The 144,179-nt window shown below is 39.9% G+C and overlaps 5 protein-coding genes and 1 pseudogene across 6 annotated transcripts; 2 read left to right on the top strand and 4 right to left on the bottom strand.

The window, feature by feature from the left end:
* The first annotated feature begins 2,109 nt into the window (after positions 1–2,109).
* LOC125879023 (NACHT, LRR and PYD domains-containing protein 12-like) lies at positions 2,110–17,298 on the top strand. 2 transcript variants are annotated; one of them, XM_049560602.1, is made up of 10 exons: positions 2,110–2,340; positions 7,681–7,966; positions 8,060–8,152; positions 9,493–11,362; positions 12,982–13,155; positions 13,357–13,530; positions 14,318–14,491; positions 15,300–15,473; positions 15,591–15,637; positions 16,592–17,298. In XM_049560602.1, the coding sequence occupies exons 2-10, from the start codon at positions 7,687–7,689 to the stop codon at positions 17,170–17,172; spliced, it is 3,567 nt and encodes a 1,188-aa protein (XP_049416559.1). In that variant the 5' UTR covers positions 2,110–2,340; positions 7,681–7,686; the 3' UTR covers positions 17,173–17,298. The 2 variants fall into 2 exon arrangements, with proteins under 2 accessions (XP_049416559.1, XP_049416560.1); XM_049560603.1 differs by lacking the exon at positions 2,110–2,340 and having other exon boundaries at positions 5,636–7,966.
* Positions 12,573–12,740, bottom strand: LOC125880208 (U2 spliceosomal RNA; annotated as a pseudogene).
* A 975-nt stretch (positions 17,299–18,273) lies between the features above and the next one.
* On the bottom strand, positions 18,274–30,770 carry ube2z (ubiquitin-conjugating enzyme E2Z). The gene is made up of 7 exons (XM_049560604.1): positions 29,855–30,770; positions 29,187–29,259; positions 27,046–27,233; positions 26,746–26,857; positions 25,839–25,951; positions 24,688–24,778; positions 18,274–21,803 (listed from the first exon to the last, which is right to left on the bottom strand). Exons 1-7 carry the CDS (start codon positions 30,307–30,309, stop codon positions 21,621–21,623), a joined length of 1,215 nt encoding a protein of 404 aa, XP_049416561.1. The 5' UTR covers positions 30,310–30,770; the 3' UTR covers positions 18,274–21,620.
* Positions 30,771–32,523: 1,753 nt separating this feature from the next.
* atp5mc1 (ATP synthase membrane subunit c locus 1) lies at positions 32,524–41,734 on the bottom strand. The gene is made up of 5 exons (XM_049561887.1): positions 41,640–41,734; positions 40,078–40,125; positions 39,184–39,264; positions 36,393–36,571; positions 32,524–32,955 (listed from the first exon to the last, which is right to left on the bottom strand). Exons 2-5 carry the CDS (start codon positions 40,114–40,116, stop codon positions 32,841–32,843), a joined length of 414 nt encoding a protein of 137 aa, XP_049417844.1. The 5' UTR covers positions 40,117–40,125; positions 41,640–41,734; the 3' UTR covers positions 32,524–32,840.
* Positions 41,735–84,134: 42,400 nt separating this feature from the next.
* On the bottom strand, positions 84,135–92,648 carry eve1 (even-skipped-like1). The gene is made up of 3 exons (XM_049561209.1): positions 92,550–92,648; positions 90,552–90,793; positions 84,135–85,842 (listed from the first exon to the last, which is right to left on the bottom strand). The coding sequence occupies exons 1-3, from the start codon at positions 92,551–92,553 to the stop codon at positions 85,357–85,359; spliced, it is 732 nt and encodes a 243-aa protein (XP_049417166.1). The 5' UTR covers positions 92,554–92,648; the 3' UTR covers positions 84,135–85,356.
* A 27,825-nt stretch (positions 92,649–120,473) lies between these two features.
* hoxb13a (homeobox B13a) lies at positions 120,474–122,665 on the top strand. The gene is made up of 2 exons (XM_049561208.1): positions 120,474–121,188; positions 122,205–122,665. The coding sequence occupies exons 1-2, from the start codon at positions 120,474–120,476 to the stop codon at positions 122,450–122,452; spliced, it is 963 nt and encodes a 320-aa protein (XP_049417165.1). The 3' UTR covers positions 122,453–122,665.
* Positions 122,666–144,179: the final 21,514 nt, after the last annotated feature.

Raw genomic sequence — 144,179 nt, forward strand, 5'->3', positions numbered from 1 at the left:
GTCGATCACAGCAAGAGTTCTTGGACACTGGATGTGGATGTAATCTTTTGGTGAGCTGCTTTAGCTGTCAAAGACAAGAGAGATCTTCTGAGAGTGACTGCCAAGACACTACACATAGCTCAGGTAACTGTTGGCAATCTTCTGCTAAGGCTGACCTTGTCAGCCATGGCTACTTGACCATGTAAAGAAGCCATCTGCCATCAGGCACCAGATTGGAGCAAGGTTGGTCAGTAATGTCAAGCAGATTGGTGAAGTCTTTCAGACTGGTCTTGGAAAAGCCTGCCTAGCTGGCCTGGTTCGTTGATGAACAAGGCCAAGGGGAAGGGAGTAAGTTCATACTCTGCTTGTCTCGACTGTCATATCCTGTTGGGCAAAGACTGTCAGTCACTTGAACAACTTGAGTGAGTTTAAGTGATTATTTCTGTCATTGACCTGTCACAAATTTTTTCTGAGCAATGACAGGGCCTGTACTTTGAACTTCACCTCCATGGTCTATGTCACTGACCATCCACCCAGCTTTATCTGCATCTCCCTCCCTCCCAGCTGCTCTCGTAAAGTTGACTGCATCATCTGCGGTGCTCTTGAATCCTGCTGAGGACACAAGCAACTGCTTGTCTCCATTGTGGTTGAAGAGGTTGTTCTCCTCAAACCATTTGTGTGCAAGTTTAACAAGGTCTTTGTGGAGTGGTCCATGTTTCCTGAGACCTTCTTTCATGTGCTAGTTGACAATGGTGCAGTGGTTGAGATTCTGCACCCAGCACTTGTGGCCCAAATCACTATTTCTCATCCTCCCTCTGCTCAACTCACCCTCTGACTTGGCCAACTTTATCAATGTTTGCTTGACATACGTATATTATATTATTCATCTGTGCATATTATCAGTGTTGTAACATGAAATGTTTCCAGTTGTAAAAGAAATGTAGATAATAGAGTGGTGACTATTGTTATTTGATATGTGTGGAGTGTATTGTTTCAGTCTATAATCCACACAATGGTTTGAGCATATCTGGCACCTGCTACTCCAAATTCACTCACTCATTGCGAATGCCAACCAACTACAACAGTTACCAGTAAACAAACAAACAAGTACTTGCCGTGACAAATAAATAAATAGATAAACCCATGAAGCTACTTTTTAATTTACATGCACCCAGTCATATTTATTTCACCAAAAAAAGGCAGTTGCGATGAGTGGGGAAAAGTGGCCGTGGCCCTTTTTCCACCAAGGAGTGGATTTAGTGTAAAACAAATGCTTGCAATCAATTAAGTATCCTGAAAAACCCGTAGTTAGACCCCTCTCAAGCTACTTAAGGCAGAGGTAATTTTCACAGATAAGGTTCTAGGTACCCCAAATTTCAGCAGCTGTCACAGATTTTCCTATGGGAGTTGAATTTAAATCTTTTTATATGTGTTATTAGATACCTTTACAAACACATTGGTGAAGATTTTTCTGGTAAGGAATTTATTCACAGATTGGCCAAATATCTGATAATATTCCCTGACTTTGACACACTTTTACTGCATATGCACAAGCCTGTGGGAGTGCATGTGTTTCTCCTGTCTTAACAGCTGTGAGCATTTCCCACTAATGTAGGCCTTTTTTTTTTTTTTTTAAGAAAGTATCAAGAGCAATCCGAGATGACCGGTGACCTTGTGACAGTGCTTTGTTTAAAAATATTGTGTCAGGTCTTTGAATCGAGTACAAGTGCACCACATCTTAAATTTTATACTATACTTTTCCAACAGAGGAAAGTGCACGTCAGTGACAATACATCTCTTTGTGGACAATGATCACAGGATGGTTTGTTTTCTCTAGATCCCACCATCAGGACTGAAGGGGAAACTACACTCTAGACACAGCTCTCCATCTAGTGGACAAAGAGTAAAACTAAACTTTGTCATCTGTGTTGTTCTCTGAGCTCAGCCTCTCAGGCAAAACTTCCTGCTGTCTACTGCTGCCAGCGAGAACATAATAAATAATGATAAATACTAAATAAATACTTAAGATAGCAGATGGTTAAGTTTAGGGTTTAGATCATTACAGTGCTGCCTGAAAATCAGACTAAAAGGCTGGTTTACAGGGCAGAACTTATAGGGAGCATGCAAGGAAATGTTGCCTGGGAGGCTTCACTCAGGGCACCAATACCCTCAATCAGTTCACCTCAAACTTGTGCTTGGTCTTTCTCACACTGTCAACTCTGAACTTCTGGAGTGAAGATTTGAGGATGTGACAGCAGAATCAGATTACATGAATACAGACACAGAGGACTGAGGCACAATCAGCAATGTTTCTTGAGCATTTCATCTCCAGATGAAGAATGAAAATCTCTTCAAATTGATGTGAGTTGTTCATGTTTAATGAGCTAAATATTGCTATTTATTCTACAGTTATACATAAGAATGACTTCAAGGGCAGGTGTATATCTGAATATTCATTTTTTAAGTAGTGGTTTTGGGGTCTAGAACCTTCTTTGAATCCCTTTTGCATGTTACTCTCAGTGTTACAAGAATGAGACAGACAAGTTGCCACATGTCACAGTATTGCTAGGATGTGGGAAAATCCTCCTATTAAACATTCAGGCTTTATTTAATTTCAGAACCTCAGTGCAAAGTCAGATGTGAGTGTAGACTTAAGGTAATACATAAGCAAACACAAATGTCGATAGTTAACAGTAGAAATACATCTTGAGAGTAAAAACATGTTTAAGGCTGTATGAGACAATGTGAAATCTATTTATGTAGATTTTTTAGTTCAAACTCTGTGAAAAAAGTGGGTGTAGTTCCCTTCAATTTACTTCCCTAAATGTAAATTCTGTCATAAAACTAAGCAGGAACTAACACCTCTAAGGAACATACCAGAGACTGTGTTCCTTATTTCATGCAAACCCAACAAAAGGGCTACCCCAATCCGGGGTTCAAACTCAATCTTCAGTCTTATGTCAGAATCCAGGATTACCTCAAGGTTTTTGACCTGATACTTGGTATGAAGAACTAATGACCACAGGTGTAGGGACAGTGGCTCTCTCTGGGCTTTTGTCCCAAATATTATGATGTCAGTCTCGTTGTCATCAACCTGAAGGAAGTTGTGAGACATCCGTACAAAATGTCATATAAACAATCCATTAATCTATCAATGGGGCTGAAATCATCTAGGGATACTCAGATGTATAGTTGGGTGTCATCAGCATAGCTATGAAGCTAAAAAGGAGGGCACCTAAAAACAACCTTGATGGACCCTACAGGTTGTGTCTGATTCCTCTGAGGAGAAGTCGCCAAGAGAGACAAAGAACTCCCAGCCAGCCAGGTACCTATTTACCTGTTCTGAAACAACTTTTTCTAAAATCTTCCCTAAGAATGGGAGATTTGAAATGGGTCAGTAGTTGCTAAAACTGTAATGTTTTTGAGAATTGGTCTAACCATGCAAGTCTTTAAAGCACTCGAAAGAAGGGGCCTTTGGACAAAGAGTGGTTAAAGCAGCTGTGCGGATCTTTACATTTTTGTTGATTATAGTGCCCCCTTTGGTCGAAGCGGTATGAGACCCACAGCCTGGTACCATAAAATTCCGACTGTAGCCGGCATTCGGCTTCATTTGTAAAATCTCGACTGCAACCAGCAATTACTGCATGCATTTGTTTTGACATCGAAAGTACAACCAAGTCCTTATAGATACATCTGGTAAAACTGTTATGTGTTCAGCAATGCCCGTTGCGTACCGCTTACTCGAAGAACACTCTCTGTAAACACAGCTCTTCTTCTTCTCTCAATTTATTGGCGGATCACAAACAATTTCTAGGTGCATACCACCACCTACTGTACAAGAGTGTGCAATGTGTCCGAAATCATTCCCTACTCCCTGCTACATGTCATTTAGCCTGTTTCTTAAATCCTACTCGTAAACACGGCTCCTTCTTCTTCTGTGGTTTAATGGCTGCGGGCCGCTGCGGGCGTGCAGAATAACTTCCGCCTCTGGGTGCTGTATTCTGGTTTGCTGACTTCCGCTGTGTCCAACCCGACCGAGGCTATGCTAAATAGCCATATAGAGAAAGGCTTTTTTGTCGCTGTTGGGTTCAAATAAATATGCAGATCTTCGGGGGGGGGTGATACGAACTAGGGAGAGTTTTATAAATAGTAAAAAGTTCCACACAGCTGCTTTAACAATGCTTAATAAATCCTCTGACAGTTAAAAACAGGTTTAAAGTATGGGGTCAAGGGAGCACAAAGAAGGTTTTAACTCAGAGACCTGTTTTCTTTTTCTTGTCTTAAGAGTATTTTTGGGGCTTTTTGCTTCTAATTGATAGGACAGTACTTAGTGTGAGGGCACAAAGGGCTTGAGGCTGGAATGGAACCAATGGCAGCTACAGTAATGACAGAGACCCCTTTTCAAATCACCTCTATATTCACCAGAGTAAAAGACTGAATACTCCCAAACCTTATACTTTTTAACGCCGGTCATGTGCAAGTGCCACTGGGTTCCAATTGACGTCACTTCTTCATACAACAAATCTCATCACTGAGTTATGATATGACTCATACTCAATTTCTTCATGTAAATATGAAGAAATTGTAGAGGACTGACATAAACTTATGTATTTATTCCAATTTTGCAGTATCAAAAAATGTTCCAATAACAAGTTGTTTTCAGTCAGTTAGTGTAAGTTTTTTAACTATGCTTTAATGCATTATAGCATGCATTACATTTACAATGTTAATTGGTGAAATTAATTTGCTTTTTATTATGCTGTATCAAACGGCTTCATGTCAATACATTTTTAAGGCACATATTTTAATATTGACTCGTGAATGCCTAATAATTTATGGACTTTGCTCACATTAGTAGTGACATTTGTAAATTTTGCAACATTGTCACAAAATCTTCTAAAACATATTATTTTCTTGATTAGAAGCATGTTACAACAGTTTTTAAAAACAGGGAAAAAATCTACATCAATATCAATGTGTACATTTCAGAGGATTAAAAATCTTTTGATGCCCACTGTGCCATTGTTTTCCTATGGAAGCTGATGTCGGGGTCGTCTTCGGCATTGCGCTGTGGGCCAAAAGTTCAATTTTGTTGAACTTAGACCCCTTTTGACGCTGACCTTTCCGTGTAGAGCCAATGATTTTACAGTAGAACCCAGACGGGGGGTGGAGCAAAGATGGGGCACGGAAAAATTTAAAGACCCGACTGCAAGATGGAGGAGGGCTCAGCGTTGGGTCAAGCCAACAGCGAGCACTGCAGCGTCAGCAAATCAGCAATCATTTGTAAGCGCCTTTATGATTTTGCAACATTGGAACAAAGCCCTCCAAATCATGTTCTTTTCTTTCTTTTTCTTTTCCTGAAGCAAGACACGACAGTTGAGACCATAGTCTTAAAAGGGTAACCAGCTTTGTATCATAACAATCTGAGTATTATGTGTAAATGAACTAGTTGTACTAGTTGTTTGCATTATTGTTTGCTGTACCAAAGTATTACAGAACCAACCCAACAAACCTGATGGTTGGGGTTCCCAGTAGCTCAGTGGGTAGAGCGGGAGTACAGAGGCAATGTCCTTGCCGCAGCAGCCATGGGTTTGATTTTAGCCCTTTGCTGAATGTCATCCCCCTTCACACTTAATACTGTCCTATTGATTAAAGGCAAAGGCCCAAATATCATTTAGTGGTAGTGAAAAATACACATGTATATTTGTTCAATGTCTCTGTGTTCACTGTGGTAGTTGGCTGACATTTCATATATTTGAAATGTGTTTGTGGTCCGCTTTCTGCTATGTAGTGTCCAACATTGCAAACTCAACTTTTTGACTGTTATGAGTAAACCATCCAGGTACTTTACAGCGCACTGCATTTTGCCATATTTTTATAAATTTATGATATTGTCTAGATACCAGATGCAGAGATGGTGTCTGTTCATTCCAATGCAGTTTCATCTGGTGCATATAAAAAGTTTCTAGCTTCCAGGTTTACCTCTGTGGAATTCGGCACACTGAATATATGCAGCAGTGTTTCTCCCGCTGGCCTCACCTGCAAGTTCCACAAAAACTATAGCATGTAGGCGGGCTTTTCAAGCATGGGAATTCTTGTTCAAAATTGCCAGTAACCTCCTTTTCCATTCTTTCGCGTACACTGATGTTACGTTCTACTTGTGCATTATCTACCATTGTGTTGGTGGTGCAAACAATTGGTGGCTATTGGTGTTAAGATCGCCAAGATCGATTGCTAATCACTGTGGAATATTGCTGTTTTCTTTGGTGACAGTGCATAACTATGAAATGGTGTAGTGCAGGAGCTGCTGAACCCTTGTTTCATGAAAAATCAAGATGGGGGCTCCAAATTTTCATTTTTCATTTTTTTTGAGACAGTTGTGCTAAAAATTATCTGCTAAATGAGCCCCTTTTAGGGCAAACAATCATAAGTGAGGAAAAATAGGAGCATGTTATGGTTTGGCACAGTTTACAATACATTGAAATTCACTTAACTTGTGTAAAACAGGCCTAACTATAACATAGTCTTAATGTTTTGCACAATCTACATTTATAGGTCAGTTGAATCATTTTATTGCTCCATGCTTTCTATTTCTTTGGTTTTAAAACAAAGCTTCTAACAAACAGAGAGATCACTTATGGCACTTAACACAATGATGATTTTTAGCTGCAATGTGCAAAGTTTATTTTATCTACGCAGTGATAGCTGACAGTGTGGCTGATTCCATCACTGCAGCTTAGAATAACATGAGGAATCTGTATGATGATAACTGTAAATAAAAATGAAAGAAAAAATAACACTTGGCTCCTGTGATTATAAATGCAGCGTTTCAGTCAGATAAAGTCAGCAGAAACAGTCTTGCATTACTCTATGTGTTTTTATGTGACATAGTAGTTCCTTAACTGAATAACTTTCACTGTAGAGCAGGCATCAGGAGTGTCTATATGGTAAACATAAATGTTTATGAATTCAACTGGTGGCCTTAATTAATTTTTTCATGATTCAACCCAACATCACCAGGCAATCTGTACTGACAATTCTTCAGTCCACAAAGCCCCAACTTCTGTTTATAGCAAGCTACAGCACTCGGCCACCAGAAAATACAGTCACTTTCTGTCCAGGCAGTGCTCTAACACTGTTCCAAATTAGTCTGCACTGACTTTGAAAGAGACACAGAATAAGTAAGAGATATATAAGAAGTTACCACTGTGACATTTCCACTTGCCTCCATGCTGCTTTCTACTGTTTACTAACCTCTTTTCCAGCCTGTCGGTGACATTAAACTTGACACACTAGTAAAAAAACACACACACACACACGTGCACGTGCACGTGCACACACGCACACACACACACAGAAAGGCATACGGTCTACTGGCAAGGGGAAAGAAGTCTATCGCCTATTTTTAGCAGGTTTTCCCATGTTTCTGTGATTTTTATAATAGATGGGACAAAACATTCCAGTGTTTCGTTGCTTAAAATAAAGAGAAGAATAATATTTCCACTTGACAATGCTACAACCAAAGAAAAGTCAGCAAGTTCTTGAGCAAAATAAAATCCCTGGAAGTCCCTGGCAGCCGACCTTTCACCTTTGACTAAATGACAGTCATGACCCACACATTTAAAACATTGCAGTCCAATGCCAGCAATTCTCTTTTGAACATCTTGTTGTTGGAGGTAAAAACATCCTTTGATTTCCCAGGAACCAATGATGACGACAGTTACAGAGCTGCTGTTGGAAACACTGGATGATCTGGGAGAGGATGAGCTAAAGATCTTTAAGTGGTTCCTGCAGCAGGCTGAAATCCTGGAAGATTTCCCTGCCATCCCAAGGAGCCGTCTGGAAAAGGCTGACAAGCTGGACACACTGGACCTGATAGTGCAGACCTACAATGAACAGTCTGTGGAGGTGACCAAGAAAGTGTTGACAAAGATCAACAGGAATGACCTGGTGCAAAATTTGTCCAATGTCAGCTTGAGACCCAAACGTAAGTCATCAATGATATGATGACTCATCATATCTGTAATGTGACAAAAATGAAGTCCTGGTTTGTATGAACTGAATCTCTTATGTCTCTCAGAAATTGTGCATGATGTTGGAGGAATTTTGGAGAGCAGCGGTGCACCTTCTGCCTCTCTTCCTTCCCCTCATACCAACAGCAGTCAGACTGAAGGTAAAGTTTCTCTCAGTTTCCCTCTCTGGCTGTCCTTTTCATCAACCTGCTTGTTTTGTTGATCTCAAAGCCATATAAGTTTAATTAAACCCTTTGTTTTACTTTATATTATCCACCCTGGCGTTGTTGCGGCTCTGTGGCAACATTTTACCACAGTAATTGTAGTGTTTGCATGCCACAAGTTAAGGGTCGTAAGTGTATGATTGTTGAGTTGGGATGCACTGAATAACTTGAGTGGACATTATAAAAATATTTCCATGAAAAAGTTAAAGTTAACAAATGAAAACAACCTATCGTTAACTACACAGCACTCACTGAGTGTATCCTCACATCGGCTGCACAATTTTCAATTTGTCATTTTAATGCAAGACAATGTTTAGAATTTTTTAACTTGCATCTGACTCTGGATCTACACATGTTTAAGTTAAAGACATTAACGATTCTGGAAATATACTCTTTATCTTTCCAAGAGTTGGATGAGAAGGTCAAGGCCACTTTCATGTCTTTGTGTTAAATAGGGAGCTAGAGAGAGAAGTGATTAGATTGGTACAGTGAAAATGGTAGGTGTATTTTTGAACTTGGGCCAAAACCAAGTAAGCTGCTACCCCCTGCTTGTAGTCTTTATGCTAAGCTAGGCTTAATTCAGCAGTAAATTAGCGGCTGTGTGCATTAGCTGGTAATGTACTGCTGACTAATTGCTCACAACTTGCACCAATGGCTGACACTGCTCCAGTGAGTGTGTTTTTGCTGGGTAGCAAAACATCCTGGCGCAGACTATTTACTGGAGTTTGGAGGGGGTTTTTTTTAGCCTTTACAAAACCAAGTTAAAGGAATGGATTAAACTGTGTGTTGTTCTAGTGTGAGCTGCAAACATTAGCTTGTCTGGCACTAATTATATCTTATCTAAAGTAGTAACCTTGCATTATTTCCAAAGGCAAAGGGCAAAGCTAACTCCATTATTTTGTGGGGTTACATGTTAGAAAAATACCTGTCCAGGACTGGAACATTCATCTTGTGGGAGCCAAGATGCTACTAAATCAAAGTTACATTAGCAGTCCTTTTTGATCCTTTGTTGCCTGTTACCCACCTACCTGGCCTACTGCCTAATTTAGACTCTTGCCTTTTGCCTGCTTCCAGCCTGATCAAGTCTGCCTTCCTTTGTTTGCCTGCCTGTATGTCTATTGATACTCTTGCTATGATAAACCACTGAATTCACACTGCTGCCTCAACTGTCTGCATTTGGGTCCTTCCCTTGTTGCCACTCTCCCTAACTCATGTGACAGAATCTGTTCACAGACTGATAACTTTGTTTTTAACCCATGTTAATTTGATCTGCACAGATCTGCTGGAACCAGACCCTGACCCTTCAGAGCTCATTGCATTAAACAGATGCACACTCCAATCACACCTCCAGAACAGGTTTATGTGTGCACAAGAAGGGTGGACTGAAAGGATGGATAAAAAACACCTAGCTGACGTCTACATAGAGCTCTACATCACAAATGGGAGTGGTGTAAACATCAACAGGCAGCATGAGGTCAGGCATATTGAGATGGCATCAAGAGAACCAGGGGCAACAGAGCAACCAATCCAACCCAGTGATATCTTTACACACCCCTCTGGGAAAAACACACCTGTAAGAACAGTGCTGACCAGTGGGATTGCAGGAATTGGCAAAACGTTCCTTGTACACAAATTCATCCTGGACTGGGCTGAAGGAAGAGCCAATCAAGATGTGCATCTCACATTCCCCTTCACTTTCCGCCAGCTGAATTTACTCAAGGGCAGAAGGTTTCGTTTTGCTGAGCTCATTCACAAATGTATCAGGGAAACCAAAGACATCAGTGAGGAGGATCTTAATGACATTTTCGCTAAACTCCAGGCTTCAGGAAACACCAACTATGACAAGAGTAAATTCAAACTTCTTTTTGTGCTTGATGGACTGGATGAAAGCCGATTTCAGTTCGACTTCACTGCTGACATAAATGCCACTATTGATGTGACACAGGCAGTTAGAGTAGATGCCCTGTTGACTAGCCTCATCAAGGGGGACCTGCTACCTTCTGCTCGCCTCTGGATAACCACACGACCAGCAGCAGCTAGCCAAATCCCTCTTGACTTCATTGACATAATGACAGAGGTGAGAGGGTTCACTGATGCACAGAAGGAAGAGTACTTCAGGAGGAGATTCAGAGATGAGGAGCTTTGTGGCAGAATCCTCTCCCACATCAAGACATCACGAAGCCTCCACATCATGTGCCACATCCCGGTCTTCTGCTGGATTACTGCTACAGTTCTGGAGGACATCTTGAAAATGAGTGACAAAGAAGAGCTGCCCAAAACCCTGACTGAGTTGTACATAGAATTCTTGTTGTTTCAGATCAGACAGACAAAAGAGAAGTATGGCACAGAGAAGAGCATTGAGTATATTCAGTTGCTAGCAAAACTTGCTTTTCTCCAACTGGAAAAGGGGAACCTGATCTTCTACGAAAAAGATCTCAAAGAGAGTGGCATTGACTTCAACAAAGCCTCTGTGTACTCAGGAGTGTTCACGCAGATCTTTAAAAAGGAGCACCGCTGGAAGAAGGACAAAGAGGAGGATAAGATGTTCAGCTTTGTCCATCTTAGTATTCAAGAGTTCTTGGCTGCTGTTTATGTGGTACAGTCACTCATTAACAAAAACAAAAATGTAATGGTGCAACAACAGCTCAAGTTAAAAAGTGTCCAGATGCTTTTTAAGAAACCCTCTATGGCAGAGGTCCAAAGAATGGCTATTAACAAGGCCTTAAAGAGTCCAGATGGACATCTGGACTTGTTCCTCCGCTTCCTCCTGGGTCTCTCCCTAGAAACCAGCCAGATTAGCTTACAGGGCCTCCTGAAACAGACAATAAGCACGTCAAAGGACAATCAGAAAACAGTGCAGTACATCAAGGAAAAGATCCGTGAGAATCCGTCTCCAGAGAGATGCATTAACCTTTTCCACTGTCTGAATGAGCTCAATGATCATTCCCTAGTGGAGGAGATCCAGCAGTACTTGAGTTCAGGAAGTCTCTCCACAGCCAAAGTTTCTCCTGCTCAGTGGTCAGCTCTAGTCTTCATTTTGCTGTCATCAGGAAAAGACCTGGATGTGTTTGACCTCAGGAAGTACTCTGCTTCAGAGGAAGGTCTCCTGCGGCTGCTCCCCGTCGTCAAGAAATCGAATGTATTCTTGTAGGTGCATAGACATTATATCTAACTTTATGAAATGAGTGATTTTCCTAATTCATTTGATCTCTTTTTAAGCCTGTAAAGTCTAAATGCAATAATAATATGCCATTACAGTACTGACTGAGTCACAGTTCATCTTGTCAGGTAATAGACCTTTTCACATCAGACATTTTGACTTGACGTAGCAGGAAAAGTACAGGTGAAAAACATTTCATTAACAATGGCTCAGTTCCATCAGGTGTCTCAATAAGCTACCAGCTTTGTATAAAAACAATGTGGGTAGTATGTGCAAATGAACTGTGGTAAACTTCCCTCCATCTGACCGGTGACCTAGACCCTCCCTGCTCCCCCCAGCAAAAATGATGCAAAACTCATCATCTGGCAGAGTTTTGCGGGCTCTCCTGGGCTGTCGCTTGAAAAACAGGCTGTACTTCACATGTAAAGCAACATATCGAGGAGCATTTATTGGTCTGGTGCAGCACAGTGCATTTTGGTAGTTGTAGGTTTTCTACCTCTTGAGCAAAAGCGATTGCCACAGCCCTGTTTCCTCTGTTTTCTCTGGTCACACAACTTGAATTTCAAAAGTACTGTGTCTTGCAACTGCATTGACAGCTTATTATGAAAAGACCATCTTTCCAGCTGTGAAATGCTTCCTTATTAACATTTGTAGTCTGATATGGCATACAAATTTGACCAATTTTTAGCAACAGTAACAAGCTAAGATGCTGTTAACTAGGAAGTACTCGTTTAAGGACATGGGGACTTTATTATCATTTATCATGTTATCATGTTAATTATTATATTATCTCAGCATTTTACACAGGGCAATTAGGTGTGACAGACTGTTCCTCAGATAAAAAGTGCATTCCTAGCTTTGAGTATGGAGCAAGGAAATTAGAGTTACAAAATAAAGAGATTACAAGGCTTTTAGATGTGTTGCATTATTTGGCTTTATAATTTGGCTTTTGCGCAGCCTTGTTCAGGCATTGAAATAAACAGTTTTGAGCAGTTTTAGACTTGAACAGTAACTGCCTAATATATATATGTATATATATATATATATATATATATATATATATATACTTTATTAATTTCAATTTTTAAAATTTTTTTCACTCTTTTTGTCATTAACACACAAGTTCGAAAGACACACACATGCACAAACAGGACCTTGGTCGGGCGCCCCTTGCTCAAGGGCACCTCGGCAGTGCCCAGGAGGTGAACTGACACCTCTCCTGGAGTGGGCGGAGCAAGCCCCTTGTCCATCTCCCTGTTCCAAAAATCAATTTAATATATGGTCCCCGGGTAGGGAACGTATCAGATATTGAACTTATAAGAACAGATACTACACTTGATCTTAGCCAAAAGGCTGAGAAGCGGTTCTGGGTCTACCCCTGGGCCTCCTACCAATGAGTTGAACACATCTAACAGGAGGCACCATTGAGGAGCATACCAAACAACGGCTCATGTCTCAGGAGCGTATGACAGTGAACAAGCATGCACAGTCCCAGCTTTCATTTACACCTGTGCTCTTCCTGCTGTGACATGACAAGATGTCTGCAGTGAAAAAGGTCTATCATTGTTTGTGGCTAACGTTATGTTTCTCACTGATTCTTCTTTAGAGTAAGTGGCTGCAACCTCTCAGAGAGAAGCTGTGAAGCTCTGGTCTCAGTTCTCAGCTCCCAGTCCTCCAGTCTAAGGGAGCTGGACCTGAGCAACAACAACCTGCAGGATTCAGGAGTGGAGCTGCTTTCTTCGGGACTGGAGAGTCCACACTGTGTACTGGAAACTCTCAGGTCAGATCACCTCGATTTTATAATTGAATGAATGAATAACCATTTGTAATTTGTAATTCACTCGTCTCCTTTGTGATGATGTCTTAGCATAATTTTACGTAAAGTAAGAGATATGTATGTAATTGTGTGTCTGCCCATATTGGTATAGCGGTTTGAAGCTAATCTTATTTTAAGCCAATTTTGTTTCTGATTCCTATTCAGACTGAGTGGCTGTAAGCTGTCCTGGAGAAGCTGTAAAGCTCTGGCTTCAGTTCTCAGCTCCCAGTTCTCCAGTCTGAGAGAGCTAGACCTGAGTAACAATGACCTGCAGGATTCAGGAGTGGAGCTGCTCTCAACCGGATTGATGAGTCCATGTTGTAAACTGGAAAGAGTCAGGTTAACATTCATGAAACTGCACATTTTAACAGTGAGAGTTGAATGAGTTTGGAAATATTAAAATATATTATAAGGCAAGAGGGTAAAGGAGGAATGTAAGGTAGCTGATTTAAAGGTGATGAAATCTAGTTTCACATTAGGGCATCAATGTGAACTAATCAATATGATAATCCCATAGTCTTTGTATAATTATTTGGTGATCAGCATCTAGCAATACCAGCCAGAGGTGATAGCAGCAGGACATAAAGGCTAGGGAGGGTTTATAATTATGTTTTCTACTGACAGTTCATTTTTATCTGACACAGTATAATTAGAGAAAAATGTGTTAAGACTTAACTGTACATTTTGGGATTCTCTCTCGGATTATGTATTGATATGCATATTATAAAACAGGAGAAAAAAGACAAAAAACTTTTGTTAAAAATGTTTTTTTGCCATGGTGGCATGGTATGTCACCTGAGCATAAGTTAGCTCGTCTCTGTGGCAGTCCACAAGAACTATCTGGATACATTTTAGCTCACTATTTTGCAATCATCGACCAATAGGACACAAAGGTAAACATTAACAAAATATCAACCAACACTGTCTAAAGGTACAAGCAGTGAAGCTTGGTAAATTTTGTATCCCAACTTATTTAAATGAGAATTATCAAATGGGTGTGCTATTTAGAGGTAGAGTTAAGCGATCAGGACACTACAGCATGACTGAGTTTTTTATATGTATATGAACTATTTTGTTATGTTTTTCAGATTTTTCAAATTTGTCTTTTTTGTTCAAATTTCTTTAGGTTGAATGTGTGTAAGCTGTCAGAGAGAAGCTGTGCAGCTCTGGCCTCAGATCTCAGGTCCCAGTCCTCCAGTCTGAGAGAACTGGACCTCAGTAACAATGACCTGCAGGATTCAGGAGTGAAGCTCCTTTCTACTGGACTAGAGAGTCCACACTGTGTACTGGAAACTCTCAGGTCAGGAATCCTCACTGACTGTTTGATTATTTAAATCTTGCTTTATATGAAGCTATATATCAGGGAATACACCTACTTTCTTAGCGACATTCCGCATATTATCAAAATAGCTTTTATGTTTGTTGTCTCCAGTGTTGGGGTTGTCAGTGGTTTACCATTAATTGGTTAACCACCAAGAATGTTTTTGACTGGTTACTCATGTAGTTCTATAGGTTGATTTTGCCACTCTTTAGTTTACTGCACTACCATCTGGATGTGGTGGGAGATAATTAGCCAGTAGTGCCACTCATTCAATGATTACAGCTAGTTACGCCGTCTGGACCCAAAAGTATTACTATGGTGACATTGTGCCTACTCTCTACTCTCCCCCAGGTCGCCCCAGTGAGTAAACCCTCTTTAGCATTGTTTTTAGCTCTGTTAGTACCGTTAGCATTGTCAGTGCGGCAAGTGGTGCTAACATATTTAGTGCTAATGGAGTTTGTGGCGCTTAAGCTCACTGACTCAATGGAGCACCCAAGTAAAGGGAAAGGCCTCCTGTATATGATGGCATTTGTTGGTATTCTACATCCAGATGACATTGGCATGAGACATCTTGACATTAAATTTTGCTTACTCAACAACACAATTTAAAACCAACAAAATGTCAGTGTCAGCTGTCGTCAGTATTCTCCATCAACTGATGCTGGCATTAAATGTTGTCCATGACATTGTGGGCGACCCTATGTCACAGCCAAAACTCAGCCAAATATCAACCTCAAAGATGTTGGTGACCAGCTGGGTTGACTGTGGTCGTTTCTTGTGTGTGTAGGCTGTCAGGTTGCCTGGTCACAGAGGACGGCTGTGTTTCTTTGGCCTCAGCTCTGAGCTCCAACCCATCCCATCTGAGAGAGCTGGACCTGAGCTACAATCATCCAGGAGACTCAGGAGTGCAGCTGTTGTCTGCTAGACTGGATGATCCACAGTGGAGACTGGAGACTCTCAGGTACAGCTTTTAAAAAACACATTTTCTCAGTCAGACTGATAAGTATTGTCTCATATTCAGCAAGCTTATGACTGATATTGCCTGTAAAAAGAAAATATGTTGTGTTTATTTCTCCAGTGTGGATCATATTGGAGCGTGCTGGTTGAAATCTGGTCTGAGGAAATGTAAGTGTGTATTCAGTTTGTCTTAAAAGGAAATGACAGAATCTTTTCATAATAAGTCTTCTGCATTCGATAATGGAGTTTTGTGTGAATGCTATCCTATGATACCTTTGGGAAGCAGGGCTTGGATCTGTTAGGGCTGTTGTTTTTTATTTAAAGTTTGAATGTGGGGAAATAAAATGGAACATTTTATCAGTACCAGTGGGAATAAAACCTAATGCAGACATTAGCAGTGAAGAGAGTTGGCATTTAACAGAATGATACATGAAATAAACACCCATGTATAATGTTATAAATATAGCAATATATTATGTTGTAATGTTATAATTGGTATTTACACTATGTCAAATCAGATTCTATGGTGATTTTATAATTAAAATTTGTTGTGAGGTGGACAAAATATCACCTTTTAATCATATACTGTAATAATACCACCACATTTTTTAAAGACTACTATATAAATCAACACACAAACAACATACATACCCCATAAACATTACTAAGCAAGGTAGCTGGTAATTATTTCAGCTTCACTTACATTGTATTACTTTGTGCAGGTGTTTGTATTTTTTATGTTTGACCTCTTTTTATACAAACTGCGAGCAGTGCGGCACCAACATGACTCATTTTCATAGCTGTTCTTCCTTCACTAAATCCTTTTGTAATCAAGTTCTGTAAGATCTGAGCTAATGACTCAAACAAAATATTTTGTTATTTGCAAATTAGAAATTCTGATGAAACCACACTGTTATCCTGCTAACTCCTACTGACCATCTCATTTCATCTGTCTATCTGTCTGTCTGTCTATCTATACAGTACATCCATCCATGTGTCCATTGTTTGTCTATCTATCTAACAGAAAAAAACAGTTTAGTCTCGACACCAAAGATGGAAAAATCATGGATAAAGATCAGGCTGTTTAACACCTTTGCAATTGTTTCCTTTTCTCCCCATCAGATGCCTGTGAAGTCACCCTGGACCCAAACACAGCAAACAAATACCTCTCGTTGTCTGAGGACAACAGAACAGTGACACTGGTAAGAAAGATGCAGTCGTATCCTTACCACCCAGAGAGATTCCGCCACTGGAAGCAGCTGCTGTGCACAAGTGGTCTGACTGGCCGCTGTTACTGGGAGGTGGAGAGAAAAGGGTGGGTGTCTGTGGGAGTGACTTACAGAGGAATCGGAAGGAGGGGGCAAGGTGCCGACTGCTGCATTGGTCTCAATGACACGTCTTGGAGCTTGTGCTGCTCTCGGGACCGTTACTCTGCCTTCAACAATAACAGAATGACAGCCATAAGTACAACCAACTCTGTTTCTGACAGAGTAGCAGTGTATCTGGACTGGCCTGCTGGTACTCTGTCCTTCTACAGAGTCTCCTCTGACACATTGATCCACCTCCACACATTCCACTGCACATTCACTGAACCCCTCTATCCTGCGTTTGGGTTTGAGTATCTGATTAGGTTTGACTCCACAGTGTCTCTGTGTCAAGTGAGGGAGGGAGAGTTGCCTCCTGGAGACAAACACTACTGCTGAAACAGGACACAAGATCACACACACTAAAGACTTGTTTCTTTGGATTTTCATGTCACAATACAAAACACAGTGTCAGTGTCCTAATGTACTCTGCATGGAGACAAATAAACAGTGGCTGTTCTCATATACACACTTCTTCTTCTTCTTCGTCTGTGGTGCCAACTCCAGCTTTCCTGTAACAACAGTTGTCACTCAAGATACAAGGAGCTCTGTGTGGGTGTGATCGCACTGAAAGGGACCAATCATGAGATGCCCTGTATCTCCCCTTGGATCCCACCCTAACTGTCATAAGTCATAAAAAGTGCAAAAGGAGAGTGGACATTGGTCAGGCCATCAAAAACATGACTCTACATACCCCTTTTACACCAACATGGAAATGGTTCTTTTGCAGCTCCCACACCTAATTTTGAAATGTTCAGAGCATTTTTTTCCTTGACCTAAAGGGTGAACTGGGACGACATTAGTAGGTGTGTCATATTCTACAGGTTGGAAAGAAAGGATGAGAAGGCACTAATCGAGAGACTGAGTGTGCAGTGGTCTCATTAACAATTGGTCTATTTGGGGGTAAAAATAAATAACATACAATACCAGAACAAAGGTTTGCAGGTAATCAATGTAATCTGTGGTTTTGCCACTACTGTCACAGAGTTATACTGTTTACTTCTGTGGTGCATTGTGCAACGCACTTCTTTGATGACATCCTTCATTACACTGGCTCTACGCATAACTGGTGGAAGTGCGGGGAGGTTCATTAGTTAGAACCGAGATTAGAAAAAAACAGTTCAAGAACCAGAGCTACACTGATGGAAAAAAGTGTTGCTTAAAGATAAATAGATATCCAATACTAGACAAGAATATAATCTGAAAAGTTTTTTTTAATATAAACGTATTTTTTTAGTATTAGGTGAACTATAATTATTTCATCTATTGTTCAGCTTTTAAAAGTTGAGAGAAATACAATGAAGTAGCTGTGGATAAATACATTATAAAACTAATAACTAGGGTCCAAAAAACTTGCACCGTCTGTCTAGTTTTAGTGCTCTATACAAATATCAGCCCCTTGCGCCGACATCCACAACGAAAAAAGACAATAGTCACAAGTATCAGGACTGAACAACATTTTATTCTGTACTTTTCCAGAACGTCTGTACATTACCAACATTTTGTAGACCTGGAACATGATCACTTGAGGCAGTGATCCAGTCTTTATAGAGCCACTGAAGAACCCTGCTTTAAGCACAACACAACACAACCAAACAAGGATATGATCTCTTCACTTCCATTTCAGGAAGTGCTGCAATCAACATTTTGGCAATCACATATAATCTGCGAGGAGCTGATTCTCATATAACCATTCTATAACATAATAAAAAGGAATGCCCTATATTAGTAATCCCATTTGAATCTTAAGCAACCTAACTTCTGCTCCTCTCTCCGTCAACATGGCTGTAGAGACACTGGAGGACAATGGAAGGCAGAAAGGAAATGCAACAAGCCCTAAAGTCATTCATTAGTCTGACCTCTTGTCTCACCATGATGACAAGTTTCTTGAAAAGAGTATAAGATGGGTAGTATGCCGAAATTTAAGAGTCTGTATTTGGGTTTAAAGAAGCAGTACATTTTTGGCAATGTACTTATTTCCTTTGTGGCGAAGCGTTTAATGTAGAGATTGATCTGTACTTGCATATCAGGTAAATATGTGGCTAAAGACAGCAGCTGGTTAGTTATCACACAGAAAACAGCTAGTCTGGCTCTGTCCAAAAGTAACAAAACAAAAGTCCACCCACCACCACCTCTAATACTCACTCAATAAAATGTCACATCTTGTTTGTTAATCTGCAAAAACGACAAAGTTTTAAAGAGTTTTATGGTTGGTTATATACGGGACTATTTCTTGCCTTATAATCTCCATGTAAAATGTCAAAAAAGTTAATTTTACACTTTGGTTTTGCCCAGATTAAACAGAGGACATTTAATAGTTAATTAGTGAGCTTTTGAGTATGTGGATATCATTACATTTAGACAGACAGGCTAGCTGTACCCAATTTCTAGTCTTTATGCTAACTGGCTGCGGCTTCATATTTACCAAACAGACATGAGTGTGACATCAATCTGATCCAACTCTCGGCAATGCTCACATTCTGTATTAACTCTGGAAGTGTTACTGGTGGTGCTGGTTACTCAGTATTATCATTCCTCCTCTCCATACTGGCTGTGAAGAGATCCCTTCCTGTTCTTTGCAAAAACTTATTACAAAGAACAGGAAGGGATCTCTTCACAGCCAGTATGGAGAGAAGAGATCCCTTCCTGTTCTTTGCAAAAACTTATTACAAAGTGGGTATCTTCCGATATTAAGTATTATTAGTACAAAATTTCACTTTCCACAGACGTTTCCAGCATGGAATCCCTCCACTAACTCGAATGTGTCCTGATAGTCACAAAGCGGGCACAAAAACAGTAATTAATCTATGTCTGACGACCAGAACAAACACAGCCACTTGATTTGTGTAACTCACATGGCTGAACTGAAATGAAGGCTGTAGATTTAGTCCCGTTTCTTATAGCTGACTGAGTTGGGCTAGAAACAGATCTTTTCACAGCCAGTACAAACAGGTGGAATAACACATTCAACATACATGAAGGCATGTGAGTATTTAGCAAGACTTGGATAGAAATCTATCTGAAGCTATCCTTTTGGAGTGTTTCTCCACTCATAAAACCCTACAAACTCTGCTCTCTTCTCTTCTGTCCTTGATAACACCCACCACTGTGATCACACTGCAAGCAATGTTGTCAACAAGTACATTTGTTTCTTGTGTCGCTGACGAGTGAATCTTTCTGGGGTGTTCCTGAACAAAACATACTGTTTAAAAAGTGCTGGCTAATCAGATTTCTTCACTGCCTTACTTCCCCTATTAATTTGAGTTTGTAACATTGAACCCAAATCTGTGGCAAGCCTGCCATCTAGTGGTGAAAAGTATGCACCCAAAATGACAACTTCGTTAAGAACAGGGTTTATCAGTTTCTTTTTAACAAAAGCTACTTAGTCAGCAAAGTGTCAAAGAATTAAATTAAATTAAAGAAACCAATACCAAACCAGTGAAACCATGACTGATTGATCTGCCTTCTGTGTGTACCTCTGTAGAGGTGCAACCAAAGCCTTAAGTTGGGCCCCTCATACAGACACAACAGTGTGACTGAGTTACTTGCAGTGTGAACACATGGAAAGACGCCTTTGCTTGCCTCCATTAGTTTCCCCAAGCCTGGGTGGATCTAGCTAAAGCACAGGATAGTTTGGTTTACATTTCGATGGGTTAATCAGAAGAGCCTGCAACCCGAAGAACAGCAGGGTCTCCAAATAAACAACCTACACACTGTAAATAAGCGTTAGTTCCAGCACGACAATGAGAAAATACCATAACAAAGGGTACAAAGGTAGATGTCAATGAAAGTGACACTTCTCTAACGGCTTCTTATCTGGTAAACAGATTTACTGTCAATTCAACAGCACTATTTAAACTGAAAGCTAAGCAGAACTTTTTGTACAATACACAGGAATCACTGTATTCAGACTTGAGAGCTGCTGATGTTTGATGTGGCCTGGTTATAGAGGTGGCTGAGGTTCAGTCTGAAAGAGCTGTGGCGTGGCTTTACCATGGGCAGAGGAGACAAGACCTGCAAAGCCTCGACATTTTCTCCAACTACCTTCTGTTTGTTAAAGGTCTGTCATAGCTTCCTGCCCTCTTGAATCCAAAGAAGAATAGTGCTACTTTAATGAAGGACCATCATCTTTCAATGCTCCAGCTAACTCAGGCTAATCACCCCGACTTTCACAGTAGAAGGTCCATTCGTCTGGCCCAAACCTGTCTCAACTTTGAAGCCAAACTGAGCTCCAGGCCTTTTCCTTGACGATCCCAATTAGACAGTCTTTCCTTGGTAAGGAGTATAAAACTGACTGGCTTTGTTTGGGCTTGTAGGTCAAAGCAGAACTGCCACCTTAGAATGCTGCAATATCTGCATATATGTTTTCAAAGATTTGAGCCATAAAACTAATCTTTTATATCCACAATCAACAATGGCTGGTTAATCTCAAAATCTATCAGGCATTTTGGGAGCTGACAAGTTTTAGAATCAAACAGGACACCAAAATCGCAGCTGGTTAGCTACGAAAGTAGCACAAATACAATGCTCTGGGCCAGATTCGCCAGCATTTGTCTAGCAGATGGTGTTCACTTTTCATTTTCAAGAGAGCACTACCAATTCTTCCCTCTCGGAAACATCCATTCAACAGAAGCTTGATTCCAAACCTAAACCCTGGACTCACTAAACTTTGACGTAGGTGTGGCATCCTCTTCAGTGACGTTGTTCCTCCACTGCAAGCAAAACAAAAAAAGGTCCCTTTGTCTGTAGTTCTTGGACTGGCTCTGAGTCCAGTACTGTTCAGGGAGTCAGGGCTGGGAGCTGCCCTGGCTGTCAGGGTCTGTCCCAGAGGAGCTGGTGTCTGAGTCTGAATCGTCATCGTTGTGGTCGTCCTCTGCCAAGTTTTTCTCACGTATTCGCCTGTGGGTGGCGCTGAGGCGAGCCAGCAGGCCCTGGTAGTCGAAGCGACCACGTTTCTCGCCAAATGGGTCCTGGGTAGAGTGACAGATAAATATACAGAAGAGAGTCAAGTTTGGGCATGTTTAGTATATCATTCAGAAATAAAGTTTGTCATGTTGTGTGTGTGTGTGTGTGTGTGTGTGTGTGCTGTCCTGATGAGTTCACTACAGTAGGGGTGTAACATATGCCTACCATCTGTATCTTTTTATATCAGGAAAAGATTTATAATTGTTTTCTGTGTTGAAGGGCAACTTCTGTATTTTTCAACCTCCAATGTTTTTGTGTCTAATTGATTAAACTAAAACCACCATACTCCATTTAAAGGCTTCTGTGTTTTAATTTTTACCAGTATTAACTGTTTTTTATTGCCAACCGGAGAACAGGTTGTTAACGTGACATAAAAACAGACTCTCAGTGGTTTTCTCGGTTGCCTCTAGCTGCCTGTGGGCTGACTTCTATGTAAAAGGACTCTGACCAAACTTTCCAGGAAAATCCAAAGGATGTGATGCTATGCATGTTCTCAAGTGCCTTGCCTCTCTTCAGCTGCACAACAGTGCTACCAGTGTGTATCACTAGCAAAAGCTAAGAAATGGAGTCTGCTATCTTCAACAAATGACTGACATCCACCATAACACAGAGTCCACACAGTGCACTGTAGCAACTTAAATTCAGCCAGAGAAAGACCAAGCACCTGAACGGGATTCTGATCCTGGACCGGCCTCAAGACCACGTTGTCGGATCAGCATGCATTATTGTTGCCATTACAAGGATTAGACCCCTTGCTTTCACTGGCCACCAGCCTACTGGGAATCCCAGGGCTGGGGTTTGTGCTGGCTGAATCAGGTTGCCACAAGGGTTAAGGTCCGAGCTGCTGTCCGTTCTCCTCCTGAGGAAGTAGTGTCCTTTTCGTGGGGAGTGAGGTGGAGGGTCCGCGGGCTGTGCTAGCTTGCTAATTCTGATCTCATTTTTGGTCCGATAAAAAGTAAAACCATAAAATTCAGTGTGTATCATAATTTCAGTGCCCCTTGGTTCAGAATAGATATCCTACTGTTAAAGAAATCACTGACGTGAAATATATTATGATATTGTGGTTTTAGCAAGCTAATGTTAGCTTGCCTGCTAACGCAGATGAAAGGTCATTTTATTCATCCAGACTCCAGTGCTGATCTGGCTGGTAAATTGGCTATGCAAATTACTTTATCAGCTAATGTTATAACGCAACCAACGCCAGAATAATGCAGCATAGCTTAGTCACAACTAGCTGGCTACATGGCTTGCTTGCTCACTAACATTATTGCAAGCAAAAAACTTTTTAAATGAGACAGTGAGAATGATAGTTGGCTACCTTGCCAAATGACTTTCCCAGCTAACGTGATACTAACTGATGTGTTATGACAAACGACATTGATTTAGCCCACAATACGAGATGCAACAGTACAAAGCATCTTCCTCTAGCCAAGGGTGATGCAGAAGCGGCCAATCAGCTTACTGTCATCTGAGGTAATGTTAGCCAGCTAGTTGTAACTTAGCTACTTACACTACGTGGATCTGTGGTTGGTTGCTTCATTACATGAGTTTATTAAGTAAAACAGTAAGGTACTTTGTATCACGGAACCAATGATCCATTGGTAGATAGTAACGTTATTCTGAACATGACTCAATTTTTTTCCAGCATACTATCAACATGATGCTGTTCAGTTTCATGTTTGTCACTGCTTTGGCTGATGCCCAGATGCTTGCGCTAGGCTACGGATTGTGACCACAGGAGCGCGGGCAACAGGATGCTGACTGCAGTTCACTTAACGGCCTCAGAGAGAGGTATCTCGAATAAGACAGAAAATGAAAATTACATGCAGACCCTATAAATAATCAGTGATTTTATCATTATAAAACACGCTTCATTTAAAGTCGACAGAAACAAAGTTTTACCCAGTTGATGGTGATTTTGAGGCAGTTTCTGGTTAAACAAAAAGGGTTGTACTCTTTGAGGTTGACCTCTGTAGAGATACATTCCATGTCAGACACTTAGAATACCAATCTAAACCTGTCAGTGGCAAAGAATAAGCACTTTTAGAGGACATAAATTGTGTTGATGTCCATATAAAGCTTAATGAAGCATTAGTTGTATGTGATGGCCGCACTAGATGGCACTCTTGGTTTAATGAAAAGGGCTCAAGGAACAGCAATTCAGTGTGCTTTTAACCCCTTGTTGAACAGAGAGTCCTATTCTGTGGGTTCAGAAAATAAAGAAAATGGTTTACAAAGCTTCATTTAGGCATCACAAGTAAATTGATGGTGCAAAACAACCCTAAGTGGTTACACTGCAGCCTGTTTCACTGCAGTCTGCTCTGTATCATCCAAGTGGCCCTTCATATTACGTTGCCCCTTAGGTAGCTCCCAGTCTCCGAGAGGTTGGTGAGCCTTGCTCTTGTGGTTGATATAAGTTAACCATGGTGCTACTGTACATTCAACATTGGGTTTGATTTTTTGTTTCCTGATATGTTAGAATATGCAAGTCTTTTGTAATAAGGAGAGAGCATTTTTAAAATCCAACATTTCAGTGCTGTAATTTTTTTAAAGACAATTATGGATCCAACGCTTCTGAACTGTATTGGCTCAGAATGGATCACGATTGTCAAAGGGTGTGCCCAGACTTGATTGCTTTGACTCCTACTGTTAGTATAAAACAGACACTGTGGCAGACAACAATGAATGCCAACGTTGATAACTTAAACTCTAACATATATGCATTATTTCCATCTCTATGGTATGTATATTGGTAAATCTTTGCATTATAAATATTAATTTCCCAGGACTTCTTTACATTGTCATCAAACATATAGTGACATTAATCTACTCATAGAAAGTTACAAATGTAGATGTATATGGATCAAAATTAATGAGAAATATAATCACCTGCATGTTCTGTCCCTGTAGATGCAGTCTCTCTTTGCAGACACCCTCGTAGAAATCGTAATATTCTAGGAAGGACTTTTCCATCACACTCCTAAAGACACACATGCATACACCAATAAGTTGATAGAAGAGAGGTGAGGAAAGTGGATTAAAGGGACAGTTCTGATTTTCTGAAGTGGGGTTGTATGGTGTACTATTGATAGTCAGTGTGTTACATACAGTAGATGTCAGTCAGCACGCCCCCAGTTTGGAGAGGCAGGCTGGAGTCCTGCATGGAAGCTAAGCAAAGTCCTGCTGTGGATGGGGGTCAGCAACAAAACATATTTAGTCTCCTAAAAAAGTCCCACTTAAAATAATCAATAACAGTTTACGTGTATGCTATATTGAGAGTATTTTCACTGCTTTATCTTTCCGTCAGACAGCCCATTTAAGGGGGTAGCTGTTAACGGCTTCAGTTGCCCATCTATGCTCCAGTTAAAGCCACCATACTGCATTGAGAAAAGCAGTAATTTAAGCTTGCTGAACAGAGGAGCTGCTGGTCTGCCACTGCTTTGATCAGTCAGTTAGTTAGTGTTTTGCGTGACTTTGGTGAATCTGAACTAACCCTTTTAAACGCAGAAGTTACACAATTACACATACAAACAAACAAACTGATTGAAACAGCGGCAGACCAGCTGCTGCTGTGCTCAGAGATGTTTAATCACAGTTTTTCTCAGAGGAGTCTGGCTTTGAAGAGAGCGCTATAACAGCTTCATTTTCCCATTCGAAATCACTGTCTGACATTAAGGTAAGACAGTGAAATTACTCTCAATATGGCATACACTTGAGCTGATAATGATTATTTTGGATGGGACTTTTTTAGGTAGCTAAAATACATTTTGTTGTCAACCCCTCTGTAGCATCAGATTGCTTAGCTTCCCTGTCAGTCTCCAGCCTGCTTCTTCAAACTGGGGGGCGTGCTGACCGACATCTACTTTTTGTTTTATACTGTCTATGGATAAGTACCCCATACAACTCCACTTCAAAAATTTTAACTGTCCCTTTAAGGAAATGAAAAGGGCAGGTTAGAAGCAGAGAGAGAATAGATGTTGGTAGATGGAAAAGAATAAGAAGGAAAGTGAAGATTAGTTGGACAGTGATGTTGGTCTCACCATAGTGCTTCAGGACAGGGGACTTTGCCCTCCAGCATGTCACACACAGCCACTCTCATGGTTTCATGTCGAATACACTCGTTGTAGTTCTTACTGTCGCCTGGGTGGCGCTCCTGAAAGACACACAGACAGATCGTAACCTTACATAGATATTTAAATACAGTGCATTTAAGACAAACAGAAGATAACTTGCAATCTGTACTAAGACTGTGAACTAGCTGTGAAATTGCTGGTATCAGCCTGCACATACAGTGGTTACGGTAACATCATTACCATTTTTGGAAAGTTTTCTCCCCCTTTTCATAGGTAAGCAACTAAATTGCCAATCCCTAAAAACTTCCCTTAAACCCTTAGGAAACTTAAAGGGATAGTTCACCCCCAATTCAAAAATACATATTTTTCCTCTTACCTATAGTGCTCTTTTGTAAATCCAGATATTTTTTTATGTCAGTTGCTGAGTGTTGGAGATATCAGCCGTAGAGATGTCTGCGTTCTCTTCAACATAATGGAACTAGATGGCAGCTTTTGGTGCTCAAAGTGCCAAAAAAATACATTTGAAAAACTCAACAGCATGTCTCTTTCCAGAGCTAATGTCCAGGTAACTCAAGATAATCCACAGACCTTGTTGAGAGCAGTTTGAGAGCACAACTATTTTCTTTCTACCGAACTACACCTGCAAACTGTATCGTTGTGCAGAGGGAAGCGTGCATCTACTGCTAGCTCACCTAGCACCACTGACCTAGCTAATGTTACAGCTCAGGCGAGGAGGATGCCATTAATGTTTACACCTTGTGTTGTCACGAGCATGGGCCCCTTGTTCATGTGTAGATGCACGCTTCATTCTGCATGGTGATACAAGGTGCGGTTTACCCACACCCACACACACCCACACACCCACACACACTACCTGTTCAAAGCCAGGTTCATTGTGATAAGGGTTCTCCGTCATCAGAGACTGGATGGAGATGAGGACAGATGAGATACTCTGGGCTGGGCTCCATGCTGGGCCTGTCCATGTCCTACACACACACACACACACACACACACACACACACACACACACACAGAGCTTATAGCACCATCCATATAGTAGTTTACAGTGTTTTTACTCTGCTCTTGAGACAGAAACATGTGTGTATGACCAATCATCCTTAATGGATTTCTGTGAAGACAAATGAAACCATGACAGTAATAAACCTCTACTCACCCCAGGATACTGAGGCAGACCTTGCCGTTGCGGTAAAAGTTGGGGTTGAAGCGAACAGTGTTGTGTCCAGTGGTGATGAGCTTGACTCGGGGTGGGTGAATGGGGTAGTCTGGGGGGCAGCGGAACAGGAAGAGGAAGAAGCCACCCTCGTACGGTGTGTCGAACGGCCCTGTGATCAGGGCATGGATCTGCAGGAAATGAAAAAGTGTGGGAAAAGGAGATGGTTCAGAGAGATCACAACAGGTGTACAAAGGGAGAAAGGGGTGCTGTGGATGAACAAATCAGAGAGCAGAAAATCTGACCCAGAAAACAACTGACAATGTCTACATCAGACCCGCTGTGAGGAAGATATGTACAAATGATGGAATATTGTGTATCAGTGATTCCATGACCTAGAAACTTCACTCCTTTCTCCCTGTGTGTTAATGGTGGTTTCCAGTCTGGTTTCAACTCAAGTTGAACTGGAAACCCCGTGTCATAGTGTGATACATGCTGGAAAACACTCCTGTCCAACATGCACACAATATTACGACATGAAAACAAATATTTAGTTAAAATTGTGGGTAGAACCTGCATTTAGTATAACTGAAATAAATCACAATCTTATTTATGGGGGCTTTACCACCCAACCCTAATCCATTTTGTAATAAACCAGAATCATCCTTTAGTTAATCGCTAGATATGGCAATCCCTTTAACACTGTAACTATAACATTTGGAAAAGCAACACCACCAGATCAGTATATACGCCATTTTGCTGTGGCTGGCTTTGCAGATGTGGTGCGTATCCTATGGCCCCAACTGCTTACAGAATAAAATGAAGCATTGATCAAAGTGGTCAAAGAAACCATTTACTTTGTCATGCCATGCATCTTAGCCCAGACAGGACAGCTATCGGATATCAAAACAATCTAAGTGTATATGCACCTAAGTGTATTTAAGCAAGTGTACATGTGTAAGTAACCACAGTATCTATGTCCTGTGATCACAGCAGCTTAACTTGCACTAAAAAAAAAAGCAGTTGTTCTCCTTGTCTCACTTAACAGGTAGAAAGCAGCTTCAACAATTTTAAAACATAGAGTCATACAGAAGGTGAACCAAGCTGTTGTAGTGTTTATCTGATCCCTGATTAGGCTTGCCACGGTCGTCTGTGTTACATGGTGTTTGTGCATACACCGATTACACTACCTACCCACGGCCGCCCCCATTTAGTTCATTTCTGCATATCAGTGTCCATACTCATCAAAGAAGAATTAACTAATCGTTAAGATACTGAGCATGACATCAACATCTAGTAAGTTGACAGACGCTACAATTGTAAACTGAAAGTATCTGCTCCGTACAGCAGCAGATACGCAGCACAGAGCTTTGTCAGAAGTGAGCCAGGACCTTATGCACAAGGCGTGCTACCAGAGTGACTATGACCCGAATGTTGGAGGAAGAACAGTCATCCTTGGGTAGAGAGTGAGCCTTATGAAAGACGGGGAAGATGAAGAGGTGGAGGGAGCCACCGCCAAGCCACAGCCCAACAAAAAATGAAAAACTTAAGACATTTAATTAAAAGGAAAAGCAGACGCCACCACAGTCACACCAACTGTTCCTGTTGTGATTTGTTCAAAGTGAGCGTACGACCTAAAGATCCAACATTGAAGATCTACAGATAGTGAGCATCATTGACAAATATCTTTCCTTGTAAACTGTCTGATGTGATCAGTAACATTGGTGTTGTCACGAGTGAAGTAACTGATGGGAAAAGTTCCTCACCGAGGCATCCCTATCCCTGATCAGGCCAACCGCTGAATAATATGTATGACTACGGGAGCAGTGTGAGTGAGAGCCTGTGAAGGCAACTGTAAATTGTTGTCTCATATATAGTCCATAAATGCAATTTATCCATGTGTTTGTGTTAGTTCATGGCTGCCTGTTTTTGTATGTAGCTGTAACCAAACAGCTTCAAGTGTATTATCACCATTTGGACTGGAATAGAACAGACTCTGACTCACATGTAGGGAAAACCAAGCTGCATTACAATATGTTATAGGATCTGGAGACGCATATATATATGGCTAAGTGTATTAAATGTCATCTAGATTTTATATGGATATGATGAGTAAATGGTGTCACAGCTTTCCTATCGTTTACCTTCGTCATGTCTTGAGGATCAGGGACAACAAACATCCCTGGTGGAGGCTCCTTGTATATGGACATGATATCCCTACAGAGACAGACAGAGACAAGGAGGGAGTCAGATGAGGTTCCTGGGAGGACAAAGTTATGGTAGAGATGAAGAGAATCTTACACAGATGTATTACAGAGATATCTGACCCAGGCCTGGCTACAACCAAGCTGTTGACAATTTTCATGGGGACCATTTCTTTGGTAGAAAGTTCACTGTCCACAGTGAACTCTGAGGATTAACTATAACACCTGTGACACTGCAAAACATACTGTCAAGTTTCCTGTTGTCGTTTTTTATGCTTCAGGCACAGATGAAATTCCAGCAGGTAAACCCAATATTCAAACTGACAATTTAATAGCGTTTAAATTAAATAGGAAGCAACATGGCAACTGTTTTACAGTTTACGTGATGGCTTAACTAAACCTAATTGACGATTATGTCATCTTTCAGGTTCAACATGTCTGTGTGTTGTTGTCTTACAGTAAATGCAGACGTTTCCTGAAACTCCCCGTCATTTGTTGAGACTCCAAAGGTTTCCAGTAAAGGCAGAACTTTCCGAAAAAAAACTTTCACTTTCGATTTTTACTTACCTCGCTGAGATTTTGGGTTTGAGAACCAATGTATTCATTACCTCTTTATCCTCAAGATGCACTGCTGGGAAGCCTTCTCGTTGTCCCAGTCCGTACTGAGAGTCGGGTCCCAAGAAGTAGCGTGGATTTGAGACAGGAGGCCCGCTCCTGCCACCCCGCCGACCCCGAGCCCAACGGGGAGAGGCGAGGAGGCGTGTACGGTCGGAGACACGGCCACTACTGGTGGCGAGGAGCCGGGGGTGAATGTGTTCCCAAAACCGGCCGGGGTAGCAGTGACAGCGGACATAGGTGCCACCAGAGCGGTTAGGCCAATCTGCGCGGACGCGGCGGGAGGAGGGGAGGCCGGGTTAGAGCTGGACTGAGCACCGCTGGCTGTTGAGTGTCCCACCGGCAGAGAGTTAGCCAAAGTCGGCAGCAGCGAAGCCCCGCTGCCCTGTCCGGTAACGCCTAAGCCAAGGGCACCGCCGCTGGACTGCTCTCCAAAGCTGTCCGCCATGGCTCACGAGCTAACAAGCTAGAGTAAAACCGTCGGTGTGGGCTAATTTATAATGCTAACTGTTAGCCGCATTGACAGCTGAGTGCTACGTTAACCACCTCTGCTTGTTTTGTTGTCCGGTAGGATCAGAGAGCAGGCGAACGGGGCAGAGGCGAGCTCAGAGGCGAGGCCAGAAAACAAGGCATTTCTTCCCACGACATGGTGGATACTTATCGTTAGCTTAACGTTGTGTTTCCCCCAGGCCTCCAGAAAAGTATGAAATCGTCAGCAAAATCAATCCGTCCACTTTGCTGAGGCTTACGTAGCAGCTCACTGTCCGTTTGATATCGTTTTAAAGGAATAATGTCTCAGAATATTTGGGTTATGAACGCACCACATCCGTACCACTCTATTAGCGAGACGCAACTTCAGGATCTGATTTCTCTCACCAGTTTACTTCCACTGACACGGGACATCCGGTGGGAACTTCAAAGTAAAATTCCTTTACGACTTTACGTGTTTTGTTAAGTTCAACTGAAGTGTCACGGTGAAAACCATGTGTTTAATTATTAAATCAAAGTATTTATGGAAAAATCTGTGATGAATATAAATCAAATGATATTCTTTTTACATCATAAAGTCCAAGCCACAGACGTACCGTTGCCTGACGGCATCATTGATATTAAAGGGATAGTTGGTATTTTTTGAAGTCAGAGGTACTTACCCATAGTCATTACATAAAGTAAATGTCAGTCGGTACAACCCAGTTTGGAGAAGCAAGCTGGAGTACCACACAGAAGCTTAGCAGTGTACTACTGTGGAGGGGTCAGCAACAAAACATATTTTAGCCCAACCTAAAAAAAAAAAAAAAATCAGTTGAAGTTTACCGCTCTGGTTAAAGCCACTAGACTCCAGAGAAAACGGTAATTTAAGCTTGCTAAACACAGGAGCTGATGGTCTACTGCTGCCTTCATCAGTTATTGTTGTAGTGTGACTTTGGTGGATCTGAACTAACCATTTTAAACACCAGTCACACAATAACACAAACTAACTGAAGAAGACAGGGCAGACCCGCAGCTTGTGTTCAGAGATGTTAAATCTGTTTTTCTTAATAGTCTGACTTTGAAGAGAGCAATATAACATCTTAATTTTCCTGTTGGAAATCACTGACATTAAGGTAAAGCAGAAAAATACTCAGTGTATGAGTGTGTTAACCTGATTTGTTTTAGGTGGGTCTTCTTTAGGTAGCTTTTGTTGCTGCCTCCATCCACAGCATCAGGTTGCTTAGCTTCCTTGTTGGTCTCCAGCCTGCTTCTTCAAACTGGGAGTGTGCCGATGGACATCTACTGTATGCATTATATGGTCTATGGATAGGTACCCCATACAAGCCCACTCCAAAACATCTGGACTCTCCCTTTAACACCCATTATTACAGTGAATTTAACAGGTTTTACAAAACACTCCACAGAACAGTCGCACCATCATTGATTCCATGCTTGAGTTAGTTACTGCACTGCATGGTTAAATCTGTTAATGACAGATACCAAAAGAACCTGTTTTTTTTTGTTAGGTTTTTTTTTTTTTCACTTTTTATGGAGGCTCTGCAGGGTCAGAACCCAGCGCTCAGCACCAAAATGTATCTTGTGATGTGGCATCCAAACTTCTTCAAAAATCACTTAAGATCTACAAAATATCAAGTCCTATATTATGACTAATTTATGAAAACAGAATATGGTATAGTCACAATACTGTTAATCTTATTTGATTTTACATTAATTGTTAAAGCCCAAATTAAATGCCAGTCATCATTTCATTACTCTACAAATGTCTTAATAGCATACTAGAGAGGAAACCAGAGGCTGCTGATGAGTGGGGTCATTGAAAGCCTGTTAAAAATGACCACATGAAAGACAAAATACAAGCACTTGTGATACCTTCCATTTTGTGAGTAAACAGTACATCTATTTTAGCAGGACATTTTGGCTCTCTACAGCTGGCAACTCATTTTAAAAGCTGCCATAATTACCACAGTTGATCGTCATACATCTGTTAATATTTTATAGGAAGTCAAAGGGGAACCTTGGTACTAAACACTTTGATGCCACCTTGTCTCATTTATAAAAAAGGCAAAGCATAGGAATGACATTTGGAACAATTACCCATTGTGTTTCTCAGCACATATGCAATAGTTTATTCTCTTAGCAAATAAAAAAAAGATTAAAACACTGCAGACTGTTTTTAGTTATCCCAACCATTTATTTTGGACAGATTATTTCAACCGAAGTGAGGTCTTACATAAAACTTCTGAAAAACAAAAATAAGCGTAGGAACATAAAAATGTAGGATTGGAGGTTTGTTAACCTCAGATGTAAATATTTTTCCATGTATATTTTTCTGATTGGAATGGCCTATCAGCTCATTCAGAGTTCCCATTCTGGAAACCCCCCTCCGGATGGAAGGGAGGGAGGGAGGGAGAAGGGAGCAAGGAAGGAAATGAGACAGGGTAGAGGGGGTAAGTGAAAGGAGCGGAGCTGTGAGGTGTGTTTTCAGGTTTACATGGCGAAGAGGATGAGGAACGCCACCATCAGACAGAAAAGACCCATAGCCTCAGACAGAGCAAATCCCAGGATGGCGTAGGAGAAGAGCTGCTGCTTCAGGGAGGGGTTCCTGTAGATGAGAACACAGAGGAGCACAGTCAGAAATGTTTAATTAAATGTCAATTTCACTGCAACCAAACAAAAGACAGGCATTTTCAAAACAATCTTGCAGGGTGGACACAAAGCTTCCGTTCTTCCACAAATCATGTGTTCAAAATTTTGCCATCCAAATATCATCAGAGTGAGAGGTCTGTGTGCAAACATTGAGAGGTCTGTGCGCAAACATTGAGAGCCCGAGTGAAATCACTGCATTTCCAGGACCTAATGAGCTAAAACAACAAGATGAGTAGCTGTTTTTCATGTCTTCTGCTTAAACAAATACCACACAATTAATAACAAGCCATTAACATGAATGTATCGAGGCAAGATGGGAGGGTGAACTATAACATGCAGAGAAAATGCCATGTATTACACCTGTTTAACTGTAGCTGCCCATTAATGGTGGCTACATTAGTGTTTGTGTTCTCTCCATTTGGGTCTGCTCAGGTCTACTCCATTTTGGATTGGGACCAGTTCTGATTGGGTCCCTTTTGGGCCACATCTTTTGATTATTTAAACCATGTGGGTTTTCCATGAGTAGGCTTTTGGATCAGGTCCAAAAAGACCTTTATACTGATTGAAATAAATGTGTTTGCTTGTGAACAAAGTGGCCTGAAGCCCCCCCAAAATGCAGTCACTTTAAAATATTTTGTTAAGTGATAAAGGAATTGTCTAGCATTTTGGGAAACGTGCATAGTTGCCTTCTTGTTGCAAATGTGATAAGCTTAATCTGCACAGTGAATATGTAACTAGAGCCACGAGCCTCTTTATTAAGCTCAACATAACACCAGGAACAGCTTGCCTGGCTTGGTCTAAAGATAAGAAAATCCACCTCGAGACTTAGCTTGGGTGATATCACAGTATTACGATATACCAGGGCATTTAGAAATCCCAACGGTATGATGTTAAATAAAGTCAAAAACACACCTAACTTGGTGAATTAAGGGTTTATTTTGACCAAACCAGATTTTGCGATTGTAGGATGTGGACTACAACTGACATAACTAGCCAAGAAGTTTTTGAGATTTATTTTGTTTCTGTAGAGTTTGAAATAAGTTTGTTTTACGATGAGTTAATAAGGCAATTAAGCTAGCCATAGTTCTGTAAGAGAAAAGAGTGAATTCAGAAAGTGTACAGTCACAATTCTCTGCTTAATAAGGAACATGGGTATAAGAATATTGCCTTTCTTGACATTTTTAGTTTATTCTATTTAGACTAAAAATGCCAAGAGAGCTTGTGGAACATAAGTGGCTGGTTGGCAGGGTGGGATGGAGTTGGGGTTGGTTAGTGCCACACACAAACACTATCATATACCGTATATCCTGGTGCAATTCCAAAAGTGTATGACAGGTATGGAAAAAAGAGATACCTCTCGAGCCTACCCAAGACTCCAAGAAGTTACCAGTCCTGACCAAGAAAGAGTCTGACACATAACCCTCACCATGAAACAGAAGCGTTGTTTTGTTTACGTTTAGATTATTACAAATGAGATAGACCATGTTATGCTGCATTCACATGGAATCAGGCAGAAAGCAGCAGAAAACACCTTCTGGATGGCACAGAAAAAACAAACAAATGATCCGATCGAATAGCAGGACCATAAAATGAAACATACATGACGGTATGTTGTGATTGTGGTGATGTTAAAAAAACAAACAAACAAACAAAAAAAACAACCCACAACAACAACTTGACATTAATAAAAGTGACATTACCAGAAGTTGTCTTTGTCATGACAAGTTGACATTAAATTTGTTTAGGATGTCCTTGTAATGACAAGTTGACATTAACATAAAGACATCTTCTGGTAATGTCATCCTGGTTAATGTCAACTTGTCATTACAAAACTGAATGACGCTCTTTTTAGTATGAGTTATTCTGGGTCATCATGTACAGTTGCTTCGCTTTCAGGACTCTCTCCAGCAGCCATTCTCGCCTCTAAACTTTTCTATATGTTCTCACCCGCTCAAGCGTGCCTGTGGTGTGCAGTAGTGAAATGAGTCCCCGCTGAAGCACTTTCCCGCCGCGCACAATAAATACCGGTTTTCGTTATGAACCGGTATACCGCCCAGCCCCATAATGTCCAATTCCGAAGCTTGGGAAAAAAGATATTACTGTAAGGCTACGTGGAGCAGTGAACGCTGTAGATTCTGATGTCTCAGTATAGCTGAAGAGTAAATTTACATTGTGTAAACATGATAAAGCCCTGTTAGCAAGGTTACAGCCAGCACTACTTGTTCACATCCACCATTGCACAAAATGTTGCCTCATTTGTGATGCCTCACCGAAGGAGATAACAGCGCACACTGTGACGTCTCAAGCCAGAAACTGTTTTCCCTGTCCACGCGTCAACAAGAAATACATTAAATTTCTGAAAATCTTCACCCATAGAGACAGTTTTGTAGTTTTTAGTGACCTAAAAATGCACTGTGTGTGGGGACGAAAGACCAAAATACATTGAAAAGGCTACGTTTAAAATACACCAGTGTATTGATGACAAGGCCTTACAATGCCCCTTTATCTGTAAGTCACATCCCAGGCCATTCAAGCCACACCAGCTGACTAGTTTAGTTTCCTGCTAGAACACTTCACACAGAATGATTAACATGAAAGAAATCATGTTCTTCTCATCTATGTATACAAATGTCAAGTTATTGTTACAGCAAAAAACTGAAGTCACAGGGTGTTGTCAGCAACAACAGCTACTCTACCTGGGGTCCGTGTATTGTTGGTTATTACATTCATTCCATTTGTCCCAGTCGCATCAGACAAATTACCACATACACAACGCTACACTGGACCTTGTTGCAGCAGCCAAAGCTGATCAGTACTGATGTCAGTAATGCTGCATTCAAATATCATAGTCGAACAGAGTAGTAAACAACTGTGTTATCAAAACGAGCCTGACTAGCGCTTGTGTGGTGGTCACTTGCATTGTGTCAGAGTAAATTTACATACAGTTGAGCTCTGCCTATATTCCCCTTGTTGTGGGGTGGGCCACCCTTTTAATTTCTGTACCTCAGTGGGCAGCGCTGGACTGCAACACAAGGTCCAATTCATAACTAACAGCAGCCTACGATGACTTAGTCAAACTAATGTCTCCAAGGTCAGGAAGGAGTTCTGGTGTTTCAAAGTAAAATTTCCTCTTCCCCCATCCGAAAAAAGTTTAGACAGCATTTTCAGGTAGATTAAAAAAGTCAGTTTCTAATCTGAATGGGTTGAAGGGCCATTCAGTGTTAGTGGCTGTAGAGGTGCTGTAGGAACACACCTGGCATCTCAGATAGTGGTTTGAAAAAAGGCTTTTATGTTGATTGTGATATCAGGGATTGCCACAGCAGTTAACACTGTGACACACTTCAGGATGCTGTGGATTAAATCATCCAAAAAGTTGATGGATAAAAACTTTACCTGGCATAGCCAATGATGAGGCTGCCGAACACTGTTCCAATTCCAGCTCCTGATCCAGCCACACCCACTGTGGCAGCACCAGCACCAATGAACTTGGCGGCAGTATCGACGTCCCGGGAGACAGCGCTGGTCTGGAAGGAGCGGGTCAGGACTGCAGACTGGCTGACTGGCAACAGGGCCTGGGAGAGGAGGGAAAGGAGAATTGACTACAGTACATGTCACTACCTGACCTGACCAGGTCAGAGCTGACCTGACTTAAGTGCAGTTTATGCATTTAATTAATTTTAATGTATCCACTGGAAGTCAGTTATATAGTACGTTGTCCATCACACATATTTACTGTGGATTTTGACCCACTGATTTGTTAAACCACAGGATGTGAGCGGTGCTAGCACACACCAAAGTCGTGAATTCAAATTTAATACCACCAAACAAAAATACAAGTAAACGGTAGGCAAACTGTGATGCTGGAAAACATAAAAGGAGACCTATTATGTTTTTCCATATTTTGTGTCTTATACTGTTACAACAAAGGGGTTATAAAGTGGAAATTTTTTTTGAAAAGGTAAGAAGAGCAGAAATAATTCCTTTGAGCAAAACCTCAGGTTTTCTAACATTCTGAATACTTTGCTGCAACCAGTTTTTTTTCTACTTTCCTTTCTACTTTTCTTAGTTATGATATAACAATGTGTGCCAGATGTCTTAATATGGTCATCTGCTCCTGGCACGCTACTACAAGTGTTAACATTACATAGCCAACATGAAACTACATGCCAATATTAGGGAAACGTGTAATCTTGGTTGCCAGTGTTGCTAATCTCTCTCTTGATGTGGATCATATTTCTGCTGGAAGATGTCCAGGTGCTGAGATACAAAAGATTTCACATGCTAAAAACATGAGACTGGAAGTGTGGTAGGCCAACTGAATTGTGGAGTTAGACTGTTCAACTGTTTTTCGTCATTTCTGTGTCCAGGAGTTTTTGGGTGGGCCTTCCAGCCATCCTTAATATAACCCCTTCCCAAATGCCAAATTACCACTGACAGAGCACATAGTATCAGTGTCATTTCTATCGCCTACCTGGCCAGCGAGCAGTTACTACTCACTGCTGTAGGAGTCTGCTGTGAACTAACATTAGCTGCTGTTAGCTTCTGAAAGAGAGGCTATCACCGCACAGCAACTCTTATTTACTGGTTCGGGGCGGGTGCTGTGTAACCATGTGTGTGCCGCTGGCTTAGCTGTTAACTACATTCTGTAGCGGCTCGTCCATGTTACTGTGCCACTGGATTAGCCGCTAAGGAGAGTCTAGCTGTGCAGTGGCTTGTTCTTTGGCTCTGTGTTTTTATCCACCACTCTCCCCGCCATCGCTCTCATAATTCACAGAGAAACCGAAGTGGCTTTAAACACAGGACCTGTAGCAGGGGCGGACTGGCCATCTGGAGGTTCTGGAGAATCACAGAATGGCCGGTACTCCAGGACGGCCAGCGGCCGGCACGCAGTCATCACCGTTTTTTTTTTATCCCTGATAATCTACTGTTCCACGTCCAGTCCGCTAGGTGGCAGCCTTTAAATTGGATGCCAGCCAGCCCATGCATATCTATGAGCCGGCAAGTGTTGCACACCAGTTGTTGTGGGCTGGGCCGAGTCAAACTCCAGGGCTGTTTTTTAGTCCCAGTCTGCCCCTGACCTGTAGGTTATCAGAGGATCTTCAATTTCTGGTCTGGTAATGGCGTTACTAACCATCATCTTGCAACAAGCTAGCTTGGCGTAGCGTGCCTCCCAGCGTGTTTCACCTGAGTACAAAGTTTTGGTTTGGTGGTGGGAGGGACAGACAGCATGTTGTCTTGTTGAGTGCAGTGGCACTGAGCACATTATATCAAACAGTTTAAGTTTGAGTTTAATAGGATAGTTCAACGTATGGTTTGGTTTTGATAAGAACCAAACCCAAAGCCTTGTACCGACTGAGTCAATACAAATATATGTATTGTTACACCCTTACTATGCGTTCATAGTTATATTACATGCCCTACCCATACCCTATATATTTAAAGTACACTGGGAGGTTGCTACCCTCACAGTCATCCAAAAAAGTTCTATATCCAGATGTATATTAAAAGGAGAACAACTCCTAAGTTAAGAATTCCAATGTGTTATTTCCATGGCCTGGGAAAGTTCAATCAGTATTTGTGAACATGAGCTACCCTCTGTCAAAGCCAGGAACCAGAGAAGGAAGTCTCAAACTTGTGATGTCATAGGGTATATAGTCTGGAGCTGCTCCATAGACAATGAATGGAAGCCTGATTATGTGGACCCACAAAATGTGTGTTCTCTTTTTTTATACTCAAATATGTTTTATTTTATTGTAGAGTTCTCAATTCTGAAAACAGAAATATTCCCATATGCTCAGAACATTCACCTGGGTGTTCTCAGTTTAATCTTGATCTTTCCCAAGTCAGTAGCATTGCAGCAGCTCCAGACTTTACATCCTATTACATCAAATTTGAGTTTTAGCACTCTATTTTTGGATTTGAGACAAAGTTGTTCTTAATATATTTGGACTGTCTTAAGACCACAGGAATAAAATGTATGGATTTTGAAAATGGCCGCAGTTCCTCTTTAACACTTATATCTTTGGTGTTGTAAACTAACAACGATATATGCGATACACTGATAAATATGACCAATATTGGCCATCCCTACGCACATCCCAGTGTTTGTAAAATGTGACTGCAGGAGGGTAAAAGCCATGTAAAGACAATTGGGTGCAGGGTCATTGAAGGTCAAAGGACTTACCTGCTGCTCCACTGTGACTTCAGGTCTGTTGAAGAGGGAGACTGAGACTGGCCGGGCGAGGACTCTGGACCCCCCACGCAGCTGCACACAGACAAAACTATATTATTACACTTCAACAATATGTCACCTTTAAAAAACATTTTCCATTGCAAAGGTCAAAAACAAAAGGCCAAAACTGAGCATCTCAATGTTTCACTTTTGGTAGCAGAAATAACAGATTAAATTGTGCAGTTTTTGGAGTAGGATCAGCTAAAACTTAAGGTATATCATAGTACAAGATGTCAACTGAGATGAGAGGTGCATTATGTTAATCTTGTTTTCTAAGAATAGAAGTTAAGTTTTACAATCTACCTTATTAAAAATATCTAGTAAAGCATAACAGTTAATTGAAGTAAAAACTTTGATCACGCTCTGTATTAGCTAACACAATGGATTCTGTCAAAACTGAAATGAAATGAACAGCAGAGCAGAAACAAACTGTACATCAAGTCTGACAAGATGATTATATTTGATCAATGTTATGATTAATAAATCAAATTATGGTGAAACACCTACTGCGGCAATCTCAAAGTTTCACACTGGTAGTTTTAGATCTAAGTACAGCAGGGCAATGAATCTACATCTGATGTTCTGCCTGTCCCGCTGAAAAGAGTGTCCAATGTAAATATGGAACACTCTACAAAACCCCCCATGACTGAGATGCCCAACATGCTGCAGGGCCACCTGACATGGAAATGCCACTAACTGTGCAACTGTCATAAAGAGCACTTACAAAACATGGCAGTGATTCATAACTACTGTGTCCTTGAATACAAAAAAAAGATCCCAAAAACTTGTATTAGTACTTGAACATCTTAAGAATATTATTCTCCAATAGTATTATGAGTAACTTACCACAGCTGGAGAAGTGACGAACTTGGCGCAGGCATACATGGCTGGAAGCTGCAGAGAGAAGAAACTGTTTACATGTGTAGTCAGTTTTCTTGTGCACAGTCACTTCTGGTTGATCAAACAGCAGATTCAGTTGTTCAGATTCACTGGATAAAGGCAATTTCAAGACTCAAACCTTGAACCTTTTAAGTTTAAACAGTGCAATTGCTATGCCACTAACAGCTGTCAGAAGGTTCAGACAATACACATCACAAATGCTGAAATTTATAGTCTACAGGTCTTGGAGGGCTTCATTTTCATATCAAGATGTGGGCAATAAATCTACATACTTCCTAACGATAAAGCGATTTTTGGTTTATAACTCAGGTGACTTTGAGAAAATTGTGTCTAAAGGAACCGGGGATTCAAAAAGACGCTGCAGCTCTGTGCCAGTTTGTTCTTTCCTGACCCACAGTTTTGACAGCTTTACTCAAGAGACAAGTTGGTTTAGGTTGACAGCTCAGGGTCAAAGTACACATAGATGTATGTTTCCAGTGCATACAACCCTACCATGTAAAATAAATCAGTTTCAGATTAACTACCCAATCACAGGAGGAATTACTAGAGTATGCAAAGGTCAAGTCTAGCAACAAGTTGACAGGGGAGATCAATTCTGGTTTGTTGCTCCTGACGCTCAGCCAGAGGGCTAATCCAATTGCATCGACTACTGCGAGGATCAGCTCCAAATAAACCGCTGAATATCCACACATGCTGCAGAATGAATGGCTCTAACACTCCCACTTTGAGACGCCATTAGCTGAAACCTCGAGGACGTTTCTGCTTTAAGTTGTGTTGCATGTTGTGGATTTCAGTAAATATCAGCATTTTGGGAAAAAGCCGATTTTAATTCTCGCAAGGCTGGAGAGAAGGCTAGCTGTGATCGTGACACCTGTTTAGACCTGGGTGTCCTCGCAGACGAGAAGCGCCGGAGCTAAGCTAAGTTGCTAAGCTAACCAGTCTGCAGTATTGAAGGTCAAAAATGAGCCACAGGCGGTCACATTGGGCCTGGGGACCTGGCACGGTGCACTCCCGGCTACAGTAAACTTCAACCGTGCCGTAATGCAATGACAAGGAGCGACATGACACCACAAGTCTCCGACAGGCATGTCCTTGTAGCGGCGAACTGATTCAAAGCACGGTAGGCCCGAGTGTCAGACATTTTACATTCAAGTGTCTATCAGAGCTGCTTGGCCGCGCTGTACTTAGCGTACGACTTGCTGCATGCACCAGCAGTAGCCTACAACCACAGCTACGGCCGAAACGCTGTTACTACTGCTCCATTACCTGTCATATAGATAAACCAAGAGCACCACATACTAATCGGCTCTAAAGTCATTTCTATTAACCAAGTCATTGAATGGCCGACCTAGCTTGATAGCTAACGAATATTAGCAATGACAGCTAGCTTTACAAGCGATTTCTGACGACTTCGGCTGTTAAGTTTAACTGTGCGACGCACATGCATTTAAAACGAGGACGTAAGTGAATGCATATGAAGTGTAGGAGCTATGAAATGCAAATATTACCGGTTTGTTACGGCTTTCGGAGGGCCCGGGATTAGCTGCTCTCGCACACAGCGGCAGTCAATGAATGTAGGAAGGGACAGATTGTCACCTTGTCATTTATAAGCTCAGTGTCTACGTCCTAAACGCCCATTGGCCAGAGAGAGCCCTCCTTCATTCATAATTGGCTCATCACCATATGACATCCGTCATCCTGGCCTATCGGATAGAACTTTATTGAACTACAATGTTTTTACTGGCCGGTAGGTTTTTAAGGGCGGGACTAAAGGAACTTTCATTAATTTTATTGGACAGTGTTGCCGGGAATGACGAGTTTACTAGGAGCGACCTTTCAAAGCACATCCAGTGTCCTATGTACCTATTGGTTGGTCTATAGGAAGTCCCGCCTTTTTAAAAATTTGTGTGCTGATCGCACAGCTCCCCACATTGTCAGAAGACCATTGGCAATACTGTTATTTTGGAAGATGTTATACACACAATTTTCACTCCATAATGCCACAATTTGTGACTGGATGACAGAGGGTATCCATGAAGCATGAAACTATTTTCCATTAAACACTCTATACACAGTAATGTAACACATCATCACAATTTTTCAAATAAAAAAAAGTCTAATTTACATTATACAGCATTAAAGAAGCTAATTTCAAGTTGATAAAATAATAATCCACTTCTCCATGGTATTAAGGATTCTATTAGCCTACTTGAGTAGAAAATATTAAGCTTGTCATTCCTATAATATAAAGTTTTTAAGACGAGAATAGGCTAACTTTAATATGTGCTCACTACTGACATTTGGCATTCAAACCTTTGAAATAGTTGAAATTCTGAATACAGTGTGGAACTACTCAAAGTTGTTTATTTTAAATGTTAAGTAAGTTTGAAATATCAGTTGAAAGGAAAGTGTTGAAATGTGAGGATTCAGTTTAGTTTAAGCACAGAAAGTCAAACTGTGCAAGATTACAATTGTCTCCCAATTTGATTAGGACCCCATTAGTGGAGTGAGAGCAAACTCAAAGACAAAAAAAGACACATATTGTGAATGTAGGCTATATCCTTTAAAATGTGTTTACGTTTCATCATACAGTAGATAACATCTGTCTTGAACATTTCCCTAGTTTGAGCGTTTCTAAATTGATTTAAATTATATGTCAAATCTACATAACTAATAAAATAGAAGACAGCACTTAGCTGTGGTCTATATTATTTGCACTTAATGACTGTAATTATAAACACAAACCATTTCCTTATCTTATTAGTTTATTATATTTACATAAAATAATAAATAGAACTAGGCCTATTATTCATAATAAAGCTGAGCATGAAGCAACACTGAATGAATAACATGTCACTACAGCTACAATTTGGGATTAAGGTTGAGATGACAAATTTAAAATTCCATAACAGAAATATTATTCTACATCATTTTCGTTAGAACAAACATCCAGATTCCTTTCCTCTGGCCTTCCTCCTCTCACAAGTTTATTAGCCCCAGTTAGAGTTAGTTTTAAACTGACATTTTTTGTTCAAAAACATTATTCATTGATTCCTTTATTAATTAATTTGTTTGCAAGACTAAGAGCAGTGGAAGAGAATTCAAATCCTTTACCTTAGCAAAATACTATGCTGAAAAAATACTGTTACAAGTTTAAGTCCACTCATATCTAACTATCCATTTTTGTTCCACTTAGGGACTGTTCTTTACTTATCAGAAGAAGTGTGACTTTTCTTTGAAAATTCTGACCCTACCCAAAGCAACAATTTTTTTTTTCCTTGAACCTCCCTGAGTGACTGGTGGAAAATGCACGACCCTCCCTTCACCACAGCGTAGTTATTATATTTTTTAAAACTTACCATTTGATGGGTAAAGGTAAAAAGTTAAAAGTTGAGGACAAAATCCCTTGGTTTATCACTCTTGTTGTGCATGCTGGTTAGCTCATGCAGACAGCTTATTTTTGACACATGATGTGTTTATGGACCATCAGAAATTCAATGATAATTTCTGTTTTTAAAATTTCAAGCTATGATAAATGGTGTAATTTTGATGATTTACAAAGGAAACATGCCCCTACCTGTGGCGGTTTGGATGGCATGTTTTCTTTAAAAAACAGCAATAAATTAAATTGAAAATAAAACCAATGAAATGTGTATGCCCCTCCCTTAAGACAAAAACAAACAAACAAACAAACAAACTAAAAATTGCTTGAAAAAATGTTTGACATGCCTCCCCCTTTTGCATCACCCCCTCTTGTCTCATAAGTAATGAACAGTCCCTTATCCAGGGCCGAGTTGCGGCAGCAGCCAGTTAAGCAATGTAATTCATACATCCCTCTCCCCAGCAACATTTTCCAGCTCCTCCTCAATCCCGAGGCCCTCCCAGGCTAAGTGAGATATATAAGCTCTCTAGCTTGTTCTGGGTCTATCCTGGGGTCTCCTACCAGTTGGACATGCCTGGAAAACCTCTAAAGGAAGATGTCCCCCATATGGCACTGCATCATGTTTTCTCAATTGTAAGGCAATCCTAAAAGCAATTCATCACATTGTCACTTTAGCATACTCTACCACAGGGCATTTACAAGGATACTTTTGCTGCCCCCACCCCAATTTTAGCAACAGTTTTATCTTAAATCGTTTCTTTATGTTTTTTAAGTTCCTTTAACATATAGCTTTTTAGCACAACTTCAGGAGCATATGATTTTATTTCATTGTTGGCACCCATAGACTTCCATACTCTCCCTCCCTGTGACCTCTGACCCTTGCGCCCTCTGCTGTAGTCTAATGTTCAACTAGTTACAGCAGCGTACTCTGCCAGTGCACCCATTTTAGCTTCCTCCAGATGAAAACGTCAGCTAAATGTTAAAAATGTAAATGTAAATAATTCAGTGCCATTTACTGGCGCCACTGAACGGAGGAAGCAAGCTGTCGGCTGATTTATGGTTACCATGCTGTCAGCTGATTGGCTGATCTCAGACGAAAACCCTGCTCATAAATATTCATTATATTCTGTAAAAGAATTATAGATTCCTCTATAGAGACTCAGAGAGAGACACACAGACCGAGGGTAAGGCATAGAGCTAATTTATTTACACCCCAGAGCAGCAGAGAGTGCCGTAAGATAAGACCTTACAAGTTTTCTTTGGTTTGGGAGACTACATGCTTATTGCTTATACTTTAAGAATTAGTTTTAATTTTAATTTAGTCTGGGTTTTGGTTTAGTTTTATACTTTCCTGTGTCTTTTTTTAGTGGTTATGTTTGTAGGCTACTTTTTAGGCCTACTTCTAACTTTATTTCATGTCAAAATAACCTTCAGGAGAAAATTACCAGAACATTATTTCTGCATCTGACAAAGTAGAAGCTGTGTCGCCAAAAGTGAAAACATACAGTAAAGAAACTCTTGAACTACTTTTAACAGTGTGCTCACGGTCTTCTCTAGTCTAGTGTCCGGCTGTATGCTGTGGTGTCATTGAGAAGAGGGCTGGCTCCGTCCTTGGGAAGGAATCAAAGACTGTAAAAAGTAATGGATGTAGCCACTGTGATGTCACCCATTGGTTCTTAGACTCCTGTTTTGGAGCCTCAAGTTTGGCATTTTGGCTGTCGCATCTTGGATTTTTGGAGCCAGAAGTGAACATATCTGGGAGACGCTAGCTGCTAACTTGGTTAGCACAGTGCACCTGATGCTATGGTTAACTTTGGGTGCATTCGTATGTGATGCTCTACACTTAAATGAGAGCCCTGTTGTTCAAAGTAATAGAGTGTGCTATTCCTACCTGAATCAACGAACAGTTAAGTTAATCACACTCTCACTCTGCTTGGTGCTCTTCTGCTCCATTTCCCCAGACAGAGCACCCAGAGTACGTTGTGCTGCTCTGAGAATTTGGTGTTCTGAATAATCGAATGGTACATTCCAACAATACTCTGAATTTACGAATGGTCCAATTTGTGCTGGAGTGTGCTCTGGCACTCAGATTGACTATTTCTGAATGCACCCCTTGACAATCCTAATGCTAATTTTCATTAGCCTACCAAAAAACAGGCATAACACCAATAAAACAAAATGTAAGCTATAAACCAGAAAAAAAGTGAAGATCCAACACTTTAGAGGGCCTTTTAGTACAACAAAATACTGAAAGGGACAAAAGGTTACAATTAACTTTCATGAATTGAGAACACACTGAAATAACAACAGTTATGGCTACACAAATATACATAGATACTACGTAAGAAAAGATAACGCATAGCTATGCCAGTGGTATGAAATGTATACACTTCCAGTCTACTAAGTAGGTGGGGTCATCTCCCTCTGCATAACCTCACCTAGGTATACAGTGCAAATGTATTGTTTGTTCCTTATCTTGACACTCGTTTTCATTAGTGTCTTAAATCAACGGTTGCCAGACCTCATAAGAATATGTTGCTAAAACAGAAATGTCTCAGACAAAGTTAATTTTCTCCTGAAATGTGTTTCTGAAAAAAATGCCATTTCAGTGTCAAAATGTTTAGAAAGGTTGAGGCTTGTGAAAAATGGGTCCAATATTTACTTCAGTGACTAAGGGGCAAAGGAACTGGTCATAATCCACAATAATGTGCTCACATTTACTTTTGCCATAAATAGACTCATGACCACTACTAGTCTCCTTAAGGGGACGGGGCAGTGTTACACAGATACAGGTAATGAATCCAAAGTGGGCCTTCTCGGTTAATCAGTGGTCTCTGACTGTATTGTGCGTGAATCTGGGGTTACGCCATGGTTACGTTACCTAACCAATGTTTTTGCCTTGATAGCAACTTGTAAACAGGCAGGCACCCAACTGCCACTCAAAGCACACCCTCCTTTAATTATGCATAACTTTACGCCTTAAAACATTTAGATAGAGTGAGTTTTAAAAATTCAACCCTGTACAGTTGTCATGAAGAGGGAAATTAGCTGTAGAGACCAAGAACATCTTTTTTGTACAAGGCTGTAAACATATTTATTTCTGATGTAAATGGATCTATGGGGATAGACTTGCTCTTGGAGCCAGCCTCATGTGGCCATTCGAGGGACTGCAGTTTTTGGCACTTCCTTGTTGGCTTCATTTTTCAGTTTCGGATTGTCGCTTTTGTGGAATTTGACTCTCTTGAACAGAATTGGGTAAGGGTTACTTTAAAAGTAATCGAAGTACTTTACTGCGTTACTTTTTTTAAAAAGTAACCAGTTACTTTATTGCATTACTCCCTGAGTAAAGTTACTGAAGTACTTTTAAAGTACTTCCAACGTTACTCCCTGAGAAAAGTAACTCAAGCACTTTTAAAGTACTTTTGAGTATTCTACATTTCCTATTGGGCAATGGACCACAGGACGCTAACTAAGCCTACATTTTTTGTCTCCAAAATTAAAGTTATGGACCACTTGCCCTTCACTGAGATCCAATTCTCCCATCACAGCTGTCACTTTGACCAGTAGAAACACAGAACGATCTGCTGCCATAGACAACTGTATGACAACAACACCCCAGCATTTTTAATATTTCCTCTAGATATGTTACCACACAGAGTAAAAGGGGGAAATGATGGTGTGGAACAGCAGAGGCACTCTGTCAACCCGCTGAGTTAACCTTACTGTCATTAGCATCAAGCGGGTCCATGTCATTGGTTCGACATGCCATTAGTCCGACTGTCCGCGGTGCTGAACGGCTCGCTGCGGGCGTATGGTGCGCCGCGACCGGCTTCAGGCGGAGCAGGCTCACGGCTTATGTGTTTGTCACTTTCTTTTTCATTTTAACCCACACCATGATCTTTTCCTAACCCTAACCAAGTGGTTTTTGTGCCTAAACCTAACCAGACCTTAGGGCATCATGATGATTTCGGAACGGACTGGAATGGTCGGAACAATGGGATGTCGAACAAATGGGCAGTTCCCCATCAAGCTAGCAAACAATGGTACATCCTCATGGTCAGACATAAAGTAATAACATTAACAAATAGCGGTGGGGCTTTTACTCACCACAGCTGAAGAGGCTCCCAGCTTCATTTGAAACAGACTACATTATAGACGGTCCGTTCTGTGTGTTTATATGCTCCCGTTGTCTTCATAAAGTTAACACATTGCAACGTCATTTCAAACTCAACAATTCCTGATTTTCCTTGAAATTAAAAGCCCTTGGCTGAGAGAATCCCTCCATTTTCTAAATAGGCTTTTATTGTGAAACATTTGTAGGAACTAGTTGTGGAGGATACAGTAACTTGAATGTTTGTCTACGGTGCTTCAAATGTAGCTCCTACCATCTGCTGACGTTTTTAGGTGACTACAACAACATGTTGGCTGGCACATGAACAGACACAGTGACTGAAATAATAGTAAAAGCAATAAAAACAGGACAAGAATAACCCGATGACAATCACACATGCCGTGAAAGACGACTGGGGATAATTGGTGAGTAGCAGCGTGTAGTGTGTCATGTCTGTCGGCCTGACATAGTGACTTTCAAAACAGAAGGCAGAAAAGTCATATAGTGTGTACCAGGCATAATGCAAGTCTGTCAGCAAGTCCTCCTCCACCTTTTTTTTAGACTCCACCGTAGACAACAGCAGCATTTCTCCGACCACGTGGCGAGCCACAAGCTCCGTGGCTTCTTTCAGACTGATAGGTTTAACATTATCTCTGTCATTAGAACCAAAAGACAGTCATTGCTGTTTCGGAGCTGAAGGACCAGCGTTCTAAAAGTAATGGAAGTAACTGATGGCTTGTAGAAAATGTCAAATATTTGAGTACTCAAACAGCAAACTAACGCGTTAGGTTACTCGTTACTGCAAAAAGTAATCGTTACTTTGTAACGCGTTATACCCAACTCTGCTCTTGAAAGTGTCAGATAAGAGATTAAGTTACAGAGCATCAAAACTACACCTCCCTTTATGCTTTCCTGGACAATAGGAACCTTGAATAACACATTGATAGCACCCCTGAACACCATAGGTGATCCTTTCTCTCAGTGACCATCAGTCTGTCATGCAAACCAAAGCCACTGTTTTTCATTTCTTTTCCATTCTGTGTGTCTGAAGACAATGCAGCCTATATATTTATTTTACAATGTACACTGAGCATCTTTGGCTTTAAACATTTCCCTCAGGATGAATAAAGTTTTATCTCACCTAGCCTATAAAAGTCAACAGTAGAGACAACCACCACAAATATCCAGGAAGTGCACACTGCGTTCTGCACATGACATTTTTGTTTTTACCCAGTAAACAACCAGTACTACCTGACCCTGGTTTGTTGTATGTTTGCAGTTTTTGGTCATTTAAATAACAAAAACATTTTTATTTAAGATTATGCATTGATTCCTGGATCCTCCAGTCTGCATGTCAAAATATTATTGGGCAAGATACTGAACCTCAAATTACTCCTGATGGCCGTGTGATCAGTACACGCGTGCATTGAATGGTTACTGAGTAGCAGGTGGAACCTTGAATGGAAGCCTCGGCCTCCAGTGTGTAAATGTGTGTGTGAATGGGTGAATGTGAGTAGTGTTTAAGTGCTTTGAGTGGTCAGAAGACTAGAAAAGTGTGATACAAATGCAAGTCTATTTACCATTGGGGTGTTCTAATAGCCACTTAACTGCAACATTCCCAGTTCCTGTTTGATTCAGGGACCTTTGTTGCTGGTCCTCTATACTGTACTGTATCATACTGTAATATGTTAAATGTTATACCGTCTTACCAGATTTTCCATCAGCAGGAGCCAAAGGATACAGATAACCCCGGTCCAAGGCCCAGATCTCTGGTGTACCTTTAAATGGGAAATGGGAAGTACAAGGGTTTACTTACTGACTTAGTGACTTAGCACAGACAATACAAGTTATATAATAGATCTACTGTTTTCATTATAACACATTTCAACTTATCTTATTGATAGTTACTTACTTAGATTTCTGCATACAGGGGTCCTAATCACTCTTGGTATTGCATAAATTAACACATTATTTGTTCACTCATGATTTGATCTTATGATTTAATGCCTTGCAATCATTTCGTCAATGCATATTTTTACTTTTCTTTAATTATTCATTGGAGGGCATTTTTTTCATTCCTTGTTTTGTTAGAAGGTAAAAAGAGGAATATCCTGTAACTATCAGTCTTATTCGAAAGAAAATTATCCTCTGTATTGTTAAAAAACTGACTTGACCTTTTGTACTTTGTAATCATATTGACTATTTGTATGCAACGAAGCACTGCCTCGATTGGTCTATAATAATGGAGGCAGTTGTTGGAGACCATCTCTGTCACAACAAGTATAATGGTCAAAAGCTTATTTGAAATTGCTATTGTTGGTGTTAGAGCTAAGGGTGGGCAGTGATGGTGATGGAGTTGGTGTGGATGAGGGGACCAAGTTGGAAAATTTTGTCCCCCTTTGTGCATGCAACTGTATTTCTATTATCTTGCTATATTAATACAGACCACACTAGGTATCATTACTTAATCTCATTATATATTATCCTGTTATACACAGTTTACATAACTTGCTGACCCACTGCTGCCACTTAACTTGTAAATCTGTTGTTAATTGTTTCTTCATGTTTCATATTTACACTTTTATATGCATACTAATTGTATTCACCTCTTATTTTATTTGATTTACTTTTTTATCTGTTAAAAAAGTGGGCCTGAGCCAGCCCTTATAGTTAGGGCTGGCTCAGGCTTGCCCTGTACCAGCCCCTAGTTAGGCTGACTTAGGCCTAGTCTGCCGGAGGACCCCCCTATAATACACCGGGCACCTTCTCTTCTTCTTCATCTCTCTCTCTCTCTCTCTCTCTCTCTCTCTCTCTCTCTCTCTCTCTCTCTCTCTCTCTCTCGTATTCTATTACTGCATCTTGCTAACTCGGCCATTCTGGATGTCACTAACTCGGCTTCTTCTCCAGAGCCTTTGTGCTCCACTGTCTCTCAGATTAACTCATATCGCAGCGGTGCCTGGACAGCGTGACGTGTGTGGTTGTGCTGCTGCCATGGTCCTGCTGTGGTCCTGCCAGATGCCTCCTGCTGCTGCTGCCATCATTAGTCATTAGTCATACTTCTACTGTTATTATACACAACTATTGTCACACATGTATACTGCCAGATATTAATACATACTTTCAACATATTGTACCACAGTAGCCAGAACTATAACTATATTATTATTACTTTCAATAATGTTGTTGTAAGCTACTGTCATTACCTGCATCTCTCTCTCTCTCTCTCTCTCTCTCTCTCTCTCTCTCTCTCTCTCTCTCTCTCTCTCTCTCTCTGTGTCATACGGATTACTGTTAATTTATTATGCTGATCTGTTCTGTACGACATCTATTGCACGTCTGTCCGTCCTGGAAGAGGGATCCCTCCTCAGTTGCTCTTCCTGAGGTTTCTACCGTTTTTTTTCCCCCGTTAAAGGGTTTTTTGGGGAGTTTTTCCTTATCCGCTGCGAGGGTCATAAGGACAGAGGGATGTCGTATGCTGTAAAGCCCTGTGAGGCAAACTGTGATTTGTGATATTGGGCTGTATAAATAAAATTGATTGATTGATTGATTGATTGATTTCTGTCTTTGCGCTGTGGCAACACCTGCATTTCCCCTCTGAGAATCAATAAAGATTTATTTTATCTTATCTCTCTCTCTCTCTTGCTTTCCCGTTTATCCTTCACACACTATCTAATGAAGGTAAATGTGCAAAGAAACAAAATGTGATATGGTTCTTGGCATTTTAGGGGATGAAGTGATGCTGTGGGGCATATGCAGAAAATGTAAAGAATACACCTGGAATTAAATAAATTACTACAAGCTAAATGACACAAGGTTAATCAAAAGCAAGGGCCCTTGGGTGTCTGGGACCTTGAGTCGAAATTAAAAAGATGCCCAGTTTGCTGAAGAGAAAGGTTTTCAATGACAGCGGTGTCTGTGGCCCCCATGCTGTCTTCAGCTGTCACCTTTAAACTGTCCTCGAGCTGTCCACCAGATGTCCTCCTTAACATGAGCTGCAACGGCCCCTGGATCCATGCAGGTAACAGCTGAATGCAGCACTTTCTCATTACATTTACACACACATATTCCGATTGGAGAAAGACTGAGCTAAGGTCCAGTTACAGGATAAAGACATTTTCTTTGTTTTGAAGGCAATGAGATGGACATACATTTTATTTTATTTGTGAAGAGGATATTCTACACTGATAAGAAATGGACTGACCCCAAAGCTAAACATGGATACTTTTGAAAAGAGCTATTTGAGTAATACAGCATAATTAGATGATTGCATAAAAAGCAAAAAAAACAAAAAAAAAAAACAAACAAAAACAAAAAGCATTATATACACATGATGTATTATTTCATTTTATTTATTAGGCTACCACATAATTGTTACATGCATACATATTAAAACTTTTGTGAACTGTTCTGTTAATTAAAAAAAAGCTTTTATTCATCAGTAGGGTTTATATGAATGTATAGTTCCATCCCTGATGTATTTGTTGTGTCAGGTATTTAGGTACTTTGAGTAACAGTCAAATCTCTATTAATAATGACAAAAAAAAAAAAAAAAAAAATCTAAAAATCCAATGACTATTAACTGTGGTAATAATATGCTTTAAAAAAGAATTTAATCTGCATCGTCAGCTAGTAGTTATAGGACTCTAACAGGTTGTGAAACAAAAGCAACGAGATGACTATACAGGATGGAAACCAATCCATATGTATTCAGAGGAGAAAACTCAGGTAAATAGTAAAATTATTAACAAAAATGGAAAATGCATCAGAGTTTACAGAATACCAACTGCGTCACCCACAACCTATTCTGTGCTTCTAAAGTATAGTTGTGTGCACTCAAAGCTTTCCTGTGCACTGAGGGATCATTAGCTACATTACAAGCATTCTCACTTTTAATTTGACTCCCAAATGCTGTATAAATATCAACTAAATTTATAACCAGTCTACACATATTTCCTACCCTGTCTGACCTATTCTTTGTAATGATGCCACAATTACATGGTAAGCACATTATTAATATTACAGACAGACAGAACTGATGGTCAAACCTACAAATTTAAGGAATGTTATTTTTCAGGAAATATGCAGTGCGTAAGAATGACTTTGACTATGAATGACTTTTTCTTGTCTTATAGAGAATTGTTGTTCCCTGCGTTTTTCTAAAATAAATGAGAGATTAAAATCAACATTTTTTTATGTTGCTGTATTTACATTTAATAATAATAACTCAAACACCAGCATATCCTAGGCCCTCTCACTTCTTGATTTCTATTTATTTCTAATTTGACAGTTCTGACAACAACATCACCAGGTGCTTCATTTTAACATCTGCTGCAAAGACAAACATTGATTTTGGAGATAGTGTATTTTATTTACAGCCTTAAATTTTGCAGCACACCACAAGTTAAATTGTCAGTCTATTAGGCCAAAGTGGATTTTCATATAATGATAAAATATTACCATAAGGATCTTCCTGATGTGGCAAAGGGTTGTCTGAGATTTTATTTTAACTGTTGCCATAGCGATCCTGTTAGTCTTTGACTGTACACCATAATCCCATCTCTGTACCAAATGCAGTTGAGCTACCAGACAATTTGTGTGTATTGTGGCTATTCTTCTGTTGAGAGTTTTGCTGTTTTTGTTCCTGTCTGCCTTAAATCGTCAGTACAGTTCCAAAGAGAGAAACTGCCTCCGTCTATTGTCTGTCTGCTGCACTTGGGTCCTCACTCTCTGCCGTTGTCACACATCATTGGTTTAAGATGTCTGTAACTTTACAACATTCAGCATTTGGGACAACCCATTGTACTAAGTTTGTATTTGTCAAAGTGGACTAAACTGGGAATCAGTATCAGAATAAGGTTTATTACAAAGTAGGTTTTCACTTACAAAGTATTTCCCTTGGTCTTTAGTGTATAAACAAACAATAGGCTAAGAGGAAATAAAACTGAAGGCAAAGTACTGCAACGATGAAGAACATAAATATATAACAGGACATTACAATAAAAATATGAAAGAGACACTTAAAAAATACTATACTATAACATCACAAATATGTACAATGAGGCTGGTCTAAAATGAGAAAGCTGTGCAGTTTTGTGCAGAGTGCAAAATATTATTCAGGAGATGTGCAAAAGTTCACAGTATAGTGAGTATGTATATTGTACAGAGATGAGATATTAATGTTACATTTATAGACAGTGTTTATATAGGATACATAGCTGCCACTTCTAAAGCATCTGCCGAGCTTGCTAACATTAGCACCAATTCTGTGGCAAATTATTAGACTGTCAAAAGTCACAGAATCAGAGTCAGCTTTAATGGCACCTATGGTGTAGGTGGTGTAGAGCAACATATGGAGTTATGTGGAGTTATGTAAGTAAGTAGTGTAGAGTAATGTATGAGTAATTTAGACCTATAGGGTAATGTACAGAATAACATATGCAGTAAGTAGTATGAAGCAACATGCAGAGTAATGTCTAAGTAAGTGGGTGGAACAACATACAGAGTACCATACGGAGTAATATACACAGTAATGTATGTAGTATGTGGTAAGGAATAACATACAGAGTGACATATGGCGTAACGTCTAAGTAAGTGGTGTGGAACAGCTTAGGGAGCAATGTATGGAGTAAGTGATGCTGAGTAACATACAGAGTAATATACAGAGTAACGTACAGAACAATGTATGATGTAACATACAGAGTAACATACGGAGTAAGTGCTGCTAAGTAACATACAGAGTAATATACAGAGTAATGTACGATTTAACATACAGAGTAACATATGGAGTAATGTATGAAGCAACATACAGAGTAACATACGGAGTAACACATGGAGTAAGTGCTATGGAGTAACATATGGAGTAATATACAGAGTAACATTTGGAGTAATGTACGATGTAACACACAGAGTCACATACTGAGTAATGTACAAAGTAACATACAGAGTAATATATGGATTAAGTGCTGTGGAGTAACACACGGAGTAATATACGAAGTAACATACAGTAACATATGAAGTAAGTGGTGGAGAGTAACATTAGAAGTATCATACGGAGTAACATATGGGGTGACATATAGGCCTCTGGTTTCGCAGACCGGGCGAGGCGGGGGCGCAGCGCACCAGCACTTCGCCAACTGGGTGTGGCCAGGCGGATTTTGCAAGTTTGGCACACCGTGCATGCTGGCGCAGCTACTCCTCTTTCCCACCTCCGTCCATCCTACCTGTGCAAGTCGGAAAGAGGGAGGAGAGAAGGCGTGGAGTGGGTTTTACACACATCACACCAATCAAATGAGCCCCTCTCCTCACCCTTAAATGCTCCGCGCGAAGGTGTAATGAGAGTTTACTCAATTCGCCATGGCAGAAGAGAGCAGCAGCGTCAGACGGCCAAACTTCTCCCAGGAGGAAACTGATGTTTTGGTCCAGGAGGTCCAAGCTCGCAGTGTCCGAATATACAGAACTGCGAGCAGACCTCCATGGGCTGATGATGCAAAGGTAGCCTGGGAGGAGGTCACCACAATTGTAAATCAATGTTGCGATTCTCTCGTGTGTGCGTGCGCTCTCTCTTTCTCTCTCGCGGTCTCACTCTGTTTCTTTTCTTTTAACTTTTCTGAGATGACAGATGCTGAATATACACTCCCTATCTGATGCTGTGGCTGTTTGTGGTTGGCTGAGAGGGATGTGAACTCATTAGTTTGCAGCTGTGTTAATCAAATTCCAGTAGGCCTACTGTATCTTACTGGTGTAGGGGTGAGCTGTCACTGTACAAAAAAAATTAAACTTGAATGTTTGTCAGCAAGCAAGAGAACTCTCCCTTTACCATACATACATATCCAGGCAACACACACACACACGCACACACACACACACACACACACACACACACACACGTGCGCCAAGAGAGGCTGCCATCTTCATTAGTGCTGAGTGCCAATGTGGCCTCTGGATTTATTGGCAGGCAGAGGGGAAGCAGACATGTACACACACACACACACACACACACACACACACACACACACACACCTCAGCATTCCACTCCACAGTAGCCTAGTAATAATGACCAACCTCAGTGGGATCAATAGACTGGAGACAGATGAGCCTGGTTAGAGCACACACACACACGCACGCAAGCACGCACGCACACACACACGCGCGCGCGCACACACACACACACACACACACACACACACACACACACACACACACACACACACACACACACACATCTTCACCATGCTGGTCTGGTCTGAGCTCAGGGAGATGGATAGCTGCAGCCACACTGCAATTAATAATGTTTTTACAAGACTGATAGCAGGGTGTGTTTGTGCGTGTGCTTGAGAGAGATCTATGGCACTGCTTCTCCTGTTTATGGTGACAAGGTTCTGAAGCCTATCCCAGCATGCAATAGGTAAGTAGGTAGGTTGTACTCTGGACAGAACATCCCTCTATCATGGGCATTTTAGAGTTTACAGCTCTCCTAACCCGCATGTCTCAGAATGTGGAAGACAAAGTGTATATTCAGCCATGTCAGTCTCAGTCCTCCCTATACCTCGCAACACACAGGTATTCAGCACTCTTGCTTCATCCACAGATTACAGACCCTTGACTGGTCATGCAGATAGAGTTTAGAAGTGGCAGCGGCTATTTTTGTCCTGGTTCTGGACTAAGAATCCCATTCATTTTCCCGTAGACAATGTGCTTCAAATGTCAGTGCTTCTATGGCTTGGAGGGGCATATGATTTTTTTCAAGCTAGTTTTATCATGGTTGTCATGAGCATTTCGACAAAATAAAAGTTGGACCTCCTGCACTTTTAAAGGATACAATAAGATGATGACTGTATTGCCTCTTGTCATTGAGAAGTCCTACTGATGTATTGTAAAAGTCAGAAACTACTATTGTCTATCCTAACCAACCCAGTGACCTAGAGGTTACATAAATACATTACTAACTTGGTAAGCTGATTTTCAGTGTGTAGCTAGCTGGGTGAGTCTGAGCCACTGTAGGGTTGGACAGCCCATTAGTTTGCTGTGATATATATATAATGCTGAGCTGAACAGTTATTGGCCTACATTGCTTTTCCACTCATATGTCCTGGTACTGAAACACTGACATCTTGCCTCATTAGATGGTTGTGCATCAAGATTTTTCCTTGTAGGTCTTCCCACCAGGTTTACAGCTAATGCCAAGCTACCACAGACTGGTATTTCTCAGCACTAATTATGATAGTGTATAAAGACAGATACTGTAAATAGCAGATATTTGTGCATTATAGTAAAAATAATTAATCTTGTAAACTGACTATGCTCTTTGTTTCACCTGCACTTCAAAGTTGAGCATGTGTATGGTGAGTAACATATCCCAGTATTAGTTTTTCTTCCACTACCAAGTGACTAATGCTCATTAATTTATTAAGAATCATTTTACAATTGTGTAGTTTAGCTGCTTATTTTTATCACTGAAGACAGAGTGTTTTGAATAGAATATATTTGATATGTAATGCATTTTGCATTCTTGGGAAAAGTCCTTGTCTCTGCTTTTCATTCACTGTGTATCAGTATTGATAGATATGTGGAATTTAACAGTTTTTTTGGTTAGTTATTGAATGTGATTTTAAAGGGTCACTGCAACACAAAACTTTCCTAACGCATTCTGGCAACACATGTTATGCTCTTGTACTGCACAGAAGTAGAGAGGCAGCAGAGGTGGATTGCAAAGTACAAGGTTCTGACCCTGGAGACCAGTGTATGGTTAGATCTAGGCAGCAGCAGCACTTTGGTAAAGGTTTGTGGTTGATTAACTGCCCATTCTCATTCCCAGGTTGTCAAATATTGTCACTTTGTCACACCCTTATGCATATGATAACACTGCCAAGGAAACCTTTAGTGTCTTTGTGACACACACCAGGCTTTCAACTAACTCCAATGTAAAGCCAGCCATGGCCATTCTTAACGCTGACAGCAACTGACATTGTATCCACCTTGTGTCTTTGGTGCAATTTCTGGTGCTGAACTGGCATTTTCCAATGCTAATGGTACTATGAATGGTATTCTAATCCTCTTTCCTGTAGTGACTGGAAATAAAACATGTGGAACACACCACCGATTACACCTCAGACAGGATAATGTGATCACACCTCTACCAACTCTGACAGCCATCTCAAAGCATATTTGTTGTTTTCCTTTTTAACCAAGCGCTAGTGATTAGCTTGCCTTGCTACCTGAAATTTGATGGAGCCTGAGCGAGCTTACAGTGAACATCTATATCTTCTTAAAGATGATATATGATTTCTTACAACTCATAAGCAGACAATAACACATTCAGCAAACATTTAACATAAGTTGATATTAACACGACCTAAATGTAATAATATTATAATTATGATTTTTGTCTGATCATTTCATTACCTTTTATTGTATATTAAGATATAGTTTGATTTTATGATCTATGGATGCATTGCTTGTTTTTTTTTTTAACTGTGTCTTGTAAGGTGTCCTTGAGCGCTTTGAAAGGCACCTATTAATGAAATACATAATTATTGTTATTATTCTTATTATCTATACTACTACTACTACTACTACTACTACTAATAATAATAATAAAAAACCTGATGTTTCCCAGCTAATGGTCTGCTCGTCCCCCATAACGACCAAGTTTTAGAACTGCTGCTTTATTAAATCAGAGTTCTACTGAGTGAAACATGATGATGAATTCAGAAGCAGACTTCAGTAACATCTACAATATAAAGTGGTACTAAAATAAATAGCTTAAGACATTTGCTTTTGTATGATATGAAAGAACTACAGCGAATCAAAGCCAAGAAGTTGCACATGACCAGACCCAATTGACGACCAACAAGCATGTATGCTCTGCGCTTGTGTGAGAGGACATTCTCCATACTAGCAGACAGTGGCCGTTTGTAATCGTCATTCAAAAAGGTAAACCTGTCTTCACACTAGTTAGCCAGTTAACACATTAACAACACAATCCAAAGTTGAAAAATCTTGTTATTTTACAAATATACGTATTTTAACTCAAAAGATGATTTTCTTTAAAAGTGCTGTGAGTCACAGAGATACGCTAAACGAGTGCGGTGCACCATAGTGAGACGCCAAGGGGCTAATGTTAATAAAGTAAACACATCATGCCCAGTGGTGTAGTGGTAGTTGATGAGGTGGGTGTACTACTCAAGACACAATACCACTGATCATGCCTCATGCTTATGTCCAAGCCAAAATCTTTACTTAACCTTACATAATTTTGGGAAATAACATTATTTACTTCCTTGAGTTAAATAAAAAGATACCACCCTCATGTCTGCACGGGGAATATGAATCTACAGCCAATACCCGGCCTGAATAAATTGCCTCCTGCAGTCTTGCAGTTGCTGTGAGGTTGCCAGACAACCAGCAGGGACTCCAGTAAAAGACTGTGCCTTCTGTCGGGCACATCTCCCCGTAAAACCACAACATGTTGTTTTTTACACTTATTTCATAAAATGTCAAACTATTTCTTTAAATATCTTCTCCTTTTGGCAGTCGGCAAGCATTACACATATTTATTTTTATGTTACTGGAAATAATAAATTAACCAGCAACAAGTGAGGGTACAGTTCATTGCAAGGTCATTTGCATTGCATTACATTTCTACTGTATTTTTTGCCTACTCAGACATGTCCAATACCATTATAATTAAATGTACTATGAGTAGTTCATTGAACCTTTTCTGTCTACATGTGTCTTCTCTCTACACTGTGTGTGTGTGTGTGTGTGTGTGTGGACAGGGTACAGTGGGATGTGTTCTAATAAACTCTTTGTTGGGGAGCTGTCTGCCTCTGATGCCACCAAAGGCTGAGACACTGAATATCACTGTCTAATAAACTGTGCTAATAAGATACACCTTAATAGTCCAATTATCAGCCCAGAAACTCAGACTCTGAATATTCCTGTTAATACAATAAACCGGATTAAATCATGGGAAAACTGTAAATGAGAAATTTTAAATAGAATTTTCTGATTTCCATAACCTGAACAAAGTCACAGTCAGAGGAAGCATAATTGAATTAAACTGTGGAGGAGAGAGACTGGTTTTAGTCACATCACTGTCGTGTATTTCAAACAATCATCTGTGACAGTCTTGGATTTAATTCAGCAGTCCCACTGCTCTGAGCATGACAGAAAAGGAATGGCTGCTGTTGTGATGTAATGGTTAGGGGCGTACTCAATGATTAATCAGGCTCTGCTCTGTGATAGAGGGATTTCAAATTACTCTGATGGAATAAGTTTTTGCTTGTAGAGAACAAGACAGTCCCAGTGAGACAATCCACTGGTGTGGTGCTTGCTGGCTCCCTGCATGGAAAAGAGCCAACATTAATGTTATTAGTTTCACACGTGCTTTGCCTAAGGCACGGTATCATTTGCTAAATTTCAATATCGGCTCCAATATTCACATCTCCCACAATACTCATACCAAAGCCACTCTGAGGAATATTGGACAGGCCTAGTTTTTTTTTTTTATTTAACAAGACACCAGTGTTGTCAAACATGACATTTTAGACATTAGGCATGTTTCTATCCAAATTTAGTGCAATTTTATTGAATTTCCCAAAAAGAAATGAATGCTTGTTTCCTTCCACTATGTGCTGTCATTAAACAGTTAGTGGGGCTACATCTGCAGCTGGTGCCCTTAAACCATTGCAAAAGGAGGAGAGGACACAAGGAGATGAGGTCATCAAAAGAGCTCCAGTCAAAGCTCAGATGATAAAAAACACATGAAAAGCATGATGACTATCAGACATCTCTGTTAGTTTCATGTGTTAAAGGAGCTGTATGTGACATTCAGAGCATTAATATAACAGAAAACAACTATTTGCTATGTATACATACAGCAGAGTAGTAGCAAGAATGAAATCACATGCCCTCTGTGAATGGTGTAATCCAAGCATCTCTGTTCTTTGTTGTGGTAACCATTCAGGCTGTGCATGCATGTTAATCCATGTGAGTCAATGGCGGATTGGACACTGGGACGTTCGGGACGAATCTTGATGGGCCGGTCACCAAGTGGGCTGGTGGTACCGGCCTGGTGGTCAAAAAAAGAAATAGAAAAACCACTAGTGTAGTGAATGTCCAGCTAGTTGCTAGCTGTCAGTGCTGCAATGCGCGTCCCTCCCATGTTGTTTGTTTGCTGTGAGATGTTCAGAGGGAACGTAGGTGTCAATCTTATGTTTTGATGCTTGAAGGAGGAGATAAGAGCGGCCTCTTCCAATACGAAAGAGGCCCTCTTTTTTCTTGAAATCTGATTGGCTCAGCCGCAGTCATCAGTCATTACTCATGGCAGACCAAGCTAGTGTGACCGCTAGACAGAAAACATGGATAAAGCCGGTACAACAAGAAAGGGTGGCGCGGAAAAAACTTGAATAAAAAAAACTTAAATCTTTACAAGAAGAGACAGCAAAGTGCTCGAAAATAACTGACCTGTTTGGCCGCGGTGTTGGTAACCACGGAGATGGAGCTGGGGCCGACAGTGCCGTAGCAGGTGCATTAACGTTAGCTAATGTTCGTGAGTGTGTAATGTACAAGGTTGGCTTTGGCAAATTGCATATTTCTTCTAGGTGTCCAGTTCAAGAGGCCAACCAACCTACTAGGTATTGCATTAAGTCATTATAATTTAAACCTGTACTAAAAGAAATATGTGCTTGCTTTTTTTCCTGTGGATGCATGCAATTAACGTTAGGTGGTGCTCTCAGTCCCAAGGACAATGAAGCTGAGGGACAGACTAACCCCAGTCATGATGAGGAGGAGCATGAGACCAGAAATATGACAGGTGCAATGTGAAGGCATAGCCTACTATGCATTACATTTTAGACAGAGGAAAACCGTTTTAGTAGTATTATGTGGGATATTTCTGTTGTAGTAATAAGTTGACTAAAAGTTGACTATAGGGCCTATTGCTCAATTTATACCCCCTTAGTTCATGGCTGTGAGCCATGGAGATATAAATTGGGCTCATGTAATGCAAGAGCAGGGCTGGGCTGACAGTTATATTGTACATACAATTAGATGCATTAGGATAGAGTCATATGGTCTTATTTTAAGTTACATAATAAGCACATAGCCATTTGTGGCCAATTCATAATTGCATTTAGGCTATTTTATGGTCTGGAATTAAACAATAACTGCTGATTTTCTTACGCAGTTGATTCTGAGGACAGCATTTGTGTAGTGTGTACAAGCATATAGAGGATTATAGGTAGAAACGTGTGGGCCAGTGTGTGGGCTGGTGCTCCTGAATGTCCCGGGCTAAATTTGTGTCCTAGTCTGCCCCTTATGTGAGTCCCCTTCTGTGCATGAAACTGGCTAGCTAATCGCTGCTGCTCTGCACCACACTCATCCACTAACCCACAGTGGAGGAAGAGCATTGTTACAGAAGTGTAGCGCTCACCCTCTGCCATGTAGAGACAACAAATGTTACTTGCTCCATCATTTTCTGTCACACTGACCCTGAAACATTTTGAGTTACAAACACTGTTGGAAAGAGGAGACTCTTAAGGTCCTGACACACCAAACCAATGGTTTGCCGTTGGTCAGAGTTGGGCCGTTGGTGAGCCTGTTGCTCTCGTCAGTGCAGTGTGTCCCACACCGTTGCCCCTTGTCACCCCTGTCACCCCCCATCAGCTTTTTCTTGGGGCCTGTAGGTGAAAGTCAGAGTCTGATTGGGAGCTCAGCTCAGTGTACAAGAAGAGAAATGGAAGTGAGGAGAGCAGACATAGAGCTGAGGTCAAGAGGGAGTGAGGCCAAAACAAACTGATTTAGTGTAGCACGTGCAACTTGCAGACCAATGTCGCAATGTAGACTAATTAACTGACAGATTAAATAGTAGCAGTACTGTGTATCTCTCAGTGTTGCTGGAGAACTTTTGAGTGAATGAGTGGGGCGGAGCTGTGCGGAGAGTGTGAGAGAGGAGAGTGTTTGCTGCTAGCTTGTCATCATGCCTTTACATTCTTCAAAATTGTATTAATTGTCTAAATTTGGTGATAAAAGTTTCATATTCTGACAGCAATATATTATTTCAAATCAAACGACAGGTTGCTACATATTTGGTGTCTAAAATGCCGCTGGTAACACAGTCATGACTGCCTGATCACAACTGTTTGTTTTGTGTGTTAGTCTCAAACAGTGGTGCAGTGGTCTACAGCTTGGCAGCAACACCCCTAGCACCAACCATCCCCTCCATCTCCAGAGGACAAATTTGTTCATATACTACATACACTTACACATTATACTTTGTATAATATGTATAAAGCGTGCAAGTATGATTTATCTGTTGTTTTCAGAAATGTACATTGCCAACATTTTCTTCTGGCTACTTGGCTGCAGCAGAGCACACTGAGATAGTGCCAGGAAGTTCTTCAGATCAAGAGGAGGCATGAGCCCCTTTTACACTGCTAGATTTTTGGTGAATGTTGGGCCGTTTTGCCGTTACACACAGAGCCGGATTGGCGAATTGATCCGAGGTGCCCAATTTCCCGCCTCGTATGGTAGACGTATTGGCGGAACCTTTTTGGTTTAAACAGAACAAGGCGGCCTTCTGCCACGGGAGGGGCTGTTGATGACTTGTGGGAGGAGCTGTTGATGACGCCGCATGTGCGAGCCACTGACGGTGGATAAACAGGAAACAGCTGATAGCAGGAATTAGCAAGCAGCTAGTAGCAAGAGGGAAACGCAAACCTGACAGACACTGTAAAGATGAGCAACTGGGAAGACAAGGAATTGCGCACCCTCCTTGCCCTCACAAATGAAGAGGCCATTAACCGTCAGATGACAGGAACGGTGAAGGACGGGCCAACTTATGAGAGAATCGCTGAAGGACTTACTAGCCGCGGCTTCCCTCCCACGTCACTGTTTATGTCACATGCTGAGCTACACGTTTTGTTACTTGCTCACGCCCCCCATTGTCCCGAAAAAGGCGCATTCTGTATAAACAAAAGTAGGTAGGCGGCATTTTGCCGCACTTCCCGATTTTGTTTTTACACTGCCAATGCTGAAAAAAAGACTGATTGGGCTTTCCTACAAATTTGCATAATTCCTATTTAAAAAGGGCTAGGGTGATAGTAACCAAAAAAGGAGCACCATGAGAAAAGCTTAACTTGTACTTGATTTGTATGATTGAGGCTACTGAAGCCTCACATTAGCTACAGATTTATTTTGGAATTTATTTTGTCCCCTACCATTTACAGTGGACGCACATCCACAAGAAAGAATCATTTAACAGCCATTATGAACAGGAGAAATGGTTACAGCAAGTAAAACCTGTTTCAGTGCTCATAGGGACACCTCACTGTTGTTTTAAGATAGCCTATGTGAAAAACGGTGAACATACCCTTTAAAGGGGATTACAGGAGCTGATGAGCTCATTTTTTACTTTAATGCAAATCATAGGCTATTTGTTTGGTTGGTATGAAAGAAAAAAAAAATGGGATTGAGGTGTTATCATATCTACCCACCTCTTTCTGTGTCAGTGCATTAACAATGCCAGAGTTTGTGTGTGTGTACATGAATGTGTGTGTTCATGTGGTGCTTATACACTGCCTCTGTACGTGTGTGTGGTGACTGTGAGGGAGTTTTACAAGCAATCTCTTTACTGCTTTGTGTGGTGCACACCTACTTTTACTACCCTACCACAGTGAAGAAAGAGCAGAACACACACACACACACACCACACACACACACACACACACACACACACACACACACACAGAGGCAGTTTCAATAAGCGCCATGTGAATGATACAGGCCGAGTTCTCTCTGGCTCAGTTTATGAGGAGGCTATAGTGGGGTGGGGGTTGGGGGGGCGAAGACATTAGTTTAATTGTAGTTAGGGTCTCAGACTAAAGCGAGATCCCAGTCTCATACAGCATTCATGTACGGTGCCGAGTCTCTAACTGCCTTTCGTTCTCATATCACCAACATTAGAACCATAGTATTATAAGGTCAGTGTTACAAGTTGATCAAACATGTTTCGTTAAGATGTCATTAAAGGGCTAGTTCACTGTAATTACAAAACATATAGTGCCTCACTGAGCTCTGGTGATAAGCAGCCATGCAGGTAGTTTTGGCTTTCTTTGACCTGGAACTGAAATATTCATCTCAGAAATTATCTCACTCTGTCACCTCACTCTTAAGGTAACTTTTTCATTAGCATCAGGGTCGTACACAGGTTTTTAGAAACACCAAAGTCCAAACACTGAGCTTGCTAGGGGGGTTGTGGGGCACTAGTGTAGTGGAGGGTATACACAGGTATATGGGCTATACCCACCTCTTTTTCTGTCCGTTTACAGTATACTCACCTATCAGCCAAAAAGCCATTAGAAAATATAGAAGAGTGTACCCACTTCCTCCAACTCTGCTGGTTGCAAAACAGAAAACGTAAAAAATATCTAATAACCTCATTGGCGGGTAGGGTGATGTCACGCCTTTCCAGAAACAGTGTCCCTGTTATTCTGCAACAATACTGATTAAGTCATTTATTAAGGAAAAAGGGTTAAGCATTTGGTGTGTCCTGCATAAAGTGAAGCTTTGGTGCTTTTCATTTTATAATGATTGTCTGTTGAGCACCGTTTGATTCTTGGATGAAACAAATTGAAGACAACTGCTTGGGGTCTGAGAAAATTTGAGAGGCATTTCAGAAAAAAAAAAATCAACAAATTATTGATAATGAAAAGTTACAGACTAGTGAGTTAACCTTCAGTACCAGTGGGTTGTTGTGACCCATTGTTAGTGTTGTTTTTATATTATTGTTAAGTCACTAGATCAAATCTTGGGGTGGTTGTCTGCCAATGGCTACTGGGCAAAGTTACCACATTATTGCATCAGTGCTAAACTGAACCCACACTGGGTAAGTTTTAACCTAGCGATTTGTTGGGATTAGAAGAATCACTGTAACCTATCCAGTCAGGGTCAAGTCCTCACATTCTTTAGTTTTAATACACTCCTCCCTTTTTACTTAATACATTTATTTGAAAAACAAAGCTTCCACAACCTTATTAGCTGAAAACAAATTCCACCAACTCTGATAGAGCAAAACAATATGAATACAATGGATTCATTAGTTACAGTGACTAAGAAAAAGACAGCTAAAATAGGCTAGGCTATGAATTTCTGAATCAAAATGTTTGAATGCCAAATAGGTTTGCACATACAATAAGTTAGACATGGTGATTTGGTGCATAATGATAAACACACTACAAAAATATAAATACATGATATAAAATTAAACACAGACAATGTACAATGAGAAAAGTATAAGAAGACAATATATAAAACTATTTTTAAAAAGACTATGTAAAAACATGCTATAAAAGGGGATTTAAAAGCTCACAGTATAAGTACAAGGACAAAAATATACGAAAGAGAGGCAGTAATAAGTGAGGATGTGGCTGCATTAAACACAACATGAACTACTTTAGTTTACAAATTGCAGACTGCAAATTCTAAATATTGTCTCAGGATTTTTTAATGCTTTTGCTGAATTTTTACACTAGTGTGACTCTTAACACGAAATGCTGCACTCCTAATTTAGAGCACACAATCTCACATCATATGTAAAATGAAAACCTCTCTATAATATTAGGTAATGTATCATATGTTAGGTTTATCAAAGCATCAGGGTGTTGTACATGTTCATCACTGATTGGTAATCAATGCTTCATTTAAAAAAAAAAAAAAGTAATTTAATTAGTCATTATGAATGGCTGTCCTCCCTCAATGATGTCTCAAGTATAAATAAGGTTGAGTAAATCAAAAGGTCACCGTAAAATAGTTCTGTCAAATGATAATAAGATAAAGTATGTAATGGCCATTTCCTTAAAAAATAATACAAATAATGAGAAAACCTGACTTTCCCTCAGAAGTAAGTATTTGAAATGATTGAGATTAAGAATTCCTTTTGAACACATTTTATTTATGGAATGCACTGTTACTTTAGATGTGCATACTGTGGTCTCATTTACTAAATCCTATATTAAATCCTATATTTATATAAGGCAAAAATGATTATTGGACTGGATCTTATTGCATTAGTTCTGTATCAGCTGCTAAGTTCATGTTGTTTTTTTCACAACATGAAACATTACATATTTTTCAATTACTTGTAAAATGACATAATTACCAAAATTACAGTTATCTACAGTAATGTTGTAATGCAGAAAAGCATAAATTATTAAATAACAATAAGCCATCTCTATTTTCTGAGGCGACTGAGGTCCTTCAACATCTGCCGGACTATGCTCAGGATTTTCTATGAGTCTGTGGTGGCCAGTGCTATCCTCTATGCTGTTGTGTGCTGGGGCAGCAGGCTGAGGGTGGCGGACGCCAACAGACTCAACAAACTGCTCCGCAAGGCCAGTGACGTTGTGGGAACGGAGTGTGACTCTCTGATGGTGGTTTCAGAGAGGAGGATGCTGTCTAAGCTACGAACTATCTTGGACAATGTCTCACATCCACTCCACCATGTGCTGGTCAGGCACAAGAGTACTTTCAGTGGGAGGCTCATACCACCAAGATGTACCACTGAGCGCCACAGGAAATCATTCCTGCCTGTGGCCATCAAACTGTACAACTCCTCCCTCTGAGTGGCCCTGAGGCTTTTTCACACACTGTAATAATTTAATCTAACTTGTGCAATAACCCCATTCACCCTGACTGTTTATATTCTGTTTGTGTAAATAATCTTGTTCAGTTTACAATATATATATGTATATATATATTTATTTATGTTTATTTTTGTTAATAATTCCTGTTTATTTAACTCTATATTTGTTAATACTATTGTTTAAATTGCTTATATTTTCATGTATCTTTCCTCTCTTGCAAGGAGCACCTGTAACATAAATAATTTCCCCTCGGGGATCAATAAAGTATTTCTGATTCTGATTCTGATTCTGATTCTAAACATGAGCGTGATCAATGGTCAATTCTTCCAAATTACAAACACTGCATATTTTTACATCGGTGGCATCTACCAAGCAGATCTGGACACACCCATCTTTGGGATTTTTGCCTCAGATACAGTGGAGGAGAATGGAATTTAGTATTTCATTGAAAACTATAAATGGAAAGCGCTAACATTGCTTTCAAGGACTCCTCTATGGTACACAACAGCATTACACTGTACTGTTTAACACAAGTCCTGTTGTTCATTAATCCTTCTAATCTTCTCATTAAGCAGTTGACTCATTCATCGGTGCAGCTTTATTAGTTAAAATAAACATGTGCTGGTTGTGTGTGAGGTTTATACAAGATGTGTGTGTGTGTTTACAGTTCCTTCATGTGGCTTCGTGGTTTGTAGCCGTCTCTATCACGATCTACAGTCCCTATAAAACTTCTCTTACTTGCTTCATTTGACCTTCATTGCCGCAGTAATTAGCACCAAAATACCAGTGCATTTCTGTTGATTCAGAATAAAGCTACACTGCACTATGACCACAGTATGTGTCGAAGGACTACTGTATGCTCAGTGGCTGCGATCAATGTGACCTTGTGCTCTACAGCTAGTTAACAGTTTGACCAGTCTGTACATCCTAAACGTGATGTTAACATTTCCTCTGTGTGGAGTAATTGACTAGTGATTCAATTAGTCTGTGGATAATCCCTTTAAATAAGCTTTTTTTCCAACAAAACCAAAACTTCACTTTCTCCAAAACTGTTCCATGCAGTTCTCTTTCTATAATGCAGCTCAGCACAACGCTTGCCAAAACAGTGACTTACCACAATCATACATACACATCTCTGAACAGGACAAATTAAAAAAGCAGTAGCATTACAATATAAAAAGCAAGTGACTTAAGATTTTTTTTTGCATTTGCTATAATTGATTGCATGTATTAAGCTTTGTTTTTGCATGAACCAAGTACAGTAATTTTGAGTTAAGTTTTCAATGTAAATGTGACCATTTTTAAAATCGTTTGTAAATGTGTGCAATGTGTTTTGGTGGTGAGTTTGAGTGAAAAAACAGCTAATGAATTTTGAAAGATGTGGTCATTGGATGCATTTAGTGTGTAAGTATGAAAACTGATCTACAGCAGTGACTGGGTGTAGTACAGACTAGTAAACAACGGGTGGCAGTACAGATATGTTAGAACCGTCAGTGTGAGAGGTATATGTCTGTCAGGATGTTGCCAGGGGAGGGAGGGGCTTGCTTTACTGAGTGATTCCTTCATTGGTTGAAATAGGAACATCCCTCACACAGTGCCCTGCTGCAACAGAGGCAGATGTTGTACCTGTCTGTCTGCCCGTCTGAGGGCAGATTTACTGTCCACATATTCTGAGTGCATATAGTTGTACATTTAATTCTGGCAAACATCCACTGGTAGCCCAGTCACCAGAGGAAAATGTTGGCATTCTACATTTCTGCAAGCCATGAATATGTCACATTTGTATGTTTCATATGTATCACAAGTGATGTAGTCTATCGTCATTGAGAGGAGGAGGGGATGGTGGACGTGACACCTAGGCGACGACACCTGCCAAACTGCAGGCCATAGTTCAAGACCAACAACAAGACCAGTTTTTTTTTAGTGTCTGTTTTTTTTTAGTTTTACAAAGACATCACTATGGTCATCACTAACCGGGTACTTTAAGCCAAAACATAATCTTTTCTTGACCATAACCAACTGGTTTTGGTGCCTACACTTAACCACATGTAACCACAGTGTTGTTTCAGTGTAAATTTTCGACGTATCTGCTACATAATAATGAGCAAATATCTTTTCTGGGTTGGTATTCTACATTTCAGGGTATATTTAGCCAGCATTGCTAACGTGTTGTTCAACAAAACCATCTAAATGCCTCAGTTTCACTACTAGCTTATCAACGTTAGTCACACATACAGTGACGCGCACAATGTCATCATTATTATATGATCATTATTCATTGGTTTCATCTTGACTAAAATTATTCTTCTCCCTGCTGCAGGGGCAAGCCCTCTGCTCTTAGCAACTGTAGAGTTTTTAGAGGAAAACTGCTCCTCCTGCCACATATTATCCTCCAGGAAATGAGAAAACATTGTCTGATAATTTCGATAATGGAATTTCAGCTGACGACTGCACCACAATATAAAGCCTTACCATAAAACAGCTATGTTCTTATGGTGGCACCGAAATAATGTCATAAGCACACGCATGTCAGTCACCACAAGACTGTTCAATCAATAATTCATGGGTGGGGTGGTTGTGCATGAAAGGCCAAGTCGGAGCAGAGTGAAACTGCCAGCAGTCTGAGTGTTTTACAGTTTTAGGAGAGGATAGGGCACACTCACCAATGAATGCTAAACTAAAGAACCACAAGGACAGATGAGTATAAAGAACTTCAATATTGCAAATGTAATCGGTCAGTAAAAAGCACATCATGTATGTATTTTAAGAACATGAAGCTGCTACAATTAACAGGGAAAGTAAAGCAGAAGGAACAGGCGTGTCTGTCCAGAAGCAATTGATAATAAACCGATTTTGGTTGTAGAGGACAAAAGATAGGTACTGCTGAAGCTATTTCTTCTATGTATGTCTCCCAGCAATGTTTCCTTATGTGGCAGTTCATATAATATCTTACATACAACGGTTAGTGTGATATCTAACAAATAAGCACCCCACAGTCATGTTATACAGTTAACTTAAAGTTATGTACTTCACATACAGTTAAATAGGTAAGGTTGAGGAAAAGAAACATGGTATTAATGTAACATGAAGTTACATACTTAATGTTAAGTATGTACTTGATGTTAAGTTGTTATTGGTTAGGTTTAGGCAAATAAAGTTATATAGGTTGGGTTTAGCATAGTCATGTTATGTACTTAACATTAAGTTCTGTAGGTCAGGTCTAGGAAAATAGTCATATTGGCTAGGTTTAGGAAAAGAAATGTGGTGAGGCATCGTCACATTAAGTACTTAATATAAAATTACATAAAGTTATTTAAGTTAGGTTTAGGCAAATAAAGTCATGCAGCTTAAGTACAGGAAAAAATATGGTGACGGTGCACCTTAAAATAACTCAAAGTTCATTTTGTTTCACACAGGACAAGAACACTGGTCTCCTCGGGGAAAGTCCTGTGTTTGTTTAACCCACTGACCACCCCAACATGCCTCTTTATGTGGGGTTTCACTCTTTATACTATGTCTTTCCTTACTCCCATCTGTAAATTGGTCACCTGATTGTAGCCTTAATGTTTATGATGGATTATAGATGAATTCTAGCGCAATACTTTTCTTAGGTATGTGTACGAACAGTGCATGAAAACAGCCTGCTCCCAGTTCTGTATAGTATCAAGTCAAGTAAATATGATATGGCTCAATTTTACGAATTAAATTAGCCTCAAGGGGCTTCATAATCTGTACAGCAAACACCTTCTGTCCTCAGACCTTTGATTCACATAAGGAAAAACTCCTACCCAAACATGTTAAAAGGGAAAAAAGGAAGAAACTTCAGGAAGAGAGGAAGGATCCTTCTGCCAGCACATTAACAACATGGACACGAGAGATGTCAGCTTTACAACCGTCATATGAATGTCTGATGTCAACCGCACTAGTATGGTTAGCTTACATGCTCAGCAGCTGGATGAAGAGTTTAAGTTGAAGTCTGCTACTATGCACAGGAATTCCAACAGATTCCACACAGCAGCAGTGATATCAATTGCTTTTGACAACATGCCTGAGGGACCGCACATCACTTGAGTCTGTAAGACCGATTTGGATTTGCTTCCTGGCCACCAGATCTAAAATGTTCTGTGACTCTGGATGTACCAGATTCAACCATTCTCTCACAGCTGGATGGTGATTATCATGATAGGACTCTAACATTTATCTTAAGAAACCTACAGTGGAGACTGCACTTGAGTATTTTAACTGCGTTTCCCTTTGCTACCTCATGTAGTGACATTATGTGCTTGACATTTATCAAAATTTAATCGTTACGAGTTAATGTAGGCATTGGGCTATGTCCTGTACAATCGCTCCACCTCATCAAATCCATCCCCTTTTGTGTCAAATGAACTGTCCCAAATGGCCCCCACTACCTTATCACTGAGTTTCTTGATAGAACAGCAGCGTTAGTGAGAAATTGGAAGAAGAGAAAAGAGAAACAAACACCATCAAAGCTTATGCTTTATTGTAGTGTAGCTCTGGACACAAAACATTCACAATGTTCCAGATGTTAGTTCTTGTTGGACTTCCTGACTTTCCAGTTTCATATTTTTGTGTCCAGGATCGGGGCTTTGAGAGGCTCACCAGCACAAAAATAAACAGATGCTCAGTCACTGTCTCTCATTTTCTCTCCCTCAAGAACTCAACCACATACTTCCTCTCTTTCCTGCTGGCAGTAGTTAAACTGTTAGATCTGAAGTGTTGAACACACATCACTGGCTCCATAAAGCATGCTAAATACAAACTGTTAATCCTTCCTAAACCTTTAATATATTTCTTTCACTTTTTTGTAAAATAAATAAATAAAAGGAGGTCTATTTCACTCAGAAAGTGTATCTGTCTCATAACTTAAATATTAGACATAAAACATGTTCCACATGACAATCATTGGAACTAGGACCTTTTTTTTTTTTTTTTTTTTTTTAGCAAGGTAGGAACTGTTTTGTTTCTACCAAACTACTCCCACATTTGGGCAATCTGAGCACCACAAGCTTTGTTCTATCTAGTTTCATCATAAATGGTAAAGGTAAATTGACTTGCTTTTATATAGTTCTTTGCTAGTCTTCTGGCCACTCAAAATACTTTGTGTTGGATTTTTTTGTTTGTTTGTTGTCCAAAAAAGTTTTTTTTTTATTGCTTTGTTTGTTTTTTGTATATGGTGACTTGTTGTGTATGGTTCTTCTATGACTCTTTTGTGCTTTCTACAAGTAGTGACTGTGAAATGACTGGTTGACAGACCATCTATTTATTTTATTGCTTTATTTTTTAAGAAAGGGGCTGGTAATATAAGACTTTCTTCTTCCTGTCCCTTTTCGATCATGGAATGAAAGAATGTAACAACATTGTGACAGATCTTGCAATATTGTTTCCATGATGCGGAATAAATGAAAAAAGAAAAAGAAAGAACCATTCACATGCTCATTCATGAGTTGGTTGTCCAGGCTACCATACAATCACCATCATGTTTGAGAGAAGGCAGTCATCTCTGCGGTCCCTATCAGCAACTCACACCAAAATAATCCAGACTGATAAGTAGCATTACAGGTAAGAGGAAAATATGTTGTTTTTTTTTTGATTTCAGGCTGAACTGTCCCTTTCAATGCAAGACCATCACCGCTCTTCCAGTTAGAGAACTAAAGCTATGCTCAGTTAGTCTTACAGGAAGATAGTTACCTTTAACGCCAATGTAATGTAGCTTTAAAATTAAATGGCACTTTCAGCTTATGTGTTACTGATGTGTGTTAAAGAAACAGACTGACATTTTGGCAATGCACTTCCTCACTTTTCTTACTGAAAGTTAGCTATGCTTAACATAAGGACCTGGAACAGGAACTTCCTGTGATTACCGCTAGTTGCCTGACAACTGCTCTGCTGAGAATTTGTCCACCACACTCTTCCATAAAATCCTGACATTTTTACAGTTTTTTTTGTACAAATTTAAAGGAAAATTTTGGTTTATTTCAACCTGTCTCCTATCTTCCTAAATTTGTTTCAAGTCTCTCGTGACATAAAAATAATAGTTAGCATGTTAGCCTTTAGCCTAGATACAGCCAGGGCGCATAGTAGCGTCAGACCTGTTAAAACGTAAGTGAACGGGCATACTTCAAGTGCAAAGTTAGTCCACTAAACAAGCTTTTTTTCCACAAAGACCGCCTCATATTGTTAGGATAAATGTCAGAGAAAATAAGGCTGCAACCAGTCCCTCCTTGCAACAGAGGTATTCCTCTAGAAAATGACATGTAAATGTGTTGTCTTACCTTACCGGTGTGGTGCCATTTAGCTCTGCTTTCCAAAGCAGAACAAGGAGCGATCTCATGCCGTGCCTGAAATCTCGCGAGAACAAGCAGCAACAGCTGGAAGGCAGAACTGGACAGTAGCCTGAAAAGTTCATTCATTTATTTTATGAAAGATTTATAGAATAATGGCTGACTTTTTGCCAGACTTCGACTTTGTGGAGGAGGAATTTGATTTTGCAGAGTTTGATGGCTGCCCTTATTTATTTGAGCCAGAATACACTGACGAAGAACTTCGTGAAATTGAAGAACGGAGGAGGAGAGGGAGAGAGGTGCAACAGGTAGAGGACGAGAGAGGAGGAATGGCTGCTGCAAGGCTGCGTAGCTCTGGAGATTGGTGGTGTACTTGTGAATGCTGTACCCTAATGCCCCTAGAAGAGGAATACCTCTGTTGCAAGGAGGGACCGGTTGCAGCCTTATTTTCAATGTTCTCTGACATTTATCCTAACGATATGAGGTGGTCTTTGTGGAAAAAAAGTTTGTTTAGTGGACTAACTTTGCACTTGAAGTATGCCCGTTTACTTACGTTTTAACAGGTCTGACGCTAATATGCACCCTGGCTGTAGCTAGGCTAACGGCTAACATGCTAACTATTATTTTTATGTCACTAGTCACTTGAAACAAATTTAGGATGATAGGAGACAGGTTGAAATAAACCAAAATTTCCTTTTAACAAATGAGATGTAACGTGTAAATCAGTGAGCTTTAGTGGGCACTAGTAGGGGTTGATAAATGTATTTTTTGAACACTGGACAGAGCAATGCTAACTGTTTCCCCATGTTCTCAGTCTTTGTGCTAGCCTAAGCTAACTAGTTGAAACTGGTTAACTAACTACATATTCAACCTATTTTCATCTCCAGGTCACCCAAATACCAACGCTTTGTCATGCTCCTCAGCATCTCTTAACGACTATCTATGTGACGCACAGCAGAAACATATCATATGATTAGTGTTGTGAAACAGTTGTGCTTAGGTTAGTAGTTTAGGCAACAAAACTACTTGGTTAGGTTTAGAAAAATGTAAATACATCAGTGATGTCAGTACGCAATATCTGTATGTAAATATGCTTTAGTTCCAGCTTTGTTTTGAATCTGTAATGTAACATTAAAACAACACTGATTTTTGGTTTCACACAGGACATGAACAGCAGTCCTCTGAATGAAAGTCTGGTTTTGTTTGACCGGGGTTAGTATGTCTTCAATTTTCTTTGAGCTCTGCACACGCACCTCACCTCACTAATATCACTGATACTCGGTAGATGGGTACCAATGTTGTGGGAGATTTTTGACTGCAGACATCAGAGTGATATCTTTTCATCTTGGCAAGAAAGTCAGTGAGCAAGACTCCTTAATTGTTGATTGTGACTGAAACTATTGTTTCAAAAACAGGACATTGATATTTAGCAGTGAGATTATTTAGTTTTCAGTCAGAAGCAGACAAAAACATGTCTGATTAACTCTACTGAGATGGACACAGACACAACCAGCTGTTTGCAGAGCTGAGGACCTCCAATATGGCCACCAGACAGTAAATAATGTCACATGAAAGCCATTTATTCACTACTTACCTCTCTACATCCCACCTGAGCCAGTTCAGACAGGCCAGTCTGTCTTCCCCCTCTACTTATGGCCTTACATGATTATACCACATTATTATCCTCACAGTACCCTCTGTGTGTCCCGCCGTTCTAATCTCTGTTCAGACATACTCACCTGTAATTAACCCTTCTGTTTATTGTCCTACATTATTACACACAGCATGTGTAGAGCTGCTCCTGGTTTCAGACTGCACAAGTATGGCTGTTATGGTGAACACCTGTCCAGGTGAGCTGGAAATCAGTACAGAGTGTCTGGGGTTTAAAGGCATACTTGCTGGTCTGGAATCAGCGGAGAGGATAGGACTGTGCTGCATTTCATATGTCAGTCACTCTTGTACTCACTGGCACATTGTCTGAACTGCATTCGCAACAGCATTACAACTACTGACTGAATCTGGAATTCATTCTGCTAAAGGAAATGGATTACCTCACAAAACCTCAGAGGAGATCATATGCTTCAGTTACAGCTTTGTTTTGAATCTGTAAAGCTCATATTGATTTGTCAGTGAAGCATAACTGATGCATTGTAAAAGCCTTCACAATGAACACACAGTTTTATTGTTCATATTCTTATTTGTTCATTCTCCAACTTTTACTACCATTAAACTTTAAGGACCGTCTTTGAAACGTGCGTCAGTGTTCTCATGCAGTTTTTGTGGTCTGAATTGTTAGAACTATAAAAGAAGGTATAGGCTTGGTATATCCAATCCAATTCTGTTGAGGAGCATAGTAAAGCATTTGATTTGTTAGAAAATTGTAGTGTTGTGTTATTTGGTTTGGGCTATATCTTACAACAAGCCAGGGTAGACCACAGTGGAAAAGAGCTTGTTCTTGTTCTTGTTGCCATTTAATATGCAGGCGTAAAAGAAACAACATCTTTTTTTATGTATCATTATTACAATGGCAAATAATTTCACATTAAACCCTCTGCTGAAAATAAAATAAACATTACCATAGGCACTACCAATCACCAAGATTAGGAGGCTAATGCTTTGAACTGCATCCTAACATTAGCATGATTACATGCTGATGTTTAGCAGAATGTTTAATGTATTAACCATCTTAGTTTAGTGTGTTAGTATGCTCACATTTTGCTTATTATCACTTAACATAAAGTAGGCCTATACAGTAGCTGAGGCAGATGGGAAGTTAGTCATTAGTTTCACAGGGATTTGGTTAAAACCAAAGTACAGAACAAAATGAAATGTTGGACTAATAAAAAGTCAGAGGATCACCAAATTTATCAGAATTCATTTTGAAGGGGACATGAATGTCTGAAGCAAAGAGATTTTTCAGTCCACACCAAAGTGGTGGACCAAACAAGCATGTGACAGCCCGATGTTGCATGCCTAGATGTTAGCACGGATAAAAATGCAATTTTATTAGGCTGTTTGCCTTGAGGGAATTTTCTCAAATTTGGCACAAATGTACACACGGACCAAATGATAAGATGATTAGATTTTGTTGGTCAAAGACCAAAGGTCACTATGACCTCATGTCTGACTCATTCTTGTGAACACCATATCCTAAGAACGGCTTGTGGGAATTTCTTTATATTTGACACAAACTCCACCTGGATGCAATGATGAACTGATTAGATTTTGGTGGACAAATGTCACTGTGACCTCAACATACACTATTCAAGAATTTATACTCTTATGACAAAATTTCAAACTAATTCCTGATAAAATAAAATGATTAAGTGATGACAGTATTTATCCAAAAGATCATGAGTCAACTTCAATTTGACATCGTAATGATTACTGGCCAGTATTCAAACCCATAACTCAGAAGTTATACTTTATTAAATCCTGAAGGAAAATTCTTTTTTTTTTTTCTCTGCTGTCATATACACACAGGCCTGAAATACACACATGCACAAACAGGACCTATACATGCATTAAATGTAGGGAAGTCAGAGGGAGGGGGCTTCCAATGGACAGGCACCCCTAGCAGTTGGGAGTTTGGTGCCTTGCTCAAGGCCACCTTCAGTGCCCAGGAGGCGAACTAGCACCTCTCCTGCTACCAGTCCACACTCCATATATTTGGTCCAGATGGGGACTTGAGCCAGTGACCCTCCAGTTCCCAACTCAAGTCCCTATGGACTGAGCATCTGCTGGCCAGGAACAACTCAAGAGCAGAAGGGGAGATATTAGGTCAAATACAGAATCGATGATGCTGATCTTGAGTGTCCACCTTGAAACTGTGCTAATTGTATAGATCTTCTGAGGCATATGGACTGCTTGGTGAGTTTAGTGACTGAGGACTATTTAAGTGAATTACATAACGGGTGTTTAATCTGGCTGTGGCTTTCATCTCTTTGAGTCTTTCACCTCTTTAAACTCAGTTTTAGTTAATTTCTAATCACTACTATGACCAGACTCTGTTCTTACCTAATTGGGTCAATCACAAATTTAGGCCCTTGCTGTTTCTCCACCAGTTATCCACTGTGGTCTTTCTAGTCAAATGTACAATAGGCAGTGCCTGCAGTAGTCTGCTCATAAAGAATGTTCATCATACAGCTGCAAATCAGATTTAGAGCATCAGATCTTGATAAAAACAGAGAAGAACACTCAGCAGTACAACTCAAGCAGTGGTGTGCAAACAGCTTGTGTCTTTTATAGGAATCACGAGCCCACACATTGATTGACTTTTCTGTCCAAAACCTTTTACAGCCTCAGCAGTATTAACAAGACGAGGACTGCTACACTCTGTGAGGGCCGTTAAACCAAATAATAACTACAAGGCATGAACAAACATTGAACACAAATTCATGGACGCATGCAAACAGTTTAACACACCAGACATACACCCATCAGCCACAATTTTAAAAGCACTGACAGGTGAAGTGAAAAACATTGATCATCTCGTTAACAATGTAATGTTCTGCCGGGAAACCTTGGGTCCTGGCATTCATGTGGATGCCATGTGACACACACCACCCACCCAAACACTACTGCAAACCACGTACACCCCCTCATGGCAATGGCACTCCACAAAGAGTTCAAGGCATGAACCTGGCCGCTAAAGTAGAGGCTGATGTTGTTTCAGGAATGCTGTGGGTCATGGGAATCCTGTGGGATTCCTGCAGGATGGAGTCAAAGAAACTGGAATTGGAGTAAACTGCACTGTTTATCATGCGGCTAGGAAAGACAAGGAAAAAAGTTAAGTCCCAGTTAAAGTGGGGCAGGAAGGGCATTTACAATTTTGAGCTAGCAATGTGGAGTCAGTAGCTATTAGATCATTTCACACAGAGCATAGGAAATATTTACCTTTTAGTATGAGCACATGTCATTTAATTTTTAAGTATGTGAAGTAAAATGGGTAATTTGTTAATATAATATTATCACGATTACGATGCTTATTTCCATTAGTGCGTAGATGGTAATTCCCATTTGGTTTGAGCATCAAGCTAACAGACTAAGCACTAGTTATTCACCACAAGGTTGTAGCAGTTAAAATCACATCAACACACAGTTAACATTTTTCCAGGGAATGACACTGAAGGCAAAGTACCGCAACAGTCAAGAGCATATATATGGAATTAAAATAATATCAAACAGATGCTATAAAAATAAAATATAGGCTAACAAATATGTACAATATAGCATAGCTGCTTCAGCTATTATGTTATGTTATCTCAGCATTATACTATATTGTAAAGTTGATGGATTATGCTCAGCTTTTATCTATAAATATGCAGTTCTGATATGAATAAACACTATGCTTTTTATTTTTTAAAAACATGATGTCTGAACAGGATGGGACACGAGTCATTCCTTTGGGACTGGGACAGGATTGGGACATTGTCTGTAAAAGTTTTTTGGATGCATGGTGTGTGTCAAGTGGTATCCACATAAATGCTGGACCAAAGGTTTCCCAGCAAAGCACTGCATTATTACGAGATGATCTATGTTCACTCCACCTGTCAGTGGTTTTAATGTTGAGGCTGATCTGTGTATATTTGTATGTAATCATCCTGAGTCAGCTGAATTTCTCCATCTCACTCCATCTCAGTCTCAATCACACACACACACACACACACACACACACACACACACACACACACACACACACACACACACACACACCAATTTCAATCTTTTAATCAGTTTATTGCTTCAGTGGAAGGTTTGTGTTTTGATTGTAAAACTCCTTCTGACCACAGAGAACTACTACAGTTAATCAGTGGTACCACACCAGCATGAGTGAACATGGCAGATTTGTTATAAAAATGACATTTAAAGGTTTCTCTCTGTATCTGTAATAAGATTTCAATCGATGTACATTATAACAGTATGTTACCATACATTTTAGTAAATGGACACAGAAGAAATTTTAACCCATTAGAGCTGTGATGTTTTGTTTCCTGTGGAAACCAACTTGAAGTTAAAACTCAGAGACAAGAGTTCAAGAGCTTGCCCAGCTATACCTTGTTTTGCACAAGTCCTTGATTCCCTAAATCTCAAAGTGAAGGTGGAGAGTGCAAAGTTAGCACGACCCATAGAGCCATAATAGCAACATTTATAGGAAACACACCAAGTTGAAATGTATCATAATTATCTTAAAACAGTGTACTTTGCATATTCATAAACGCATTGTTCTAAGGTGAAGGTGTTTCAAGTGCAACAGTAGAAGTGGTAACATGATCTTTTTCATCCCCAACAGCTAATAACCCCATTTTGTCACTGATTTTCTCCATTTGCCAGAATAGTTTTAGATATCAACCCACTGATCTTGACTGAACTTACAGTGAATGATGTGATAGTTATGGTTTCCATTTCATTCTGGTCCACTAAAACTGTTGTTGGTGCAATATTGGTGTCTATGAAAGCAAATGTTAAGCTCCCTCAAAAGTCAAGTAACCTACACCTTCAATTACTAATTTAGGGAACTTTCACATGAGGCCTATTTGATACAGTACAAACAAAGTCTGGTGCATTTCCCCATTCAGTGTGTCTCATGTAGGCTGGTCTGAAAGCTGTTAATAAATCTCTGGTGCGGACCAAACAACCAGAGCTTAAAGCAAAAGAAGTATGACCAGCCCAGAAAACAAAATGGATCAACTGCAGGATTTGATTTTGAAAGTAGATATGTGATGTTAGCATACATTCAAAAGCAATATGTATTAAAAGCAATATGTACAAGCAACTTATATAAATTTGTATGTCACTCTTAATTATTTCTTGATGAGGTCTCTGTGACAATAGAGAAATTAAATAAACCCATAAGATTTAGCAAAGTGCAGAATGACCTGCTGTCAGTCACCAGAGTTGATTTTAAACCCCCCCAATCATAAGGATGTACAAACTGTGAAGACAAACTGTTGATCTGCACATGTGCAAATGACCACTGCTAGTGGGAGTAGAGCAGTTAGCAGCTCCAAAGCCAGACCTTCTGTCTGCAGCTGTAAGCTGCTAAAATTTGGTCAGCGCAGACCCCGCAGTTTCGGGTGTCACAGAGGGATGGTGACCAATGGCAGTGCTAGATTTAACTTGTGTAATGGCAGTAACAGAAAGTTTGCTGATCCAGCAAAGAGTCGGTGGTTCATTCCCCCAGAGCTGTTTATGCGCTGGCTGGATTCAAATGCTGCAGCTACTGACTGGGGACTGTCTCCAGAGCCGCTCCCTGCTCTCCTCCAAGTAGTGCCAGAGAGTAAGGTGGAGGAGACACTCTGATTGGAAGCTCTAGCTAATGTTAGCTAAGGAAATGTGAACTTCAAACCGCATCCACAAGCCTTTGGTTGAGCAGATGGCTGACCTATTAGTAGGCTGTTGTTGCCAATGCTGGAATAGCAATTTTTTCTACAAGACCATTGAATCAGGCTTTCACGCAAGGGACATGCATGTGCATCTGCTTTTGTAGAGTAGCCAGTAAAATTGCCCTCTCTCCAGAATGACCCATGATTGGATTTTCTCAAGAGGAGTTGCAGAAGTCTAGTGTTAGGGGGACTTTTGCCCAATGACACCAAATTACAGCTGTCTACTTGCGCATTATGGTAACTGTATCATGCATATGGATATTTATGTTGCTTTATTTGCACATTTATATTGATCCTAGGGGTGTTAGCGTAAACAGCCGGGAATAAACAAATTCATTTTTTTTAAATATCGTGTTAATTGAGTGCTGCCATTTTTGCTGCCACCTTTCTTTCAGAAACTATAGATTGCTGAATTTTAAAGCTAGAGTGATACTGGTATCATGAAACTAGAATACCTAATGTTATGCTAGCCTCTTAGGATGGGGGCTAAATACTGCTCCAAAGTTAGGCTAAATTTTGGTGAGGGGAAATCGGCATGGCCATTTTCACAGAGGTCCTTTGACCGCTCACCTCAAGATCTGGATAAAAATGGGTTCTGTGGGTACCAACAAGTCTCTTCTTTACAGATATGTCCACTTTATGTTAGTCTCATACAGTTTTGGGAACAAACTATGTACTTTATTTGCAACCAGTTTATTAAAGATTTATTACCAGAAAAACCTGACACAGTGATGAGCAGTATCTCAAATTAATCTTCAGGTTTCCAGCTTTCAGGCAATATATACTACTTCTATGTAGCGTATACTGTTGACCTGCTATGTGGGTCTCAGTGGGTTAATTGTGTACTGCTACAATGTCTCGTCTACCACACTGTTGTAGCACTGCAGCAATGATTTGAAATAAATAAATATAAAAGTCAAGATTATAAAGCAAATTTCTTTGCATTCATTTAATTCCCAGTCAAGACACTGGTAAGAATTGCTTGTCCTTGTTATTCAAAACTGTTTTGAAATGTAAAATTATGGAATTTTAAACATGCAATTAAAATGTGTGATTAAGTGTGATTAACTATTGAAATTCAGTAATTTATTGCAATTTCAAAAAACACAATTGTTTGACAGCCCTATTCATTCATTTGATTTTATGATATACATTAGATAATGCAGACAGATTTGTTTTGGCTCTTTAATAATTAGTTTAATAATTAAAAGTGATCTATGTACAATTCATTTCTTCACATGCCCTGACACACTAAAACATCATGTCCCTCCTGGTACAGTGAATGCAAATAATGTCAGTTCACATTCTGTCATTAGACAAAGTGGACAAAACCTGAACAAATGTGTTTTAATTATGCTCTTTACAGCAACATCCCCTTAATCATTAATGTACAGCCAGAGCCACAGAATAACATTATATTTGACCATTGTAGTCTGCAATGGCCTCTACACTTTTTTTTTTTTTAACATATGAACTGCTGCTTTATAGATTCAAGGCAGTTAAATGCAGCTCTAAAATAAATAGTACTGGAAGAAAATCATTATGAAGAATGTTTTGGAATGGAACTGTTTATATGTGAAAACATCAATTAGACAGATTTGTAGGGAAGCCATGTGTCCCTTCAACAAAATGTGATCTTTTTGGTCACATTGTCTTTGTCCTGCAACCTGGCCAAACGTAAAAGTTGTGTGTTTGTATCTGTGGCTCTGGGTGTGGTGTCAGCAGTAGGGTAAGACAAAGCCTGCCTCTGTTCTGCAGAGTTTTATGGCTGTGTGACTTAAAAGGGGATCCCTTAATGACCAGTTTGATGTCAGAGCAAAGATCAGTCAATTGAAAAAAATAAATAAAAATAAAGACACATTGTTTTAAAACTTCAAGTAACTGTTCTTAAACGGTCTGTCACATATCAGGAAAATTTTACAGTGAGTGATGACACAGGGACAGGAGACATTTGGGATATTTCCCTGTCATACAGAACATCTTCCATTTCATTATCTCCATTTAAGGACCAGAGATTGTATAGTGAATCATTCAGTAAAAGAAAATGTTTATCCACTGTCATTTCGAGTGTGCGTTGAGAGGACCAATGTTATATCTTTGTGTTAAAGGGAAACTTGGACATTTTTTAGCCTGGACCCTATTCTCCCATGTTTTTGTCTCAAAGTGACTTATGAAGACAACAATTTTTCACATTGGTCCAGTACTGAGAGAGACCGCTACAGTTGCAGTTGTGAAACACACACACCCGATTTATACTGATCTTCTCATCTCACTCTGAAAAAGAAAGCGAATGATTGCTTCTACCAGGATACTGTTACAGTCAGGCACTTACAGTTACACATTTCCACAGGACTGTATGTGAATGTATTTAAACACACTCTGTGCAATAGGAATTGTGCTCTCTTTACTCTCCGATCCTTGCCATCAAGGAGCCAAACATGTCAGTGAATGCTACTTAAAAGTTTAGGGTTGTACAAATAAATAAAAGCAGTAGTCATTAGTGTTACAGCAGAGGAATCTATGAAAACCAGCTCCATAACATGTACATTTTCTCTTCATTTGGTGCAGTTGTGCTTTTACAGGCACTGACTTCACATTGTCCTGTTGTGTTTCTTTTTCCTCACCTTCTCTCCTCTTCACTCATCTGAATCTGAATCATGTCAAACAAACACACTGCTACAGACTTGTATGTGTGCACTCATCTAGGCTAGGCATTGTTTTTTACACTTCCTACCAGCAGAAAGCATCACTGGTTACATTTAAGGGTCAAATAATATCAGAAACAGCAATGCCTGCAGTAAAAAGTGACAAATCAAAGTATCCAAAATTGTTTTTGGTGTACATTAAAGTGCAGAAATGCTCTACCAGCCAACTATTGTAAAGAGCTGACCACCAGGGTGTTAGTATTGAAAGGCAGTGAGTCAGAAGATGAAACAGAGACAGTTTTCCTTCAAAGCAACACCACTAAATGGTGACAATCTGCAAAAAGGTGAAAGATCCTGGTATTTTCCAAGCATTTGCTGCAAACATATACTCCCCTTTTTTCGGATAACAACCGATTGCATATACTAAAGAATATCAAATTTACTGAAACAAAGCTGACGTCTCCACTTAGGAAAATAAGTGGGGAGAGGATAAGCCCAAAAACTGAGGATCAACCATTCTCTGTGGCTGACATATTGATTTTTGTAGAATAGAAACAAAGAAAAAATTATTTCCAGAAAACTATTTACTATTTTTAAAGAGTAATAACTTAAAATTGTGGAAAAACCTTTTACCCGAGCTTGCGCTAAAAAAATATATGCATCTTGTACAGCCCTGTCTTCAGCAAGCATAATTACTGTTTTGGTTAATGAAGTCAGGCTTTGAAGAGAGAAAGATAACATTTCCCTTTTCATTCAGTTTTCAAAAAGGGCTGTCTGTTTGGGAGGTAGCATATGAATGGATAAATGCCAATCGGATATATTGTACCTGTTGTGTGAGAGTTTGTAAACAAATGTTTTGATATAGTTTTGCTGTTTGTTACAGTGGTTCCCTATTACTTCAATTCATCAATAGTTACCTCTGTTTTTGGAGTCTTTGTTCATTGAAGGCATGCGAGAAAAACAATGTTTTCTTCACAGTTCATGGGGTAAGTAACTGATAAAATAGTCATTTGGGGTTGAAGTATTCCTTTAACATCAGCTGGAAGTTTGCAGACTCTTTATTCTTTAGGTTAGTCAAGGAATGGTCAGACTGAAAGCAAAGCTTTTCTTAGCTGCAAAGTCAAAAGAAAAGGTGTTACACATGAATCGAAGTGGAATTTGTGTGAGATGAAAATATTTCAACTGGAGTTATAACTTTGCTCAAACCCAGGCTGTATGATGCCTTTTTATGAATGCACAAAAAAAATCTGAGCTGCTAACATTTGCAGTGTTGGTAGATTGATTTTTTGGACAAGTAAACATAGACTGTGCCTAGACTGTAGTGGTCAAAGTCATGAAAATTAAGCAGGTATTTGCTCTGTGTTGAATCTGAATGCATCTTCAGGCTGGCAGTGTGCTCAAAATAAAATTGACTTTGGCCTGCTGGGCATGCCACTGAAAGGTTTCATTTCAGGGAGACCAACTAAATGTGTTGAAATAATTGCACAGCAATTTTGTGTCTCCTAAAAAACATTCGGCTCCAGTTAATCAGCAGGGTAATGTGACTGGCATTGTTTTAGATAAGACATACATTTCCTGTTTCTAGTTGGTGAAACTCAGTAAGTGTATTGCAACTTGACAAGCTCCACCATGTCCATCTTTAATAGCATTAACAGAATTCACAGTGAGCATACTGCTATTTGCCTGCAGCAGCTTATGTGACAGCAGTTTGACAGCCTTGGATAGTGTGGCAAATCAGATTTTGTTTGATGGTTTTACACCATCTCCTCTCTCCGCTCCAGACTGGCAGACTGTATGTTGGCCTTAGGACTATGGGGCTGACTCAGTCCCAGTGTCTCCCCTCTGGCTTTCAGCAGTTGTTCTGGTCCCCAGTGCAGACAGAGGGGGCAGGGACATGAGGCGGGATGGTGCATGATGCTGGTGGAGGGGTAGAGGGCTGCTGTGGTTGGAGGCAGCCCTCCTGGTCGGTTGTGGTACTGGGAGAGGCGGAGTGCATCCAGGGTCCTCATAGGTGCACTGTAGCGGCTGTGAGCTGAGGATGCCGGTGAGGAGAGAGCCAGGGGGTAGTGGTGGTGGAGAGGGAGGTGTGGCAGGTGGGGTGGGATAAAGGGGTACGGCAAGGTGGAGGAAGGAGAGGCACGGCCCATCAGGAGCGCCCCCAGAGGGTCGACAAGAGGGTGAGGCCACGGCAAAGAGTGTCTCTGCCGTTTGTCCTTCATCCTCCTGTTCTGAAACCACACCTGCAGAAAGGAAAGGATGGCAAGAAGAAAGACATATGGAGAAAGTAAGAAGGAACAGTAAAAGACACGAAGAGCAAGAAGGGAAGGCACGAGGAGATGGGATTTGTTAAGATTAGAAAAGATAAAAAGTAAGAGAGAGTGAGACAAAGGTTTAGATTTGCAGGAAAAAAAGACAGGAAGAAAAAATAAAAACAAGATTAGACCTCACACAGCCGCTCTGGATGAACTGCTTCAGAAAAGTATAAATAAAGTTGTGTTTTTTAGGACAGCACAATATGACCTTAAGGTTATGCCATAAATGCTGACATAAAAGGTAATTCTCCAAACACCTTCAAACTACTTATCTTAATCTTAAGTATCAGAAGTATGTTTACATGTTTACACTCAGTAGCATACTAACATCCACTAATTAGCATTGATTACAAAGCATAGCTGGTATTGAAAGTATTAGTATTGAAAAAATTGAGAACTGCCAGTGACAGTAAATGAAAAGTGTGCGCATCATCAGTGTTATTATCATTCAGTCTCCAGGGCTGTGCATATCTATAGCACATTTCATGACAATCCATATAATAGCTGTTGAGATATTTCACTCAAAACTAAAATGTCAAACTGCTGGTGGCGTTAGAGGAAAAGTAAAGGGATCACTAAAGTCATTAGAATACATTGTGTGGGAACCATAAATAAACTGGAGTAATATGTATAGAGTCTAACTGTAGATAAAGTAATCATTCTGATAATTGTACTGAATGTGCCTAAATATTCTGACTGCAATACTTTACCCCAAATTACATTCATGTTTCAGCTAATTTTCTATAGTTAACTGTTTGTTTGTATTACAAACAGTAGATGTCTGTCGGCACCAAGCGGCAACCAACTTTTCTTTTTTTTACCTCTGCATCCCTTTCTACCCAAATTGCACTGCGCTCTACGTCACTTCCTCTTTTTGGTTCACTTCCTCTCTTTGGTTTGCTGGACAGTCCGTTTGCATTTCCCACTGTAAGCGAACTGCGCAAGGATTCACTTGTGAGTGAACCGAGACCCCCAGTTTTCAAGCGGACCAGAGTTCGCTTGTTTGGTGCGCACCAGAGTTCGAATGATCGTTCACACCACTCCAAACAAACCAAACTATTTGTGGAAGCAGACCAGGGTTTGTTTAAAGTGGACCAAATAGTGCCAATGTGAATGCATCCTCAGTAGCTATGTCCATTATTTTTACAGTCTATGGTCAGCACTCAGCACGCTCTCAGTTTAGAGTAACAGTTCGACATGGAAGCAAAGCAATACACTGGTATGCATGGGGGCGGCAGCAAAACTGGCCTTGAGGAGAACTTTATAGCAGCTTCAGTTCTCTGTCAGAAATCGCTGTCTGATGGTAAGGTAAAGCAATAAAAATATTCTAAATATAGCATACACTTAAACTTATATAGAGTTTTTCAGGTGGGACTTTTCTTTTAGGTGGCCAAAATACATTTTGTTGCTGTCTTCAGCTGCACATCACTTAGCTTCCGTTGGTAATCTTACCAGGTCCTCAAAAGTGGGAATGTGCCGACTTATATCTACTGCAAGTAACACACCTACTATGGATAACCACTTCATACAACCCTACTTCAAAAGATCCAAACTATCCTTTTAAAGCTTTAAAGCTGAGACTGAGCTTTCTGTCTGTGTGTCTTTCTGTCCAGTCCTCAACTATTTCAGCAGCTCATAGAATAGAATCTCCACGGAAGGCTGTGCTTCTAAAACGTCAGGTGGCAGCGTTTACAAGGCTTCGCCTCACATTCCTGCTCTTTCATAAAAAAAAAACCCTCCAATGGTTGGCAGAAAGGTGGATGCATTTACTGAGTCTTAAAGCTGCCGCACTGGGCCAGTGGGCCTCTGCGTCACATGTTAGACACTGCTAAACCTGTCAGTACTCAATCTGCCATGCTGATTGAAATGACATGTAAGAAAAGAGATGATCACAACCTCACATTGATGGGAAATGTTGAAGGGGCATTGTTGTTTAGGTCAGTAACTTTATAGTTTTTGCTTCCTGTTTTGAACTGCTTCTTGGCTGTGTCACATACTGTGAACAAATTAAAAAGTATTAATGAGGAAAGACTGTTGTTGTGAAAGCTCACTGTCAGCCTGGATAGTACAGAGCAGGCGATTAGCTGAACACTAGAGGCAAGAGAAACAGCCAGCCTGGCTCTGTCCAGTGTTGAAAACTACACCTTCTAGCCCCTCTGAAGCTCACTGATTAACATGTTGTATGTTGCACAGAAACAGCAAAGCAAAAAGGATCATTTGTGCATACATATGGACAAAATGTTTGTCAAGTAACTATTCCAGCGCAAACGTCCCCTAAAACCACAAACTGCTGTTTTTCTTTTGATGTTTGTGTTCACATCTGACAAGCAAGATACAGCATGTTAAAGGAATAGTTCCACATTTTGAAAAATATGCGTTATTACCTTTCTTTCTGAGAGTTAGATGAGTTAGCTTAGCACAGTGACCATAAACAGGGTGAACAGGTAGCCTGCTTCTGTCCAAAATAAGCAAAATCCACCTGTCACCAGTGGTGTAATGGCAGTCGGTGAGGTGGGTATACTACTGGATAGATGGGGGAAGGTGGGTATATATTATTCCAGTTGCTTTTTGGCTGATAGGTGGTTATATTGTGAACAACCTGAAAGAGAGCGGGGTACAGCTGAAAGCACAGCTGTAATGTGCTTAATGTTGTGAAACATATCCGGTCAAGTTTAGGCAAAAACACCTACTTTATTAGGCTTAAAAAAAGATCATGTTTTTGGTTAAAATAAGTTGTTTGTGATGTAGGCCTAATGTAATATGACATAAATACATCATGTGAGTGACGTCAGTGCATGGCAATGATACATAAATTACATAATGTGATGTTTAAACAACAGTGACTTTTGGTTTCATATGTGAAAAGAACTCCTGAGTGAATGTCTTGTTATGTCTGAGCGATTCAGCTCCCCTATCTCCTGCCCTACGCAGACTTTCTTGTTCTTTATGGGCTGCATGATGGGATTACACCAGGTGCATAACAGAAGTGCACAGGCTGGTAGCATCTGAGGCGTCTTTGGTGGCAGAGTTACGCCCTGCCAGCAACCCAAAACAGAGAAAATCAGTGTCGCCAAGCAACAGCCATGACAGCACCTCTGTGCAGAATGAGGAATGTTGTCTTGAATACAGAAAACCACACTCAAAATGCAGCTGTTTTTAACTGTAACTCTGTCCAAAGCGAGGTGGATGTATTGAGACTTAGGCAGAATTTACCCTTTTGCGTTGAATCAATGCCGTATTACAGCATATGCTCTGCATCAGTGTAGAGCCTACTCCTTAGCCTGATGTGCACTTCCCCAGAAATGGTACTACATGTTGCAGCAATGCAGATAGTGTTTATTTTTGTAAGCTGAAACCATTTCCCTCAGTGGAAACAAAGCTTTTATTTACTTTAATTTTACTGATAAGAAAAAATAAATTGTGTAGATAATAAAGCCTCCACTAAAATAGCATTTTACGTCTTGTGTGTGATTTATCTTTTGGGGATTTAATTTTCAGGAATTATCCTTGCTTCATATGAGCAGAGGAACTCTCTGCTTGTTGCTAGGCTAATTCATACAATGTAAAATGCCATAGGCTTGTGCTCATAATGTTAGCATATTATATTTGTTAGGAAACATGTTTAGTATAAGACAACTGTTTTGTCAGTAAACCCTGTGAGTTGTAGGCTAATGGAGCTGAATTTTTAACATTATCTTAGTTAATAATACTACTAATAATGCATCAGATTTATAGAGCGCTTTTCAGGACACTCAAAGATGCTTTACAGTGCTGAAAAATGTCAAATGTTAAATGTTTCTGTCATTCCTGGTTTTATATGAGAAGAGGAAAAGTTCACTAGCTGCTAGGCTAATTTATGCAATGTAAAATTCCATAGGCTTGTGCTAATAACGTTAGCATGTTGTATTTGTGGGGAAAATGTGTCCGGATCAACACAAGTGTTTGTCTGTGAATGCTGCGAGTTATAGTGAAGCCAATTTGTGTACTTGTGTTTGAAATTGTCTCTATTATAAGCCATGTTTAATGTGTGTTTAGGATGTGTTTTGAATCAGCTAAACTTTACAGCACTTCACAGAAACCCTGCTACCGACTAGTGTTTTGGAGGTGTAACTGCAGAGCGTGACAGACACACCACCACACAAGTAAAAATGCTCACAGTGACATAGGTGACTTGCGTATAGGCTATGGCGTAGAGTCTGCGCACAAGTTTAAATCCTACTTTAAGCCAAAGTCAAGTTCCAAAATTCCTTCGATAAAGCTTGATTAATCTGCTTGGGGGCATGGGGCAAAAATGAGGTGCTGGGCTCCCATTGAAGTCCCAGTTCCTCCCACTCTCTGTACACCTTTACATCCTTACTATACTGGAATATTAAATAGACCACAGGTTTGTGTGTGGTTACTGTGTGGTGGAAGCTATCAAACTGGTAGTGAGATACACACATCTTCATGTGCTGCATAAAAGAAAAAAAAAATCTGTGAGGCTGGTGCTGTGTGCTCCCAGAGGAGCTGCTCAGAGGGCTCTGAAACGCTTAACTGGATTTCACTGATATGGTGGCATTTTGATGAATCTGTGAAGTAGCCTAACATATTTAAAATGTTACATTATCAGAGACTGCAGCGCTGAATAACCACAGTACCTTTATTGTTGTCTCCGGTAAGTTGAGAGCTGTGGCCAGTTCGCAGCGCCGGGGTCTGGACACGTAGCTCTCCTTGCCATACTCCTGCTCCAGCCGGGACAGCTGCTCTCGCGTAAACGCTGTCCGGTGCCGCCGGCTTTGGTCGAGCAAGGTGCTGCGCGGGCACGACTCCGTGCGCTCCTCCCCGCCGGGACCGTGCACAACGGCGGCGGCTGCCACCGGCGTCTGTCTGCCCTCCGCCACTGAAAGGACATAAGCACGAGCTTTAAGTGGCAGTAATGTAAGGATCTAACAGTAAATGCGCATTTGCTAATGCAGACCAAATGTGTGGGAGCAGTGAACACCAGCCTACAGATAGGCTTTTTACAAGGGCGTAGGTTTCCTAGGGGGGGGCTCATGCGTAATGGGGGTCTGGGTGTCCTCCGGGGGAAAAAAAAAAAAAAAAAATAGAATTGAGCACTCATATTTCTCCATTCTGGTGAAATGTATGCACTATGTGTGCCGTGCCTGCATCAATGTAGGGTATAAATGTCAACATTTTGTCAAAATAGAAGTCCTCTGCTAGTTTCACCTTTTTAATTGGTGTTGTTAATATTGAGGGTTACGTGTCCTCTGTGAAGTGAATCAGAAGTAGCGGTGCTGAATGCTAGATATTTTAAATACACTGTAAATGAAATTTTGTAAGGAAGCTGATCAAGGAAAAGCCCAAACATTAGCCTGTGCTTTTTAAACCAAATGTTGTGTTTGGGGTCCTTGGGACCCTGGGCCCTCTTTAAAGTGAACCACCCAAATTAAGAATTATAATATGTTATTTCCATGGCCTGTTTTATCACTATATGTGAACATGAGCTACTTACTTCTTAAAGCCAGAAACCAGAGAAGTTAGTCTCAAATTTGGAAAAGTCTAGAGCTGCTCCTTAGACAATGAATGGGAGCCTGATTTTGTCGAACCACAGAATGTTTTTCCAATACCCAAATGAGCTTTATTCTGTTGTAGTGTTTTCAGTTGTGAAACAGAAAATGTTCCCATATACTCAGAACATCCCCCTGCTGCTCTCAGTGTCATCTACAACATCTCTCCCAAGTCACTGTCAGTGGAGCAGCTCCAGACTTTATATACTCGATGACATCACGAATTTGAGTTTTAGCACTCTAGTTTTTGGATTTGGGAGAGAGTTGTTCATGGTTACTAATATTTCTGGACTGTCTTAAGCCATATGAATAACCAATAACACGTGTGACTTCTGAAAATGGCTGTAGTTTTCCTTTTACACACTTCATTGGTATGTTACTGTAAAACCTTTTCTAATGTTATAAAAAATACTTGCAACTTTATTCTGAAGGTCCACTTTAGCCTACTTCTGAATTGGGTGTCAGAGACCCTAGCTGTAAAACATGGTTAAATACAATACATTGTTATACTGCTCTATCTGTGATTGGAGTTGTTAGTACTTTCTACACAGTAGGCTACCAGTCCTCCCTAATCCCAAATAAGTTTATTAAGACCTTAATAACTGTTTGTTCATAAGTGCTCTAACAGGGAGTTTCTCTGGAGTTGAATGGACCCAAACATGATTAACATCAACATACTGTACAATTTTTTGTCTGTGAATGGCTTTCGATGAAACTAAATGAAACGTTCAGTGCTTTATGGGATTTAATAGAGTCAGAAGAAAAGACAAAATGTATTCAAAAGAAAAATTGTTTGATTCTGTGATTATTTTTCATCATTTTTACACATAGCAGTGAGGTCTGTGGGGCTCTAAACAATATCAACAAAACCAAAGGGTTATTGGTATTGGTATATTGGTATATTTTATGTTTAGGACATTTTATTTTATTTTATTTTCTAATTTTGAAATTAAGACAATCTTTGTAAATGTGTCTGTAGAAGAAATATAACAGTAATTTCAGTTATATTAGTAACTTTTTGGAGGCACTTGACAAACAAGTTAGCAGTGGGGAACAAAGTTTGCTCAAACTTCTCCGTGTACTTACGCATCAGGCTGCTTCTGTGTGACTGTATAAATGTGAAGAAATCCCTCCCGTGTGTGTCTTTCTCGACAGTTCTTCAGGCTGAGTATCCTTGCTCCTCAGGCTGCTCCGCTCCGCTTCAGAAGATGCTGACTGCAGTGTGACAAAAACCTTATCTCCCTGAGACTCTCTCCCACACACTTGATCCAGGTCTGTTCAGACACTCAGGCAAAAGATGAGGTGTTTTGTCCCAACACACCCCTCATCCTCCCCCCTCTCCTCCTCCTCCTTTACTGTCTATGCTCCCCTGGGCTGCTTCCCTCTCTTCTCCTCCTCTGCCCCTATCACAGGCGCTCCAGACGGGCCGTCGTGTGCTCGTCGGCCCGGCGCGGCGCCGCGGCCCGGAGAGGTGTTAAAGGTGTTTAGGGATAAAGCCTTTGGTCTCCGTCTCGGCCTTTGTACTTTTGTTATGGAGAATTAAAGACGCGCAGGCAGAGACAGCAACCAGACTCTTATTGTTCTCCGCCGTTTGATGTTTGCGGGTTTGGAAGTAAATCATTACAGGCCTAATGGCTCCAAATTGGCCGAGATGAAGCACGGTGGAGAAGAATTTGTAATTAAAATTATATTACGGCCATATCTGTAGGTATTATAGCCGATACGTGTTTTTGTTTTTTTATTTTAATCTATTTCAGTAGCCTATTACAGGGTATCAGATTTTTCAATAACACATATTTTATTTGAATCGAGAATGGTATTAAATATGAATATTGTGGTTTGATATATTTTCGGGTTTTACTGAAGTAGATTAATCTGAAGACATTTACTCTTATTTTTGAAGGCAGATGCTATTATAAAGTATACCATACCCATACCTATTTCAAAATTTTCTGGGACATGAGTAAAGTTTTTTTTTTTTTTTAATTTGAAATAAAACTTTTAGAACTTTTCTAATAAAACAAGCAAACTTTTTTCCCCATGGTGATTTCAAGAAACATTGTTTGTCTTGATCTGGCGTTGACATAATAATCAGTTATGACAACAAGGGGCAGATTAATTGAGCTTTATCCTATTGTAATAGCAGTGCGGCGTCAATCAAAACGCGATCCTTTAAGTGTATAGCCTCGCCTCCAGTGCAGAAGCTGACCCTTGAACCTGTGTTTTGGAGTTTATTATGGCTATAATCTGCGTTGATTGTTAATCCAGCGGCCAGATGATGATAAAGAGGACAGGTGGAGGACAGAGACAGACAGACGCCAGGTAGGGTGGAGTCACTAGTAACATGCAGGAAATTTATCATTATAAAAAACACAGGTACTAAAGAAGAATCACATTCAGAGTCATTGGCATTACTTCCTCACTGTTTGGAGTACAGCCCTCACCGCTGCATGTGTAAAGATATTTCTTCTTTCATTCTTGATTTATTAACTTAGACTACACATATGAAAACAACAAACAAAATGTTAATCCTTCTCTTTGACACATCAGGGCTGCACATTTGAAGGTGACAAAATATGACCCTAAATATGTCGTAAATAATACGAAAATATAAAGATTAAAATGAAATAAAAAATCAATTTGATTCCAAATTAGGAATATTTTCATGTTTTATGTGGGCTGTGCATAAATATACAGTATATTCCTTTTGTCTGCCAAAAGTGATTCACAGCTATGCTGTGCTTCAAAAGGCAATCCTGCACTGGCACTGGCACCAGCCTCCGAAATAATCATTAGCAAATGGAATCATAATCAGAAACAAATTTAACAAATTGGCATTATCATCACTGTTGGTTCCAGTGTTACAGTGTACTGCAGTTCGACATGTGTGTTGTCCAAGTTGTGTTTCCATACCTCAGCAGAAGCCATTGCTCGACCGCTGTAGGTACAATCAATGTTAAACACTGTAATGTGTCTCTTTTTCAGCACTTTTAACTGTATTAAAAAGTGGAGGAAAAAAAATCTGATTAGGGGGGGACCAGACCCCTTGGCAGATTTAGTCTCCCACAACATTGAGTCCATGGCTGTGGCCTTGATGTGAACATGAAGTTATGGTTTAACTGTTAGACCTTGCATGAACAAACTTTAATAACAAAAATCCAGATAGACTTGTTTGGGGTTTGGTGGGAGTATTGTGTGTAATAAATCCTGTCAGCACCGATCACAGAAATACAGTAGATGAAAATACATTGTATTTAAGCAGGTTTTTACAGCATTTTAAAGAATGAAAGCCTGCTGTTGACATCTTAAAGGGGTACTCCAGTAATTAATTATTGCACTTCCATAAAGTTAGGGGAATAACAAGAGACAGATTAACAAGACTACAGCTATTGGCTTGGTCACGCTCCACTTGAGCCTAATGCTCACATCAACCTGCTAACATGCTTACGATAATAAGCAGCATGTGCACGTTTAACAGATATACTGTTTAATATGTATATTGTGTTGTTTAGTGCATTAGATTGTTAACATTAGCTCTGTTCCACCCACAAAGTACAGCTGCATGTTGAGGTCAAAAATTGAAGAATAAAATATTTTGACCAGATGGTAACATTATATGAAAGGTCAGGAGATCGAAGTGATTACAGCTCATCCTCTGGGGACCATGAATGTGTGCCCCAAACTTATTAGCACATCATCCAATAGTTGAAGAACTAAGTCAACCTCATGGTGGTGCAAGAGAAAATGACATAGGATCACCAAAGTCATCAGAGTGTATCCTCTGGGCACCTTGAATATCTGTTGTAAATTTCAGGTCAACCCATCTGATAGTTGTTGAGGTTTTTCACTCAAATGTAACCTCATGGCTCATATGATATCCCCCAAATTACCGCCCTATGAATAACTGTAAGTCCTCAACATAAAGTTACATAATTAACGGAAAGTTATGGAGGTTAAGTTTAGAAACAGAAACATGGTGAGGACGTATCTTAAAATGACTCAAAGTTACCTCAAAGTTCACCCACCTCTTAGGGAAAGTCCTGTGTTTTGTGAACCATCTACCACTCCATCCTGTCTCCTGACTGGACCGCACTCCCATCAGTGCACTGGTCACGATTCCAAAATATGTGGGTTATGCACAAATTACTGGCTTAGCAGTCCATCTTCTAGTTGTTGAGATATAGTATTTCAGTCTGGACTGAAGTGGTGAACCATCTCATTGACAGGACAGGGTGTTTTTCGACCACTGTTTGAGACAAGGGATAATGGTAAATATTCAGGAAGTTGAATGTCCCAATTTTTACCTTGATCAATTATTTTTGTTTTGTACATTTTCATAGACAGATTTTTTTGTCTGTTGTCATCATGGCTACAATATAAACCACACTGTTAGGGTTATATAACAGTCCTGTTCATGGTTGAAAGAAAAAAACTATTGACTGACAGTTGAAAACAGGAAATGAACGGTATTCACCCCAACCTCCTCCCTATGTAGGGATGTATAATTTTACTCTATTTCCCCTTCTTCCTAATGGACAAGAGTCAAACTTTGTACAGCTGCAGAGTTTTAGTAAAACTACTGATGCTGTCAGTCTTCTTGGAAGGACAGTCTTACAGTTTGTTAAACCATGGTAGCACCCAACTCAGTCTGCAGAATAAATGTTGAAGTTGTACATTTTTGCAATCCACAAATATGTTACATTTGTACATCATTATGTAGTGGACATTTTGTAACTACATTTCTTTTTCTTTATGACTTAAGTTTATTAAGTTTTTAAATTTTTCAAAATCAACCTCAACAGAAAAAAAAGAAAACAAACAAACAAAAAAAAAAAAAATAAAACAGACTGTAAGGGGAAAAATCAGTTAGATAAGGAATAACTTATACTAATAGATAAAGTAAAAAAACTAGTAACCATAATGATGAAACTACATTTCTGTATGTTTCAACAATGCTTTAGTAAATGCTCGGTTAGGTTTAGGCACAAAACCACTTGGTTATGGCTAAGAAAATATCATATCTCGGCTGAAAATACCCGCTTTTGGAGGCACCATCCTGACTGGAAACACCTGCTTTTCATGGTAGCAGCAGGTTGCTAAAAACAACCAGTTTTGTTGTTTGTTGGTCTCGAACAGTTGTTTGCAGCTTGGCAGGCATTTCGTCTAAGAAACACAACATCCACCATATCTCATGATGAGAAAATCAGCTCATGCACTATTTCACTTTAGACACATTAATATGATGTGTATGAAATTTACAAATGTAACATATCCTTGGTTTGCAGAAAGGTACAATGCCAACATTTCCTCTAGTGTGCATAAAGCCAAACTTTGATCAAACCCACAGAAATGTATCTTAAATTCTAATAGAGATCAAAAAGCTTCCAAAGATGCCAAATGTGGCAGGCTGAATTTTGAGGAGATGTGTATGAAACGATGGACAAGACATCTGGAATATTTGCATTTGATGAATTGCTGCAGCCATAGAGACTTAACATTTCACCCACGTCATATAGCTTTAATGAAAAAGTGAAAACAGCTGATACAGAACATATTTGATACTGACAGACAGTGTGGAATAAGTTGACTTTAATAACCTTGAAGCTACTAAATAGGAAATAAAAGAAAAACTGCCAGCTGGAAGGATGTTTTTGGATCTTGCAGAGGTCAGAGTCTTGTTCTTCAATAGCAACTCACCGTGTCAGGTTTTAATCTCCTCAGCCACTGATTCACCGTGTCTTCACTCACAGTAGCTCACTTTCTGTCCTTTTGATAAATATAAAGTTGTTGTCCTCTGTCTTTGAGGTAAACACTGGAACATGTGGTGGTCAGAGAAATGCTGTGACCTCAGTTTGAGGTCACAGGAATAAAGGTTTGGAGGCTGTCATTTAGATCGATGAAGTGTCCAGATCTGTGTGAGAGATCAAACACTCATACCCTGCCTTTTTCCACCATATCCATATTTGAGGAACAATGCACATGTTGCATTAGTTCTCGATGCTACATGTGTTAAACATATGAAACTGCACATGTTGTTATAATGTTTTGAGAACTTAAGTAAAATATGTGTGTTGTCCCCATGTACACCCACATGCTGAATGTGTTAAAAAAGAAACAACCTAGCAGGGTGTGTGCAACACATGCTAACGTCTTCATCTAAAATTCTGATGTTCTCATACCAGTCACGCCTGATAACTGGCATCCTTCAGTGACAGTAATGATTTAAAGCCTCATTGGTTCCTTTATTTCTTCAAGATGATGGGTAACAGTCCTACGTGACATTTTCTTTTCAAGGTCTGTTAAAGGTTTGTCTCATGTATTTGGAGACACACCAGCTGACCCAATTGTATACACCATGTTAATAGCTTGTCCATACATCAGAGCTCAATTGTCAGTGTTTGGGGGGAGGATGTTATTAATTAGCTTTCCATTCATGTTTCTGGTTTCCAGCAGCCTACATCCTGACAAGAATATTGATTTAAAACACTGGTGCTGCCCTGAAAGGTTCAGTTTACAATTCAGGAGAAAGAGATCTGATTGCTGAATCTCATTCCCAGGTTGTCAAATACCAGCAACATTGGATAGTCAAACAGAACCACCAACCCAAAACATGAGACTTAAAAACCAACTATTTTTCTCCTCAATTACATACTATACCTTTAAGTCTTGGGGTAGTTCTGAGATCACTGCAGTGGCGCCTCAAAGGGGAGGCATGGCAACCCTGATACAGCTGCTGGACCCCTCATTGGCCACCCTAGAAAAAATAATTGGAGGCTCACATTACCGTTTTGAGAGTCTGTTGCAGGCTCATTATTTGAGCTGTAGCGAAAGTAGTATCTTGTGAAACTAGACAACCCAAGGCATCCATTGGTACCATGTTGCAAAGGAGCTAAGTAACACTCCAAAATTAGGCTAAATTTTGGGGAGGGAACAATTGGCATGGCTATTTTCAAAGGAGTCCCTTGACCTCTCACCTCAGGATATCAAAATGAAAATGGGCTCAATGGGTACCCATGAGTCTCCCCTAAACTTGAGAAGGCTTGTTTCCAGCAAATGTTTGTTCCTTACGATCAACGTACTCCTTTAAATTAAAGTTTTATGTTTGTCTTTTTAAGGAAAAAGACAACTTTTTAAAGAATCTATTTGAAGAAGAATTTATTACCTAACACATGTATATACAGATACATACATTAAAACAGGATTGTTTTGGAATTCAAAATGTTAACTGCCCTAGTAGTCTATGCGCATCAGATAATTAGCAATATTAACCGTAAAATAAGCAAGCAAAAAATATCAGTATGTGATTCCTTTACTCCATGGATGTATAAAAACTAGAAACAGTGTTGGACGAGGGACCCCCTTTATTCCTCTGAAATTTGCGCAGTGGACCGTGAAACCAAAAAACTTTGATTTCCCGGGTGTAAAGTTTCCCTGATTCTCCACATCATTGGGTCCTTAGACTTCTAGACTTTAGCGATGTTATCAAACTGAATGGATCAAGTCTTGATAGTAGAATGAGTCATTTTACTGGATTTGTTATACTAAAAATAATGTATCCACTGATTTACAGATGTGGCTTACCCAATAACAGTCTATAGGCAAAAAGTCTTTTTGGGCCCAATGGCATCATGTTACAGACCCGGAAGTTGTTGTTACACAGTTTGGCTATTGTGTCAAATTGGCCTTCTGGTTTCGCTCACTTCCTGGGGGCATGCTTAACTCTTATACTGACATAGTTTTCAACTATGGTATTTACTCCAATTTCATCGTGCTCTATGGTATATACTTCAATAGCACAATGAAATTCCTGAAATTAAGGTTTGGCTTTTGGTTTTGGTGTGCTACGTCAAGATTTTCAGTGGTCTCATCTGGCCACCCCCACAGAATGCTGATATTGGATGAATCTGCAAAAGCCCAGACTGTGATTCATGACAAAGTTTTTCAAATAAAGTATGATTAAGGTCAAGTGACTAGACTTATAGCATATTTAAACAATGGGAACTTAACAAAGCTGTAACTTGGTGCTTCCCATAACCTAAAATTTTAAATACTTTTCATTCAGATTTACATTATAAAAACAAAACCAGGACAAACATTGTAATCTCTGTGCACTGAACAGACAACAACAAAGTTCAACAGAATTGGTTGGATAAAACCAGCCAGCTCCTGCTCATTACTGACAAGCTCCCCAGAGCCACATGCTTTGTTGACTCAATCATTTACCCAGACCTTTGTCCTATGGGCCTTGACACACCAAGTTGATGGTGAATGTAAGCCGAGACACAGGCAGTGTATGGTGATGCACCCGTTGGCCTTCTTCCCCACTAGTTCTTTGATGTCAGTTTGGACTGTCTAAGCCTTGAGGTCCCCTCATGTTAAAACGCTGTCCAGCTACCTACATCTTTGTTTCTGACAGATCAGCCATGAGAGGTCCTGCTGAGGTATATGTAAACAAAGGTGCTTTTAGGCATTCTAACAAATGACCAATGCCTGACCTAAATTCAAAGTTCTCCAAGGTGAAATGGCTTGACAGGGTTTAAAATAGTAGGTGTAAAGTTGCCTTGCTTGGGCCAGCTGGGGACAACATTGTTTCTTACTTACTTTGATCATCCAGATTTCAACCAGATCAGATCCCAACCAGCTGTTTTGTTTCAGCAGCCATAAGCTAGCACCTCGCCCCAAAGTCGATAGAAGTTATGATGGTCTGTAATTAACTGACAACAGTGGCAAGTTTGTTGCAAATGTGTCTCAGAAGAGCAGATCACTCCCAGTGATGGGGGCCTTATCAAAAACACATGTCATGCAGAAAAAGAAATAACCTCTCATGCAGACATCTATTGAGCAAATACTTCTCTTAAATTAAGAAATAGCTTCATTTGTGACTGTGCATACGATGAGATTGTCTTATTGGCGTATTTATTATTGGCCTCAGCACCAAGACTTTTTTGAGAGGTAATGCTTTCCATTGTTTGCTTTCTCACTCTGCCAAACCCTGTTATCCCAAAGGATTGGCAGTTTTGATCAAATGATCAAAGTATACTGTTGTATCTGTAAAACATATGGCTGCTGAATCTGCTTTATCGCCACACTCTGGTATTTTGCCCTCCATACTTGTGCTGACACTGCCCTGCAGTGAACACACTAACTAAGCAGTCCTCATGATTTTGTTCATGCAGTTTTGCCTTTGGTGTTCTTTCATTGTTCTTTCATGACCCCCAACTTGTTGCATACTGTGAATTGTAACTTTAAGGGGACTTTCACAATGACAACATGACCAGTGGTGATCCTAGACTCTGAGGGGCCCCAGGCAAAGAAACCTGTCAAGGCCTTGATGGTTGTGCTGTTGATTATACCTAACGTTTTACATATGAAAGTTATAGGTAGCTAGCTGAGTGTCCTAACTAATGGTATCCAGCTGTTATACAGTACCTACAAGGGGCGCCACATTTTGGTTTTGGGGGCAGATGTGGTGTATTGTATAGTGTCTTTATAGGAGGTTTAGGGGGGTTTATCGTCATCATTGCAAAATATACCAGTATTAGTGGCCAGCCCATTCTCATCCCCAGGCTGTCAAATACGAATGCTTCGTCACGCCCCTAAGCATGTGATATCAGCACCAAAGGCACCCTTTAGCATCTTTATGAGACGTGTCAGGCTTTCAACTAACCACAATGTAAACCTATCTGCAGCAATTCTCAATGCTTAGATGAACTGACGTAGTATAAAGAGCGAGTTCATGTTTTGTTTGTACGCCCCCTGGCGTTTTGAAGAAAACTGCAGTGAACAATGCAGGCCTCTGTGCGTGCTCAAGTGTAAGCAAGGCTTACCACTGTGTCCTTCTCACTGCATACATCAGTGAAATTGAACAGCTGTTCATCTTTCATGTGTTTCAGCTGACGCTGCTGCAGAATGAACTGCTGCCCAGATGTGATGTTCTGTTTGCTCAATAAATCTCCGGGCTTTGTGTTAAGAGTCAGTGAAAGCAGCTGCTGCTAAGAACAACCACAGGGACAGCAGAACTCATTATCTCTCAAAAATGGGAGACTATCACGTAGCAGCAATTTACAACATGTTGGAAATAATTACATCATCACCACCATGGCTATAGTTTGCTCTGTTTAGCTCTGGCTATAGTGATGTGATTTTTACTGAGCATGTGGAGGGCAAAAGACAGATATTTAGAGAGGTTCTATCGAAAGACCCTTATCAAGTTGCATCATGGAAAATGTAGGATATGATGTTTTTGGTGCTAAATTTATTGAAAAAAGTTCATGTTTAGATGGAAATTCACACAGTCACTGTATCTGTTCACACAGACATACAAAACAGTAGGCAGTCTCTTGCGTCTTGTAAATCTGTAGCTCTGTGTGTGTTGAGGACATAGACTGTTAAAACAATGGATGTAACTACCGTGGTGTCAGCCATTGGTTTGTGGAATCCTGTTTCGAAGCCACGAGTTCAGCACTTTGGCCATCACCATCTTGGATTTTTTGGAGCCAAAAGTGACCTCATATGGGTGAGAGGCTGGGGCTGTGGAGGAGTGAGGGGCGGTTTCTCTAAAAATGGAAAAGTCTGTCCTTTGCGTTTTAGAAAACTTCTGCGTTTATTTGACAATGTTATTGAAACGATCTCTGTTCACACAGAGCCGCAAAATCTACTGGAAACGCTGTAGTATGCACCACGGCATGACGCCATGCGCCTGCGCTGAAGCGCCTTCCTCTACAATGTGGTGATTACAAACCAAAACAAAGAAGACACAATGGCAAAAACATGCACTGATAACTTTGTCTGGATGGACGACGAGGTGGAGTTGCTACAGTAACGGATCTACACTTCACTTCACATCAACAGGGTGAGCAGCACAAACAGAGCTCGGCATTGTTGTTGTGACGGTTGACATGCCTAGTGACTGGAACCGTAATGCGCATGTGTGAAAAGTCTCCGTTTTCAGAGGAGCTGCATATTGCACGTTTACATGACAACGGATACGCTGCCGTTTCCAAAAAGTTGCAATCTGGAACCTGTTTTGAAAACGTTGCATTTTCAGGCACCCAAAACGCCGCTTTCATGTAAAAGATTGGCCAAAACGCAACTAAAGTTTACTGTTTTCAGTTGAAATTGTTGTTGTATAAACGTAGCTGAGGACACTACTGACAGACAGCGTGTCACTCAAACTCACTCACTCGCTGTCCAATTATTACGAAGAGGGAAATTAGCTATAGAGACCAGAATTTATTATTATTTTTTTTTTTTACCAGGCTGTAAACATGTTTTTTCTGCTGTAAAGTTGCCGCATTTTAACATGGGAGTCTATGGGGATTGACTGGCCTCTGGAGCCATCCACTGTGTTGAGACTGTGTTGTCTACCTCTCGCCTAATAGGCTACTGTATGTTTTCAGAAACACATTTTAGCTTACCGTTTGCCTGTGATTTGAGATCAGTTATTACCTGTGGGCTGTCATATTATTTCCTGTGTCACTGAATTCCCCCCTTGGGGATTAATAAAGTAAAAAAAAGAAGAAAAAAAGGCCAAGCTTGCATTATGTCACCCACCAGCAGGAGTATTTCTTGGTCCAGTGCAGCACAGTGCATTCTGGTAGTTTCAGGTTTTCTACCTCTTAAGCAAATGCAAATGCCACAGCTCTCTTTCTCTGTTTTCTCCAGTCATGTAGCAACAGATGCAAGAGCATTCAGTTCTTTCTTTTATGAATAAAACATCTTTCCAGCACTTAAATACTTTAATTTTAGAATCAGTATGAGTAAGTTTAGAGGTCACAATCACAGCAGAAAAAACAGCAATGTCTTGGTAGAGAACAACCAATTTTCATGCCTAAAAAGCAGCTGGAGGCAACTTTTGCGGCTACACATTTTCACTACGACCACGTCACATATTGCTGCTTGGTCGTGGACTTTCCATGTCGACATATGATGCACAAGGTAGCCTGGGTGCGTCTGTTGTTAACGTTCTGGGATGCTGTGTCAAAATACACTTCTGTTTTCACAAGAAATGTACAGTTTGCATACAGTCTTCTTCAAAATAAATGTAGCCTACTACATCGGTACAACACCACAAATTGCTGTTGTTGTTTCTTCAACAACAAAGGCATGTGATTACACTTAGCCAACATTCGCATGCTGTTGGGTGCGGTTACACCGACTGCTGACACACGCCGACGTGAAAGGACAGCTTTTTTTGTCGGTGTCTGATGCAGAAGTCACTGCCCAAGCACTGATATTCAACGACTTCGGAATAAGACCAGGTAGTTTATGGCTGTATAATACACACTGGGCAAGTCAGTTTTAGAGGCAGCTGGCAACAACCCAAGTTAATGCCACCCTTCCTGCTGGACTCAAAGATCCCTCAGCGTTATGCTTCACTCCTCTGTAGAGCTTAGGTATGGCTGTGTCAGTGAAAAAATATCGGGACGGAGTCACATACCTGGTATTTTAGTCTATTTTAGTATGACACTGCTTGCTAATCTCATCTGTCATATCCAAGTCCTCCTTTCCTTCACTGTTAAAAAATCCAAAATGAGTCTAGACATTTGATGTAACCGCAGATGGTGCACTTCTGATTTCTTTTTCCGGTGTCTCCATCTTTGTTTTGATGAACTTCCTGCCAAATGCCACCGACTGGGACCTCTGCTGACCTCACCATTAAAAAAACAAAACAAACAAACAAAAAAAACCCCATCAGCATCACCTAGTGGGCCAAAAAAGCAATTGATTTTATTATTCTAGAACCAAAAGTTGTATTCAATAGAGTATTTACAAAAATTGATAATGTATATAATAAAGGATTAATACTTGGCGTCCGTGTATCATCGTGATACTTTGCTGTATCGAACCATCTACACATTAGTCAATTATATAATAATAACAGAAATAATAATAATAATAATAATAATAAGCATCATCATCGTCATCATCATCATCACAAAACAAAAACAACCAAAACCAGAGAAGAAAACCAAAATAAAAATTACAAAGTAAATCCTATTTTCGTTATATATGTTCACAGCCTTTCCAGCTAATATTATCATGTTTCTCCATTTTGTAACTTTACTTTTTTTCCCTGTCCACTCTGTACACATCCTCTGTTGGTCTTCCTGAGGTTTCCAAGTCAATGCAGGTGTGATCAATGTCTAAAGCCTGAGTGGAGTTTCCCAGAGTGCATTACCTTTCAGTTTAACAAGTTAAACAAAATTGGTTCATTGCAGTGTTGTTATGTTAATGAAACATTTTCTGCCCTCAGAATCCATCAGAACTGCTGCAAATACTCCAAATATGATGCCACATCCTCCCCGTTTGACCATGTATCCACAGGAGGAAGAAACACGCATGTACACCGTAATGCGTAGTAGAGACAGAAATGCAGTCAGTGATGGTTTTTTACCAGTTGGTTAAAAAAATCGCATTCTCATATCCATTATACAATCTACACATTTAGAGGGAAGTCTGATTTCTCTGTCAGAACTCTTATAACTGTGTTTGTATGTGAGCCAGGATGATCACCTGAGCTGCAGACTGAGGTACAAGGCTCCCTCCTATTGGCCGCTGAGGGAACAGAACATCACGCAGAGAGAGAGCTGCCATCGTGGACCTCATGAAAATCCTGTCTGTCAGCAGAAAGCCTGTCTCAGTGTCTTCTCAATACTGCATCGTGACTGGCTGACAGCAGCAGCTCTTATTTTAATGGAGTGAGTTAATGCTGCAAACCGACCTGGTAGGAAGGATTTTAGTCATTCTATCAGCAAAGGGAGCAAATCAGAAACAAGCCTAAAATGATGGTAGTCCTTGACATCTAAAAACCTGTGTGGGAAAATAAGGTAAAAATGGTTAACGCAACAGAAACAAAGAATTTAGTACAAGGAATCAAATAAGAATAAAGTTTGAAATTCATACCTATGCAGCTGGTTACTCTCTGAATTCTGAATTTGCACATTTATTGGGGTTGAATAAAGCTTCTTTGAATAATTCGTAACTACTGGACCATAGGTAGAAAATAAACACAGCCTACAGATAACATAGCCTACTTTCCGGCCTTTAGCTGCCTTTAGTTATGTCTCAGCTGCATTAGGAAAGCCCACTGCCTGTGAAGCCTTCAATCTGCTCAGTTATAACGTTAATTTAAAACGCTATTCCAAAAATAAGTTTTACAGTGAAAATACAATAGCAAAATGTATAATAACGGTATGAATGAACATGATTTGACATGTTATGCTTCACCGTGGGAGCTGCTCAGTTTCTGGGGGACAGCAGCAGACACATTTCTCATTTACCCGCAATTTCAGTGGCCAGCGCGTGGCATGTAGGGTTGTGTGTCTCTGAGGCAGATGGCACTAACACCAGGACTATCTGCACAATTCAGTTCAATTTCAATTAAAACGATTAAAAAAACAACAAAGAAACAAACATCGCATGATAGCCTAAAATATGCGGTCGATTTTCTTAAGTTTTATTCTTGTACAGTAGACGTATACGGAGCCGAAGAACGCCCAAACCTTGGTTTTATAAATGAAATCAATACACACTGGGTTGAGCCTGGACATGGAGCGTGGAGGCTTTCATAAAGTCACACCGAGTTTGGTGACCCATGAAAAGAAAGACAAAGTCAGGCACGACCTCATTTAACTTTAATATTAATATTACTACTACCACTGCTACTACTACTACTGCTAATAATAATAATAATAACAATAATAGTAATATAATAATGCACTAATAATGAAAAAAGACTTTATTTCGTTATGAAAATCTTCCGCTCTGTGATAAATGATTTCCAGCTAGCGGACAGTGTTAGTTCATCCATGTCTCCTTCTCTTAGTGCTGATTTTGTAATTTGAATGCGTTTACTAATAGTTACGGTACAGGCTCACTGCATCTTATACATTTTCTCTAATGTAGACTCCCGAGTGTTACGTCTCCATCCATCCATCCATTTTCCGACGCTTCTGAGTATCGTTAAGAAAACCTATTTCATATTATTTAACATCATCCACAGTTCTTCTCCAAAATAAGCAATTATATAAAAAAAGATTGAAAACAAAACAGTCTCGTGCTGCAGGCCTGTAGTTTCATACCACATCACCTGTTTAACTTAATTTCATTTTTCCCCAATGAGTCGGGTCAAGCACATCAGCTGATCGTTTGGTTTCCACATTTAGGTGCAGCCTGCACGTAAGTTTTCTGACCACTCCATGATTAATCAATCAGCAAATTCTAACACTGATACGTCATTTAAATTGCCATAACGAGGCGCCTACTGCTGAATCATTTTTGCTGTTCCATCTTTACTGTATGACTGATGTGAAGGCGCGTTTTTACAGCAGGGTAATTCCAGCCACACCTGGGTCTACATTTCTGTCATTAACATGTCCTCTAGTTCTGTCCGAAACTGACGTTGTACTTCTCAACACGTTTAGGAGCCTATATTTTCACTTTCATTCCCATTCACCAGGGCTGCAACTAAATTATGTTTGTTATCATGAATCTGCTGATTTTCTTGTCTCTGGATTCATTAATAGTTTGTCTAGTTAATATCATTAAGCCCAACATTACAAATTTGTCTTAATGAGTTTACAGTCTCTAGCATAACACCCTCTGAACAGATATGTAAAAAAGGAGGACATCCCAGAATAGTCTGTAGGCTAAATGTCTAATTTTGTCCATCAACAGTCCAACAGAAAGATATCCAGTTTCCTATAGTAGAAGGCAAAGAAAACCAGAAAATATTGACACTGGGGGAGCTGGAGATGGTCAAGTCAATTTTATTTATAGCCTATAGCGGCAAGTCATATCAAAAATGATTTCAGGACACTTTTCATACAGAGCACAGCAATATAAAGAGACCCCCTATGGTGGAGAGAGACAGGCTGTGTCAGCTCTGTGCACAAGGGCAGGTGGAGACAGAGCAACATTTCCTGCTACAGTGTAGCACATATGAAGACATAAGAACAAAGTTAAAAAAAAAAATTAACTAAACAAAAAAAAAAAAAAAGTGAACTCTAAAATTTTGATACACTCTCTGACCAGACTAAAATGCGACATCTACCCAGAGAAAATAGTGTCAGTGCCAATGATGCAGCAAGATATGTGAGTACATGTCACAGCCTAAGAGACACATCACAGCTGGAGTTCATCTCCCCATAGCTCACACTCTGCCTTTTAATAGTTTTTTCTTTACAAATTACATCTATGATTTTGTATAAATATATTGTTGTTAATTGTTTCTTTATTGATCTCAAGCAAAGTTATATGGCAGGGGTGTAAATATAGACAGTGCAGGCAGTGTGGTTGCGCAGGGGCCCGTGAGGTGGGGGGCCCAAAGAGACAGTGGGCCTTCCAACCATTTGTTGAGTGGGGAATGGGCCCTTATGAGTGATTGCCACCTTGAAAATATGCCTGTTTTCAAAGAATAAGTCATTGAATTAAAAACAGTGCCATTTGCTATAAATGCCCTTGAAAAAGTCAAACCCATCTCTGTCATGTTTAGTTTTTCTTTTTTGTAAAGTAGTCAATAGCACCTATAACAAAATTGCATGCTTATAACTACAAATCAACTATTAAATTTGTTTAATTAAATTAATAATGTCTTATTTTTTGTTATATGCAGATATGTAGTTATGACGGCTGGGTAATATGTATGTTGATGCTATCCAATGGCAAGTCTCTGATCATGTGATGAGATGATACGCGCACGATAGTGTGCACTAGGCCAGTCATAATGGCATACACTGGGGCCCATCCTACCTTATGCCACTGGTGCACAGTGCATTTATGACAAATACCACACACACACACACACACACACACTGAATTGAGTTGAACATTTAATTGAGAAATTAAATGAATTCTCAATTAAATGAATTGAGAAACTGACGAATCAAAAACTCAAACTTAATTGCCATATGGTCCTAAACTGCAAAATAACTCTTTACTGCAGGCCTATTCAATTTGCGACCCGCGGGCCACATGCGGTCCAGAAGCATCCTCTGAGTGGCCGAGACCCGGTATTAAACAAATTAATCAAGACTGTAGTGATAAGCTCCACCATTATCAGCTTTTATCATTACATTTTAAAGTTTCAGTTTCATGTATCACCATGCTGCAGCCTCTCTCTTGCTCTCTGCATGTCAGGGCTGACCTCCTCCTTACAACACACACACACTCAGACACACAAGCACTGCTGAAATGTCTGGTTTTAAAATCGTGTCCAGTTGAATTTGTAATTGAATAGCCCTGCTTTACTGTCAGAGACACATTGCAGAGACAGAACCTGAGCAAATAAGACTTGCTGACTACAGTATAGCCATAGAGAAAAGATTATATAAGAAGTACAGAGATGAACTTCCTCTTAAAATGTGAAAAATATAATGCTGTCAGAGATGAATACTTTACAAAATTTGATTCATTAATCTCAGACTCCACAGAGCTGAGCAGAAATGACAGTGAAACAGTGTTTGTGCATGTCACAAACTGGGGGAAACATCATGAAACATGAAAACAAACAAATAATTAAAACAGCATCTTGACATAATACTCTCTCTCACACACACACACACACACACACACACACACACACACAGTTATACATTCATCTGGACAGTTATGTGTTATTGTTGTAGACTGTATTTTATCTATGTTATGCAACTGTAATGATAAATGGAAACCAGTGGAAATAGTATAACAATATTAATAGCAGCGACATCGATATTTGACATTTTATCTTAAAAACATATTCAAACAATAGCAATTGCTGCAGATTAATTTCCTACCAATCAACTTAATTGATGAACTGTCAAATCGTTTCAGGTCTGCTATTAATATTCACCACTTTCATGTTTGGCAGCAGGGCAAAGACAAACATTCTGCAACAGCCCAACACACTCAGGCTCACTGTGGGTGAGCAGCCACAGAAACGCAGTCTGTTTGCGCAGGATATCATCACATCATCACATCAGTTACTTGTTCTGTCGTATCAATGAGATAAATGTCACTTATGTAGGGGAGTTTGTCAAAGTACAACAAAAGATGATGTTTTACTATTCTGAAACAGCACAGGCAGATTCTACTTTAATATCAGAGCCACTGAATCAGAACAAATAAGTCAGTTTCAATAATAATTTCCAACTGTGAACTACTGAATGCTTCAGTTACAGAGTTACAGGGGCGTTCGTACAAGTACAAGTTAATATTTGTGGTAATATGATAGCTCTTTCTTTCTCAAGTTATCCCCATATTTGTACACACACACACACACACACACACACACAGAGTCACTACTCTTGTTAAATGCTTAACAAGGTCAAGTTCAAGGACACAGGACACAGTGAATGCTGGGTAAAAGCTTGCATTATAACCACTGTATGATAATAATATTTCCTAAATATGAGTTAAGGCCTTGGTGATTTGGTTGAAATGAGTATAGCTTACTGTTTCATGGTATGGCAACAATAAATAGCCTAAATAAATAAATACGTAAGTAAATAAACAGATAAATAATAACACTGATGTTCACCACAATGTCACACGTGACATCAAACAAAACTTCATACAGAAATCAAATAACTTAGATAAAACATTTCCCTAGTCTGTAATTACAACTTTAATTCAGATTTAGGTCATTTAGATACATACAGTTTGCATATCTAATGTCATTTAAGGCTGTTTCATCAAAAGTGATTTGGTCATCTGATTTGTGCTGTTGAACCTGTGAAGTCTTGTCTTCATGCTGTGGGTGTTCTCTAGTCTCCACAGAGGGAGCAGACACACAAAGAGTGAAGAAAAGTTAACTATTCAGTGTTCAGCAGTTATAGCCTTATCAGGGACAGTAACCATCCACACAAGCCCAGCTCGGTTCTATTGTAGGAGCAGGCTGTAGGCCACTGTCCTGCAAAAATCACACATGTATCTGCTGCTCTGGCAGATGAGATGTTTGTACAGATAATATATGATCTTAAGCTCATCAACACCACCATCAAACACACAGATTTACAGTGTATCAGTCTTAGTTTAAACGCCACTGAGCCTCCAACTCTGGACTGAACCAGTTTTGTATTGTTTAAACAATACAAAACTGGTTCAGTCCAGAGTTGAACCAAGCAGAGACAAAACACATAATATGCTAAACTTTAGCGTATTATGTGTTTTGTCTCTGCTTGGTTAAAAATTGTTGTATGACAGGGACATGCACAGGTACAGACTAGAGTTGCCAAAACTTTGCCCTCTCTGGCTGAGTTGCCCTTCAGGAGGAAAAGGATAATGACTCATGTTGTGACAGAACTTGACGCCTGTGCTGCTGTGCCATCAGCTTCTGCTGTTGTGAGTCTTTTTAGCTGTGGAAATGATTAACAATAAAATATTTAACCAGTTTAATGTCCTGTGAATAAAATAAATCCCCATATTTTCTCTAAAACATTGCTCAGCTTGTTACATTTGCATCACATTGTGCCTCATATAAGCCTACGCTATCACATGGACCAATCTCAGCTAGTTAGCTGGCTGGCATAGGCAGTACGCTATTGTACATGCAAGAAAGAAACAGCAGAGACAGAAAGAGCTGATGGTGTTGCTAATAGGGGTGAATCTTTGCAGAGATGGATTCGGACTACCAGCAGGTGAGGCATTATGATGGAATTGTCAGTTAACTATCTCCTACATAATTAATGAAAAGGAGAGTAGGCCTACTTTCTCAGAGGCATTTTTTTTAAAGTTGGAAATAAAAAGTTTAGACAACACTGGAGAGTGAGATGATCAAGTGAAATAGTTCTGAATGGTGAAATATGAGATGGTATAGCCAGAAAATACATTCATGAAATCCTATTTGACATTTTGTGAGTGTTCTGTATTTTAAGTCATTTTTTAAATATATGAAAACTATATATGTTGCCTACTCTCATCAAAATCACTGTCATGTAAGGCAGGCACAACATCTGCATATTTTGAAATTTATAGAGCAGTCCCTCAAAATGTCTGTTCATATTGTTGTTTGGGAGTAATAGCGCCAGTGATGATGGTGATGATGACTTTTTTTGATATTGTGTCATACAACCAAGGCTGAAGACAACTGCCACAATGCCTCAGTAGCCCAGGGACTCAAAGCCCCAGCTTCACTATATCTCTCTGGATTTGTGGTCAATTAAATGCACATTTGTTCTACAACTTTTGTAATATGCACCATCAAAGTGCAATATCAGCTGAGATGCAGTAATTATTACTATGATGAGTCCTGTATCATGACCTCAACCTAAGGCTCTGTCTTGTAAATGGAGACTAAATCAAAATCCTAACTCAAGATCAATAGCTAGATTAAGATTACCAGCTCTTAAAGGAGAAACAAGATCGTCGCCTTCAACAAAAATTTTGCCTTCTAGGTAAGTGAGGCATACAGTCAAGAGCATATGGATATCAGTGTGTTGGCAGCAGGTTGTTTATTAAGCCACAGAACAATTTGCTTGTTGTCACCACTGCCCTTGTCTACAGTGGTGAACATCAAGGAGACCAGTTTAAAGAAGCAAACCAGCCGCCCAGGCTTCAATTTCTCCAGTTTCATGACCTGATTTCACACAGACGACAGGTACGGCTGCAGGCAGTTTAATGAGCTGCAGTAATAATGAAGTATGGAGCTGAATGAGAAGCTGGCAGGCTGCTGTGTGCTGCATGGAGGCGGAGCGACGACCACGCTGCACCATGGCTGCAGGCATAAAACATTGGTTTACCCATATGTTCACTCAAAGCTGAGCAAGGCTCACAGGTTATAGTGGAACTTAGAAAAGATGCTCAAGTGTAGACTGAGTTGAAAAATTTCAACTAAAACGTCTGTCCTGAGTTTGTGATACCACACACGTTAAAACTCCATTTAGCCTGTTATATATTATGTACATTTTTTATTAGGTGTTGAGTGTTAAATGTTATAAACAGTGTACAAAACTGCAGAAACTTTAAACTAAAAAAACAAAAAACAAACTAAAACTAAAGGTCCACTTTCTCCTGCTTTCAGCTGCATCTCATCGTCTTCCTTAGTGGATAGAGTTTGCTCAGTTGTCATGGAGATGTCTGATTGATCATCATGTCTTAAGGATGGAAAAACTGACCCATAACATGATAAAGTTAGTTAGTAAGTTCAAGTAACAAACGGGAATATTTTTTTTTAAACAGCAGGTAAAGTTCATCAGTATAATGAGGTCAAAAGTCACTGTAGCCACAGCACAGTCTGGTCAGCATGTAAACAGAAGCTAATTAGGTTTTTAAATGTTGTCTTAGTCTTTGGTATGATCACTGAAAAAATGTAAGAGAAATGAATAAATCAGTTTATACCCTGTTCATCTGCTGTATCCTGAAGACAGGGGCACCCCCAGAAATGTTTTATAAGTGTGGCCAGATGTGGCCACTGAAGATCTTGGGGTGGCACACCAAAACAAAAAGCCATAAGTGAATTTTAGGAATTCGATTTAGCTGTTAAAGTACATAGGGTTGAAAACTGCCAATATGAGAGTTAAGGAATCATATACTGATTTACTTTGGTTTCTTGTTTCACAGTTAATTTGATTAATTATCTGATGTGAATAGACTAATACCAGTAAGGTTAACATTTTCAGTTCCACAGCAATCCCGTTTTAATGTGTTACATATCTGTATATACATGTTAGTTGATTCATTGTTCTTCAAAAGAGGCAGGTTGCCCTTTTCCTTAATAAGACAAATATGTAGCTTTAATTTGAAGGATTACATTGATTGTGAGCAAAATATTTCTCAAGGTTAGGGGAGACTTGTGGGTACACATCAAACCCATTTTCATTTAGATATCTTGAGGTGAGAGTTCAAGGGACTCCTTTGAAAATGGCGATGTCAGTTGTTCCCTTGCCAAAATTTAGCTCAACTTTGAAGTGTTACTCAGCCCCCTTCCAGGTAAGCTATACCAATATGGTTGGTACAAATGAATGCCCTAGGGTGACTGGTTTCACATGATACCACTGCCTAAGTGAAAAAATCAGAAAATACCACAGTGTCTTAAAATCAGTAACATTGGCCTCCAATCATTTCAGGGTGGAAAAAGCCATAAAGAAGATATAAAGAGAGGGAAAATGACAAAAGGAAGGAAAAGGAAAAACCTGAAGTTTGTCTAATGTTGAAAATCAGGGAAGTTGTCCACAATTGAATGCTTTCACCTTGTTTACTATGTTGTTGCATGTCTTAATGTTCAACTATTTCACAATACAAACACACTTTTTTTTTTTAAATTTTGACTTTATTTTCATATCGATGACAGCTCCTGTTGCCTCATGAAAACCAGCTGTCAAAGGTCACCTTAGGTGAACTAAAAACTAAAGTACTTGAACCAGTCAGTTAATAATGTGTTTTGTATCATCTGGTAAATTCATCACATGTCATTAACACAGGTATCATACTTGGTTTACAGTAGCTTGTTTGGTTAAGGTGAGGGTAAAGTTTTGGTCAAGGATGCACAATTCCTCACAACTTGCATTGCTTTTAATAAAATGCAGTATAGTTTCTCACTGTGCAGGCTCTGGGAAGTAAAATTGTTTAATAAATACCACCCCCACCGCCCACTCTCCCCCTCACTGATATCCCATGGATTATACATTTAACCAATCTGTTCACACTATATATACAGTCTAAATATTCAAGAGATGATCACTGGGAAAAGAAGATGCTCCTTGCAATGACCCAAATTGAAATCCATCAATTAGGCACAGAGGTCAAGTTCAAGACCTGCAGTGTTTGCAGAGAATAGAGCAGAATGCAAAGCAGCTGCAGGATAGACTGAGTCTGAAGTCAGAATAAAGAGGCATTAAGGAAATCTAAATGGTGTGAAAGTGTGGCAGACTGACAGAACAAACCGGTCAGTTGCTGCACTTCACTTACTGAACTTAAGTCAGCTAATTCTGGAACAATGGGGCTCTGCTGCTGACCAAGCATCTCACCTGCTGAGGTGTTTAATGTGAAAATGTCCCCAGCAGCATACAAGACATTCCTGATAGACTGCAACCTTTAAAAGGATCTTCCACAAAGTGTCTGAACTGCCTTAACCTCAAAGAGAATACTGACTACATTTTAGAGAAAGCCACACAGAGATTGTATATCATTAGGAGGTGAAATTATGTTTGAGTTTCAACTGACTGTTCGGACTGAATTGAAATGGCAGAAAGTAAATACAGCTGGAAAACGAGACATGTGGAGTCATGCTGCTGTGGGAGACAGCCGTGATGCCGACAATATATGGGTTGATAGATAAAAATATCATTAGATAAATAAAAGAGACAATAAGTAAAGCAAAACAGAGGATGAGGTGAGGCCGGAGCTAACATGCTCTATCAGGTGCGTGTAATACATGACATTCTGACTTCATGTCAAAGTGCAGGAAGAGATTTTAAGTGTCGGAACTGTCATTATCTGACAAACTGATATTTTCGACCTAATGGCGCAAGAATGCATGTTATTCAATTTATTGGAGGTAGATTTTGTTGTTACCTGATTTATTTGCATCAAGTCTTGAGCTGTGTAATAAAATCGCATACAAGAGTCTCCTCATTTAATCATATCCGTCGGGTTTCGTCTTCAGACTAGGCCCCCGCCTGTCACTCACATTATTTTGCGTCTTGTTTAGCTACAAGTTGCAGGTTAACTTGTAAAGTGCTGCTGACCTTCAGTATTCTGTTAATGCTGTCTGAGTCATACCCATAGTTTCCTGCCACAGCATTTCCAACCTGACACTCTCCACAAATGCTGAATAAAGTCAGACGAAATGCTATGCTGCAGGTTATATTTTCTTAAGTGTTTGGGCTTTATCTGCTTAACTGGTTTAGTATGCAGCAGATGCTCAAAGGATAAATGACTTTATTGGAATAGTCCGCCAAAAGATAGAGACAGTATTTGTTACATCTCAACAGCTTATTAGCTGAGAGTCAACAATTCAACTGTATTGCTTTGTCTGTAGATGTTGGAGTTTAGACGACAATTAAACATTCTCAAAAATAATATTGTTGAACTTGAACTCAACCTATAGTGCATGGGCTGAGTAAATACTTCAGGTTCAACTAGCTATATTTTTCTGAGCATAAGTAATGAATTGTCACATAAACTCTATATGTAAACACCCACAGACAAAGCGAAACAGTTGAATTATTGAATCTCAACTAATAAGCTGTTGAGATGTAACAAATACTCCATAAACTATCTGTGGGCGGACTATCCAGATGAAGTGTTACCAGTACTAACAATCACTTCAGGGGCTCTGATTGGTTGTAGGGGCCCTGATCTTCGGGCCTCGGGCCCACGTAGGTCCGGTTGGATGAATATCATTATCACCTCACCTACCTCTGTATCTATTATCCATGATTCCTAGTGTCTTGACATAAATGTTTTAAAAAAGAAAAGGATTTCAGTGGACACGTTTTGGGGTTTTGTAAAGCTGAATTGCGAACATATATAGTCATTACCGCCGTGTGTTATTCAGCTCTCCTCCTGCAATATTAGAATTGCATTTTTAGATATGTTTGTGAATGAATTGAGTGTATTTGTGTTTGGGAACTCTTCTACCTCCAAATTCCCTGTTGACGAATGAAAAAAGGTATTTTGGATTGAAGGACGTGTGTGATGCAAATCTACTTAAATCACGTGAAACACTATGCGCAAATGGCTCCCGGAGCGCTTCGTGTTTCCCTGCTCTGATCAGCAGCAGGATTAAAAAAAAAGTTAGAACGAAAAAGCTGCGAGACTTTTTCTTATGCCTCTATGAGAGTAACATTATGATAATACAAGGTACTGTAAACTTGTAGGCCCCAGATATAAAGGAAGCCATATTTAAGTTAAGATTGACACCAAATTAAGTCGAAACAAATGAGGGAGCATGGAGGTGAGTTATAATTGGTAATTAGACAATGCTGCTTGTATGAGCAGTTACAATAATTATATAGGCCTAATATCTTATTACATCTCTTAATTGGTGGTTTAGGATTTTGTAGATAAAGCAGTTTAAGTTACATTAGTAGTTTTTTTTCTATAATGCGCATTTTTAAATGTCTCCTCATTAGAGGGCAAAGCAAATGTATGCGGGGATTCTGGGTCGTTGTGTCGATCATAAACCTATACATACATACTGTATTGCTGATCATAAACTTATAACTGTTCTTATATAAACACATTAGTATGTGCATGATGCGGTAATTGACGACCCTCAGCCCTTAAAGCAGCGCACAGCTATGGGTTAAATATTGAGAAATGCTGCTATTTAACTGACACTGTGTTGATAATGTGCTGAGGCAGAGTAAAACACATAATGGCGGCTAAATAATGTGCTTATATTTAGGGGGATTTAAGGATTCTTCGACTGTGATTGAGTTTCCTATAATACCGAGGCATATCTTTGGTTAATGATTGATGGCGCGGGCAGCGGTCGGGGTGTTTGTCCTTATACTGGTTAGACTGGTTATATTGGAGCTGTCGGTGCCCATCACTGAGACAGCATGGCGTCTGCCCCGTCATCTGCGTGGTAGCAGGCACGCACACATACACACAAACACACACGCGCGCACAGAAACAGAAGAAGCTTCAAGGTGTGCGGTGGCCTTGAACTTGAGCTCATTACATCTGTCTCTCTCTCTCTGTCTGCCCCCTCCTCTCTCTTTCCGTGTTAAACTTGACCTTGACCCTCGGGGGCCAGTCTGCCCCCCCCCCGGCAGACCACACTATGGGAGAGAGACTGGCTGTCTGGGTGGTTTGTGTGTGTGCGCGCGGATGTCTGTGCTTATATTTGTCAGGCCCACAGAACAGGTCCGAGACAGTTCAGTGCAAAGCTTTTTAAAACCAGGAGCCAGCTATAGTGACAGTTTGGTCGTCAGTGAGTGAACGAATGTTCAGGTATTTTTTTATGATGGGATGGAGTAATACAGCACCGCACACACAGACAGGGAGGACACGATCACATTCACTGTCTGCAACATACACAGATACATATTAGTATGTTCACACAACTGTTTTCAAGAGCTAATATCCCTCTTTTCTATATCTGTTATCAGTGACTCTGTGTCCACCAGGCATCATTTCTCTCAAAACCTAAACAACTTCCACGATATTACGAAATCTCATTTTATTTTTTGAGTTAACTTTTACCCGACCTTGAAAATTGAATCTTGACATTGGAACAGTACTTTTGCAAAAACAAACAAACAAACAGGAAAAAAAGCAAAAAATAAAATAAAATGTTTATACAACTACTAATAATAAAAGTAAAATAATAATTATTATAACAACAACCCCCAAAACAAAACAGGCTGGCTGAGGTTTTCTCAATGCGGCTCTTTCTGGAGCTTTCCATCGGACCTTGCGGTATTCTTCAACGAGTTATCAAGACCCATTCCAAAAAGTGGATCTTCAGTTAAGAAATAATTTCTTTTAATGTATTGTTTATTTTATTTTATTTCATTTTATAAACTTATTCATCATTTCATCCGTAACTGCCAAGATTAGACCGGAAAAATGTAAATTAAGTAAGGCAGAAGAAGGAGAAGAAGAAGAAGAAGAAGAAGAAGAAGAAGAAGATCTAGGCCTTACGAGCAAACGTCTTGACTTTTCCCCAGTCATCCCTTGTAACCAAATCACAAACTAACATAACTTAAAGCCTTAAATTAAAATTGAGCTGCTGCTTTGATCGCAGAGGCATCTCATATTCTCCGATAATATAGGCTTCTACGTTTTAATGCAACTTTTTGTTATTGTCCTCTCTGAACATGCTGTATTGTGTATTATTATATTACTTTATTGTTGATTCAGTCTCCGCTAAACTCAAACAAATAGCTGATTTATTTCCACCTCTGCCATGATCCAGGTTGGCAGTCTCCACTCAGTAGAAGTAAAACGCACAGAAAACAGCCACATCTGTGTGTTTGCTGTCCCGCTCCTCATCCTCACCAGCTTCCGCCTCCGTCATCTGGAGCAGTTTCACACCTGCTTCTGTCCTCTGCTGCCACAGGACGGTGTTGAGACTGCTTTTTAAAAATGAGATAAAGTGACAAAAAAGAGTGTTTAACGGAATAACTTCTGCGCTGCACACACAATGTGACATGAACTTCTTCAAAGGCCCCTGAAAAGGTAGAGGAAGTAATCACTGCAGTAGCCAGTAGTTGCGGATTCCCGGATGAACCAAACAAAATAAAATAAAGTCAAAAAAGATAAAATACAAGCCCACCTTTGACATTCATTCGCTTAGAAGAGCTCGGCTTTTGCCTTCAGTCCTGCTGTACTCACTCAAGTTTCAGCATTATGAAAGCTCATGATGAGCGCCACAGAAGTTATTCGTAATGTCATGATTTCCACAGATTCCACTTGTGTGGAAAACAACTTGAATAATGTCTAAAAATCTCTATAGAATATTATTTATTTTAAATTATTCTATTTGAGGCAATATGCAAAAACATGACGTATTTTACGCATCGTAGCTGTTCAACTGGGACTTGGTTTTCTGTAAAACTAACCTACTTAAGTTGCCAAAACTAACATATTACTGTTATGACAATACTGTGTCCTGTTTGCTGTCACTTATTGTAATTTTTTCTTTCTCAAAAGATGCTTTAAACATAGAATGACACACTTGTCGTTGCAGTTAATACGTGTGGAAAGTGACAGTTACTTCATAAAGGCGCAGTCAGCGGGTGCACGAAGAGTTTCATCCTAAAATACCTTAAAGCTCTTTGTGCAACAAAAACCGCCAGAAGAATTCATTCCAAACAGCACCGGGCGCAATTTGAGACCCCCTTTCACATAAATCCAAACCCATAAGCAGCCAGCGAAATGATTACGCAAATAACGTGGCTCAGAAGTGCCGTGAAAACCTTTCCGAAGCGCTTTGAACCAAAGCCATATTTCTCAAATCTTAAGACCTCCAAATCCCTTCCATAAATCCCCTTCACCTTCCTAGAGTCAGATGGTGTGAGAGCGGGACAGACTAAAAGCACACATAAATTCGGACTGAGAAATGTCCAACCGGGTACAATTATTTTAATAACTAAATGTTTCTTTTGAAACTCGGGTATGTTATTATTTTTCAATACTTTTATGATAACGATAAACGTTTTTTGTCATTCCTTTGGCAGCGCCGGTTATTAGTCTGTAAATGTGTCCATTAGTCTGTGTAATGCTGAACATTTTCACACCGGAGCTGAAATATCTAAAAGATGCTAAAGTTTAGAAAAGTTAAACTCGTTGGCATTATTTACTTAATATTTTAATCCCCGTGTCTACTGCATATGTATTCACACTTACTGTTGGCATAAGACAACATTTACATAACATGAATTACATACAATAGTCTGTTTCAAGTTCTGGCAATACCGATTACCGAGCGTTTCCTCATGCGTCTTTACGCACAGCACAAAACATGTCTGTTATGACTGATTTATTTATTTATTTATGTCACAATGATTGTATCACTCTTCATGGCAGCGGCAGGAGTTCAGAAACTTCAGTTTGGCATAATGCAGCTGCACGAGGACAAGCGGCACATTCAGGGAGCTGAGCCGCCTCACGAAGCTCATGCTCTTCTCATGCCACAGCTCGAGCCTCATAAAAATATTTTCTTTGACTGACAATCCCCAACAAGTCTCTTCTTCCCCTTCTTTTTTCTATTGCCCCGTCACGTGATCATCCGGTCTCATCCAATGGACACGCGCCCTCCCTCCTCTCCTGGTCCCGAGGGCTTGTTGCGTCAAGGCTGCGGCTAGGATGTAACCGGAGGTCCGGCCGGTTACCGGGAGTCTTTGCCTCCGAGCGAGCACCGTCACTAAACGGTGCAGCAAGGCAGCGCACGCGTGCTGTGACAGTGCGCGCGACTGTACATGTGAATTACCTGAGCTGTGTGTGAGCAGGAGAGCCAACGATCAGGGGAGAACAAACGCGCATCAGTTCCCCTCATTCAGCCAATGTAGCAGCTCAGCGCGCAGGACCGGACAGAGTCTGAGAGGAACGGAGGCCAGACCGGGAAAAGGAGCGCCTATGACCGCCTCCTTGGTTCTAAACCCTCGCTGGCCAGCGGAAACGGTAATGTTTGTGTATGACAACAATCTGGACGACCTGAACAAGAACATGGAGGGGCTGGTGGGCAGCGGCAACTTCGCCGCTAGCCAGTGCCGCAACATTATGGCACACTCGGCGGCCGCCGCTGCTCTGGGCGGCCACCCGTCCGGCTTGGTGCACTCTTCGGCAGGCTACTCCACAGTGGACGTGTCCGCTGCAGGTTCCAGCGAGACAGGCGCCTCTTCAGGGAAGCAATGCGCGGCCGGGCCGTGCCCGGCGGCAGCCGTACCGCACCAGAGCTCCTCGGCTGCTACCGCGTTACCTTACAGCTACTTTGGTAACGGCTACTATCCGTGCAGGATGGGGCGGGGTTCTCTGAAGTCTTGCACCCAGGCGGCGGGAGCTGCGCTCAGCTCCCAGTATATGGACACAACGGTGAACTCTGACGAATACCCGAACCACCGGGCCAAAGAGTTCGCCTTTTACCACGGCTACCCGAGCCCGTATCAGTCCATGGCCAGCTACTTGGACGTGTCGGTGGTCCAAACGCTGGGCACCGGTGAGCCTCGTCATGACACCCTGCTTCCTATGGACAGTTACCAGCCCTGGGCCCTAACCAACGGCTGGGGAGGACAGATGTACTGCTCCAAGGACCAGGGACAGGCCGGACACCTCTGGAAATCCGCTCTGGCTGGTAATTAACTGTTTTTATCCTCCTTTTAAACCTATAAAGAAACTTCGGTATGCAGAATGATGCACAGGCCTACTGCTAGACAGACAACGTTTGCTGTGTGACATGTCACTAAGTATTAATTATAGACTTTTAAAGTAGCCGTTTTGATGACATGATTAATATGCTCTGGTAATCAAATACAGTCTTCATAAACTTGGAAAAAAAAGCTGCACAGATAATATGACGAGTTCTCCCTGCAACAGATTTATAAGCAGTGTGCTTCACGCAGAGACTAGTGGCTGTTAATCAAAGCTCAAACAATCCCATCTGTTCTGACAGCGTTTCGTGCAACTGATGCGCAAAATATGACAAGCTGTTTGGAGCATGGAAGTGTATGATAACTAAGAGGTGTATTGTGCAGTCTTATCTGTTACTGCAGAGGACAATAATAATATTTGGATTTATCCTGCCTCCTCGTGTTCCTTTGGGAAGGGCTGTTTATTAATTAAAAGGTCATGTGCTGCCTGGTACCGTGTGACTTACTTGTTAACCTGATGATCAGCTAATTACTGGGTGATGCTCATAGAGCACTATTAACTTACAAGAATAACACTTGGCGGACAAACAATTAATTAGATCTATTAGCACAATCATTTGCGGTTTTGAAAGAAGCTCTCTACAGATCGTTCTTTATTCATCACACAGGGACACATGAAATACAAATGAGTATATCCACGCGTATACTCAAACATGCACACTATATTTGAGGACAGAAGGTGCAGGTCAGGTTGAGCGTGCAGCCGCATGGTCGTGCTGCTTACAGACATCCACCATGTTGTTTGTGTGTCGTAGGATGGATGTCCAATCAGCTCCAAGCATAAAGTCGCCGTCCACCTCATTTAAGCTGCCGGCACTAAAGTCTACACAGCACGATTTAGCTTGTATTAAACTTTGCTAGGAACCGAGCAGTGTGTCCCGGTGTACACAACTTCCCTTCAGACCGCCTTCTCTTTGTCCCCCCCTTTTTTTTTAAACAGATGTGGTGGCGCACCAGCACGACGGCTCGCCTTTCCGTCGGGGTAGGAAGAAGCGGATACCGTACACCAAGCTCCAGCTCAAAGAACTGGAGAAAGAGTACGCCGCCAACAAATTCATCACCAAGGACAAGAGGAGGAAGATCTCAGCCGCCACCAACCTGTCGGAGCGGCAGATCACCATCTGGTTCCAGAACAGGAGGGTGAAGGAGAAGAAGTTCGTGGCCAAAGTGAAGAGCAGCGCTCCGTAGCATGCAGGTTCCTGCGCTTTGGACGATTTTGTGAAGGATATTGGTGTATTTGCGTGTTATGCATTAAATATGAACTCAGAGAAATTACAAAAAAAAATGTGGAAAAGAACGACGTGGTACTTTTGAGGGACTGTGACTGTGCGTACCGGCGTGCGTCAACAAATGGAAGAAAATACGAATAAAAAAGGACATAAAGGACAAAATATGATTAAAGAAAAGAACCAAACCGTCTCTTCAGAGGCGTCATGTAAATACAGCACCTTCCTGCCTGCTTTGATGTAACTGTCCTGTCTACTGTCTGTGTTTTACTGTTTGTCAGTGTTCTCCGTGCCCTGTAGCCTATAGCCCAAAACACACTATTATGCTGTCCATATTGTTTATAACGCCTGTAAACCAGTAATCAAAGTATAGTGCAACACTTAATAAACCCTTTTAATCCCGATGGAGTCTCCAGTAGGTCTTATATCTTCACATGCATTAATATGTTTACTGGTAACTTTGGAGTCGCGCGTAATATGCGTCTTGTCGTCTCCTCCGCCAAACTATGCCCGTAAAATGTGCAAACAAATCCGCATTTACTTCACAACAAAGGCTGAAAGTTGATACCCGCAAACAGCGCAGGAGGATTCGGACTTCTCGTGCAGATTAAAAGTGTTTATGAGACTGTGAATTCATATTTGGGCCAGGCCACCCTCTGGAACATCACCACAGTAACGTGATCCATTTCTTACTGTCATTCCACAGGCCTGTATAGACCCGTGTGAACAAACTCTCCCATTATTTTGACCAAGTAATAACATTCTTAACCCAAAGTGTTAAGCCGTGTAGTCAAAGCAAGGCATCACAGCATGAGCAGTAAAATGTATATCAGCGTGAGCAGAAATTACTGTAGGATATTCTTTGTCTCCCTCATGTCAAGGTTTAATTTAAGAACTGTGTCTTCCACCAGCTGCTAAACTAGCCTCCAGTCATCAGAACAACTCAGGACTGTTTTGTAAAGTGCTGAAACCATCAGGTGTCGAGACACGGAGCGCGAGAAAGTCATACTTCTGTTTGAAAAGTGTTGAAGTAAAACGTAATTACATGGAATTATTTAAATTTGATCTGTAACCCTTCAGTAGTTATACTAATGACTTAAACAGTTGCTGTCCGTTTCTGCATATTACACTGTTTACCAGTAATTCATGTGATCCAGGTTAACACGCGTTTAATCTGAAGTTGTATTGAATTACATTAAGTGTCAAATTCATCGTTATTTCTATAGGCTAGTGGAAATGTATTACCAAAAACAAATACGGAAATATTTCCAAATCCAAATATGGATTTTGCCAATATTTATAAACTACGGTGTAAATACAAATTTGTGACCACAAAAATCGGGCTTATTACACTATTTGGCCAGCTGTCAGATTCTGTCTAAGAATGTGAAATATAGCTATACTAAATAAATAAATAAATGTAAAAAGAAATGCCACAAATAAGCATATTTAATGCTGTCCAACTGAAAAAAATTCCCAGATTTTGTTGTGGTTATCTGGATGAAGAAATGCGGGGGGTAATATTCAAATCACTTCAGACATTTTATTGGTCCCCCTAACTTCTCAAACCAAAGTTATGCCCATGTTTACAGGGAAAATTAGGGAGATTCATTTTGTACACCTGAAGTGAGAAACTGGCAAAGACAACAGAGACATAGCAAGAAACAAAGTGCGTAATTAAAACTAGTTTTTTTTAAAAGATGTCTCTATTATGACCTGAGCATCTTTAAATTTGATAGAATAGAGGCATTCAAATGCGCTGCTGTTTGTGGGTGCTGTGCCCGCGCGCGCGTGTGTGTGCGTGCGTGTGTGTGTGTGTGTGTGTGTGTGTGTGTGTGTAAGAGAGAGAGAGAGAGAGAGAGCGAAGAGGAGCCCTTGACCTTGAGAGTCACGTGACCAGCAAGAGGCTGGGCTCTCACTCAAATCTCCTGCAAACATTTTACGATAGCAGAGCGTTGTGTCGTCTGGTCTGACAGAGAGACACCCCCTCCCCAGCACCACACACACACACACACACACACACACACACACACACACACACACACACACACACTGCGGCAGCTATAGGCCTGAATGCTCCTCGCTCTCTCATCAGCAGGATCCAGCGCGCCATTGATCCGCTCCTGCGGCGCGTTCACGGCGACAAGTGAGTGACGATGAGCTGCGGGTACACGATACATGTCTGTCTGCATCAGCTTGGATGGTAGGTCATCATCTGCTGCAGCAACAGTGGCCAGGCTCGTAGATGATGACGTTAAAAAACGTCAGCATTTTGACATCCAAACACAAAGTGAATGTCACAGCATAATGTTTGGTGCTTTGTGTTGTGTTTGTGTGTCTTATAAAATCCTGAGGTTTCAACCCAGTGTGCTGGCGTATGAGACCGTAATTGTAGGCCTAATTCCTTGCATAGTGTGGCTGATGTCCAAGCCTTACTGGAGTTCACAATCGTACAAGGCCTGTATCAGTGTCACAGCAGAGGATGGATCCCGGCTGGTGTTGACTGGTTCTGGTGTCATGTGGAACACTTGTCAACTTGTCAACGAATATCACAGCTGAGAGCATAAAGCAAAATAACTGAAAACACTCAGCACATGTGTAGCATCAGCTGAAGTCTGAAATCCACAATCAGTCAACAGCCCTGACAGTAAGGATCATTCCCCTGACATATACAGTCTCCACTTTGTCATTTGCCCACTGTGCTGTCATTCAAATTTCAGCAAATCGGAACCTCTTTCGGTTCTGACAGAATAGTGAATGTTCAGCACTGAATCATGGGGTCAGATTATTTCTAAGGATAACACGGTGTATGAAGCCTTTTGCATCATGTTTTTGCGTCCTTCTTATTTCTATCACTCCAGGTAAGATTCAGTGCAATATAATATACGCAATAGCCTATTTGAAATCGTGTGAAATGCATGAAATGGTAGAGGTCACGGTGCAGGCCGTCCGCTTTTGCTCCAACGCGTCCTCTAAAAGGGACAAACACACCAGAGAGGCTGCGCCAGAGCTTTGCGCACACGCTTATGGAAAATTATTGTCCTGTTCACTGCAGGGCTCGCTTCAAATATTTTGAAATCAGGAAATTCTCAGCATAGTAACTTCTCAAGACCTCGGTAGTGTCGTTATGGTGATATCTCATAGGGCTGACCCAAATATCAATTCATAGTCTCAGGAAACTGTTGGGTCTGAATGAAGAGGCTGAATTATCCTGCCGTTTGTCGAAAGATGAAAATAAAACTTTGAAAAGTGCAAAAACATTTCATATGGAATGTCCCCATAGCCCTGATTTTAGGCCGTTGGTTTCCAAATAAGAGCACGAGCGCATTTCTGTATCCCATTAGAAAACCCTACGTCTTATTTGCGCATGCTATTTTTACTTTTTAAATATTACATAGTTTAATTTATTTATTTATACAGCTATGAAAGTGGTTAAATAATGTTAAATCATCGAATAAAAAAATCAACAAAATCAAACATAATATTCTGTGACCGAAAAGAGGTTACAGTCACCTTGTTTACCCCCGTTGTTAAATACACACCTCGTCTACACGGCAAAATCTGAACTTTGTAATTTTCTGCAGTCAGATGTCCTTAAGAAAAAGTAAACGAGACGAAATGCGCATGTGCATGGCATTCGTCATTTATAACAGAGAGACAGAGTCTGTAGATTTGTAATTAGTCATCATTCATATGGCTGAGAATAAAAAGACTATAATTTGCTGAACATATAGTTTATGGGCGGTGCTGTCGTGGTTAAACTGCGCTTGAGTTTCAGGTTCTTTTGGAAGCGACATCAAACCTTTTCACAAACATTACGCTACAATGAAATGGCCAGCAGTGACTATTTTAGGAAGGAAAGGAGAATAGAATAGAATAGAAAGTCAAATCAGGGAAATATTAATTTCAACCAGATATGTAATTTAAACTAGGACCTAGATTCCGGTCATTGTTAAACTGACTTTAATTTCCTCTGTGTGTGTGTGTGTGTGTGTGTGTGTGTGTGTGTGTGTGTGTGTGTGTGTGTGTGTGTCGGACCGTTAAACATTAACATTGAACTTGACAAACGGCGGTGTGCACTGCTGGCCTGTTGACTCTCTTTACTGCTCCGTCTCTGTCTTCCTTTAAAACCAACAATACTGACGGAAGCCCTGAAGCTCATAAAGCTCTTTCTCCCCTTTAGTCCAAATACCAGAGAGAGGAGGAGGAGGAGGAGGAGGAAGAACCGGACCACCCGACTCATGTGGTCTTACTTTATTCCCACACAACACAACAAAACCATACGCCAGTTCATACGCATTTATTCTAATGCTGACATCACGTATGTTTTCACGTTACATTAGGCTCTTTTTTTACATTCATAACAAACACTTTATTCACACATTAGGTTCTGTCACATTCTCACCTGCTTGTATTTCATTTTTAAATAGAAAATATCACATTTACACTTGAAAATAAAGTATCTATGAAATGCTTCAGTTGGGAATAATTTAATTAAATTGGCATGTAAGTTATTACGCACAGCAGGGGGTAAATGATGTTGGAAATATATACAAAATCCAAAAGTGGCTCATTGCACTTGTGAAAAATATCAAAGCAGCTAAATAAAGAAAATGTCCATGTATGAAGTTGATTTTTTTTTAACTTAAAATGATTAAATGAAATAAAAATAAAATGAAATATGAATAAGACTTCCTTAAGTATGCTGTAAGCAGTGGTAAAACGTACAGTATTTAAGTACAAATTTGTGGTACGTGTATTTTACTTGAATTGTTTTATTCATTCTTCTACTCCTGAACATTTTTGAATCATTGTACTTTTTACTGCACCACATTTATCTGACAGCTGTACACAGTTCTTTTTCAAAATAAGATTTTACATACAAAATATATGATCAGATAGATTAACTAAGAATATATAAACAAGTTAAATGTTCTCCACTTTGATTAACTAACATGTGCATATACAATACTGCACACACATTAAGGCATCAGTAATAATGATGCAATAATGTCATATATACACTAGTAATATAATCTGAAAGTTGCCATTCCCCATGAGGAATATTTTTGACAGTTGAGGTATTTTACTGATAATACTTGTGTACTTACACTTAAGTAAAAAGTCTTATTCCACCACTGGCAAGGGAGGTTGAAATATCCACACTTTAATTTAGAAAGGGTAAAAAAATGTTTTAAATAATGTAACATTTCAGAGGGTTTAGTGCGTCAGAGAGGAAACAAATAAAAATAGGTTACTATAATTAGAACCCAGTTTGAGAAAAGAAAAAGATTTTGAGCTATTCTATTTTCATCAGAGTCACCAACAAACATGCTTCGACAATATAATTTTTACATTTAGTGAAATGAGTCTCATACAGACAGACTCCAGGACAGCTGCCAACTGCAGTTAAGACACAGCACCACAGCTACAGTAAAAAAAAGACGTCAAAGGTCAGGCCTCACCTCATTTTAAGGAGACAGGGTTATAAAATATAAACATAAAAGTGAATATAAGAGAGTATGAGGAAATAATAATTATAATAATAATTATTATAATAATTATAATAATAATAATACATTAATTGGGAGATATATATCTTTTTATTTTATTTTTTTTTTATTTCTTATTTTTCAAAATTTGTGGTCTGTGTCCTTCTTTAAGAAAAAAAGTCCATTCACAGATTTGGGTTTCTTTCAGCAGAGTGGAGCAGAGATGTTGGTGTCAGTGATGCATGGTCTGACCTGCTGTGATAGTAAAACACAAGTGAATAGACACAGAGCACTTTATATTCCTGCCTGCAGACAGCTGCACTCTCAGAGCAAAGTTGGAGAGTTACAGTAGAGCTGGAAGATGGAGAAGTCATCTCACATCTGCACACACACACACACATATATATATATATATATATATACAATAAAATTATTAGAAATATAGCCTACTTATTCACAGGATCTAACAGATACAAAATTAACCCCTGTGAGTGCTACCATTGGATTACTGGATCATTATGATGTTAGCATGCGTTAATGTGTGAGCAGCATTTTACTGTTGCAGTTGGTCAAGGTGGAGCTAGTCTGACCTATTTAATATACAGTTGGGTGGTGTGATCTACAACAGTGCATTATATTTTATAAGCTCATCACGTGTTTTGTATGTAAAATATTATTATATCTGAAACTACAGCTGTCATATAAATGTAGTGCAGTAAAAAGCAGAGTATATTGTTAAATAGCAGGAAAGTGAGTAAATGTACTTAGCTACATTCTACTGACTAGAACACACAAGATCATCCTTTGTCAAGACAAGGGACAGGAACTTTATTCCATAGATATTTACAAAAAGAAAAGAAAACAAAACAAAACAATCGGACCATTCTTCATGTCTTCCCTTAATGTCGTGGTGAAGTTAAAAAAAGTCTGGTCATTGTACAACCGGTTTGGACACAGCTTCTGTATCTCCCCGAAAGCAGGCTGTGCTTCATGGTTGCCTAAGCTGCAGGGTCTACATGTGTACAGAGATGTCATTACCTGTCTATATACCGACAGAAGACTGGAAGTGAACGTGGTTTAAACCGGAAGTTATGTTAATTAAACTAAGTCTGATGAACTGTCTGAACCCCACTACGATGGGATGCCATTTAAGTTAATATTAATTAAAAACATAAATAAAACATGACTATGACTAATATAAATTAATGGAAGAAAGAAATAGAAAACAAACACTAAATGTAATATAGGCTAAATTAGTGTGGCATTAATAAATATAAATTAACCTATAGCCAAAATAGTAAATAAATAAATACATACATACGAGTTTCAAAGGATTAATTTCAGGGAACTTTTATTTAATAATTCCACATTTATTAATTTCAGAGGACTTTTATTTACTGACGCCACATTTATCTCCCAGCTCTTTTATTTATGTCTGAAATACGTGGTTACTTCCATGGCTGGTACTTACAACATGTTGCAACTCAAACAGATCCACATTGAACTGGAGGTAAAACGTCAGGGTTTCTTCATTATTTTGGTTTAAGCTTTTCAAATAGCGGAAATTAACACATAAAGCTAAACTACAGGCCCCAAGCGTCATTTTGATTCATAATTTGTACTCAAGCACACAACGGCGCGTGGCGACAACAAAATGTCTACAATGATAACAATGAATTGATTAGAAGAAATATACCTGTGAGCCATGGCTTCCCCCCTAATAAGAAGGAGTAACTTCGGGTAAAATAAATATCTGTTTCCATCAAATTATTCTTGCTTTATCCAACAACATATCCGGATTCCTAAGTCTTCATCAGACAGTGCGCAATATGGCGCAGTTGGGAGGTGTTCAGGATCTTAAGTATCATGGTTACAGTAATGAGCATCACAGTGTTCTGCAGGTATACGTAGTTTTTAAAGCAAATGAGTTACTCATGTGAGACTTTTCTTTTAAGTTTCAAAAATTCTTGCACCTTCACTTTTAAAAACAGGTAAAGGCTTAATTTGTCCCCAACATCATTCTATAATAAGGTTTCATTTACAAAGCACCAATCAGTGTAAAGAATATAAACAGGAGGACCAATCAGGCTCTGCCTCTTTGATGTGTGGCTTCACTGCTCTGTGTCTGGGGTTAAAGGAGCTGCAAACAAAAATTTAAACTTTGAATATTTAAAACCTCAAAATGATCAGAAAGACATGGTGAATGACACATCACAAAATGCAAGCTAAGGTGAGAGTCCCTTTTCACCTTTGAACTTAATGAAAAGCTGATTTCTTTCATTTGTTACCATATGAATCTGAGATACACTGAGGGTTGTAGTTGACTGAGAAAACAATCTGATGCTCCCTGGGTTTCTTTCTGTTTTGGGCACAGCAGCAGACAAACAGTGTTGGCACTGACTACAGTGCGGGCTGTGTATCAACAGTTAATGACTCAAGCCTGTCCAGTTAAATTTGGGAGCAGAGAATAGACCAGAACACTGACAAAAAAGACCAGCAGACAAAGAGGGATACTCACACACAGAAAAAAAATTAAAGAAAGTATGAGAAATTAGTAGAAAAACAGTTGAAAGTTTGCATTGTTTTAAGCTGCATTGTTAATAAAACTGTCAGTAAAAATCTCTAATATGATTAAATGTGTCTAAATTAAAGCATGTTGCTGAATTGTTCACACATCTCCCTTCAGTACTGAATCCATTCATCATGTTGGACGAACCTGTCCACCCTTCTTAACAAAATGTTTGTTGGCCACCACCGTTGTTAAACGTCGATATTTGGTTAAATTTAGGTTGTGACAATGGGTGACTAAAACCTATCAAGATAATGTCAATTTGACATATACTGTTTTCAGATGATGTTACTTTGTTAGTCTTAAGTTGTGTTGCAGGTTACAGAAATCCAACCAAATTGCTGTTATCATTACTACCGGTAGTCTTACTTGTGTGTGTGGTTTGTCCAAGTGGTGTTGGCCTACTCCAAGTGTTTTTTGTAAAAATGGGTGGATTTGCGAGAGCTAAGTGATAAACCATCACACATGTTTGCCATCATAGCTAAGTTACCTGCTGTTAATTAACCACATATTCACCTGGTGAAAAACAATTGTGTGGCGTATTCAATTAATGTCTTTATTATGTCATATTTGTTCAACAAATTCTCACTCCGATTTCGTCGCGTATAGACATTTGGTCACTGACCTTCCACGTCCACATATGACATACAAGGTACCCTGGGTGTGTTGGCTGTCGACGTTCTGGGACAACGTGTCAGCGTCAGTTTGTTACATGCATTGTTTCAAAATACACTTCTGTTTTCACAGGAAATGTCCAGTTTACATACAGTCTCTTTCAAAATAAATTTAGTACACTGGTACAACACTGCACACTGACAACAAATGCAAATGTGGTTATGTTTTGCCAACATGTGCACATGGTTGGCTTTAGGCAACAAAAGCACATGGTGGGATTAAGAACAGGGTTTGGCTTTACAGTGTTACGGGAAATGAACACCAGCCTCCAGGGTGAAAGTCGGTGGTTGTTGGACCCATCCTCCACCTCTCCCACTGGCCCTAGTCCGACTTCTGCCCCCTTAGCCTATGTTGCTGTTTGGCCGCATTTTCACCTGGTGCTGCTGGTTGCGGTCATTGTTAAACAACGACGGCAACTGGCCGGCTATCATTCCGACATGAAAGGACGACTTTTTTCATTGGTATCAGACGCTGGAAGTCACTGACCAACTGAGACCTGGTTGACTGGTTATATAGTCTATGTGAGGTAAGTGTGAACCATTTTACCATTGTACTGCATTGGCCATTAATGTAGACAGTAGCTTTCATTTGATGCATAATAATTCAGCATATACAATATAGCTGTGCTTTCTTTGATAAATCATTTAATGGGAAATGAGTTTGAATCTTTGACTCTTCTCTGTGGGAGACTGCCAGGCAGATTTAGTCCCCATGACTACAGTCTGGGGTCTTACAATCTGAAGGCTCTATCTGAAATCTACGAGGCCCTATTTAAACAAGTGATAGGGATTTGATATTATTATTTAGGTAACATTTTTGCTATCTTAGGTGTGAAAACTTTGATCCCCAATTTTTGTGATGTGATGAAAAACAAAGGAACGCTCTGGGTACAACTTTGCACCTGTTGTCAGAAACTGCATTAGAGTAGAGAGCCTGTCTTCTCCATGTTGGCATACAGATATAGCAGTTCCTGACTGTTAGTGAATAGACAGACAGACGGCTGCAGTGCTGGTTCCATCTTGAATCATATTTCCTTCCTGCCCTCCATCATCACTCTTGTATCCTTCTGAGCAGAACAGAATAAAAATGTTTAACACAGAAAATAGTTGGTATTTTATCACATATTCTAATTCTGTTCTGTTCTACAGTGTTTTATGGGACAGCATTAGAAAGGAGGGGACCCAACCCCTGACATGTACACACACACACACACACACACACACACACACACACACACACACACACACACTCACACAGAGCTCCCCAGAGTATACTTTATGCTTAAAACCAGGAATGCAGGACAGAGGCTCGTTTTCTGTCTCAAGTTCATGTCCAACAGACCCCCCTCCCTCACACACACACACACACACACACACACACACACACACACACACACACACACACGCTTTCCCTACCGTTTTTACCACCCTCTCTCTCCACCCCTCCTCCTCCTCCTCCTCTGTCTGCATTGCGGACTGTCTTTTTGTTTCCCAGGTTGGACTTTGCAGTTGAACTTGAGACAGACAGACAGCTCGTAAACAGTTAGTAGTCTGGCCCCTGTCTGGTCTGGAATGGCCTGGAATGGCCTGGGGGGGCAAAAGGGCGGAGAAATGGACACTAGACTGAACAATCCTGTTTTAACACAAACACCTTCTAATGAATTTAGACATGTTTTGCATCTTTAAATGCGTCCAGTTAAAAGTAGAGAATGAGAGACTTCAGTCTTTGGGTCCACACTCAACAAAGTGAAGATAAAATAAGATAAATAAAAATAAAATAATTACCGACTGGACACTCTGTTAAAAACTAAGTTTGGCATTTCTCACTGAGACATTTACTGTGTTTACATGTCAGAGGGATTCATTTCAAAGCTTAAAAAGGTGCTTAAATCCAGTCTGTAAATAAAAATAAAACACAGTGAGTTTCAGCCTCCAGTGGAAAGAAAGTGACACAAACTGTTATCACTGGACTGCATTTTCCAGAATTGACTTTAAACTGAAATACACAATCAGAAGTAGATCAGAAGGCTGTGTGAGAGAGAGAGAGCGAGTGTGTGTGTGTGTGTGCATTTTAACAGCTCAGGAAGAGAAGGAAATGACTGTAAACACACTATACAGCCGGACGGGCCTCCACCAAAGCCTGTGTGTGGTGACTGGCAGGGGGTATGACATCATATAGTGCAGCCTAATAACTGCGGTGCTAGGTGGAAACCAAATACATCACATAATACGGGAACAAGAAAGCTTCATTCTGAATTGAGAAACAGAGTTGCTTTTGATTACTTTCACATGTAAAATAGTGTTTATACTTAATATTTCATGAGTTGAATGTGAAGTGTTAGTTTTTTTTAATTTTTTTATTAAAAATAAAATCAAATATGATTCAAAGATCATGTGTTCATCAGTAACTTATCATCACAGTCAGAACATCCTACAGCATTAATGTGTATAGTGGAGTGTATGTGGAGAGCATTAGAGTAAGACAAAATGAAGAGGAAAAAGCCATCTGGAGTGCGGTACAAAAAAAGAAGAAATAGTTACAATAATGACCATCACAATTAAAATAAAAAAAAGAAAAGAAAAAAGAGGACAAAATGTACACATACCATATTCTTTTGTTAGTTTGTTATTATTGTCTGCTTGCCAAGTTGTTTATTTTTGTTAATTTCTTAATAATAATGAATAAATACAAGATATCATCATTATTATTATAAGATATCATCTATTGCACGTCTGTCCGTCCTGGAAGAGGGATCCCTCCTCAGTTGCTCTTCCTGAGGTTTCTACCGGGTTTTTTTTTCCCCGTTAAAGGGGTTTTTTTGGGGAGTTTTTCCTTATCCGCTGTGAGGGTCTTAAGGACAGAGGGATGTCGTATGCTGTAAAGCCCTGTGAGGCAAATTGTGATTTGTGATATTGGGCTTTATAAATAAAATTGATTGATTGATTGATCATTATTATTATATCCTTTTTTTATTATTATTTTTTTTTTTACAAGCGGGTCATCAGGGGAAGCTTGCCAAGGGCACAGAATGTCCTTGGTCCGGCACTGGCATCATCTTCTTTTGAGTCACCAAAAACAAACCCAGAGTTCAGATTTCTAAGAGGAACCAGAGCCTTAGCTGAAACACAAAACCTCTTTCAGTGATGATACTGGGATATCCAGTATGACATGGTGATAATCCACAAGGCTCAGATCCTGCTGGGTGTCTTTATTTTTTGAGAGCAGATGAAGAAATAGAGTAAGTTAAGTAATCCAAGATACTTAATCAGATTTAATATTTTAGATATTTAATAATGTAGATTTAAGTGATCTTAGCACCCACGTCTCCGATGTGACAAGTCGAGAACATCTTAACATTTCATATGATTCAGTGCAGCTGCTGTTAAAAGCAGAACAAAGCAGATGACACAGGCAGCTTTCCTACAGAACAGCAGGCCATTTTTGGCTGCCTATAATCGTGCATCTATCCAAAAAATATCATAGGACTAAATTATGTCTTTGCTTTCAAAACATTTTTTCACCAAGGGTGCCAATTACCATCATAATGTTGCATTCATCCCAAATAAAGTGATCAGTTCGAAAATTTAGACACAAAAATAAACATTAGACTATAGATACATTACATTTGTGCAGTACTATGACGAGGATATGTTGAAACTTTACACTTGTCTTTACGTTTCAATAATCTTAGGTTGACATGTCTTTATATTCAGGCACAATAGCTGCTTGGGTATGGTTAGGAGAAGATCATGTTGTGGCTTCAAATACCTGCTTCTGGTGGCACAATCTTGGCAGGAAGTGCAGCAATTTCTTCTTTTTTGTGGCACTGCCTTCATTTTAGTGAGAGGTAGCAATTAAACACCCAGCTTGTTAGCTAATAAGCCACTGGAAACGCAGCAGTGACTCGCTAAAAAAATGTTTTTGTTGTCTTTTGGTCCTGCACAGTGATCTGTAGCATGGCAGGCCTCTCACCTTGGTAACATGCCATCCACTGCTCCCTCTACCTCCTGATGAAAAAGCCAGTTAATATATTCTGCCATTTTGGGAGCACTGATATGAAATGTATACAGTATACAAATGTAATGTATTTGTGGTTTGCAGAAATGTACAATGACAACATTTTCTTCCGGCGCCTGGGCTGAATTTACACAAAGCCTGTGGCACCAACTATTACGGGCAATGTTGTGATACATCACTATGAAAATATCAAATGTGGCATATTTCCCCAAATGTGTGCAAAACAAATAAATAGCCTATATATGGTTTCTCCAGAAACATAGCCATCTTCACTGTGTGAGGTAAAGCACAATGCAATACAACCTTGTTGTACACTGAGGTGGAAATATGTCTTTGATACACCTCAGCAGAATCAAACATTATCAAGACAACTACAGCAAGAAAACAACAAACTGATGTGTTGTTTCTGATCTGCAAACTACATGGTGATCTCTAGAAATGTACAACAAGACTCCTGTAATTATCAACACCAGGAACAGTCTCCCCGACTCTAATCGGAGGCAAGATGTACAACTCACCACGTTGTACTACAAGTGCTTTCTACAGACTTTCACTTCCACTTGTTATGCTACAAATGTTACGCAAAGCAAAGCTAATAAGATTTCTGATTTTAATACTTTAAACTACAACACATCCAGGAGAAATAATGCTTGGGCATGGAAATTCATTCCTGATGTCAGAAAGCATATCTTCTCTGAGGTTTCAGCTGCATATGGGAGTGTATTTTTAGGGATATTTTGCAATCAGTAAATTTGGATTGCACCCAGCAACATCTGGGTGGAGGACTACACCTTTGGCAATGGTAAATAATATGAAATTAAATTGATCTAATTATTACACATAAAACACAGACTAATCAATGTAATAATGAACCAAATTAACTTTCCATGAGATATTCCCACAGAAGTCATAGAGGGAATTGTGGAGGAGTAATTATGTGGTACTCCAAGGAGGGACAAATATTTATTCAGACAATAGAAGGTATGAGGGATAGGCTGGGTCAGGGGCATCATAGTGGGGGGTAGAGTGAGACTAAATACCCAGGACTGTGTGTGTGTGTGTTTGTAGAAAGAAAATAATTCCTCCATGAAAGTGTTCACAACCAATTGAGCAATTCATTTTTTTCCCTTTTATTTTTTCAAGTTTTTTTCTTTTTTGGGGGGGGGCGCTTTGAGCACCAGAAGCTGTTTGACTGGAGTGAAGGCAAATAGCACTACAGGTAAGAGGAAAAACATGTATTTTTGAAATTTGGGTGAACTGTCCCTTTAAGGTTGGGGAAAGATGAAGGTTAGGATTAGAGTTATGGTAGGCTGGATGTAAATTGCGGGCAACAGAAAAGGGACTTGTCCTTTTCAAACAAAGGCAGAGTAAGTTTAAGACTGCATGCAGCTGTTAAACAACCAAACATAGTGGCAGGCAACGCACTAGTCATCTGTGAAATTTTACAGCCACCTACAATGATTTTGACCTTATAAATGTGAATGTGTAGCCTGGTTGTTTAGCAGAGATGTGAAGGCATGTTGCTGTTTGAGGTGTTACGCTGTGAGATCCATCCAGACTGATTTTCTCCCTCATTTACATTAAGTCATGTTGGACATAATTTGTTTTACCATGAAACAAGTGAGCTGTTCATTATCACTAAGCAAGCCTTAATTACTCTGTTTAGTTAATCCACAGAAGCCATGACATAAAAACACTGATACAAAACAGCTGTGGGGAAACACAGCTGTTAAGCTCAAATGTCCTCCCCAAACATTACTGAAGGACAAATAACAATCTAGCAAGCAAGCAGAAAACACACAACAGCCAAAGAAAGGAAATTAAGTAAATTATTATGTAATGAGTGTGTATAGTATCTTTAATGTGTAGGAAGTCTGGTAGTGAAGAGAGTAGGATAAGGGACACATACATTTACATGACATTAGAGAAAATCAATTGATTGAGTTGGTCCCACTAAAACTAGACTTCTAAAATACATGTAAAGATGTTAGTCCCACTGAAATTGCACCAAATCGAAGTTCTCAAAGTTGGACTAACACACCCGACAATGCAACTGGGAGTCAAGTTGCTCCTGCATGTATACAGTCAGTTGGACCCAAACTGGTCTCGGCGCTCTGCTCATGCTCCACAGTTTGACGCAGAAGTCGAACAGCACTAAATGCGTAACAGAAGAACAAGCTGATAACAGCATGGTGAAATCTGCATCTAGAGCTGTGCATTTTTGGACGGATTAGGAGACAGTTCATGCTGTGTCAGCTCAAAGAGTCAAATATTTAACAGCAGTACAAAATGCACAGGGCTGTAAAGTTGCCCACCATGGCACCAGTTTGTGGCTCGCTAACCGTAGCTAACTTGGTTGTCGATTTTTTGGTCTGTAACGTAAAAGGTCAACCGGAAAAAGGTCCAGTACTCACAAGTTGAAAGGGGGCATATTGCCACCTATCATAGCAGAGTTGAACATACTTTGGTGAATAAATTTGCAAAGTGATGTAACACAGTGGTAAATTAGATTTATAATTATTCTAAAACTGAATGCGTCTGTGCTTGACTCAGGTTACCAGAAACACTTTTACATTTTACATTACACTCCTGCAAACCACAGATTTGTTACATTTGTACATTATTTTGTGGCGGATACATTGAAACTTTACTCTCTGGTTAATATGTGGTTGGGTTAAGGCACTAAAACTACTTGTTTTATGGTTAGGAAAAGATCACGTTTTAATTTAAAACACCCATGTTGGGTGTCACAAAAGCTACTGGCTCAAATGCAGATGAAAACACCATAAAGGATCACCAAAAAACAAGCCAGTGTTATTGTTTGTTGGTCTCAAACAGTTGTTTGCAGCTTGGCAGCCATCTCACCTAGGTTTTGTCCACCAGCCCCTCCACCTCCTGATGACAAAGTCAACTGGTGCTTAACTGTGACATTGGAGTTGGAGAAGATGAACCTGTCATTGGGGAAGAAGCTCAACATGCTGCCAAAGTTTGAATGCAATGAAGGCAATGAAGCCTTATGTTCCGAAGAGGATGAAAAAAAGTAAGTAAGTAAGTGACCAGATCAATTTAGTATCATCTGCAAGGAAGATGAGGTCTGAAGTTGGGTAATGAAATGCCAATACAATTTATACATAATACATTTCTCTTTTGGAGAAAATAAGTAAGTTAAACAGCAGGTGTAGCTGTATGACTGAGTGAGATTAGCTGTCTATTGTATGTGCAGCATGGTCTCATAGAAATGCAGGTAATGGACACAAAGTAATAACAAAGCATTACATCATGGTGAACACTAAATGTATTAAAATAAAGTGCTGGCAACATGGAAACAATGCCAAGGCAAAGTCAATGAGGATCTTTGTCGTGGTGGACACACAAATTAATAATGAAGAGTGAGAAGGAACAAACATAGCCATTTTAAAGATTTTTCTTTTCGTGTTTGTTGGATAGGGTAGTCCAAGTGTGAAAGAGGGAAGAGAAAGAGAGGGGATGACATGCAGCGAAGGGAACCAGATTGGAAACGACTCCTCTGCCGCTGCAGCCATGACATCACATCGCCTTTGTATGTAGGATGCCTGCTCTACCCACTAAGCCACCAGACACTCCACACATGGTCTTTAAACCAGGAGACTGCATTGTGTCCCATGTGAAACCAAAAGTCATATGTAATTATATGACTTTATGGACTTTATATAATGACACAAAGTACTTAAGTTTACCTAAAGTAAACCACAATCCTTTCCTAAACTGGAGCATTTTTTTTTTGTTCTCTTAACTTTACCAAGTGTTTTCCTTTCCATAAACCTTAACACACTGCAACCGTTTCACAAAGGAACTGTGACTGTTCATATTAGACTTTGCACTGGCATCATTGTTGTGTTGCTGGCAAGTAATTATAACACATTTCGGACCAATCACTAAGTAATGTGTTATTAAGAGGTTTTGTCCATTTCAGGTATTTCTGTGAGAGTTGTGTTGGTATATGAGAAAACTAAGAATCTCTATATTCTAGTGTCAAGGCAGTTTTATATAACATCTATTGATGTTGAGTCAAAAGTGTAAATATTGACCTATGAGAGAATCATTCACAATTTATTCTGTTTCAGAGTGTGTCGTCAGACTTACTTCCCTACTTTCACAACTCAGTTTTGAACAAGAGACACTCACCATAAAACAATAATTTTAACAGCTTAAAATCTTGGAGATGACAAAAGTCTTCTCATTAGACAGTAAGGTATGCAACATGCACATTTGAACACTGGCATGGCGATAAGAAGATGTGCAGCAGATGTGTGCTGAATCAGCTGACCTCTGAGTCACTTCCTGCTGACCACCGTGTTGTTGTTCCCGTAAAACCGTGCTAAAGGAAGAGAAAATTTCCACCTGGTTTATCAGCACCTGAATAGAAAAAGAACATTCTAACTCCCAGCTGTGTGTAGGGAGTGTATTAGCAGCTCCTGTTCGGACTTTTCTTTCTACGTGCATTTGTAGCTTTTAAAATGTGTTTTAAAACTTTGGTGAACACATTGAAAGAAATGAAAATGACAGAATTAGGTCAATATGGTGTTATTAGCTGAGAGACAGTTCCAGATGGTTTCAATTCATTTTGTATAACATTTTTTTTAGTCTGTTTTGATTTGACCACAGCAGCAGATAAAAATGACATTTCATAAAGTTCTGGTTTTGAGGGAAGGACTTTTCAGCCAAAGGCCTCCTAAACATCTGATTCACCACACATCATTTAAAGAGCCATGCACATCACTTGTGTATTGGAAGAAATGTCATTCTTGGAGTTGATATAGAAAAAAAGACAAACTATGTGGATTAAACAGTGTTTTACACACCTGAACCAAAAAGATCAAAATAATTTACACTAGCCCAATAACTGTAACCAAAACAGGGGCTGGTTATCACATGTACACCTGGGAGAGTGAATAAATTAAACTTCAGCATCTTTTAATGGAAATAAACAATAACAGCTTTGAGCTATATAATAGACCTTTCTTTTTCTTATCTTTGTTTCGTCTTCCAAAATATGTATTATATATATATCTTAATTTTCAGTCAGTCGGCAATGTCTGTAATTTGTCTTTTTGTTTTCTATAGGATACAAAATGCTCAGCAAAGTGTAGTTATTATTATTATTTTAGACAAAATCCTCAAAGTATGAACAATAAAGAGAAATCCAAGATAGAGCACCCCTCAATTATTTATGTAATTTTTTAGGTTGGGCATACAGAGGGCTGACTTTGACACTGGAGAGCATTGTTCATTCCTCCAACAGTTAACTTGTTAACTTTAAACCATAATTGTTCACTTACGACTAAGTAATTCTAATTGTCACACTGCAAACTGGCATGATGTGGCCCCAGATTTGAAGGTCCTCAATAAGCATTACTGGTACCCCTTCACCTGGCATGGATGAAACTGGTGATAATACTGAAGGGCAGCACTCACCTTAGCCACAGCGTGTTCACCCTGCTGGTGTCTGGCAAGCGGTATGGCACTATCTGTATCTGCTGCTGTGCCACAGGCTACAGAGCAGCTGGTTTCCTCAGGCTGAGACTGCTCAACTCCACCTCATCCTCATACTCCTCTCACCAACCTCGGCTCTACAGTACATCTTATTATTGCACTGTAATCCAGTCCTATCCAGTTCAGTCCAAGTTTATTTACATAGCACATTTTAGACACAAAGGCATTTCAAAGTACTTTACATAAGCATAGGCAGACATTAATTCAGTCATTTTCTGTAACCGCTCATCCTGGTACAGGGTTGTGGGGGGCTGGAGCCTACGCCAGCTGACATTGGGCGAGAGGCGAGGTACATCATGGACATATCTCCAGACTATCACAGAGTTAAGCATAAGCATGTAAAACAAATATAACAGAAAATATGACAACTAATAAAAGCAAGACAAAACAAAAATGAACAATAACAGCAGATGTGAAGAATTCAAGAGGCATATGAGTATAACAGTCAACATCTTTAAGTGATCTAAGGAAACTGCTTCTGCGTGTTCAGTTCTAAATCCTGGGGACAGACAGTGAGCAAGCTTGTCTTAGATGCTTGAAGAGCTCTGTATGGCTCCTAATACAGCAGCATATCAGACAGGTATTTCCCCTAATCCATTCAGTGGTTTGTAGTTTCATAATGTTATTTTGAAATCAATTTCAGGAAGCCAGTGCTAAGATCTAAGAACTGGGCTCACATGTTCCATTCTCCTGGTTTTAGTGAGCACTTACAAACACAGATATCACGTCATATCTTTGTTTCTTCTATAGTATACATCAAAATATAAGCACTACCTTCCCCACTCTTCCCACTACTACCTCATTTCTTTGCACTACATCTTCATAGCTATACTGCACCACGTAGATATGCATACAGAATTATATAATTTCCTTCAAGAAAGCTAATTTATTATTTTTCTTTGTTGCTTTTGCTGAAGTGTTTTTTATTCTATCTTGTTCATTTTTATTTTATTTTAGTTATATTTTTATTCATATTATTTTTGTCATATTTATACAACTTTTATATGTACATACTGTAGGAGCAACATCATTTCACTGTATAAGAATAGATTTTTCATATGCATCCTTTTAAAAAACCCTCAGATAACAGAAAAAACAAAAACATTAAAGATAACCTTAGTGAAAAATATCCAGCTATTTGTATGGTATGTTCAGTCAAGTGTGTGTTATTACCGTCAACATCCTATCATGAAGGCTAGTAGCTAAATATACACACACAGCCCTCTGCACATCACTCTTTGTCAAGTTGTAAGGATTGTTGGATTGTTGATTGATTGGCATAATATAATATAATGTAGTAATTAATAGGTCAGGTTTTCTGTGGGTTATGAGCCACTCTATCTGTTGACTTTAGCAAATCATTAAGACATCTGTCCAACTGGTTAAAATCTGTAGAAATGTACAATATAGTGCAAGGCAGAAAAAAAAGTGCAATTGAGGAATTTGCCCATTCATAATTGTAGACACAATATTAGAAACGTCCTTTCAGAATAAATGTAAAACATGTCCCTATTTGGGCACAGAGAGCACAAAGGGTCAGGTAATACCTATATAATACCTAACGACTAAATTTGACATCGGTCAATGATAATCAGGGTTTCTGCTATAACATACTGTAATTTCTTTTACCTTCTCATGCAGACAATGTTCCTATCGACACTTGACTTATTCTATTTATTATCATCATCATTATCATTATAAGTTATCAGTAGTGTCAGTATCAGGGCTCTGAGCATTGTGTCAATAGATACAAAAATGCACATCTATTTATAAAGTAATGGTTTCTAACACTGAATGATAGAGACTGCCACAGCAAATACAACACAGGGGTTTTTGCAGCAGATTTTAACAGCTGTTCTATCAAATGAAAACTTTCTGCTGCAGTGCAGGACACATGAAGCCTTTGTGTACTTCTGATGATGTTTTCAATAGCCTAGTTCATTGACTATATTTAAAATCAGATTCAGTTGTGTCCACATATAGAAAATGCACCTTGTCGGTTTGATCCACATCAAAAACACACAAAAGTAGTAAAAACACAAAATAGTTCTCTTTTTTAAGAGTAGTCCATCACTAAATAATGCACAAATAGAACTTGTGCAAAACTAATTTATCATGACAGGATCTGTTGACTCTAGACCGACTGAGCTACTGGGAGGCAGGAAGTCACAAGCAAATGAAAATTTATCACACTTTAAATAACAAGACCATGTTCAGCAGATGAAGATGTAACAATTTAGCATTTAAGTGTTAACAGTCAATCATTGTATCTATCAGCACTTTCTTTCAGCACTATCTATCAGTACTTTGACTGAATTATATACCAGACAAACAACGCTTCCATAAATCTGATACAAACTGGAGGCTACGCTGTAAAGCAAGGCAGGACATAATGTGTTCAACGTGAGTCTTTTTGATATGGATTCATATTCACTGAGAAGGAAGAAAGAAGGATAATTGGAGTGTTTAGCTCTCTTTCTCCATCTAGTGTTCTTCATAATGAACTGCATCTCAAGGAGAAGATCCCACATTCAGTCCACTGAATACACACAGTGGAGACACCATCATCAGCACCAATACAATCATGAACAACAAGAGCAACCTGCAATAACATCTTCAGCCCAGTCGCCAGAATAAAATGCTGACATTGTATGTTTCTGCAAACCATTGGAGTTACTCATCAAGAGGAGGAGGAGATGATGGGTGGAGTGATACCTTTGCAAGATGGATGTCAAACAGCAGATCACTATCAAAGTCCAAAAAGAGCAGACTGGTACATTTCTAGTCATGTTTGTCTTTTTTGTATGTACTTTAAGGTGAAACATGATGTTTTCCTGACCATAACTAAATGTTTTTGTGCCCAAACCTCACTACATGTTAACCACATTGTTGCTAAAACATACAACTGAAAATTGAAATCTAAAGAAATGTAGAGTTTCAACATATCTGCTACATATTAAGTATTAGGTTTTTTTTTCCAAGACAAAGCACAAACGTCTCAGCACATTAATAATGTCTAGCAAATGTATCATGTTAGCATGATAACATTGGACAATTATAAGTAAACACAAAGCACAGCTGATGATGCTGAATAAAAAGTCAAGGGATCACTCAAGTTATTACAAATCAGACATGTCTGTCTGAAATTAATGTCTCAGTGATAAATTGGTTGACACCATGAAAAGGATGAAAAGGCAGACCAAAGTGATGGACCGACTGACTGACCGACTGGCATTGCCACCTCTGAATGCTTATAATGTGGCTAACAAAACGGACCATTATTAATATCACAAGATAAGATTTCAACCCAATCACTGAATAAATGCTGGCATCATACATTTCTTCAAACTATAGATATGTAACATTTGTTAGTTTCCTATGTGGTGGATATGTAAAAACTTAAC

This window comes from Epinephelus fuscoguttatus, linkage group LG19, assembly GCF_011397635.1.
Source record: "Epinephelus fuscoguttatus linkage group LG19, E.fuscoguttatus.final_Chr_v1".
Lineage (NCBI taxonomy): Eukaryota > Metazoa > Chordata > Actinopteri > Perciformes > Serranidae > Epinephelus > Epinephelus fuscoguttatus.

Bases quoted from the DNA above. Each gene is read 5' to 3' on its own strand.
- ube2z (XM_049560604.1), bottom strand. From the start codon at position 30,309: ATGGCGGACAGCTTTGGAGAGCAGTCCAGCGGCGGTGCCCTTGGCTTA. The intron at 26,858-27,045 runs GTGAGTAGAGGT...GTGTGTGTGTAG, and splicing joins GTCTGCCTCAGTATCCTGGG to GACATGGACAGGCCCAGCAT. The intron at 24,779-25,838 runs GTGAGACCAACA...GTGTGTCTTTAG, and splicing joins CCCTGTCCTGAAGCACTATG to GAGTGTGATGGAAAAGTCCT.
- eve1 (XM_049561209.1), bottom strand. The intron at 85,843-90,551 runs GTACTGTGGTTA...TCCTTTCTGCAG, and splicing joins TACCGGAGACAACAATAAAG to GTGTGGTTTCAGAACAGGAG.
- LOC125879023 (XM_049560602.1), top strand. From the start codon at position 7,687: ATGATGACGACAGTTACAGAGCTGCTGTTGGAAACACTGGATGATCTG. The intron at 11,363-12,981 runs GTAGGTGCATAG...ATTCTTCTTTAG, and splicing joins AAGAAATCGAATGTATTCTT to AGTAAGTGGCTGCAACCTCT. The intron at 15,638-16,591 runs GTAAGTGTGTAT...TCTCCCCATCAG, and splicing joins GAAATCTGGTCTGAGGAAAT to ATGCCTGTGAAGTCACCCTG.
- atp5mc1 (XM_049561887.1), bottom strand. From the start codon at position 40,116: ATGTATGCCTGCGCCAAGTTCGTCACTTCTCCAGCTGTG. The intron at 39,265-40,077 runs GTAAGTTACTCA...GTCTGTGTGCAG, and splicing joins TCGTCACTTCTCCAGCTGTG to CTGCGTGGGGGGTCCAGAGT. The intron at 36,572-39,183 runs GTAAGTCCTTTG...CTCCTCTCCCAG, and splicing joins AAGTCACAGTGGAGCAGCAG to GCCCTGTTGCCAGTCAGCCA.
- hoxb13a (XM_049561208.1), top strand. From the start codon at position 120,474: ATGACCGCCTCCTTGGTTCTAAACCCTCGCTGGCCAGCGGAAACGGTA. The intron at 121,189-122,204 runs GTAATTAACTGT...TTTTTTAAACAG, and splicing joins CTGGAAATCCGCTCTGGCTG to ATGTGGTGGCGCACCAGCAC.